The sequence below is a fragment of the Crinia signifera genome, chromosome 5 (genome assembly GCF_055691185.1).
Source record: "Crinia signifera chromosome 5, ASM5569118v1, whole genome shotgun sequence".
NCBI lineage: Eukaryota > Metazoa > Chordata > Amphibia > Anura > Myobatrachidae > Crinia > Crinia signifera.
Genome location: NC_139221.1, coordinates 76,176,531 through 76,320,709, shown reverse-complemented (window position 1 = coordinate 76,320,709; position 144,179 = coordinate 76,176,531).

Genomic DNA, 144,179 nt, shown 5'->3' with positions numbered 1-144,179 from the left:
AGATATATATATATATATATATATATATATATATATATATATATATATTTATTACGATCTTTAATTCATATTCATAAATTCATAAAGAGACTTGCAGCCTTGCATCCATGTGGCGGCTCTTGTGAAGCATGTAGTGTACAGAAAAAGCAACATCTGGAGGACGAACATAATTATTACACTCACCGTCAAATCTGTGCGCTGCAATAAACCACAATGTGCTGCCAGGTAAAGTGCACCTAGTGTATTGATCTATGCGCCATAGGAAGGATATATATAAGCATGATTACATCCGTATGTGAATTAATGCAAAATGTTCTCTACTATGTAGGGGTATGGCATCACACGGCACTCCAAGGAAGGTGACAAGTTGTATTTTATTGCAATGTTTCGAGGCTCTCAGGCCCCATTGTCAGGCTAACAGAGAACCTAACTGTTCACATAATCATACAAAAGATTTTTAATGAGAAGTTAAAAGCTCCTACAAGTAAAAGCAACTGTTTGTACCATTAAAATAACATTGTGGGCTGGCTACCACACGATACAAAAGTAAATACCCGGTGCACACTGCTCCAATGTACACTCCATGATCACCAGATCCACTGGAACCACACACACTGGTTTGCACTAGCAAGACCCGGGGAGGACATGGACCAGGGAGAACGTCGGATCACAGACAGCATGGGTATTTATATATAAATATCTCCTGGATTTATTCCTGCCACCTCAAACTCAATGTTTCCAAATTAAATTACTTATATTCCCACCAGCCAAGAACAGTTACAGTACCATCCTGATATTTCCATAACTGTTGACAACTTGACAATCTACCCTTCCCCAGAAGGGGTCATTTTATTTATTTATTTATTTATTTACAATTTCTTATAGCGCAGCAGATTCATTGCACTTTACAATAGGAGACAGTGATAAAACAAACTGGGTAACAACAGACAGACTTGAAGGGTAGGATGGCCCTGCTGCAAGCTTACAATCTATAGGGATGTAGGAGGGAAAAACAAGAACAGGCACCAGTAATAGCATAACAGTCTCACCAAGTTGCAAGTCCAGAAGAAAAGCTATATAATACATAAGTGCCTCAGAGGGTTATGCCTGTGGTACTTAAATATGATAAGCTTGCCTGAAGAGGTGAGTTTTCAGGGAATGCTTGATAGTTTGGAGGCTAGTAAAGAGTCTTATTGTGCATGGAAGGGCATTTCATAAGGGTGGGAGCAGCCTGACGAAAGTCCTGTAATATTGAATGGAAGCTAGTGATCCGTGCAGAAGAGAGATGCAGATCTTGTGCAGAGCGTAGCGGTCGAGATGGGAGATATTTTGTAATAAGTAAAGAGATATAAGCTGGTGCAGCATGGATAATAGCTTTATAAGCAAGTAGAAGTGTTTTATATTGTATACGGTAAGATACAGGCAACCAATGGAGGGACTGGCAGAGCGGATCAGCAGACAATGAGCATCTTGCAAAGAATATAAGCCTAGCAGCAGCATTTAAAATGGATTGCAGTGGCAAGAGTCTGTTATTGGGAAGACCAGTTAGAAGACTATTGCAGTAATCAATGCGGCATATAATGAGTGCATGGATGAGATATTTAGTAGTGTCTTGTGTGAGATACGGACATATTTTAAATATGTTTTTAAGATGCATGTAACATGATTTGGAGACCTGTATTTTATGGTATTCAATATACAATACTTCTACTCACATATAAAGCTATTAACCATACTGCACCAGCATATATCTCCTTTATTATCACAAAGTATCTCCCAACTCGACCACACTGCTCTGCACTAGATCTGGGTCTCTCTTCTGCACCGATCACTAGCTCCCATTCGCTATTACAGGACTTTTATCGGGCTGCTCCCACCCTATGGACAGTCCTTCCATGTACAATAAGACTCTCCACTACCCTCCAAACATTCATGAAAGCTCACCTCTTCTGGCAAGCCTATCATATTTAAGTTCCACACGCATAACCCTCAGAGGCACTTATGTATTATATAGCTTCCCTTCTGGACCTACAAGCTATGCTATTACTGGTGCCTGTCCTTGTGTTTCCCTCCTATGTCCCTATAGATTGTAAGCTTGCAGCAGGGCCCTCTTACCTCCAAGTCTGTCTGGTATTACCCAGTTTGTTTTATCACTGTCTACAATTGTAAAGAGCAACTGAATCTGCTGCTCTATATAAGAAACCGTAAGTAAATAAATAAATTAATGTTAAAAAAAATCCATAAAAATCCAATGTGAATATGTTCTCTTCATATACTTACAATACTTATAGTTTGTTAATTTGTTTTTAACAATTACATTATGTATGCTCTCTATCATTTGATTAATCCATTTATTATTATTATCATAGCATTCATTTTATTGACATATTCATTAATATGTATCAATGTTTATTATTTTCATATTCATTTATTTATCGTTCAGAAGCCATTTTTATCAATAAAATATACGTCTTTATTTCAGTCAAATACTGAAACTGCTATTCTAAAATTTGGATATTTAAAATAGACCTTTTTTCTTGTTGTTCTGATTTAAACTATTTAATGTCTACTGTACTGCCTGTCAGAAAAACAATGTGAGCTTCTATTTTTATAAACGGTTAGGTTGAATTCTTCTCCTCTTTTTCCTAATTATGTATTTTTTATGCTAAAAAGTTATATTAATACACTGAAATTCCATTATTTTTCGAAAAATAAGTCTTGCTGAGAAAAAGTCTTGTTAGAATTTCATAATTAGCCAAATGTTATTAACATTACATTTAATGCTCGCCACGCTTCGGGTTGGCGTTGATAGTGGCAGTGGTGTGGGGGTGCATTTAACATTGTAAGCACCTATTAAGGGCCCTTATTCTGATCGGTGCGGATATATCCGCGTGGGTTCGGCCCGCCGATGTTTTGTGTCTGCGCATGTGCAGAGGCGTCTCTGCGCATGTGCGAGCGGGGCGTACGGCGAAATTCCGCATGATATGTGAACACTCCGAACAGGGGGTGGAGAGGGGCGTGAAGGGCTATTTGGGCTCATTACCATATGCATACGCCCCGCGTTTCATGGGAGTTCCCATGAAAACGCTGGGCGTACGTATGGTAATGCGGCCGTGACGCACGTGTAGGGGGCGGACATATGACATCGCCGGATGTCAGCTGCCCGCCCAGATCTCTGCTTTTGCACGGAAAAATGTCCGTGTGGTCTGAGGTTGCGGGTGCTGGTGGAGCATTCGGTCCTGCATTCGATGGTCTGCGACCATCGAATGATGGGGGAGGTTCCCTTAGATGGAGGAGGCGTATTCCGTGAAAAATACACGTGCGGTCCGTTCGGACAGCTTCTTACCGCATACGGACGGAGTTGGCGATCCGTATGGAAGGCGGGGTTTCGCACGCACGGTCCTGGCCGCATAATCGGCTCCGACCGCACCGATCAGAATAAGGGCCAAGGTGTTTATACAATTAAAGATTGTATATACAATTTAAAATCACATCTCATTGCATTGTATGCCATGTTCAAGTATCCATTGCTTTAAGAGTAACTAGCTATCTCTCTGTAATCTAAATTACATGGGTAATATAGATTGTATAATAGCCCAAGATTTTTGCAATTGATAAAAAAAATGTATTAACATTGGGTACTTGTGTATTATCACGGTGCCCATCGCATCGCATACCATAAGGCATACGATGGTTGCGATACAATGTTAGCAGATGTTATACAATTTCAAATTGTATACCAGCAAATTGTATGCCATTGTATGGCATATACAATGGTATAAGATTTTAAATTGTATAAGCACCCTAATGGGTGTTGTCAATGTTAAATATGCCCCCTATATGATAATAATTGTAAAAGCACCATAATAGGTGCTTACAATGTTAAAAGCAACCCCGCGCCACCCGTGCTATCAACGCCAACCCGAAGCGTAGCGAGCGCAGCGGTACGCGTCCTCCGACCTTTTCCGACCAGTGGAGTTGACTTTATATAGTGTGGTAAGCGCAGCGAGCCCCCGAGCCTGAAGTGTGGTGAGCGGCCGCGGAATACATGTGAAGTAATGCGCGGCCCCTCACCACGCTTCGGGCTCAGTGGCTCGCTGCGCTCGCCACACTATATAAAATCTACTCCATGCCGACGTGGATAGTGGGGGTATGAAAAGGTCGATGGACGCATACCGCCGCCCCTTGCGGGCTCGCTGTGCTCGCCACGCTTCGGGTTGGCGTTGATAGTGGCAGTGGTGTGGGGGTGCATTTAACATTTTAAGCACCTATTAAGGTGTTTATACAATTAAAGATTGTATATACAATTTAAAATCACATCTCATTGCATTGTATGCCATATACAATGGTATACAATTTTAAATGGAATACAATGCCATACGACTGAATATCGTGGGCGCCGTGATAATACACAAGTACCTAACATTGTTCTGTCAAATTTATATTGAAATGAACATTTCTGCAATGTAAATTAACTGTGGAATTTGATGTCGTTGAGATTACAGGCACTTCTGTAACTCCAATATTTAGTTACTTATTTTTGTTTTATTGTACATTTTCTTTCATATTCAATATTTTCATTGTCCTTGCAGTATTATTGTTTTGTACATTATGTCAATCTACACATCACAGAAGATTACAAAATATCGAAACGTACGTCATGATATTTCGCCGGCTCACGCGGTGCACTCACGTGACCGGCAAACTTCAGGCAGCTAATCAGAGGAAGCGTACACACTTGCGGACTACAGTGCAGCTTCTCATTACAAGCCGGCCGGATCCCAAGGTAACCACTGGCTGTGTCCAGTGGATCACTTTAAGTATTGCAATTTATGCAAGTAACTGTTAGCCTTCTGATAACGGCACCTCTGTTCATATTAAGCTCAAAACTGCCCCCTAGCAAACAGCTACTAATATTGCAAATATACACTAACTATCTACTTTGTTGCAGCACCTGCATTTTGCAGACAATTGGTTTTATGGAAAAAGGTCCTATGATTTAACCCCTTCCTGACACAGCCAGTTTTTGCCTTCCTGACAGAGCCCTTTTTTTCAAATCTGACATGTATCACTTAAGTGGGGATAACTTTTTTTTGCTTTTACTTATCCCAGTGATTTTGAGATTGTTTTCTCGTGACACATTGTACTTCAAATAAGTGGTAAATTTGGGTCGATACAGTCTGTGTTTTTTTGTGAAAAATACCAAAATGTCGTAAAAAAATGGAAAATTTAGCAATTTGCAAAATGTTAAATTTTCTGCTTGTGAGACAAATAATCATACCACTCAAAATAGTTAATAACTAACATAGACCATATGTCTACTTTATGTTTCCATCATTATTTCAACTTCCTTTTAATTTTTTTGGACACTAGGAGGCTTACAATATGAATAGCAAATTCTCAAATTTTCAAGAAAATTTCAAACACTGATTTTTTTAGGGACCAGTTCAGTTCTGATGTGACTTTGAGGGACTTGTATGTGAGACACCCCCATAAATGATGCCATTTCAAAAACTGCACCCCTCACAGTATTCAAAACAGCATTTTGGAAGTTTGTTAACCCTTTAGGTGTTTCACAGGAATTAAAACAAAGTGTAGGTGAAATTTCAAAAATTTCATTTTTTTTTTGCAGATTTGCAATTTTAATACATTTTTCTAAGGAACACAGTAGATTTTACTAGAAAAATGTGACTAAAAATTGATTCCCCCAATTCTTTTGTTTTCATAAATATCCTATATGTGGCCCTAGTGTGCACGTTGACCAAACCACAGGCTTCATAATAGAAGGAGCACCTACTTGATTTTGGAGCCTCCTTTTTATGAGATTATTTTTTAGGCACCATGTAGGTTTCTAGGCACCATAAGATGCTAAAATTTAGGAACCCCCCCACAAGTGACCCCATTTTGCAAACTACACCCCTCAGGGAATTCATCTAGGGGTATAGTGTACATTTCAAACCCCCAGGGGTTTCACCAATTGTGGTACAACTGGGCAGTGAAAATGAAAAATTAAATTTTTTACACAAAAATGCAGTTCTGGCTCAAAATTTTTCATTTTCACAAGGAATGAAAGAGACAAAGCACCCCAAAATCTGTGCCCCAATTTCTCCCGAGTACGGCAATGCCTCACATGTGACCAAAAAATACCATTTGGGTGCATGGCAGGACTCAGAAGGGAAGGAGTGATTTTTGGATTTTGCAGCTCAGATTCTGGTGGAATGTTGGTGGGTGCTATGTCGCATTAGCAAGACCCCCCAAGCACCAATACAGTGGAACCCCCCCACAAGTGACCCCATTTTGCAAACTACACCCCTCAGGGAATTCATCTAGGGGTATAGTGTACATTTCAAACCCCCAGGGGTTTCACCAATTTTGATACAACTGGGCAGTGAAAATGAAAAATTACATTTTTTTAGACAAAAATGCAGTTCTGGCTCAAAATTTTTCATTTTCATAAGGTATGAAGGAGAAAAAGCACCCCAAAATCTGTGCCCCAATTTCTCCCGAGTACGGCAATGCCTCACATGTGACCAAAAATACCATTTGGGTGCATGGCAGGACTCAGAAGGGAAGGAGTGATTTTTGGATTTTGCAGCTCAGATTCTGGTGGAATGTTGGTGGGTGTTATGTCGCATTAGCAAGACCCCCCAAGCACCAATACAGTGGAACCCCCCCACAAATGACCCCATTTTGCAAACTACACCCCTCAGGGAATTCATCTAGGGGTATAGTGTACATTTCAAACCCCCAGGGGTTTCACCAATTTTGATACAACTGGGCAGTGAAAATGAAAAATTACATTTTTTTAGACAAAAATGCAGTTCTGGCTCAAAATTTTTCATTTTCAGAAGGTATGAAGGAGAAAAAGCACCCCAAAATCTGTGCCCCAATTTCTCCCGAGTACGGCAATGCCTCACATGTGACCAAAAAATACCATTTGGGTGCATGGCAGGACTCAGAAGGGAAGGAGTGATTTTTGGATTTTGCAGCTCAGATTCTGGTGGAATGTTGGTGGGTGCTATGTCGCATTAGCAAGACCCCCCAAGCACCAATACAGTGGAACTCCCCCACAAGTGACCCCATTTTGCAAACTACACCCCTCAGGGAATTCATCTAGGGGTATAGTGTACATTTCAAACCCCCAGGGGTTTTACCAATTTTGATACAACTGGGCAGTGAAAATGAAAAATTACATTTTTTTACACAAAAATGCAGTTCTGGCTCAAAATTTTTCATTTTCAGAAGGTATGAAGGAGAAAAAGCACCCCAAAATCTGTGCCCCAATTTCTCCCGAGTACGGCAATGCCTCACATGTGACCAAAAAATACCATTTGGGTGCATGGCAGGACTCAGAAGGGAAGGAGTGATTTTTGGATTTTGCAGCTCAGATTCTGGTGGAATGTTGGTGGGTGCTATGTCGCATTAGCAAGACCCCCCAAGCACCAATACAGTGGAACCCCCCCACAAGTGACCCCATTTTGCAAACTACACCCCTCAGGGAATTCATCTAGGGGTATAGTGTACATTTCAAACCCCCAGGGGTTTCACCAATTTTGATACAACTGGGCAGTGAAAATGAAAAATTACATTTTTTTACACAAAAATGCAGTTCTGGCTCAAAATTTTTCATTTTCAGAAGGTATGAAGGAGAAAAAGCACCCCAAAATCTGTGCCCCAATTTCTCCCGAGTACGGTAATGCCTCATATGTGACCAAAAAGTGGCAGGACTCAGAAGGGAAGGAGTGATATTTGGATTTTGCAGCACAGATTCTGGTGGAATGTTGGTGGGTGCTATGTTGCATTAGCAAGACCCCCAAAGCACCAATACAGTGGAACCCCCCCACAAGTGACCCCATTTTGCAAACTACACCCCTCAGGGAATTCATCTAGGGGTATAGTGTACATTTCAAACCCCCAGGGGTTTCACCAATTTTGATACAACTGGGCAGTGAAAATGAAAAATTACATTTTTTTACACAAAAATGCAGTTCTGGCTCAAAATTTTTCATTTTCAGAAGGTATGAAGGAGAAAAAGCACCCCAAAATCTGTGCCCCAATTTCTCCCGAGTACGGCAATGCCTCATGTGTGACCAAAAAGTGGCAGGACTCAGAAGGGAAGGAGTGATATTTGGATTTTGCAGCACAGATTCTGGTGGAATGTTGGTGGGTGCTATGTCGCATTAGCAAGACCCCCAAAGCACCAATACAGTGGAACCCCCCCACAAGTGACCCCATTTTGCAAACTACACCCCTCAGGGAATTCATCTAGGGGTATAATGTACATTTCAAACCCCCAGGGGTTTCACCAATTTTGATACAACTGGGCAGTGAAAATGAAAAATTACATTTTTTTACACAAAAATGCAGTTCTGGCTCAAAATTTTTCATTTTCAGAAGGTATGAAGGAGAAAAAGCACCACAAAATCTGTGCCCCAATTTCTCCCGAGTATGGCAATACCTCATATGTGACCAAAAAATACCAGTTGGGTGCATGGCAGGACTCAGAAGGGAAGGAGTGATTTTTGGATTTTGCAGCTCAGATTCTGGTGGAATGAATGGTAAAATACGGGGGCCAGTACTAAAAGTACTGGGGCCCTCTGCCTGCTGGTTCCCAAATATTAGGCCCTTTATGACTTCCTCTTGAAAGTGCATAAATGTCCCCCTCTGGCTGGTAGAACGGAATAGCACGTAAGCGTTATACAGTGCCATCTGGATGATATACACGGCCAGCTTCTTGTACCAGATTTTTGTTTTCCGCAGGGCACTGTACGGCTTCAGTACCTGATCTGAAAGATCCACTCCGCCCATGTACCTATTGTAATCTAGGATACAATTAGGTTTTGAGGTGTGGGTACTGGTACCTCGTACAGGGATGGAGGTGGTACTGTCTCCATGAATTGTTGTCAGTATAAGGACATTCCTCTTGTCCTTATATTTGACCAACAACATATTTTCGGTGCATATTCCCCTGCTTTCACCCCTTCTCATTACTTGGGCAATGTGCGTTTTTGGGAGGCCTCTTTGGTTCTTACGCACAGTACCGCAAGCTGCTGTACCTCTTGAACCAAGGGCCTTAAACAGGGGGATGCTAGTGTAAAAGTTATCCACATAGAGGTGATAACCTTTATCCAGGAAGGGGTGCACTAAATCCCAGACAATTTTTCCACTAACACCTACGAGGGAGGGGGGGGCATTCTGGCGGTTCAATTCTTGAATCCTTCCCTTCATATACCCTAAACCTGTGGGTGTACCCTGAGGTGCTTTCACACAGCTTATACATTTTTATGCCATACCTTGCCCTCTTACTGGGAAGGTACTGGCGGAATTTAACCCTTCCTTTAAAATGTATAAGGGACTCGTCAATACAAATAAATTTTTCAGGGATGTACATCTCTGCAAATTTGGCACTGAAATGATCAATGACCGGCCTGACTTTGAATAGCCGGTCAAAGGTGGGATCATCTCTGGGTGGGCACAGTGTATTATCGGTGTAATGTAAAAATTTAAGGATTATCTCAAAACGAGCCCGAGTCATGGCCATACGGTAAAATGGGGTGCTGTACAGAACATCTGTACTCCAATATTGCCTAATTTCTTGCTTTTTTACTATGCCCATATGTAACACCAGACCCCAAAACGTCATCATCTCTACTGCATCTACAGGGGTCCACCTAGCAAATGATGACGTGGGGTTTTGAGCAATAAACTGCTGGGCATATAAATTACTTTGGTCCACCATTAAATTTATAAAATCATCAGAGAAAAATAATTTGAAAAAGTCAATTTCTCTGAGACCTGCTGAATCAAATTGGATTCCTGGGATGGCCAAAAACTCAGGAACCTGGGGCTCAAAATTGTCTGGTGGTGGGGTCCATACGGGATCAATCATTTGGGGGGGGGTCTCAGCTGCTCTACGGGGGCGTCTTTGAGGGGGTCCCTCATCAGCAGAGGAGGAAGAGGAGCTTAAGGCGAATCCTTCAAATTCCCTGCTTGCATCACTGGCTGTGTCAGAGTCAGAGTCAGAGGCAAGCATGGCATATGCCTCCTCCGCTGAATACATTCTTCTGGATGACTGGGATGACATTTGGGATGCCATTTTTATTTTTGTGTTTCTGTAAGTGTAATGTTTCAACACGTGTATAGTGTAGGGGGGTACAAACTTTATTTCAACACGGGGGGTATGTAGTGTGTAGTGTGTATGTAGTGCAGAAAAAAAAAAATACTTTATACAGGAATTTGATCCCAATAAAAAAAAAAAAAAATTGAAGGGGTTAAAAAAAAAAAAAAAAGGTCCTGCGCCAAAAATTGAGCACAGATGTTGGTCAGTAACGTCCGTCACTGAACAGCGCTCAAAGGCAACAGGACACCCACATAAACAACGTGGGTGTAAAAACAAAAAAAAAAAAACAATTTAAAAAAAACTGCAGAAAAAAAATGATATCAACCTGTGCCAAAAATGCTGTTCAGTGATTGTACGTCACTGATCAGCGCTCAGCGGCAACAGGACACCCACACAAGCAACGTGGGTGTAAAAACAAAACCCCACTGCACTCTCCAAAAAAAAAAAAACTGCAGATCAGTGATGCAGTGATGCACCACTGATTAGCAGTGAGGGGCAGCAGACACACAACCTGACAGGGTATATATATATAAAAAAAACCTGGACCCCCAAAAAGTTGCTGATTAATTAATTTAAACTGACCAGCACAAAAGGGGGGCAGCAGGGGGGGGCAGCAGTCAGTTGCACACGCAGCACAACCTTTGGTGCAACTGACAGGTATATATATATATAAAAAAAAAACCTGGACCCCCAAAAAGTTGCTGATCAGTTAATTAATCAGCACAAAAGGGGGGCTGCAGGGGGGGGCAGCAGTCAGTTGCACAGGCAGCACAACCTTTGCTGCAACTGACAGGTATATATATAAAAAAAAAAACCTCTGCACCCCCAAAAAGTTGCTGATCACCTCAGATATAGTGATCAGCACAAAAGGGGGTGCAGCAGACACAAAATATAGCACTCTCTATCACTCTCTATCACTCTCTATCACTCTCTGTCACTATCTGTCCCTATCTCTCACGATCTGTGACTCTATGACACTGCAGCAGCAGGACACAGGAAGTCACAAGATCCAGGAAGTATCCAGCTGCTGGCAGCACGCTACCAGCGGTGATCAGCGGTGATCAGGTAAGTTTCAGGCAAGGATCAGGTATGTATCACGACAGATTGGCACGGTGACCGCTCTGCACGCAATTCCAGACCGGAATGGCGTCTGCAGTGCAGTCACCGTTAGTTTAAATCACGCGCCTTGGCTGTGATTGGTCCGTGGGTCCCACGGACCAATCACAGCCTTGGGGGCAGGTGGGGTGAGGTGTCGTCGTCACCGATGACCCCCTCATGCCCCCTGACGCCCGGCGGTGATTGACACCTGTGTTACCGAGCGTCTGATTCGCCGGTAACACAGGAAAACGCTGTGAATGGCTGTTCACACTGAACAGCCAATCACAGCGATCGCCGACGGGGGGGGGCGGCATCGCAGCCCCCCCTGGGCATGCAGGGACAGCAGACATCATCCCTCTGTCCCCGCGTCTATAGACGCGGGGACAGTTTAAAGTCATGACGTATATATACGTCATGTGTCGGGAAGTACATCCCGGCCATGACGTATATATACGTCAAATGTCGGGAAGGGGTTAAATCCTTCACACCAATACCCATACCTTGGTAGTATTTTAGGACAAATGAGGATCACAATATAACACCATTGAACCATTGTTTGTCCCCTACACTATCTAACTGGCAAAACATTGCCTTATATCCTTAAATATTTTTGTGGCGTTCATCTCTAATGTTTTAATAAAGAAACATACTCATTTTAGAGCATACCTAATAAAGTCATTTATTTTTAAATCTGTACAACATACAAAATGTATCTGTGATGTAAGGGTGCCCCCAACCAGAATGTTCTTTTCTTCTTTTCCTCTCTTAGCATCCAAAATTATTGCTACTTAACTCAGAGGTGCACCACTGACTGTCCCACAAATTGGCACTGAATGACACATTAAGGTCAAAGTGCTCTGGGACATATACATACCTTAAACTTTAGGTCTAAATCAGTTTTCACAGATCATACTACCAACATACAACATCCATTATATATCATATATTTACCAGTGTGGTAATACTCTTGTGCATTTCCCTTCTCCCCAACATCCCTCCTTTCCCTTTACTTACTCAAATCGAGAGATAAAATGGTAAGAAACCCTTCTGCTAGCATATAAAGCTATTAACCATACTGCACCAACTTATATCTCTTTACTATCTCAAAATATCTCCCATCTCGGCCACTCCGCTCTGCACAAGATCTGTGTCTCTCTTCTGCACAGATCACGAGCTCCCATTCACTATTACAGGACCTTCATAGAGCTGCCCCCACCCTATGGAATGCCCTTCCACACACAATAGGACTCTCCACTAGCCTCCAAACTTTCAAGTGATCCCTGAAAACTCACCTCTTCAGGTAAGCCTGTGCAAAGAAGGTGCCGTAGGAGCTGCTGTGGATGAGCTCAAGCAGTCACACAAAACCGTCAACCGCCGGGCTCACTAATGCAGTTTTCTCCCTGCCATCCATATCAGAAACATAGACATAAAGAAAAAGGGTAGCTCTCCAGCGCTGGTTGAATACAATGCAAGTTGGATCAGCAGTGTCTTTGGATCCGTACCCCAAAGGGGTACGGATCCAAAGACACTGCTGATCCAACTTGCATTGTATTCAACCAGCGCTGGAGAGCTACCCTTTTTCTTTATGTCTATGTTTAAATGCTAAGGAGTTGGTGCTCCTGGATAGCAATCCAGCTGCGGTTGTAGCGCTGTTTTTCTGAGAATCCATTCTTGTATAAATCCATATCAGAAAGTTTGCAGCTGCCGGCATTGACATCGGCATCCAGCAACTGATGTCAGACAAGCACAATTTATTTTTCATTTTTTTAAAAAAATACAACTTTTAACTTTTTATTTTAAAGAATTATTTTTTTATATATATATTTGTATTGGTTTTATTAACTTTTTATACTTACATGTGTGTGTGTGTGCAGAGATCTGTGGGACATATGGTGCACATCAGAATGTGTTTACATTGGGCATCAGGGCATCTCCCATCTCATCATATTCATCCTCTTTCTCTAATTTTCAGGTACAGTATTTTACCTCTCGCTCATCCTTTCTGTCTCCTGCCTAAACCTTCTGTTTATCTCTACCATTGACATACATTCTTTCTCTTTCTTCTATGGATTCCTTCAATACCCATGAGAAACACAACAGAGGGCCCTGCCTATTGTTTCAGTTCCAGGCCCCACTATTTTTGGTGGCTGCCCTGCACTTATGTATTATATAGCTTCCCTTCTGGACATGTAACCTGGTGGGACTGCTATGCTATTACTGGTGCCTGTCCTTGTGTTTCCCTCATATATCCCTATAGATTGTAAACTTGCAGCAGGGCCCTCTTACCTCCAAGTCTGTCTGTTGTTACCCAGTTTGTTGTATCTCTGTTTACAATTGTAAAGCGCAACGGAATCTGCTGTGATATATTAGAAACTGTAAATAAATAGATAATAAATAAGAGATACAGTACCAACTAATCAGCTCCTACTGTAACTGCCATATTCAAAGACAGGCTAAAGAATGTAAGGCAGATTCTGGTACTTTTTCTCAGACAAATTTCTATCTCCCTTTTGAGCTTTGATAAATACACCCATAAATCTACACAAATTAGTTTACTTAGGGGCACTCTCAGCACCATTCCTCTTACATGTACTGTAGGTACAGTACAATATATTTAAAAAAAAGGGAAAACATAATATTTTTAGACCAAGTAATTTTAAAATGTATTATCAGCTTTCATTTTCAGAAATTATATTAAGAATGTCATTCTGGTTTTGTGAGGTCATTTTACTAAATATAATGTATAAATAGTCAAATGTTGGGGCTGAAAGAGATGTTTTAAAATTTTCTCTTATTAGTCAGCTGTATTGTTTATGCTGACAAGAGTTGTAAAGAAAACAATTAAAAAATTATTGCCAACAAAAGTAGCTGTTCAACTCGGTGTCTCGATGCCAAGATGACCGTGTCTAGGTCAAAAGTCAATAGGTTGACCCCAAAAGGTCAAAATGCACTAGGTTGATACCGAAAAAAGGCCAATATGCACTATGTAGACATGCCAAAATATCAACATGCAAAACATTTTGCCATGACAATGGTTGACGCAAGAAAGGTTGATGTTTTCTTGATTTTTCTTTTTTCAGACATTTTCATGCTTTGCACTACATGTAGGGCCTTATTCTAGTTAACTCTTTCTGACAAAATCCTTCTTAGATGGACAAACCCATTTGCACTGCAGGGGGGCAGATGTAAAATTTGCAGAGAGAATTTGATTTTGGTGAGTTTATTTTGTTTCTGTGCAGGGTAAATACTGGCTGCTTTATTTTTACACTGCAATATAGATCTCACTTTGAAGTAAAACCCCACCCAAATCTAATTTTCTCTGCACATGTTATATCTGCCCCACCTGCAGTGCACATGGTTTTGTCCATCTAAGATGGATTTTGTCAGAAAGAGTGAACTAGAATAACCCCCGTAGACTATGATTGGGAGTGGTATCATGTGTTGAGTACACTAATTGGGGTATGGGTCAAAGGGTCGACAAGAAGAAGGTTGTCATGCATTGGGTTGACCACTGAGGGTCAACATGCACCTAGGTCGACATTCTAAAGGTCAACATGGGGTTAAGTCAACAGGGTCATTATTTCCCCATGGGCAATGTCGACAGTCTATAGGTCAACATGAGGTTTTTCACTTTTTATCCTGAATATCAACACAGTCAAATTGGGCACCAAAAAAGTGTACCCCGTCCCCTCACATGGCTCACTGTGTTTCTTCAGGCATGGTGCCTCGCTACGCTTGGCACACTATTTTATTCTCCCACCCTACCCCAGTGGATGGTAGGGCATGAAATACTGCCTATTAGTAAATGTTGGCTTAAAAAAGTGAAAAACCCCTTGACTATTGACCTCGTCCAATGTCGAATTGACATGTTTCCCTGCCTTTTTTGTGTTAGTGGCTTTTTCAAACACATTATTGTGCAGCTGTGTTCAAAGTGCCACTTCTTACCTATAAGCCTGCTGTCCTTCAGAGCGCAAAGTGATGATGTAGACTGTCAAGATCCCTGGGAGCTTCCGTAGCAAGACCATAGTAGCTTATCTAATGTGTTTTCCCAAATTTATGGAGCTTTATCAAAAAGTCTGCACACATTTTGTTATATTACATAAGATATTGTAACAAACTTGATAAATATTGCATTACACTAGTAAATGAGATATCTCATTATTAAATTCAATAATTTATACACATCAACCTATTTCAAACCATATCTTAATTCAGTAAATGGTAATATGACTTTATAAAAAGGGAAGCTGATAAGCTGATTAAGGATGGTACCTAAATACTATTTTAATAAGCATTCATTGATGCCCGGTCATCCTCTTCCTGACACCCACTGTTTATTCCAGTCAGACTCTGCCTTCCTGCCTCTTTCTGTCAGACTCTACTGTACCTCTCCCTGCCACCCATTGCTGTTTTGCATAAAGTGAACTTAAGTTGCGGAGAAGAAAGGCAGCTCAAATGATATTTTTGCACCTGAGCTCACCATCTAAAAGTTCTGCTACTGTCAATGTATAGTTTTTATAACACTGTCATCCTATCAGTAGCTGGTCTAACACTTTGTTTAATTTATATCAAGTATTATCTTATAAAAAAAAATACTGGAATTCATCTTCTTGTGTCATTAATTAATGTTTTGGCTGCTAACGCCAAGTGGAATTTTCCCTATACTACTGATTTTCTAGTTATTGGTGATGACATGAAACGTGGCAGTTAATCATAGTAAATACTGACATTAAAGCAAAGGTTGTTAGGTGCTAGATAGAGATATTAAAGTATTGACCTTATACAGAGATGTTTCTATCATGAGATTCTAACTTAACGGTGCCAGAGCATTTGTTATCTTCTGATAGTATGTCATATACAAAAAACTAAGGAAGAGGGTCTCAGTGCCCCAAAAAAGTGGTATGGCATAGTAGGGATCTCTTATACATTAATACACCACTGGGTAGTCTTACAGAGAAAATGTTCTCACCCCTGCCCTTTCAGTCTATATAATATCCACACTGTCAGCCACAAAACGTGTCACTGTAGTCTCAAGACAAGATGACCACTGCACATGTTCAGTAGAGATCTCAGTGCCATCTTGGGATAGGGTATGAAGTCTCTCTGGAGAGCAGGAGAACTGGAGTCTGCACAGTAGCATACTGTATTATTTCAACAGTCTCATGTAGTAAAAGATGATAAATTATGCATTTGACTATATTAAAATGGCTGCAATTGTCACTTATGGCTTTTGCGTTCTAAATCCACATTGATGCAATTCCGAAACTGTATGAATACTGTTTTTAGAAATATTTGTTTTACATTAATAGGAAAAAAAATTGTAGGGTATGTAGTGCTAAATACTGAAGTAAATAATGGCAGCCTTTTAGTTTAACCGCTACTGAAGATGATGTGTTATGTGGTCACGCCTATGTCTGGACCATCAGTTGACATGACTATGGCTTCTTGACAGGGAAATTGCATTAATTATTAATAAGTATTCCAGGAAAGAACAGAACAATGTACTCTATAATTAAAAATGCTAATAACTGCAAAAAATATATGTAATGCACTCAGATTGCAGACTAACATCAGCGAGTGAATTTTTGAGGTCAAGAGACAAATAATTCACAAAATGAAGTGTGACATGTTAGAGAACCCTGCAGCTTGAATTTTAGTTATTGCATATGTTTCAAGGATCATAAGTAAAATGTGTAATTTATAGCTCTCTACTGTATTGTAGTGTTTAAACTTTCTGCATTATCAAAATTACTTTAAAATGGACATGTCTCATAGTAATACATATCTTTTATGGCGCATAAAAAGGTAGACACAAAACTGTGCATAAATAGCATTTGATGTAACTCACTTATTTCCAATAAATTATGAATAAAGTGAATTTACATACATAAAAGAAGTAATGTGGAAATCATATCATACATTTGCACTTGCCAAATATAGAAAAATGATTATTGCTACTGCAATTTCAAACTCCAGTTTTCAAAATTCTGCTCTTCTACTTTAATACTGTATACTTTACCATAGGTTTTGAAGGATTACAATCCAAATAATTAAAAAAAGTTGCTGGGTACTTATGTAGTAACTGGGCTGCCGATTTTGAAATCGGGTCCATCGCATCGCATCGCACCCGACCATATCGCATGCGATGCGATGCGATGCGATGGACCCGATTTTTCCATAGGATTCAATGTTAAAATGGACTGAGTCCATTTTAACATAGAATTCAATGGGAAAAAGGGTCCTTTTCATACCCCTACTATCCAAGTGGGCATGGAGTTGGATATAAACCTGTGGCGAGCGTAGCGAGCCACCGAGCCCGAAGCGTGGCGAGCGTAGCGAGCCCCGCGAGGGGACAGAATACCGTCCCCTCGCGGGGCTCTCTTCGCTCGCCACGCTTCGGGCTCGGTGGCTCGCTACGCTCGCCACAGGTTTATATCCAACTCCATGCCCACTTGGATAGTAGGGGTATGAAAAGGACCCCTTTTTCCCATTGAATTCCATGTTAAAATGGACTCAGTCCATTTTAACATTGAATCCTATGGAAAAATCGGGTCATCGCATCGCATCGCATGGTCGTATGCGATGCGATGCGATATCGCATCGCATCTGATTGTATGCCTTAACTTAAGGCATACAATCAAAAAATCGGCAGCCCAGATACTACATAAGTACCAGTTGCTGAATAATCTTATATGGTTGATTACAAAGTATTTTGCTGCAGATACTGGAAAAACTCCACATACAGCATATACTGTATGAAAAGATTATAACTTTATAATAAAACACTTAAAAGAAAATGTATCAGAACTTGCAGAGTCATAAAGTTGAGAGAGAAAGTATCCTAGTCAACTCTATGCAAATGCCCCAAGGTATTTGGAATGCATAGGGGCATTCCAAGCCTAGGGACGGCAGAGGTCTGGAGCAACAGGATGATGGCTTTGGCTACTGTTCTTGAAGCTCAGATGAAATCAGGATTTAGCTATCAGTGACTATGGGCCTACCACTACCCATAGTAGATTATGGACAGTGGTGGGCCACACCAACCCCCCAGCCATGAGTGCTGCTATTGCTCATAGTTCCAACCAAAGACAGCAGACATGATGTCACAGATCAGGTGCCTTCCTCACCACTGTATCTGACCATTAACTTATTGCCAGGCTGACCAAGTGACTGATCCATCCATAGATAGATATACACACACATATGTGTATATCATGGCTCTTGTGCATGTATAGTTGCAAATAATTGTGTGTACATACGGTGCCTTATTCTGATTGCATCACTCCCCCACGCATTCACATGAGGGAGCGATGTTTAGCGTCTGCGCATCCACAGGTAATGCTGCAAAATTTGTGTGTTCCAGAATAAGGTCCACGGTCAGGGCAGTAAAGGTATATAATTCCAGAAGAGGTGGTGGTCAAGACTCACTGAGCACATTCAAAATAAAGCTGGACAAATAGTTATTGGAAAAAAAAAACATTCAGGGCTAAAACCAATAACCACTATTTAGTCAAAGTTAAAACAGAGTATATATTTTAAAGTAGAGATGAGAAATCTAGGTCCAAGTTTGGACATACATCTTTTTTTTTGCAGCCTCAACTACTATGTTAGTACGCTACTATGTTACATATAGATAGATTTTACTGTAATAAATCAAAATTGTTATTCAATGATCAGTAATGTAACAGGTACTGTAGTGTATACTTCAAATAATTGAAGAGGGGAGAGTAATTATGGCGGAAGATACTGCATGCTCTCTATTCTGATATCCCCATCCTACAGCACAGACCCCACTCCCTGTGTAGACCTTAGTTGTCACCCCTCAGTGGGCTGCACCCCCCACCCTCCCCCCGCCGCACCAAATCTGGTACTGTAGTATATCCAAACCTTTTTTCATATCAGTTCAGTAACCCAACCCCTCGACTTTCTGTAGACTATAACTTTGTATGTGCATTAGCAAAACAAAAATGTATACATATTAATTTTTAGATCATTTCATGTCCTAAAAAAGCTTAACATTCAAGGCCATGTCTGTTGAGTGAGTCAATCTCTGGTATGGCTATTATATTATGTGAAGTTGTATTTTAATTTTAACATTGTATATTTTCTCTTCACAGGTATTATACTGCATAAAACAATATTCACATATGATCTTGTTTTAGAAAAGTAAATAATGGAAGTAAGCATTTTTTTGTGCATTTTACATTGAAATGAGAATGATAATGTTTGACTAGGCTGAATCAATGATGCTGTAAATATATTAACTGCTCTTGTAGTTATCACACCTCAACAATTTCTGCACCCATTAGATAATGTACTGTATACTGCTTTGGGAAAATTCGGATTGCTTTTGTTTCACTATGACGTGTAATATATTTGTAATCAAGAGATATACCTGAAGTCTTTGTATGTATCTATGTCAGAAGCACGGCCAGAGGCAACAGGTCATAGAGCATTCCAGATGTACTTCAGGCAACTATTCAATATTCATACAGATAGTGGTAGATGCTCAATTAGTTCAGTAGCATTTCCCAGGTGCATGAGGGAGGGGTTAATTACTTGGTAAGTAAAACAAGACATTTTTTCCCTCAACACACTGAGCAATGCTAGTAACCAATCTAGAACACTACATGATAATAGAATTCAGAGATATTGGTTACATATACCTGCGCAGGTGTATGCTATGCCCCCAAGCCGCGTCAAGGCTTCTCTGTATATTGGGGGTCCCTAGCGCTATATCTAGGTGCAGGGTGCGGCACCCCAAAAAACCATCATAAGCTGGGAAGCCCAGCGCGGCATGCCAGTGATATACTAAGTGTTAATAATTAGTGATAGGAAGCCTAAGCTATATAAAAGGAGAGAGATAAATGAATGCAATTAAAATAGGATAGAGATAGTGTTAGTGAGGGAAAAGTGTTAATAGAATGTAAGGGCATGCCGCACTAAAGGCACCCAGCCCATCCAGTCCAGGGGCACCGCACACCACCGTTACCCTAAATTGGGTCTACGATTAACCAGCAAGGAGCCACATGATAATGGCTCCTTACTTGATATATCCAAACTAAGAGCTACCTACCTTGGAGCAACCCCAAACTACTCCATGTGGCATATCAGGACCCACATCTCCTCCTAATATGGGCTCCCTTCTGCCTCTAACAACATACATACAGATAGTGGTAGATGCTCAATTAGTTCAGTAGCATTTCCCAGGTGCATGAGGGAGGGGTTAATTACTGGGTAAGTAAAACAAGACATTTTTTCCCTCAACACACTGAGCAATGCTAGTAACCAATCTAGAACACTACATGATAATAGAATTCAGAGATATTGGTTACATATACCTGCGCAGGTGTATGCTATGCCCCCAAGCCGCGTCAAGGCTTCTCTGTATATTGGGGGTCCCTAGCGCTATATCTAGGTGCAGGGTGCGGCACCCCAAAAAACCATCATAAGCTGGGAAGCCCAGCGCGGCATGCCAGTGATATACTAAGTGTTAATAATTAGTGATAGGAAGCCTAAGCTATATAAAAGGAGAGAGATAAATGAATGCAATTAAAATAGGATAGAGATAGTGTTAGTGAGGGAAAAGTGTTAATAGAATGTAAGGGCATGCCGCACTAAAGGCACCCAGCCCATCCAGTCCAGGGGCACCGCACACCACACCACCGTTACCCTAAATTGGGTCTACGATTAACCAGCAAGGAGCCACATGATAATGGCTCCTTACTTGATATATCCAAACTAAGAGCTACCTACCTTGGAGCAACCCCAAACTACTCCATGTGGCATATCAGGACCCACATCTCCTCCTAATATGGGCTCCCTTCTGCCTCTAACAACATACATACAGATAGTGGTAGATGCTCAATTAGTTCAGTAGCATTTTCCAGGTGAATGAGGGAGGGGTTAATTACTGGGTAAGTAAAACAAGACATTTTTTCCCTCAACACACTGAGCAATGCTAGTAACCAATCTAGAACACTACATGATAATAGAATTCAGAGATATTGGTTACATATACCTGCGCAGGTGTATGCTATGCCCCCAAGCCACGTCAAGGCTTCTCTGTATATTGGGGGTCCCTAGCGCTATATCTAGGTGCTGGGTGCGGCACCCCAAAAAACCATCATAAGCTGGGAAGCCCAGCGCGGCATGCCAGTGATATACTAAGTGTTAATAATTAGTGATAGGAAGCCTAAGCTATATAAAAGGAGAGAGATAAATGAATGCAATTAAAATAGGATAGAGATAGTGTTAGTGAGGGAAAAGTGTTAATAGAATGTAAGGGCATGCCGCACTAAAGGCACCCAGCCCATCCAGTCCAGGGGCACCGCACACCACACCACCGTTACCCTAAATTGGGTCTACGATTAACCAGCAAGGAGCCACATGATAATGGCTCCTTACTTGATATATCCAAACTAAGAGCTACCTACCTTGGAGCAACCCCAAACTACTCCACGTGGCATATCAGGACCCACATCTCCTCCTAATATGGGCTCCCTTCTGCCTCTAACAACATACATACAGATAGTGGTAGATGCTCAATTAGTTCAGTAGCATTTCCCAGGTGCATGAGGGAGGGGTTAATTACTGGGTAAGTAAAACAAGACATTTTTTCCCTCAACACACTGAGCAATGCTAGTAACCAATCTAGAACACTACATGATAATAGAATTCAGAGATATTGGTTACATATACCTGCGCAGGTGTATGCTATGCCCCCAAGCCGCGTCAAGGCTTCTCTGTATATTGGGGGTCCCTAGCGCTATATCTAGGTGCAGGGTGCGGCACCCCAAAAAACCATCATAAGCTGGGAAGCCCAGCGCGGCATGCCAGTGATATACTAAGTGTTAATAATTAGTGATAGGAAGCCTAAGCTATATAAAAGGAGAGAGATAAATGAATGCAATTAAAATAGGATAGAGATAGTGTTAGTGAGGGAAAAGTGTTAATAGAATGTAAGGGCATGCCGCACTAAAGGCACCCAGCCCATCCAGTCCAGGGGCACCGCACACCACCGTTACCCTAAATTGGGTCTACGATTAACCAGCAAGGAGCCACATGATAATGGCTCCTTACTTGATATATCCAAACTAAGAGCTACCTACCTTGGAGCAACCCCAAACTACTCCATGTGGCATATCAGGACCCACATCTCCTCCTAATATGGGCTCCCTTCTGCCTCTAACAACATACATACAGATAGTGGTAGATGCTCAATTAGTTCAGTAGCATTTCCCAGGTGCATGAGGGAGGGGTTAATTACTGGGTAAGTAAAACAAGACATTTTTTCCCTCAACACACTGAGCAATGCTAGTAACCAATCTAGAACACTACATGATAATAGAATTCAGAGATATTGGTTACATATACCTGCGCAGGTGTATGCTATGCCCCCAAGCCGCGTCAAGGCTTCTCTGTATATTGGGGGTCCCTAGCGCTATATCTAGGTGCAGGGTGCGGCACCCCAAAAAACCATCATAAGCTGGGAAGCCCAGCGCGGCATGCCAGTGATATACTAAGTGTTAATAATTAGTGATAGGAAGCCTAAGCTATATAAAAGGAGAGAGATAAATGAATGCAATTAAAATAGGATAGAGATAGTGTTAGTGAGGGAAAAGTGTTAATAGAATGTAAGGGCATGCCGCACTAAAGGCACCCAGCCCATCCAGTCCAGGGGCACCGCACACCACACCACCGTTACCCTAAATTGGGTCTACGATTAACCAGCAAGGAGCCACATGATAATGGCTCCTTACTTGATATATCCAAACTAAGAGCTACCTACCTTGGAGCAACCCCAAACTACTCCATGTGGCATATCAGGACCCACATCTCCTCCTAATATGGGCTCCCTTCTGCCTCTAACAACATACATACAGATAGTGGTAGATGCTCAATTAGTTCAGTAGCATTTTCCAGGTGAATGAGGGAGGGGTTAATTACTGGGTAAGTAAAACAAGACATTTTTTCCCTCAACACACTGAGCAATGCTAGTAACCAATCTAGAACACTACATGATAATAGAATTCAGAGATATTGGTTACATATACCTGCGCAGGTGTATGCTATGCCCCCAAGCCACGTCAAGGCTTCTCTGTATATTGGGGGTCCCTAGCGCTATATCTAGGTGCTGGGTGCGGCACCCCAAAAAACCATCATAAGCTGGGAAGCCCAGCGCGGCATGCCAGTGATATACTAAGTGTTAATAATTAGTGATAGGAAGCCTAAGCTATATAAAAGGAGAGAGATAAATGAATGCAATTAAAATAGGATAGAGATAGTGTTAGTGAGGGAAAAGTGTTAATAGAATGTAAGGGCATGCCGCACTAAAGGCACCCAGCCCATCCAGTCCAGGGGCACCGCACACCACACCACCGTTACCCTAAATTGGGTCTACGATTAACCAGCAAGGAGCCACATGATAATGGCTCCTTACTTGATATATCCAAACTAAGAGCTACCTACCTTGGAGCAACCCCAAACTACTCCATGTGGCATATCAGGACCCACATCTCCTCCTAATATGGGCTCCCTTCTGCCTCTAACAACATACATACAGATAGTGGTAGATGCTCAATTAGTTCAGTAGCATTTCCCAGGTGCATGAGGGAGGGGTTAATTACTGGGTAAGTAAAACAAGACATTTTTTCCCTCAACACACTGAGCAATGCTAGTAACCAATCTAGAACACTACATGATAATAGAATTCAGAGATATTGGTTACATATACCTGCGCAGGTGTATGCTATGCCCCCAAGCCGCGTCAAGGCTTCTCTGTATATTGGGGGTCCCTAGCGCTATATCTAGGTGCAGGGTGCGGCACCCCAAAAAACCATCATAAGCTGGGAAGCCCAGCGCGGCATGCCAGTGATATACTAAGTGTTAATAATTAGTGATAGGAAGCCTAAGCTATATAAAAGGAGAGAGATAAACTATTCAATATTGAATGAGGACACCAGTTTGCCAAGAAAATATTCATTCATATTCATTTTTATTTATGCATGCAATTGGAGAAACTGATGCAATCAACAAATGCAGCCTTGTACCGAGAGGTGTAGCATGAAAGCCCATGCCACGGTGCTATATATATATATATATATATATATATATATATATATATATATATATCCTACACAATCGGTAGGATGGCATGCATCATATTGCATGTGGTCCTTTTACATGTGATATATATCGCATGCCCATTCGAGGCTTTCAGAGGTCAGACCTGCAAGTAAATCGGACTCCTGTCCGATTGTGCACGGGACCGGTATCGATCAAATGTCAAACATGCGATTTGGCAACTTTTCACCTGATTTCTCAGTCTGACCCATCGGAATCGGGTGAAAAGTGGCCAAATTGGACAAGTGTATGGCTCGCTATAGACACCAACACACAGACTGACATAACAGCCAATGAGTGGAAGAGTGGGGGGGAGTGTGGAGACAGAGGGGGTAGAGTGGCTTTAAATGAAATAACAAAAAAAATCTCTTACTGTGAGTAGCAACTACAGGTTATAGCTGTACAGCTGCATGCTCCTTATCACTGGATGCCCTCCTCTTCCAAGGCAGCAGCATTGCAAAGCTGCATCAGATAATCAGCTCCTTGGTGTGTTTGGGAGCGGAGCTGATCTCTGCAGGCTGAATTATTATAGTGGACAGTGGAAAGGAAATGGAGGAGTGGGAAGGAACTGCGGGGATGCTGGTGCGTTGCCTGCTGCACCACACCCAGCAGACAGCCAGGCAGTGCTCAACACATTGTGGGCAGCAGACCACCCTAATCACTGATACTGCCACAGGTTTTTCTAAGCCCCGCCCCTCGTGACCTACTAAGCCTTACCCTCTCACAGAGCACCCTCACATAGCCCTGGACATGGTATCATCAGCCCTGTGCAGCATCCAGCCTGACCTAGACTGCCGCAGTACAGCCTCCAGGCATGCTGCCACTGCAGCTGCTAAGTGCTAAGAAGAATCAATCACTGGGGGCAGAGGGAAAAAGAAGCAGACCCCCCTAACCCCCCATATTGACACAGGTTCTCCTAAGCCACGCCCATCATGACCCGATAAGCTACGCCCCCTCACAGCCCTGAACACAGCTCCATGATCAGCCCTGTGCAGCATCCAGCCTGACCCTGACAGCCGGTACACATCCTCCAGGCATGCTGCTACGAATAAATCACTGGGGGTAGGGAGAAAGAAGCCCGGCCACTGCTGCTGTGCTGTAACAGGGAAAGCAGAGAAGGCGCCCTATAGGGTTTCTGGTGCCTGGAGCACACGCTCCACTGGAACCACCCTCTCTACGCCCCTGCTTGTACCAGCTATACGTTTGTAACAATAAACATTTGCATTCCATCAGTGAGCAGTCTATACAGTAAATTATGTGTTTTACGTCATCCATAGATTGATTGCCAAATGTACTTGGTGTTCCAATCAACAATATTAAAAGGATTATCAGAGTGGCAAGGTAGACAGTAGTAGCTATTAGTGTGACTATCATAGCTCTACAGCTATCTGACAGTTCATATTTGTTTAGGGCTTCCATGAGTGCCATTGCTGTAACAGTGCTCTAAAGGTTTACCCCATGACTAATTGCCAGTGGCAGAGGTTCTTAGCAGTGCATACCTTGCACAAGTCTGCACAGAGAGACTAAACATCACAGTTCATGGAGCGGAGAGATAAAGTCTTCATAAAAACCCACAAAATGTGTTAGTGTGTGGAGTAAAGAAGAAAAAGGCATTGATTAGTGGGTTTCCAAGTTTGAGTCCCACATTTTCCGATCATAGGTGATCCTAAATGCTGTTAATTGAATCCAGTTTTTTATCCATGTTATTTTAGAGGCAGCACTGGCAGAATCTATGTGGAGACGGCAAAGTTGCAGTGGGAAATTTGTGATAGAAAATCAGATGAAAGGAAATGAAAGGAGATATAGGGTGAGATTCAATAGGATGAGAGATTCAGAAAGTGAGATATTTGGTAAGAAATCTCCAGGTTTTTTAAAGAGGCAATCATTTATACTGCAAAACCAGTTTGATTTTTCCGTGTACAATAAATGATTGCTGCTTTAAAAAAACTGGAGATTTCTCACGAAATCTCTCACTTTCTGAAACTCTCATCCTATTAAATCTCACCCATATAATTTATCAAAAGAGGGAGGTAGTTCAGGACAGAACCTTTTTTTTTTTTAAATTGGGGTAGTAAATGTAAGGTTAAAGTGGATTTGGAATCATGTAAGTTTGAAGAGATGAGTGAGTTGCAAATAATAATTGGGGAGAGGAATGGAGGAGTTGTAGAAGGCTGAAGAAAAGAAGGATGAGAGTAGTGTGTGGACTTGAGTGTCAAGAGAGAAATAATTGAAGGTGGAGTGAGTGATTAAGAAGTGGGGTGGAGGAAGGGAGATGCAATTGAAGGAGATATTATGACAGATAAAGTCAAACCTATCTGTAAAACATTGTGGTTCATTAATACACAGGGCATTTATGTCCCCTTGTTATGTGATAGAAGTATATATATATATATATATATATATATATATATATATATATATTGTACCATCCATAAATTAATGCATACCATTACGTCTGTATATATGTACCCCTCTTTGTCTGTATGTGTTCTTCAATATCTTTATTTGTGCCTCTATATTTGAATGTGCCATTCTATATCTACTGTATATGTGCCACTCTATGGCTCTTTTCAGGTCAGGTCGGCCGGCCGCGTGCGTTTGCACACGACCGATATTTAGTGTTTTTGCATGCGCATTTCTGCGCATGTACATGGGCTTGGTGTGTGCGGCCACGGCGAACAGCATATGGGAACAACCAGTATTTCATGTGGGCATAGAGTGAGAATATAGTTTTGTGCCGAGCATTGCAGTGTCCATGATGACTTAAGTTCTACTGTCATTAATGTAAGCACAAAAATTATGTAACGGGAGTGCAATGGAATAGGTTCCTATGGCCATGCATATGCATGAAGAGTCACATTGCCAGCCATTGGATGGAGTGGTGTAAAACACATTGACACTGGACTGTAGTGAAGTCAGAACATGTTCTGTGAAGTGATAAATCATGCTTCTCTGTTTGGCAGTCAGATGGGAGAGTTTGTTTTACCAGGAGAACATTCGTTTGGTGGAGGCTGGATAAAGGTCTGAGGCTCTTTTCAGGGTTGGACTAGGCCTAAGTCAGAGTTGATTGTTGGGCAAATTTGTTCTCAAAATGTGCCAATCCATGTGCACTGCATGTGGTGCAAATGTAACATGTGCAGAGAGAGAGAGTTACAATAGGGTGTGATGTGTTCAAACTGAAATCTAAATTGTGTAAAAAGTGTAAAAAGAAAGCAGCCTGTATTTACCCTGCACATAAACAAAACAACGCCCAAATTTAACTTTCTTTCTGCACATATTACATTGTTTAGGATTTTGCCCATTTTGAGAAGAAATATGTCCTGCAATTGGGTCTAAATTCGGCCCTAGACCCCTTCTCTCCTGGGGCAAATTAACTAAGATGGGAGTTCTATTTCAATTGGGATGTTGTTATGAGCAACCAATCACATAATGTCTATTGTATTCAAGAAGGTGCGAAATAAATAGATTAAAGTCGATTCTGATTGGTTACACACTGCAACATCCCATCTAAAAACTCCAATCTTAGAAAATTTACCCCAATGATTAAGCATACCAAAACATTTTCAACAATGCTATTTTTCCAACTTTGTGGCAACAGTTTAGGAAGGCCCATTTCTATTACAATATGACTGTGCCCAAGTGCACAAAGCAAGAGCAAAATACATTGTTCAAGGAGTATTTTTGTGTGTGTGTGTGTGTGTGTGTGTGTGTGTGTGTGTGTGTGTAAGAACCTAACTGGCTCACACAGAGTCCTGACCTCAACCCTATTGAGCATAAAGAAGAACTGGAAAATAAATTGTGAGTCAGGTCTTCTTGTCCAACATTAGTGCCTGACCTCATAAATGCTGTATAGAATGAATGAGTACAAATAGAAAGCCTTCAAATTCTTGTGGAAAGCCTTTCAAGAAAAGTGGAAGCTGTTATAGCAAAAGGGGATCAACTCCATATAAAAGTATATGTATTTGAATACAATGTCGTTACAGTCCCTGTTGGAGTGATGGTCAGTCATCTGAATACTTTTGTCTATATACAACAGTGTATATACTGTGTGTGTGTTTCTATATCTATCTATCTATATATTGAAATATTTAACACGATCTGTGTGTGGGATATCTTTTGTAAATCCCATCAGAAGGACCAGGAGTGCCGCCTGCTACGCAGACTACATAATTCACCATTGGGAAGGCACCCACCCAGCACATTACAGACTATACACTCCCCATGGAGTGCTGAGCTCACTAACCTGTCGGCACTCTTTAGAAAATGTAAGTAACTTGCTGAGTGCCTACCATTTGTCCCTGCGGTTAAGCTGAAGCAAATGTATAACAATCTTGACAGTGGCAATTTCCGGACTCTGTAAATAAAGCACTTTTGACCACAAGGATACTGCAACTTTCAATGCTTTATTTTCATTTTGGCTTGACTAAAATGCAAATAAAGCACTGAAATGTTGCAGTATCCTTGTGGTCAGGAGTGCTTTGTTTACAGAGTCCGGAGTGCCACTGTCCAGATCTGTCGAGAATGGAATGTCCATTTGGAGATAGCTCATTTGGAAACAAATTGAGGTACAAGCCGGTACTTTACTGTGAAACCTTCAGTCCACTGCTTTGTTGATTGAGTTATATACCTAGAGTGTATTTACATGTAGACCATTATCTTCGATCATGGTCTGACTTGGAAATATTACCATCTAACAAGTAATTTTCTCTTGGAAAACACACACCCCTGATGAAGTCTTAAGATGAAACGCGTTGGGTCACTTCCGTTCTGTGTATGAAATTTTCCATGATCAAATAAAGTTACTAGATAAGTAAATTACTACTTTAGTTTTTATGGAATGTTTATAACCTTCAAAATTATGGACAATCAATAACCATTTCAGGTTATTTTTCTGCTGAAGAGTTCTCTGGCGCTCTTCCACTTTTGTTGTTCCCCACCTTCAGGGAATCTAAGTGGATCAGCCACCTATATTTTATTGTATTTTATTTTATGTTGTAGATTGTTTTGATAACACAATTATCATTAAGCTTGACTAGGGGTATTGTTTGATTATATATATATATATATATATATATATATATATATATATATATATATATATATATACTGTGTATATATATAATTTTTTTAGAAATACAACTTTATATAAATATGTATTATAAGAATAAAAGCCCCACTACTCCAAAACTCTTGTTATATACAATAAAATAATGTAGGGATTGTACATAATACATAAAAGTTATTTTTTTATATTTTTTAAGGGATAGGACAGTTTTAATGCTGTTTTTACACTATAAAAAAAGCCATTTTCCCCCAATTGCCATCTTTTTGCACTATGGCCAGCATCCAATTAGCTGCTGTAATTTATCGCAGCTAATGGATTTACCCAGGGCTATCACATTAGTTCCAGATTTAAGCACTTATTGGGGATAAACCGAGATAAGCAGCCATGGGAACTTATTCCATGTTATCGCTCAATCGTGTATCCTTTTTGTACAATAAAAATAGTCTGTGATTGGACAGCAATATAATGACCATTGGTTAAAAATCGTGCTGTTAGCCATTTTTATTACCTGAAAAAGGATCGCACCTAATAGGAGCCTAATTCAATTAAGTCCATTTTTTTGGCTAGGCGAAAAAAATGGATTTTCCTATTCAATTCCAGCCATTATTGTCCAGTTTTGAAACACGTTTTACTACTGCAGCTTCACTTTTTTTAAGTGGCAATACATTACAAAAAAATAGTCAACAATGGCTGGAAAAATAATCTTGCTGAATTTAATAAATTTAATTTAATAGATAAATAATCTAATCTCGGCCTAATTTTTTTTTTAGAAAATTGGTGAGTATTTGACTGTCGAAAAAACTGGCACTTAATTGAATACCCCCTATAACTCTCATGTGTAATCCTACTTTCAATGTCCAAATTAGTCTTCCTCTCAAATTTGGTATTGATTGTTAGAAAAAACTACAGATGGATGAATAGGAGAATCTTATTTATGGCTACGCTATAATTTTATGTGAGTTATAGAAAGATGAAAAGTCTAAACACGCTCCAAGAGCAAATATCTCCCTAATTTGCAATACCAATGCAGCCACCCTATTGTACTGTAAATAACATGAAATAAGTAGAAAAAAAGGGTGGTATGCAGCTATGGAGTTATCTTTAGAATCTATAGAGAAATAAATAAAAGCAAATAATTCCTTTCTGGGGATGTTGTCTGTTCTATATATTATGATGGTTTTCTCTCCAGATTTTCATGGTTAGAGGTACATATATCATACCTCCCAACATGACCCTCTCCAGGAGGGGCACAATGCTCTGTTTCTGGACTTTCCTCTGAAAGTATGATTCCCATCACCTGTGCTGAACAGGGTAATTGATAAGAAAGGTGTTTTACAACTCAGGTGATGGCAGTTATTCATTCAGAGGGAAGTCCAGAAACAGAACATTGTGTCCCTCCTGGAGAGGGTCATGTTGGGAGGTATGATATATGAAATAAAGAAATTGGGAAAAAGGGTAGGTATGGTTACTGTAGGATGTTCGATGTTATGAATAATGATTATGGGTTAGTTGTTAGGGCGCATAACAAACTTATCCTAATAGTATATTATAAACACATCATGCTATCTTTAAATAGCTTTATATATCCAGAGAGTAAAAGGTTGTCATTCCAGTTTGAAGATAAAAGCATTTTTTTTAAACAATATCTATAAAATAGGGTATTGATTCATAAACATTAATTACAAAATATAACATTTTTAAATAAAATAAATTTAATACATGGGGTGCCAGAGTTTTAGTTCATTCATAGCACCCCTTTTTTTCTACTCTATATTTATACTTTGAGTTGCGGACAGGGCCGGCGCTACCCACTCAGCAGCTCCTGCAAAGCAGGGAGGAGCTATGCTGAAAAGGCGATGTCTCCCTCCCTGCTCTGCTAAAGCTGCCTCAGCTCTCACTGTCACTGCCTCCTGCACTCCGTCCGCAGCGCCTGTCTGACAGCGGGCGGGTGGCAGTATAAAGAGCTGCTCCCTGCACCGCGCCCACATTGTCCTCCTCCTGCGACCTGCCCCCTCTTCCTCATGGACACTTGCGCTGAGGCATGAAGCGCTGTCTGTGAATGCTTGGATGACATGTCATGTCCGGATCCGCCCCCTACCTATTGCTCTCTGCATCTGTCAGCTGTCAAACAAACGACGAACAGGCAGCAGTGCCGCCCTTCCTTCCCTCTTCTCAGTGTGCTGTGCCAGTGCCACTGCCAGTCCTCAACACTCCGCCCCCTCTATCTCCTCTCCTCTTCTTCCATCTCCTCCTTCTCTCCCCTCCTTTCCCCCTCAGTCACAAGAGGGGTGTAATGGCTTCCTCCTCAGCATCCTGCCTACGCAGATAGAGGAGGAGGGACTGCACAAGAGTTAAACAGCAAAAGAACAGTGAGCCTTTTATTATACATGTTTCTAACAATTTTTTTAAATAATTGTAGATTTTTTTAATGTTAATTTAGACACCTTTTAAATAATGGGCTGGGTTATGTGCCTAAAGATGGCCATACACACTGCAATAGCAGCGTGCTATGCGATGTGCGCTCCTGCGGGCATCGCACAGTACACAAAGTATGTGCTGCACATAATTTTTGTACTGCTTTCAGATTGCATCGCGCACACATTGCATGCATGCCGTGCGATGCGATCTACCACATAACGTATGCGATTCTCGCAGTGTGTATGGGCACCTTTAGTGCCTGCAACATTTTGCGGACACAGCACTGAGATGGTGTATGCATGCATGTACATGCACCCGAGATCCTCCATAGGATCGCATGTTGCACATATGCTCCCACAATCGGGCTGCAGCTTGTTGCAATGGCAATGTGAAAGGGCGCAAAATTTATGGTTTGCAGGAGGGCGCCGGACACCCTAGCACCGGCCCTGGTTGCGGAATTGGGAATACCCCACATTTAAAATTGCTGCTATAAGGTAACAATTACAGGGGGCAAAGTACAAATAGAAATGTCAGTACTTTTTGTGATTTCAGTGCTAGCAAGGATGAGATTATTTGATAAAAATACAGTTATTTTTCAATTATTTTCATGCACATTGCAATTTTATAAGCCACATCTAGAGATTCAGTCTTTTTTCCATAATTAAATCCAGGGCAGATAAATTTGAAAACCAAAAATATCAATTTCCTAATCTACTGAATAAAAGTGTTTTCCAATGGTGCTGTAGTGCAATCATTTTACAGATCATCATAATGTTGCATTTATCTCCAGGCCAGCACAGCTCCTGCATCAAAAGGGAAAAAGATAGACAGTTCATCTTATGAAAGCGCACTACATGTTTAATAAGTTATAGACTGGAACAACAAAAATCAATAGCATATAGAAGGAGTTCTCTGTACAGATTTGCTTTAGGCATATTTATTTGATAGAGTTTAGAAGTAGCAGAGTTTTATTGTGCATAAACTTTGGTCATTGTATTGTTTATAAACTACATTTTTACAAGTATGAACAAGAAAATAGTATTCACTAAATTTTTTAATGCAAACCTTATCATACAGAATCATGTTGCACCTGTTACCAAGAATTTATAGAAAATGTATTTTTTAAGCAAATGCTAATCTTTTTAATTTACATTGCATATGTAATGCCATCATACTCTATGTGCTTTGAAATATGGAACAATTACAGAAATAAAACCAGGGGCGTTACTATAATTTGGTGGGCCCCATTGCAAAATTTTGAAAGGGGCCCGCACCCAAACCAATGTCTAGAGGATAAGGTCTAAATTCAAGTGGGCTAAGGGACCTTGTCACGAGGCAGAGGAGGAGAGGGGGCAGAGAGAGGAGGAGCAAGGACAAAACAAGAAACCCAAGCGGACCCTCGCTGACGCTCACTTCGATCGCCATACTTCGGGCACGGTGGCTTGATTCACTCCGCTTCACTCGCCACCTTGTTACTAAAGACAACCAGTGGTGGTGTGGATAGTGAAGGAGAAAGCCCCTGGCCTAGCTCCGCCCCCTGGCCATGAAAGGGCCTTTAGCACACTAGAATTTAGCAACTACCCTGTCAAGAGGGAGAGGGCATCAGGGAGAGACAGGAAGGAAGAAAGTTTGTAAGAAAGGGAAAAGGGGAGAAGGAGTTAGAGAGGGTGAAAGGGAGAAAATGTGTAGAAACAGGGAATGAAAGAGGGTGTCAGGGAGAGAATGCGGGAGAGACATGAGAGTGAGAGGGAGAAGGTTTCAGGTTTGAGAGAGAGAGGGGGGAGAGAAAGAGGGAGTAAGTTACTGTCAAGGAAAAAGAGGGGTAGTATGAAGAAAGAGGATGGGAGGAGAGATAGAAGAGAGAGAGACTAGGGCAGGGAGAGATATAAAAAGAGTGGTGAGGGAGAGTGAAAGAGGGTTGTGAGAAAGAGAAGAGGCAGGGAAGAGAGAAAGAGTAAAGAGAAAGGGTCAGGGGAGTAAGGTAAAGCGGAGAGACAGCAGGGGAGAGAGCACACTGGAAAGAAAAAAGAGGATGGGAGCAAAAAAGAGGAAAGAGACAGGATGATGGGGAAGGAAAAGAGGGGGTGAGAGACAGGGGGGTTGATTTAGATAATAGGGGTGGGGGAGAGCGTTAGAGGGATGAAGGGGGGTTAGGAAGGGGGAGAGAGTTAGAGGGAAGAAGTGGACAGGGAGGGATAGAGAGCTGGAGGGAGGATGGGTATTGGAAGAGGAGAAGAGAGCTATGGGCCCTTCACAGAACCATTTAAAAGGCATTGAGGCAGATGTATCAATCTGCCCATAACAATAGTAAAATAATGGGTCCCATGGGTCCCGTATCTCCTGCTCAACGGGGAGAAGCTGGCACCCATTTTGGGCAAATGTGTCATCCTCCCCCCCACCGATTAGGAGAGCCATTATGCCCCGTGATAACAGCTACAACAGCTCTCCTTATCAGCTACCAGCCTGCCCTGCGCAAGCGCGAGGCAGTTCCCCCCCCCCCCGTTCGGCTGTCTGGGCATGCTCGAGATCTCGCTAAAACTGCAAGGTCTCCAGCGCAGCCCAAGCCAGATGCGTGGGAGATAGGAAAACGCTAGCCCTGAGCTGGCAAAAGCGGCCGCTATACACTGGGGGGGGGGGATTGCAAGGGAAAGCCCCGCTAAGCATAACTCATATCTGTGTGTGTGTATAATTATATAGAATAGCCTGGGGTTTATATTAAATGGGTGGTATGTTTTGGTAACAACTCTATAAATGATGTGTATTTTGGAACATTTATGATTCACATCTCTTGTCTTTATTACAGTATATGAGCTATAAATGGCTTATTATTATTATTTGTATTATTATTATTTATTATTATCAGTTGATTCTATAGTGCACACATCTTCCGCAGTGCTTTATTGAGAATATTACCCCATTGATATTTGTAAACATTGAGTTTTATCAATCAGAAAGTGAGAGATTTGGTGAGAAATCGCCAGGTTTTTTTAAAGCGGCAATCATTTATAGTTGATTTTGTTTGATTTTGAAGTGCAAATGATTGCCGCTTTAAAAAAACCTGGAGATTTCTCACCAAATCTCTCACTTTCTGAATCTCTCATCCTATTAAATCTCACCCCACATCTCTAGTCAGAAGTTAGAAAAAATATTTGAAGTTTCATGCATGTAAGATGTTTTATTTACAATATATCTTGGGTTAAATTTAATAACTTATGGATTCAGGGAGTTTTTTTCACCACCAAATAAGGGGCAATCAATACAAAAGGCAAAACCATGTTGATTTTGTCTTCAAAATGATAGTCGCTGGCCCGTTTGCACGGATCAGTGCAGGCGGCACACATGGGTTGCACCCATGAGAATGCCCAGCATTTCATGGGCGTTCCCATGAAAATTGTGGGCGTTCCCATGGTAATTTGCAGATGACGTGGGTGCCAGGGAAGGTCAGCTGATGTCACCGGATGTCAGCTGCCTGTACTCTACCCATAAAAGGTAGCTGTAAATCTGAGACACTAGAGAGTGTCTTAAGGTGCGTAAACACAGGGCAATATATCACTGAACCATATATCGCTCTGCGATATATGGTTCAGCGATATATCGTTCAGTGTCCCATTTTCATTAGCGACCAGAGATGATCGCTGAAGAAAGGGAGACGCAGAGGGAATCAGCTGGTCGCAGGAGCAATCATAAGGGGGCTAAAAATGGGAGCGCGCACCCGGTAATTGATCACCGGTGCACACTACAATCCCTGGCAATATGGTCGCTCAGCGAGTTTTGCCCGTGTGTACACAGCTTTAGATTTGTGAGCACCATAGAAATCATTTGATGGTTGGCGCCATCAAATGATTCCGTACCCGCATGCAAGCTGCAAATGGATGTTTATGCAAAACATCCATTTGGTGTTAAATGTGTGTGCATGCGGTGGCCAGTCGTTCATTCGTGTAGGCGGGGGGCAGCATTTACTTGACATGCAAAGCTGCAAATTTCGCAGCTTTGCGAGTCAATCAGAATGACCTCCACTGTGTATAATGAATAAAGTGCATACCTAATAAATCAGCTCACACTGAAAATAATTACAATATATTTTATGCACTTTTGTAATTGCTACTGAAGATTTTTCATAATATAACCTTTTTGGAACAGAAAAAAAGTGTGAAGTAGACTGGGCTAACAGACTTTAGTCATTTTTTTAAAAAAATTATATAGTTTGTTGTAAAATTATAATACTTCAAGATTTTCACTAAAGTCCCCTATCTGATTTACGCTATACATTAATTTTCTGTATCGCTGCAGAAAAAGTATTAGAAATAGATAACAGCTTAAACTCATTTTATCTTGCAGAATAATTAAAATCAGCTATTATACTGTGCTGTACTTTTCATTCTGATCTATTTTTACCTCTTTTTGTATTAATATTATACTGCATGACATGACTAATACCATGAAGTACATTATACAGTACTCATAAATAATATGTAACACTGTAGTTCCAAAATGCATACAGTATGATAAAATGGGTTGGGATCGTTTGGTCTACAGCAACTAGGTCGACAAGCATAAGGTCGACACCACTAGGTCGACAGGCAGCAAGATTGACATGGGTATAGGTCGACAGGACATTAGGGCTGGTTGAACGTCAAAAGATCAACATGGGGTTTTTCACTTTTTTTTTACCCGAATGTCGACCCGTCAACATCGACACAGTTTGAAGTCCACCACATCGCCTCGCATCGTTCACTTCACTCACAATGATTTGGGCACGGTGCCTCGCTATGCTTGGCATACTATTTTATTCTCCCACCATGCCCTAGTGCAGGGCTGGGCAATAGCGGCCCTCCAGATGTTGATGAACTACGCATACCAGCATGCCTTGCATCAGTTTCAGCATGGCCACATAGCAAAACTAATGCAAAGCATCCTGGGATGTGTAGTTCATCAACAGCTGGAGGGCCACTATTGCCCAGCCCTGCCCTAGTGGATGGTAGGGCATGAAATACAGCCTGTTGGCACACGTCGGCTCAAAAAACAGTGAAAAACCCCATGTCGACCTTTTGACTATCGCCCTTTCCCATGTCGGCATAATGCTTATGTCGACCTTTTAAACTGTTGACCTTGACCCATGTCGACCTTGACCCATGTTGACCTTGCTGCCTGTCAACCTAGTGGTGTCGACCCAATGCTTGTCAACCTAGTTGCTGTTGACCCAATGACTATATCCCGATAAAATGTAGATTAAAATAGTATACAGTAGCAGAATGAACTGAATGCTTTACAAAAAAATGTAATTAATATTAATATTATGTATCACATTTGTACACTGTATAAATAGAAAAACCACTATGGGTGGTTTCTGTCTTTGAATTGTAAGTTTATGTACCGTTGTACTCAGTGGCGTAACAATGGAGGGTGCAGGGGATGCAGTTGCTATGGGGCCCGGCGGGTGGGGGGGGCCCGAGGCTAAGCTAGCAATCCCCTGCACCCTTGAAATTTTTTTAAATAGTGCTGCTGTGCCAGTGTCTGCCAGTGTCCCGTGCCCCCAGTGAAGTCCGTTCTGGGGCTTTCAGGACTGGAGAATTTACAACAGAGCGCTGCAGGAGGCAGTCCACTCTCTAGTGATTAGTTAGCACTGGCGCGAAATAGAAGAGCGCCTGACCTGTGTGTCCTGTCCAGCTGCTAGCGCACTGATATCACTACAACCAGCGTGGTGGTGCGCAAGTGGAGACAGGCGCAGCAGTGCGGTGACCCGGCGGCATGCAGTGGTGACAAGCGCAACGCCGCGGAGACCCGCCGATGTGCTGCAGTGCGTGGCCTCGGCGGTGCGGGGACCCGGTGGTGGGGAGTGGAGACTAGGGATGGACATCGATGGTCGATGTTTCTGAAACATCGATGTTTTTCTTTCGATGTTAGTGTTTTTGCCATTTAATGGTGACCTTCCGATGTTTGTCACCATCGAATGCTAATCATTCGATGGTGTACCGATGGTGGCTTATTTTTTGTAATTCCCAAAAGCTATGCCTCCCCTGGCTGCTGTGTCTGTGTCAGGGAAACCTCCTAGGTTCGTTGGAGGCTGTCTGACTTTCCCTCTGCTTCCCTCCCTCTCCCTCTCTATGGTTGCTGTAGCTGCTAGGCAACAGGGCCCACTGCTAGTTCTGATTGGCTCTCACTGACTCAGAGAGCCAATCAGAGCACAAACCTCACCCTGCAGCACCAGTCACTCAAACAGCAGCAAATGTCACAGACAGACTGAGCTCTGGAGGATTCAGAGAGGAGGAGACAGTGACGTCACTGAATGTTATACCAGCTCAGGCAAGCTATAATAATAATAATAATAATAATAAGTACACAATACAACCAGCTACAGATATTTGTGAATGTCAGTCACATACAACACATTAATAAACTGCATTAGTATTACCAGGCAGCAACCACTATATGATCATCAGTGAAGTGTTGGACAGAGATTGTCTGTTTCTGTGAATATAGTGAGGAACAATATACACAGTCCTGGGGTACCAGTGGAATGAACCAAGCTAAAGGTGCCCATACACTGCTGCGACGCCTCGCAGCAGTGTACGGACACAGGACAGCCTGCAAGCTGCCGGGACCTTCTTGGCAGCACGGACGCATGCGATCCGTTGTGAAGGATTGCATGCGTCCCTGCTTCCGGCCCGCCTCACCGCAAGGAGGAACGGGTGGTCGGACCGTGGACGGCCTGCCGGTCCGAGCACCTGGTCGGGTCCGATGCGCACGGGACCCAACGGCATGTCAGGGAGAGGCGATTTGGTCCGATTTAAGGGGTCGATTGGTCGCAATCGGACCAAATCGCCTCATTGTAGGGGCACCTTAACTGTTTTTATATATAGTGAACTATTTTTTATATTACGTGACCTGGTCGTTAGCAATTGGTCGCTCAGTGACCGAAGTGCTGGTTATCAGTATTTTACTGGGGACCAGTAATTCTAGCAAGTTCCTGCGACCAGCGACCGTCGCTGGGCTGCGGTGGGAGCGCACACACGGCGAAGGTCGCTAGGTATCACCGGCAATATGGCCACTGAGCGACCATATAGCTGGAAGCTAGAATCGCCTAGTGTGTAGCATTATAGTGGTGCCCCCACAGATCCTGGCACCCTAGGCAGCTGCCTAATGGTAGAGCCAGCCCTGCTCATTGCAATATTTATCTCACCATAAAAATGATGTGATGACCACTATACCGTCATCTCCCTTTTTTGTGTGTGTGTGTAGTTACACTTGCCTTAATAAATAGACATTTTCCTATCTGGAAAAATAGTGAAACCTAAAGCTAGTTAGTGTACAATTTACTGTTAAAGTGTTAATAATGTGTACAAAATGAATATACTACTTCATCATTGGGCATTGTGTGAATATTATATATGTATAATATACACACAATATCCAGTGATAAAGCAATATGTTGCTCAGAGCCTGGGCCCTGCCACCAAACTCAATTACTACCTTACAAATGGCAATACAGGCTTTTGCGCATGCACTAGTCATATAACTAGTTTTCACCATCGAATACTTTTGATGCGATGGTTAGTTACCATCGCATCGAAAGTTTCAATGGTGGAAGCACTGCCATCATTTGATGGTTGGCTTCCGATGTCCATCCCTAGGGAGACCCGGCAGTTTTAGCAGGTACAGAGCGGCACCTTTATTAGAAGGAGGAGGGGGAGGGGGGCTTTGAGGAGGAACACAGTAGAACCTTTATTAGAAGGGGTTGAGGAGGTACCCAGCGGCACCATTACTAAAAGGAGGGAGGGGAGGGGGTACGCAGCAACACCTTTACTGGGAGGGGGGTGCTGGTGGTTTAGGAGGTACACAGCAGCACCGTTACTAAAAAGAGGGGGGGATGTACACAATCTCTCACTCCAACTCTCTCACCTCTTTATCCTCTCTGTTTTCCATCCCTCTCTCTACCTGCGCTGTCTCTCCCTCCTGTCACTCTCTCTGACAGTCTTCTCCCCCCCTCTACCCGGCACAAACTCGCTCTCTCTCTCTCCCTGCTGTCCTCTATCTTTAGCCCTGGCTCATCACAGCAACCTCTTTCGCCCCGTCTCGTGCAGACACTCTCTCTCCCCATCTCTTGACGACACTCTCTCTCTCTCCCCATCTCTTGTCGACACTCTCTCTCTCCCCCAGTCTCTTGCCGACACTCTCCCTCTTCCCCAGTTTCTTGCCGACACTCTCTCCCCCTGTCTCTTACCGACACTCTCTCTCTTCCCATCTCTTGCCGACACTCTCTCTCTCTCCGCCAGTCTCTTGCCGACACTCTCTCTCTCCCCCAGTCTCTTGCCGACACTCTCTCTCCCCCAGTCTCTTGCCGACACACTCTCTCCCCCTGTCTCTCGTCGACACTTTCACTCCTACTCGTACTTTTATTCTCTCTCCCTCCTTTTCCAAAAAGCCCTATCCCCAGTTATCTCTCCCCAACACCCTTTGTCTCTTACTCTATCACTCTTCTGCACCACCCTCCCTCCCAAAAATGGGCATTATAGTGACAATGGGGGGGGGGGGGCCCTTCCAATATTTTGCTATGGGGCCCACATCCTTCTAGTTACGCCTCTGGTTGTACTATATGTTTACTTCCTAGATTATGAATTATACTTCAGTAATTACAAAATTATAGAAATAATTGTATGCAGTTTTATATTCTGCAGTTATGCAGCTAAATACTACCCTACTGTTGCATACTGAGAGCCAGACTCAAGCTTCAAAAAGTGATAAAGTAAAGCAAACAGCCAATCAGCTCCTATCTGACATTTTTTTAAACCCAGCTTGTAACAGGACAGTTGGGAGCTGATTTGTCTTTTGGTACTTGGCATTAAGAGTTGTTCTTTGCAATGTGCCCGGTGATGTGCAGTGGGTCCCCGGTCTCCTAACTCTCTTTGCACACATCCCATCAACCCCACCTGCAGTGCATATGGTTTTGTCCATCTGAGAGGGAATTTGCCTTTGCGAGTGAACCAGAATAACCCCCCTTGTCTGTCTGTGGGAAGAAGTTGCATTGATGGCATAAGTAAGAATATTGATCCACCACAGAGGTAACTCCAGCAACTTCCCGCAGCCCATTCAAATTTCTTACAGAATATTAAAAAAGTAAAAGGCTTCTCTCTGCATATTTTAATTTATTGGAATACCTATCCTAGCTATTAATTGGCTTAACAAAATTCGATTTCAGCTCTTATATATATATATATATATATATATACACAATAAACAAGGAAGCCACCACATCCAGTTCAAAAGAAAAAAGGATTTTTATATCTTGAGAAAAAGCGTGAAATACAAAACTGGACACACCATGGATGATAATCACAAAATTACAGTCCATATAAAGGGTTACCACAGTCAAATGGCACATGCATGGTGGTCCACTGTCAAGCCAGTGATGTCCGATGGCCGTTTTGGTGTATTCACCGTCATCAGGAGTGTAAACGGCTATCGGTTTGAATCAAGTATATATAGCACATGTCATCAACAGTAAAACAATGCACCTGTTGATTCACAGCCCCCACCTCACCTGTGTCTGCCTGGCATTGTTCTGCCGGACATGCCGGTAAACTGCAAAGCCAATACGAGCAGCCGGAAGTGACGTCTCGCGGGTTCAGACAGAAGTCCTTCCCCGCGTCAGTCTCCACGGCAACAAGCCGTACACACTGAAGAAGACGTTTACCTGGATCTATGGCGTCAGTGCTGGTGTCCGTTACCATGGTGACGTCTGTCCAATATGCACGCATCATACCTCTACTTTATGGAGGCGATCCCAGCACTCTGCTAGGGTACACCACCAAAGGAGGGAGCATACAGGCAAATAGCCTGTATGGACAACAGTGCACAAACACTAAAATGGCTAATATATAAGAAAAGGAACAGTTTAGAGGAGACACAGGTTTGGGGATACGAGCTGGTTTAGTATGTCAGCCCAGAGGCGTAACTAGATATTCACAGGCCCCATTGCAAAAGTTTGTAAGGGCCCCCTATTTAGCAACTGATGGTGATAACTATATATAAAACATATTACTTAATCAGCAAAGATGGGGCCCCTGCAGCTCTGGGCCCCATAGCAGCTGCACCCCTTGCACCAATGGTAGTTACACCCTTGTGTCAGCCACATATTACATGCAAAATATAAAAATCATAAATAATGACAACTGTGAATAAAGAATATAGTGATGTTAGAAAAATATCAGAGAAATGTCAAAGAAAACAATTGAGGGAATATTCCTCATTTAGTCCATTGGGGGAAATACAATCAAGCTGGCGGATCCAAAAACTCTCTCTTCTTAACAAAAGGTTCCCGTGGCCCCCCCCCTCTTCTCAGCAGGGGAACGTGATACACAGGTGTAAAGTGAAAGTCCTTCATAGAGTGTTTCAGAAGGTGGAAATGCTTAGCAACAGGTGGGGTTGTGGCATCAATAGAGGTGAGGGCTTTTTTCAAGGAAGAGCGATGCATTGCGATTCTTTCCTTTAAAGTCCTTATGGTCTTTCCAATGTATACCAAACTTACACGTACATGTGATGGCATACACAACGTAACGGCTGTCACAAGTCAGATGAAAACGAATAGGGTATGAGGTTGATGTTCTAGGATCAATGAAAACAGCAGAGGTGAATAAAAACTGACAATTAACACATTTACCGCACTTAAAATTCCCATTTTTGGGTGCAAGCTATTTAGTGGTCTTAATCGGTATCAGGTCAGACTTCGCAACAAGATCTTTAACATTGCTACTTTTTTGTAGCAAAACATGGGATGATTGACACAAAATTGTCCCATAACATTATCAGCTTGTAAGATGTGCCAATGATTCAATACTACATCTTGTATCCTTTTGGACGCTATTGAATATGTGCTAATAAAGGTCAGCCTGTCTGGTTGATTGATTTTGGCTTTAGAGACAAGCGCCTGTTCCTGTGAAATGTCATTGCAATGACTAATGGTCTCTCTAATTTCATTGGCTGGATAACCTCTCTCCTCAAATCTTTTACCCATCTCAACCGGGGAGAAAGATACATCATTATCATCCGATGTTATGCGTCTTACACTTAATAACTGAGACAGCGGTAATCCATGCTTAAGTGGAAGCGGATGAAAGCTGTCTGCCATAAGCAACGTGTTTTTATCGGTTGGTTTTCGATAAATGCAGGTGGTGACGGAGCCATCACGGATGATCACCCCTACATCAAGAAAACTAATGTAGACCTTGTTGAATGCTAAAGAAAACCAGATGGAAGTGAGCAAGTCATTTAAGAAGTAAACAAAGTCAGCCAGAAGCTTGGGTCCACCAGTCCACAACATGAAAAGGACATCGATAGATCGAACATAAGAAAATACAAATGAAGAATAAACACTGTGTGACATGATATGTTGATTTTCGTACATATGCATGAACAGGTTGGCATAGGCCGGGGCCATGTTTGACCCCATGGCCGTTCCCTGTAGCTGTAAATAAAAAAAAAATCTCAAAAAGAAAATAATTTTTGGTAAGAATTATCTCCATAAGTAATAATAAAAAATTAACATTAGGACCCTCATAGTGTGGACTGGAAGACACCAAGCTCCTGACTGCATGAAGTCCATCCTTGTGTATGATGTTAGTATATAGACTGGAGACGTCTAAAGTCACTAGAAGGGAATTATCCGGCAAGGTGCCCAATTGTTTAAGCTTCTGAATGAAGTTGGTGGTATCGCATAGATAATACGTGGTATTTTGTACCTCCGGTTGCAGCCAAAAATCGATGTATTTTCTTTTTTTCTTTTTCTTTTTTTTTCTTTTGAACTGGCTTCCTTGTTTATTCTAACTTATTCTTATCTGGCCTGGGCACTCTGATGCTGCTCCATTAAGTGTGCAAACTGCCTGGACTCTCTCTCTCTCTCTCTCTCTCTCTAAATATATATATATATATATATATATATATATATATATAAATGGATAATTAGAGCCAAGCACACCAATTTGAAAAAAGTTTTGTATTATAAGAAAAAGTGCAAAAAATCCATTGGCAGTACAAACAGTCCAATATAGCAGATCAAGTCATCCAGATACTTATCAGCATGCAAGCCGGTAGATGGGAGACAGGATACAAGACATCATAGTACTGCATACAATGGGACAAAGTCAGGTCTGCTCAACAGCTGTTTCGGAGTGTCTATCCGTCGTCAGGAGCATGCCTGACTGACCCACAATACCCGGTATATATAGTAACCGCAATAACTTGGTAATGAAAAAAGTGAACTCACCTGTGATCGCTAACTCACATGAGAAGGGAAGCGTGCGTTCAGTCCGGCCTCCGCCAGTACTAGCGCATCACTTCCTGTACATTCTGATAGGGTGTAGGGCCGTGTCAGGCTCACATGTGACACGCTGCGATACGTAACTTCCGCTACTCACACAGCGGTCTCCATGGAGACCAAACACTACCTTTGCTAGAACGTCATCAACCTGGGGCGTACACGCGATAGGTTGGCGACCCACCAGCGTGCACGTTACCATGGCGACGCGTTACTAGCTGCTAGAGCCTGATGTAAATGACAGCTAACACAAAAAGTACCAGCGGTCACTCCCCAGGTCTCACAATGCGCACCCAAACAACTAAAACTGAGCAATAGATCCACCAAACAGGCACCATTTCGTGGTACACTGATCGGGGTCCAGCACATAAATAATTTGCGATCACTGGTGTTATAAAGTATCAGTAGGTTACTGCGTTAGTCAACATATACCGGGTTTACAACAAGTTTGGTCATATAAAAATCAAAAATGATACATAACGATAAACATAAGAAAATTTATACAAAAACGATCACAAAAAACAATTGAGGAAATATTCCTCATTCAGGCCTAATGGTGACATGGAGGTTAATTGGTTAATTCAATAGCATTCTTTTTGCAATAGGAGTTTACCCCGGTCACCACCCCTCCGTAAAGGTGGGATGTGATCGATTGGTTGGAATCTGAAATCTTTCAGAGTATGCCCATATTGTACAAAATGTTTGGCCACCGGAGGTGTGTCAGTGTCCACCTTCTGCATGGCTTTTTTAATAGAGGATCGGTGTAGACCTATTCTTTCCTTAAGAGTGCGTATAGTTTTCCCAATATATAGTTTGTTACATGGGCAACGAATGGCGTATATGACAAATTTACTATCACAATTTAGTTTAAACTTGATAGTATAAGAATTTGATGTAAGTGGGTCAACAAAATGTGTTCCCACTGACATAAATTGACAGTTTACACATTTTGAACACCTGAAAGCCCCTGTCTTGGGGGTAAGCCAATTAGAGGTTCTAACAGTGGTCAAATCTGATTTAGCTATAATACTCTTAAGGTTGTTGCTTTTCTTATAACAGAATCTAGGATTGGACTGGCATTGCTGGCCTAGTATGTCATCTGTTTGAATAATGTGCCAGTGCCTCAGAATAACTTCCCTGATTCTCTTGGATGCAACAGAATAGGTGGACACAAAAGTAACTCTATTATCTTCACACTTATCATTAGATTGAGTGAGCAATTGTTCCTGGGTAAGCTCTTGACAATATGAAATAGCTTCATTAATTTCAACATCTGAATACCCCCTCTCTTTAAATCTTGCTCCCATTTCTTGAAGGGTTATAGCAGTATCACTAGAGGAAGATGTTATACGAACAACCCTTAGTAATTGAGACATGGGTAAACCTTTTTTTAGGGGCATGGGATGGAAGCTATCGGCAAAAAGAAACGTATTCTTGTCTGTAGGTTTTCTATAAAGTTTGGTGGACAATATGCCCTCATGATTAGAGACACAAACATCAAGAAAATTCATGGTTACCTCACTGTAAGACATAGTGAACCTGATGGTAGTTTCTAAAGAGTTTAGATGATCAACAAAGTCAGTAAGCAATTTCTCACCCCCAGTCCAGATCAAAAACAAATCATCAATAAACCTAACATAAAAAAATATGTAAGGAGAAAAAGTAGTGTTGCCAATAATATTTTGCTTTTCATATGCATACATAAATAAATTTGCATATGCAGGGGCCATATTTGACCCCATTGCAGTACCTTGTACTTGCAAATAAAATGAGTTTTCAAAAAGAAAATAATTCTTGTTCAACACAATTTCCATTAACAAAAGCAGGTAATTCACATTAGGGCCTTTGTATTCTGGACTGGAGGAGACAATGGCCCTGACTGCATCTAGACCCTCAGTATGTTTTATATTGGTGTACAAACTCGACACATCGAGTGTCACCAATAATGTCGATTCAGGTAATTTTCCTAATTGTTTTAATTTTAGGATGAAGTCTGTAGTGTCTTTTAAATAGTATGCAGTATTTTGGACTATGGGCTGGAGCCAAAAATCAATATATTGCGATAAGGGTTGGCAGATGGAGCCACAGGAGGAGACAATGGGTCTACCAGGGGGACGTATTAAGGTTTTGTGAATTTTGGGCAATATATACATGATTGGAATTCTGGGGTATCCTTGTGTGAGAAAGGAAGCAGTAGCTTCATCTACCCACCCATTACTCAAACCGAGTGTAATTATTGAATCAACTTCTTTTTTGTAGATATAAGTGGGGTCATAGGTGAGAGGTTTATAACAGGTCTGATCTGATAACTGTCGATTAATTTCATCAATATAATCTGTCCTATTAAGGATTACAACAGCCCCACCCTTGTCTGCAGGTCGTATTATAATTGCAGTATTATCTTTTAACGAATTGACTGCCTTATTTTGATCATTAGTCAAGTTAGAGTAGGAAATCTTTTGATTTTTTATAAAGGACAGAGTGTCTCTTTTCACTAGTCTAAAAAATGTATCAATAGAAGAGTTTAGACATGGTGGATCAAAATTACTTTTTGGTTTAAAGGGGCTGATAATACGGTCTGGTGTTGGATGTTTAATGAAATGATCTTTTAACTTTAATAGCCTTTGAAATCGAAACAGTTCAACCTCAAAGTTGAACGGTTGTTGTCTAAATGTCCTAACAAACGTGAGTCCTTTAGTTAGTATTTCTATCTCACTCTCATTAGGGACATAATTAGACAGATTGAAAACTACCGTTTCCCTTTGTTCTTTTGATTGGCCTGTTTTCCTCCTCCCCCTCCGCCCCCTTCTGCAAGGTCTTTTAGGGGTTGAAGCTTGTACTTTGACCGTGTCACACTGCCCTTCCCAAAAACCTGTCTCTGGGATTGGTCAGAGTCACTGGCCGAAGTATGGGAATCTAAATCAGTAAAATTCCTATCGTTTTTACCAGAACGTCTTCTTCTAGGTTTAGTGTTGTCTCTCCATGTGTTTCTAGAGTCATTTCCCTGAAGCCATCCATAAACACGCATATCTTTATAATCATCTTTTACTGTTTTATATTTACTTTTTTTAAACAATAACAGATCAGAATGGAATGAATTTACCGTTTCCTCCAATTTGACCAATAAATCACCTGTGGGATCATTTTTTAACAAATTCATAGCAGTGTCATCATAATTGCTGATTTCCTGTTCAAGCAACAATAAATCATTATTGACCTGTTCAATTACCAGTAACATCAATTGTAACGAGCAGTCATTGAGGATCTGGCACCATTGTGTGCAAAAATTGGCATTAGCTCTGCCCACAGTGGGCTGATTGCGGATGCGGAACCCCCTTGGAATAAGCTTTTCTTTGTAATATTGTGACAGAGTCAAACCATGTAACGATAACTCCACTTTTCTTCTTCTCAACTTGAGCAAATCATTATAAATCTCAGCAGGAGAGTCAATGTCAAACTTAAGAGAGTCCGTATCAGCGAATAATATTCTAACTGCATCTTTGGTGTCGAACCTTTTAACGCCTGTTAAGGCTTCAGCATTAGATGATATGGTATCCATTATTGTCCTTATGATGACGTAACCAGAGTAAACATGAGTCCAGGTAAAATAACCCAACACAAAAAAAAGGAAAAAATCAAGAATAAAAAAATGTGAAAAAAAGATATAAAAGTCCTTAGGGTGCAAGATCCTATATAATGTTATCGACAAGCAATTGGAAAATCCGCACACCATATATAAAGATCATCTTCTGGGTGCCATGGCCATAAGTGGATGATGATGAATGGATAATTAGAGCCAAGCACACCAATTTGAAAAAAGTTTTGTATTATAAGAAAAAGTGCAAAAAATCCATTGGCAGTACAAACAGTCCAATATAGCAGATCAAGTCATCCAGATACTTATCAGCATGCAAGCCGGTAGATGGGAGACAGGATACAAGACATCATAGTACTGCATACAATGGGACAAAGTCAGGTCTGCTCAACAGCTGTTTCGGAGTGTCTATCCGTCGTCAGGAGCATGCCTGACTGACCCACAATACCCGGTATATATAGTAACCGCAATAACTTGGTAATGAAAAAAGTGAACTCACCTGTGATCGCTAACTCACATGAGAAGGGAAGCGTGCGTTCAGTCCGGCCTCCGCCAGTACTAGCGCATCACTTCCTGTACATTCTGATAGGGTGTAGGGCCGTGTCAGGCTCACATGTGACACGCTGCGATACGTAACTTCCGCTACTCACACAGCGGTCTCCATGGAGACCAAACACTACCTTTGCTAGAACGTCATCAACCTGGGGCGTACACGCGATAGGTTGGCGACCCACCAGCGTGCACGTTACCATGGCGACGCGTTACTAGCCGCTAGAGCCTGATGTAAATGACAGCTAACACAAAAAGTACCAGCGGTCACTCCCCAGGTCTCACAATGCGCACCCAAACAGGAAGTGATGCGCTAGTACTGGCGGAGGCCGGACTGAACGCACGCTTCCCTTCTCATGTGAGTTAGCGATCACAGGTGAGTTCACTTTTTTCATTATCAAGTTATTGCAGTTACTATATATACCGGGTATTGTGGGTCAGTCAGGCATGCTCCTGACGACGGATAGACACTCCGAAACAGCTGTTGAGCAGACCTGACTTTGTCCCATTGTATGCAGTACTATGATGTCTTGTATCCTGTCTCCCATCTACCGGCTTGCATGCTGATAAGTATCTGGATGACTTGATCTGCTATATTGGACTGTTTGTACTGCCAATGGATTTTTTGCACTTTTTCTTATAATACAAAACTTTTTTCAAATTGGTGTGCTTGGCTCTAATTATCCATTCTTCATCATCCACTTATGGCCATGGCACCCAGAAGATGATCTTTATATATGGTGTGCGGATTTTCCAATTGCTTGTTGATAACATTATATAGGATCTTGCACCCTAAGGACTTTTATATCTTTTTTTCACAGTTTTTTATTCTTGATTTTTTCCTTTTTTTTGTGTTGGGTTATTTTACCTGGACTCATGTTTACTCTGGTTACGTCATCATAAGGACAATAATGGATACCATATCATCTAATGCTGAAGCCTTAACAGGCGTTAAAAGGTTCGACACCAAAGATGCAGTTAGAATATTATTCGCTGATACGGACTCTCTTAAGTTTGACATTGACTCTCCTGCTGAGATTTATAATGATTTGCTCAAGTTGAGAAGAAGAAAAGTGGAGTTATCGTTACATGGTTTGACTCTGTCACAATATTACAAAGAAAAGCTTATTCCAAGGGGGTTCCGCATCCGCAATCAGCCCACTGTGGGCAGAGCTAATGCCAATTTTTGCACACAATGGTGCCAGATCCTCAATGACTGCTCGTTACAATTGATGTTACTGGTAATTGAACAGGTCAATAATGATTTATTGTTGCTTGAACAGGAAATCAGCAATTATGATGACACTGCTATGAATTTGTTAAAAAATGATCCCACAGGTGATTTATTGGTCAAATTGGAGGAAACGGTTAATTCATTCCATTCTGATCTGTTATTGTTTAAAAAAAGTAAATATAAAACAGTAAAAGATGATTATAAAGATATGCGTGTTTATGGATGGCTTCAGGGAAATGACTCTAGAAACACATGGAGAGACAACACTAAACCTAGAAGAAGACGTTCTGGTAAAAACGATAGGAATTTTACTGATTTAGATTCCCATACTTCGGCCAGTGACTCTGACCAATCCCAGAGACAGGTTTTTGGGAAGGGCAGTGTGACACGGTCAAAGTACAAGCTTCAACCCCTAAAAGACCTTGCAGAAGGGGGCGGAGGAGGAGGAGGAAAACAGGCCAATCAAAAGAACAAAGGGAAACGGTAGTTTTCAATCTGTCTAATTATGTCCCTAATGAGAGTGAGATAGAAATACTAACTAAAGGACTCACGTTTGTTAGGACATTTAGACAACAACCGTTCAACTTTGAGGTTGAACTGTTTCGATTTCAAAGGCTATTAAAGTTAAAAGATCATTTCATTAAACATCCAACACCAGACCGTATTATCAGCCCCTTTAAACCAAAAAGTAATTTTGATCCACCATGTCTAAACTCTTCTATTGATACATTTTTTAGACTAGTGAAAAGAGACACTCTGTCCTTTATAAAAAATCAAAAGATTTCCTACTTTAACTTGACTAATGATCAAAATAAGGCAGTCAATTCGTTAAAAGATAATACTGCAATTATAATACGACCTGCAGACAAGGGTGGGGCTGTTGTAATCCTTAATAGGACAGATTATATTGATGAAATTAATCGACAGTTATCAGATCAGACCTGTTATAAACCTCTCACCTATGACCCCACTTATATCTACAAAAAAGAAGTTGATTCAATAATTACACTCGGTTTGAGTAATGGGTGGGTAGATGAAGCTACTGCTTCCTTTCTCACACAAGGATACCCCAGAATTCCAATCATGTATATATTGCCCAAAATTCACAAAACCTTAATACGTCCCCCTGGTAGACCCATTGTCTCCTCCTGTGGCTCCATCTGCCAACCCTTATCGCAATATATTGATTTTTGGCTCCAGCCCATAGTCCAAAATACTGCATACTATTTAAAAGACACTACAGACTTCATCCTAAAATTAAAACAATTAGGAAAATTACCTGAATCGACATTATTGGTGACACTCGATGTGTCGAGTTTGTACACCAATATAAAACATACTGAGGGTCTAGATGCAGTCAGGGCCATTGTCTCCTCCAGTCCAGAATACAAAGGCCCTAATGTGAATTACCTGCTTTTGTTAATGGAAATTGTGTTGAACAAGAATTATTTTCTTTTTGAAAACTCATTTTATTTGCAAGTACAAGGTACTGCAATGGGGTCAAATATGGCCCCTGCATATGCAAATTTATTTATGTATGCATATGAAAAGCAAAATATTATTGGCAACACTACTTTTTCTCCTTACATATTTTTTTATGTTAGGTTTATTGATGATTTGTTTTTGATCTGGACTGGGGGTGAGAAATTGCTTACTGACTTTGTTGATCATCTAAACTCTTTAAAAACTACCATCAGGTTCACTATGTCTTACAGTGAGGTAACCATGAATTTTCTTGATGTTTGTGTCTCTAATCATGAGGGCATATTGTCCACCAAACTTTATAGAAAACCTACAGACAAGAATACGTTTCTTTTTGCCGATAGCTTCCATCCCATGCCCCTAAAAAAAGGTTTACCCATGTCTCAATTACTAAGGGTTGTTCGTATAACATCTTCCCCTAGTGATACTGCTATAACCCTTCAAGAAATGGGAGCAAGATTTAAAGAGAGGGGGTATTCAGATGTTGAAATTAATGAAGCTATTTCATATTGTCAAGAGCTTACCCAGGAACAATTGCTCACTCAATCTAATGATAAGTGTGAAGATAATAGAGTTACTTTTGTGTCCACCTATTCTGTTGCATCCAAGAGAATCAGGGAAGTTATTCTGAGGCACTGGCACATTATTCAAACAGATGACATACTAGGCCAGCAATGCCAGTCCAATCCTAGATTCTGTTATAAGAAAAGCAACAACCTTAAGAGTATTATAGCTAAATCAGATTTGACCACTGTTAGAACCTCTAATTGGCTTACCCCCAAGACAGGGGCTTTCAGGTGTTCAAAATGTGTAAACTGTCAATTTATGTCAGTGGGAACACATTTTGTTGACCCACTTACATCAAATTCTTATACTATCAAGTTTAAACTAAATTGTGATAGTAAATTTGTCATATACGCCATTCGTTGCCCATGTAACAAACTATATATTGGGAAAACTATACGCACTCTTAAGGAAAGAATAGGTCTACACCGATCCTCTATTAAAAAAGCCATGCAGAAGGTGGACACTGACACACCTCCGGTGGCCAAACATTTTGTACAATATGGGCATACTCTGAAAGATTTCAGATTCCAACCAATCGATCACATCCCACCTTTACGGAGGGGTGGTGACCGGGGTAAACTCCTATTGCAAAAAGAATGCTATTGGATTAACCAATTAACCTCCATGTCACCATTAGGCCTGAATGAGGAATATTTCCTCAATTGTTTTTTGTGATCGTTTTTGTATAAATTTTCTTATGTTTATCGTTATGTATCATTTTTGATTTTTATATGACCAAACTTGTTGTAAACCCGGTATATGTTGACTAACGCAGTAACCTACTGATACTTTATAACACCAGTGATCGCAAATTATTTATGGGCTGGACCCCGATCAGTGTACCACGAAATGGTGCCTGTTTGGTGGATCTATTGCTCAGTTTTAGTTGTTTGGGTGCGCATTGTGAGACCTGGGGAGTGACCGCTGGTACTTTTTGTGTTAGCTGTCATTTACATCAGGCTCTAGCGGCTAGTAACACGTCGCCATGGTAACGTGCACGCTGGTGGGTCGCCAACCTATCGCGTGTACGCCCCAGGTTGATGACGTTCTAGCAAAGGTAGTGTTTGGTCTCCATGGAGACCGCTGTGTGAGTAGCGGAAGTTACGTATCGCAGCGTGTCACATGTGAGCCTGACACGGCCCTACACCCTATCAGAATGTACAGGAAGTGATGCGCTAGTACTGGCGGAGGCCGGACTGAACGCACGCTTCCCTTCTCATGTGAGTTAGCGATCACAGGTGAGTTCACTTTTTTCATTACCAAGTTATTGCGGTTACTATATATACCGGGTATTGTGGGTCAGTCAGGCATGCTCCTGACGACGGATAGACACTCCGAAACAGCTGTTGAGCAGACCTGACTTTGTCCCATTGTATGCAGTACTATGATGTCTTGTATCCTGTCTCCCATCTACCGGCTTGCATGCTGATAAGTATCTGGATGACTTGATCTGCTATATTGGACTGTTTGTACTGCCAATGGATTTTTTGCACTTTTTCTTATAATACAAAACTTTTTTCAAATTGGTGTGCTTGGCTCTAATTATCCATTCATCATCATCCACTTATGGCCATGGCACCCAGAAGATGATCTTTATATATGGTGTGCGGATTTTCCAATTGCTTGTATATATATATATATATATATATATATATATATATATATATATATATATATATATATATATATATATATATATATATATGAGACACAATGCAGCGGCACTCCCACAGGACTTTCACCAAAAAAAAACTTTCAGACCACTCTGGGGTTCCGTTCGACGTTTCAGTCGGGTAGACTTTTAACAAGAACAAGGCATACACATATATATATATATATATATATATATATATATATATATATTTATATATATATATACAGTACTATTTTTATGGAAAACAAAGGCAGTCACAGGTGACTTTAAAATAAAACTTATCGGTACTTCTTTACTTTCAAGGCGCCAGCATGGCGCCGCGCTACTTCCGGGTTACGCTCGCCACAAACTAAGTAAAATAAACGAAGTTAACGCCATGCCAACATGGATAGTTCATACCTCCACTATCCATGTTGGCATGGAGTTGATTTTAATTAGCGTGGCGAGCGTAGCGAGCCACCGAGCCCGCAGCATGGGCGAGCAAAGCGAGCCCCGCAAGGGGACTCTGACGCGCGGCGCCATGCTGGCGCCGTGAAAGTAAAGAAGTACCAACTTATCTTATGGAAAGTACATTTTTAGTTCCTGATGATGTCATATTTAACTAGAGGTTCAGGAACTGAGTTCATGCTGGTTCCTGCTGAAAAATAGCACTGTATATATATATATATATATATATATATATATATATATATATATCACACTCACCCAATCCATGTAGCAGGCAGAAGGAGTAAGAAAGGACCAGCACTCGTTTAGTAGTGAAGAAAAGTGATTGTATTAAAGATAATGCATGTTATACAAACATAGCAGACAGCTGACCTAACAGCCGTTTCAACCAGGCAATCCTGGTTTTCGTCAGGGGTGACACACAAGTGAAGCAAAGACATATATATACCTACATATATATACCTAAGAAAAAGGCGCCAGTCCCTCCTTTCATGTCAGCTGGTACCACCAGCGGGGTCAGTGTTGACTGACAGCCGCGCCGTGCGTGGCTGCCGTCATCAGCGGTGACGTCAGCGGGGTATCCCCTGCTGCTCCATAGTGTGTGCTGAGCCGCGTGTTAATGTCTGTGGCTAACTGGAGTGTTATCTCTTGGTGTTGAGACATAGCGCAGGTCCGCGCTTACTCAGGGTGATGTGTTATGCTTGATCAAGTGTATCAGTTGATTTGCAGTGATTTACGTATGTGTGATCGGGAACAGATCACGTGGGAGCTGTCAGATGCTGCTGGGCTCAGATGTTCAAATGCGTTGCTTAAAGTGAATGGTAGTTATGTGAGTGGCTATCTACAGGGCGATCTAAGGGGATGTTGTTAACACTATAAGTATTATGAGTTGGGTAATCCTAATTGAGCATCTGAAGATTTCTGTGGTGGCACAGTCCTTAGTTGGTTCAAATCATTTCTCACTGGCAGGTCACAGAGAGTTTCATCATGAGTATACTCTTCACCACCAGCGCTGTTGTCTTGGGGTGTCCCACAGGGTTCTATACTATCTCCCATGCTTTTTGCAGTACTTACATGCTTTCATTGGGTGACATAATCAGTTGTCATGGCCTGGTCTACCAGTGCTATGCAGATGATACACAACTGTACCTGTCCTTTGCTCCAGGCACTGATAACACAATATCTGGCTGCCTAGCTGTGCTCCAGGAGTGGATGAGTGCCAGTTGGCTAAGACTGAACCCAGATAAAACATAAGTCCTGATGATAAATCACAGGACAAGAGAGCAGCATAGCCAACTGACAGGTCTTGCACTGGGGGGGGGGGGGGGGGGGGAGGGCACAGCACTAAAAAAACACTGATCATGTGCGGAATCTGGGATTTGTCCTGGAGAGTGGCCTGACCCTCAAACCTCAGGTGTCAGCCACAATCAAATCCTCATTCTTTCATCTGAGTAACATAGCCAGTATCAAGCACTTAATACCCTCACAATACCTGCCTAAAGTCATACATGCATTTATATCATCACACCTAGACTACTGCAATGCCTTCTACCCAGATCTCCCATCAAAAGAATGCTTGCAGCTGGTACAAAATGCAGCCGCCAGACTATTAACTAACCAGCTTCTGCCACATAACTCCCCTTATCTACTCCCTTCACTGGCTACCTGTAAAATGGCAAATCATTTTCAAGGCCCTACATGACCAGGTAACTGCATCAGCTTCTGATTCCTCATTGTCCTACTCGGTTACTACGATCCATTGAAGAAGGACTACTAACAGTACCTAGAATCTCCCTGAATTCGTCTGGGGTCGAGCTTTCAACTTTGTTGCTCCAACTCTATGGAACTCTCTTCCTTGCACAGTGCGAGAAGTCCCCACCATAGAATCCTTTAAAAATAGACTAAAGACGTATCTATTTACTCAAGCATTTTACTGATATCTACTATTAAGCTTGTTTTGTATTTTGAACTGTAAAGACAATGGTACAGCACTTTGAGTCCTATTGGGAGAAAAGTGCTATATAAGTATCATTATTATTATTATTATTACATTACCCAGAGTTCTTTGCGTCCGTTCACTTCCTATAGGGATGCGTAACGTTACTTCCGGTGACCGTGCTTCAGTGTTATGGGCAATTGTAATGCGCACATTACAATTACCCATAACAGGGAAGCGCCATCACCGGAAGTGACATTCCGCATTCCTAGCAAGCCCAGCAAAGGGGTTTGAATCAGGCCTCAATTCTGCTCAACACAGTTGCACAAATTATAAGGTAATAGGAGATACTGGACTAATGGCAAATAAATCATTTCATTAATACACATGTCCAACTACTGTACAGGCATGACATTTGTTTGTTACATTACATTATATAGTACATGTATTAACAAAGGAAATTTGTGTAACAGATACTGTAAAGACAACTTACACAATTGGCAAAAGTGTATCCCAGACACGTGCGTGCAAAAGGCTGTTTGTACAGTAGTGTGCAAAAAAAAATGGAATTCCCTAAACCCTTCACCACAATCTATTCAAAACACAAATAGCACTACTTAACCAACGCTTAAGATGTTCTTATCTTCCCGCCTTTCAATATGGGTACAACAATGATGGCCCATGTAAAGATAAAATCATATTGATAACATAGTGAAATACAGTTTTTAATAATAATATCCAAGACATAAAAAGTGCATGCAATGCAAATTCTGTACAATCTACAAAGAAAATGAATGGTGAGAATCCCAGGAATCACGGCTACACAATAAACTATTACCAGCTGGGTAGAAACTGGCAGGCAGTTCGGTACTTGTGTATTATCTGGGCGCCCAATTTTTTCATCGCATGCCCCTACTGAAGGCATGTGATGTGATTTTTGATTGTAAAGACCCGATTTTTCATTGTATAGTCACCCATCGGTGATTTCATTCCCCCACTATCCAACTACGCACGGAGTTAATTTTATATAGTGTAGCGATCGAAGCAAGCCACCGAGCCCAAAGCGTGGTGAGGGGACGCGGAATACTTTACATGTATTCTGCATCCGCTCGCCACTCTTCGGGCTCGGTGGCTCTCTGCCTTCGCCACACTATATATAATCAACTCCATGCGTAGTTGGATAGTGGGGGTATGAAATCACCCATGGGTGACTATACAATTAAAAACCGGGTCTTTACAATGAAAAATCGCATTGCATGAATTGTATGCCACTATATTGCATGCAATGCTTTGTAATACAATGAAAAAATCGGGCGCCCAGATATTACACAAGTACCGGCAGTTCTTATAAGGCACAAGTGAATGTCCCGAGCATTAACATGTGCAGTGTCCCACGTTCCCCAGTTAAGCAGATCTCAGGTATTGGTGCAGTGTCTCCGGATATCTCCCCGGACCGACATGTTTCAAATCCCCTGCTGGATTCTTTATCAAGGTCCTAAGTGAGTGTGGATGTCTGTAGGTTCGTTCCTTATATCCATTAGTTAATCACTAGAACTTCCCACAGCTGATCGGCCTCCATGTGACTACATTACACAGAGTCCTTCACATCCCTTCACTTGCTATAGGGATGTATAACTTGTGGGACCACCAAAGTCAGTAAATCTGCATCGCCAGATGCAGTCCCTAAAATATAATAGGGAAGAGGCATGCCTCCATTTTGAAGAATGGACCCATTCACTGCCCCTTCCCTAGCCCCAAACACCCCTTGCCTGTTTACCAAGCTGGTAATTGGGGAGTACTGCATGTGAGGACATAAGACTCTGCAAATGTACAGAACGGGTCCTGCACGTGCGCCCATCATCTGACTTGTGCACTAACTATTGGGTCACTGTACAAGTCTTATTATTCCCTCCCATCATTCTAGCAGTACCAGCTTCACTACTGTTATGAACCCCTTGGTTGCTGGTTTAAACCATAAGGTAAAGATTCTAGCAGTGGATACAGTATTTTTAGATTTTTTGTCGGAATTTAGATTGGCAGAAGGTTGCAGGTACACTTGATATGCAGATATCAGATATGCAGAGTACTTTAAAAGTAAAGGTTTTTTTGGTATTGAAAAAATAACTTCATATGGAAATTACAAGGCTGAAACATTTAGTATAGAAGATCATCAGATACATAAATAGATGTAGGAATCCAGGAATATTGGCAAGGTAGAACATGAGTCAAAGCGCAATGGAATATGGGGCAATGGTAAGCATTACTGCCGCACAGCACTGAGGTCATGGGCTCGAACCCCACCATGGCTATAACTGTGTGGAGTTTGTATATTCTCCCCGTACTTGTGTGGGTTTCCTCTGGGTACTCCGGTTTCCTCCCACAATCCAAAAATATACTGGTAGGTTAATTGGCTTCCAACAAAATTACCCATAGAATGGCTGTGTGTGTATGTGTGTACATGTGGTAGGGAATGTAGATTGGGGCAGGGATTGATGTGAATGTTCAAATATTCTCTGTAAAGCGCTGTGGAATACTGTATGTGTGCACTATATAAGAAACTACGGTACTTGTTTCCTAGAACGGCGCCCATCGCGGGCATCGCATGTACATCGCATGCCATTATAATGGCATGCGATGCGACCGATGCGATGGCCACGATTTTACATAGAAATGCATGGTAAAATGTAAATCGTGTCGGTCGCATCGCATGCGGCCAAAAAATCGCATGCGATGCGACCGACGCGATTACCGATTTTACATAGGGAACAATGTTAAATGGCCCACAGACCCCAAATAGCCACCCTGAAGTGTGAAATGGCCCCCCCAATTGTTAACACCACCCCACGATCAACGTCAACCCGAAGCGTGGCGAGCGCAGCGAGCCCGCAAGGGGCGGCGGTACGCGTCCTCCGACCTTTTCATACCCCCACTATCCACGTTGACGCAGAGTCGAGAATAGAAAGTGTGGCGAGGGCAGCGAGCCACCGAGCCCGAAGCGTGGCGAGCGCAGCGGAATACATGTTAAGTAATCCGTGTCCACTTGCGGGGCTCGCTGCGCTCGCCATGGTTCGGGCTCGGTGGCTCGCTGCGCTCGCCACACTTTCTATTCTCAACTCCACGCCGATGTGGATAGTGTGGGTATGAAAAGGTCGGAGGACGCGTACCGCTGCGCTCGCCACGATTCGGGTTGACGTTGATCGTGGGGTGGCGTTAACAATTGGGGGGGCCATTTCACACTTCAGGGTGGGTATTTGGGGTGTGTGGGCCATTTAACATTGTTCCCTATGTGAAATCGGGTCAATTGGGCCATTTAACATTGTTCCCTATGTAAAATCGCGGTAATCGCGTCGGTCCCATCGCATGTGATTTTTTTGGCCACATACGATGCGACCGACGCAATTTTTTCCTTGCGATGCCTAAGATCAAAATCATGGGCGCCGTTCTAGGAAACAAGTACCGAAACAACTACTACTACTACTACTACTACTACTACTACTACTACTACTAATAATAATATGCTGCCCTATGTAAGAAACTGTAAATAAATAACTAACAGTTAGTTGGCTTGGCAGAATATTGGCATGGCAGAATCAGAAAACAAGAAATGTAACATGAACATAACCAAGAATCCAGACAACATGAACATCAATGCCCCAGCCATGTACAGTATGCTGGGCTCAAGCAGAATTAATAGCCAGGAGTCATGTGCAAAATTGTATAATTAATTACCTGACACCAGAGAGCAGCAACTCTGGTGACCCCTGGTGGCAGGGAAAGATATTACTAGAAACACAGTAAAACAAAGTTCCAACAATGAATCTATTTTTGTCTCTTTTTTACACCTAAAAGCTTTTGTGTTTATTTCTTTTAATTAAAGTACTGTAGGTGCATTTAATCAAAGGGCCCATAAATTAATAGTACAATATTGTATACCACAACGCTAAGGTTTTAACAGTTGTTATTACGGTGGATTATAATTGATAATAAAACGAACATTTTCATTCCTGGTTTGGTAAAGACAGATCAGGCAATAATTAGTATGTGTGGGTGGCGTAACAAATCTCTTTGTAATTAGTCCCTTAAATGTGAATGTTTCCAATACATAACTATGCATTAAATGAACTTAATAGAATAGGCATCTATAGTAAAAGGAGGAGCATGGCAGTGAGAAGAAGTCTGATTAGTAAAACAAAATCTAGCTACAATCCTAGCCTCCATTATCATCCAGTGCATGCTATGTGTTCTCTGGTATTTGTTACATGGTTATCACTATTTCATGTAAACTTGAAGTGGTGATAGACTGTCAAATGCAAATTATTTACAGTTGAGACACTATGGAGGTATCTTTCAAAGCTTGGAGGGAGATATAACTGCTATTTTTAAAACACAGAAGCTGACTTTTTTTTGTTTCTCATAATTGTATCTTTTTAAACTGTGAAAAATACTGATCTCCATTGGTAATATACTGTATGTTATACAGAATTGTCTAAATATATCTAGCCTCCTTTCGCATAAAAAACCCTACTAGTTATACCACATGTCTTTTTTGAGATTTTTTCCGTTAAAATAAAAAACTGCAGCTGTATCTGCATACAAAATGCTACGGTCCAATTCTTATGCAGATACAACTGCAATCACATACAGAATATAGACATGCTGTATATCATTTCCATCAGCAGAAGCTCCTTATAAATCATATTCACACTGTTTGACAAATAATATGCAATAATCGAGAAAGTCACACGTAAAGGCTTTGGGTGCCACAGAGTCACACCGAGCTCACACATTATATCACGTATACTGTAGCATATGGATATATATGGATACATCTGTAACTTGCAGGTACAACTACAAGATACCAGTTGAGGAATGTAGACTATTAGGCCTAATTCCGCATGGTTTCCCAATCAAAGAAATTCACAAATCGACTGATTATCGAAAGGCTGTGCAAGCTACGGGTTTCCATGAAACAAATAAATAATTTATATTTTCCTAAGAAACAAGACACAATAACAAAATCTAAGTTATGATATTTTTCCAAAACCTACTGTACATCTCCATACTAACTCTTTTAGGTCAACTGTTTACACTTAGTAACATTTGAAACCTCATGCATGATCTGATTTAATATACATTTCCATGGTAATTAGATCTGCACTATGCTTATTGAGAAGTTTAATTTGTTACAGATGTTAAAAAATAAAATGTTTAATATGTCTACACTTATTCTCATGTCACTTAATTCTAGGCTCTGACCATACAATTTTATTTTGGATTAGCATTATGAATGAAGGACAAAAATAACCACTGCAGGGTATTACTTTTTAGAACCTAAAGATTCTTTCCCAAATTAGCTTATGTGAATTGAATATTTGTGCTAAAGCTTGCATTCTATACTTATATTGTTATATATATAATTGTTATATATATATTATGTTAATAGACATGTCTGCGTATCTGTTACAGCCGTTAAATGTATTATGCAAACCACCTAAGCAGGAGATGCAGAAGAAACAGCAGTAGTTAAAGAATGAAATATATTTAAATGAGTATGTTCCAGCATTGCAATTTAATATTCACATCAAACCATCGTAGAAAAGGCATCCTATTAAGATGCATGTGAAAACTCCCATCTCTTCCTATACTTTTGTTCCAGCCCCTCAGACAACAAACTAAATAAGACAAGTGCGCATTGATTTTACAGAGCGAATTCTTCTTCTTGCAGCTGCAGTGGTCTGAAAATAAAAGACTCTTACTTTTTAGAAAGCATAGCTAATTCTCCAGAAAGCCCCTTCAATATACCAATTTTTTTCCAACCTGGCAGTTTTGGATTGCATCTGCCGATTACTTAGATATGGAAGGAGCTGTTTCCCATAAAATTGTTCCCATGTTCATAATTCCGAATCCTCTTAGAAACCTTTTTAAAATGCTAGTTTGGAAATACTTTTACAGCACTGCTGCTTTCAGTACCATGTATAAAAGAACAATCTTATCCACTTAAGTTTATATAGATAAAAATTGGATATTATTTTTTCTATATAGTGAGATGTCTTCATGAAATAACAAGTTTGAATATCATTTTGTAACCTACATTTTACAATCTTACTCAATACAGCCTGTCAAAAATGTTTGAATAGAATATAAGTATTTATCTGATTGAACACTTCATAATACTGAACTACAACTTGGACATTCAGTTTAAGTTTTTTTATTGAGTTTTATTAACAAGTGTTTTAAAGATTAACCCCTTGAGTGGTGGGTTTTGCTGGGACAGGACAAACCTACCAGGGCAGGTTTGTCCAGCTCCAGCAAAACCCACCACAGATTGTAGGAGACCCCCCCCCACACACACACACACACACACACACCTTCGCTCCGGTGTTTGAATTCAAGAGGCTGAGCTCCCCTGCCGACGCTGCCCCAGCCGCAAGTCATAGCAGTGACCACAGACGGCAGGCTTGGGGATGTTCGCGCCAGCTTGGGAGGACTCGGGTGCCTGAAATTCTGAGCGCTCCCGAGTCCACCTGAGCCGCCCTGAACATCCCTGAGCTTGCTGTCTACGTCACTACTGTAAAGTGAAAGGTGGCTGGCAGCTGGGGAAGTGGCAGGGGTCAGGGGAGCTTGGGCGTACGATCACCGGAACGGAGGTGATGGGGGGGTTGGGGGGTGCGATGGGGCGGGGGTCTAGAGGTGGTGCGCCAGTGGTCCACACCTGGACACCACTGGTGTGCATCTACTGCATATTAGTGGTGTGACTGGAAATGTTCAGGGACCGCCCACTGCGGCAGCGCAGCTGATCCCAGAAAATTTCTGGGCATGCCACCCAAGGGGTTAAGGCAATATTTCTGAAAGCTCCAAGAGAGATAAAATTGTAAGAGATAAAGTACTGTACCTACGAACCAATCAACTTTTAACTTACACGTTACATGCTGTATTTGAAATAGACAATTAGGCGCTGTAACATGCGCAGAGAGAGTTAGATTTGGGGGATTTATTTTGTTTCTGTGCAGAGTAAATACAAGCTGCTTTATTTTCTAACACTACAATTTTGATTTCAGTTTTAACACACCCCATCCAAATCTAACTCTCTCTGCACATGTTACAGAGAAATTACAGCCTTGCGAACAGGTCTGAATTTGGTCCTTTGTCTCCCACAATTGGGTCCTGGAAAGGTCATGCCCCAGCCGTGGATGAAACAAGTTGGTCACCATCTACTACCTTCTTGGTCAGAAACACCATGGAACAAGTGACAACATTCCATATGTACACTAGACATTTGTAGTAAAAAATAACTGTATACAGTACAATTTACAGTATGCAGCAAGTGCAATATAGGCACAGATCAAAATATTACACAATTACTTTGCACAGATATATTGCAAGCATGTATATACAGTAAGTCTTTGGTGATTATTATTATTATTATTATTATTATTATTATTATTATTATTAATAATAATAATAATAATAATAATAATAATAATAATAATAATAATAATAATAATAATGTTATGGCACCACAAGGCTTCTGCAGCACCTAACAATACATACATGAGCAAAAAAAAAACCAATTAAATAAATTCAAGTACAAGACAATTTAGGACAAGTACACGGTAAATAAAGAAAGTTGCATCAGGGGACAGTGGGTCTTGAAAGCCTGTTCAAAGTTTTGTAGGGAGGTGGAGAGTCTGATAGGGAGGGGGGAGAATTCAAGAGATAAGGAGCACAACAGCCAAAATCTTGGAGGCAGGATTTGGAGGAAGTAACCAGTTGGCAGAAGAGGTGGAGGACATTTGTAGAGCAAAGATAGTGGGATGGAGTATAAAGAGATATAAAGTTAGATATGTAGGTGGAAGAGAAATGAGTGATCGCTTTGTAAGTGAGTGCGAGGAGCTTGAATTGTAATCTGAAGGGAAAGGGACGCCAGGGTAGGGCTTCTTGGAGAGGGGAGGATGACTTACAAAGTTTGGAGAGGAATATGAATTGGGATGTTGAAATCACCGAAGATAATGGAGAGAATGTCTACAAAGAGCAAGTGAGCGAGCCAGGAAGCAAAGTAATTGAGATATTTGGTGGGAATACCTGGGAAGCAGTAAATTACAGCAATGGCTTGGTGAACAGGTTGGAACAGGGGTATGGCATGGACTTCAAATATAGCGAATGTAAAGGACAATTTGGGTTTCGGGTTTGTAAGATGTAACCGGCTATTAGTAGGACCCCAAAACAATCACCTCATCAAGTCTCAGGCTGGGGGTTGTGTGTGAATGTAAGGCCACCAGCAGAGAGAGCAGTGAGAGAAGTGGTGTCAGTGGGGGAGATCTAGGTTTATGTAATGGCTCTAAAATTCAGGGTGTTGTAGATGAAGAGATCATGGGTGGAGACCAATTTATTACAGACAGATCTGGCTTTCCAGAGGGCACAGCAGAGAGGGAGATAGTCTTTGGTGAATTGTGGATGAGATTATCCTGGTTGCTGTAGCATTGAGGGGAAGGTAATATTGAGGACATGGATGATAAGAGAGTAGTTATGGTGTGGGTGCCTGAGCTAGGAATGAAGACTGTAGGGGAGGGAGTTTAGTTTGGGGCGGATAGTGAGGTGGGGTGACAGGGAGAGGAGGGAGTATGCAGGGTTGAGAGGAAGGATCATAGGACTATTATTGAGCAGATGTAGATGAGACTGAGATAATAGGAGAGGAAGGGAAATGAAGCAGAGTGGTGGATGGGAGACAGAGTGGGGAAATTCCCTAAAATGTGAGTTTTATCTCACATGGGATGTTGATATGTTCAAACTATCAGATACTATTTATTCTAATTTATCTTCTAGAATGTGCTAAATAAATAAGTACATTCTGATTGGTTGCCCATAGCAACATCCCATGTGAAATAGAACTCCCAGAGGAGGCAAAAGACGAGGAGATGTTTTAGACTGAAGGGGAAGGGTAGAGGTAGATGCAGGGTGTATGATTAGGTAGACAATGAGTGAAGGAGGGAGTTATAGAAAACATGGACATACGGCAAAATTGACAATGGAAGCAGAAAAGCTGGTGACAGCACATTGTTGTAATGGTTGCAATGCTGTATGCTCAATGAGAGCAACTCAGAAAGGATTTTCATATGCATATGCATTTTGCGGTTGTCAAAACAAAGAGTTTTATGGCTGGTTTCATAGATTTGGTCGATTTTTGTCATCCTGTTTTACGTTGGTGTAATACCATGATAACTCTGCACTTATGTCTCAATTATGCCGCACTTTGAAAAAATATGCACTTTCATACTTCCCAACATGACTCATGCCAGAAGGGACAAACTACTCTGCTGCTGGACTTTCCTCTTAATGTATGATTGCCATCACCTGTTTTTGAACAGGTTGAACAGTCCTCGAGAGCTACCAACAGTTAACATTTTCCATGTCTCCTCACAGAATCACAAGTGAAGTATTCAGCTCCACCTGTGGATCTTTTAAAATGTGTTAGTCAGTAATGAGTGCACCTGTGTACCTGTGAGGTGAGCTGGAAAACGTGAACTGTTGGTAGCTTTCGAGGACTGGAGTTGGCTACGCAGTGGCATAGGCGTGCGCAGCCAATTTCTTAGGGGGTGCACCTTTGGGGGGTGTGTCTATCACCACCTACTGTGCGTGTCCATCACCACCTACTGGGAGGGCCTATCAACACCTATTGGGCATCAATGCAAACTAAATGGAAGGTGACTTATTTATGTATATGCACTTTGGAATGAATCATTCCCCCACGCCAAAAAATTATACTGTAATGCATAATACACGTCACACATCCATTACTAGTATACCACATGCCATGATGCTCATTACACGTTATGCCACACACATTATAATGGCCATTAGACATTATGCCTCACAACGTGATGCCCATTACACATTTTGCGTCACACTTTGATGCCCATTATGCCTCACAGCTTGATGCCCCTTACACATTATGCCTCAGACCATTATGCCCATTACGCCTCACACCGTGAAGCCCATTACACATTATGCCACACACTGTGATGCCCAAAGCACAACATTTGATACACATGATGCCCATTATACATTATGCCACACACTGTAATGCCTAATACATATAATGCCATATAAGTACAGCTTACCTACATGTTCGTTGCTAGGAGTTACATGCTTGATACCAGAGAATTCATGCTTGTTGTGCAAGGGGGATTGCATGCTTGTTGCCCAGGGGGGATTATATGCTTGTTGCCCAGTGGGGATTACATGCTTGTTGCCCATGTGCCTCATTGCACAGCCCAGTGGCCCAGGAGATGTACTCACAGACACAATCACAGCCACAGAACTATGTATCAGATGGGGATCATTTAAACGGGACGTGAAGAGATTATCTGAGAAAGATTTTTGCAGGTGGCACAATCCAACCCTTAGCTGAATCAGCCCTAGGCATTTGCAAATGCCTAGGGCTGGCTTTATCTGGGTGAGACACCCTCCCCCACCTCCTGACCCCCAGTGTCCTTAGCTTCAACAAACACGCCAGCTCCCTGGTGGCCATCCCCGGCACAATCACCCTCCAGCAGCCACAGGAGCGTTTCGCACACATCCACGGAAAGGGACAGCATGGCAGGTGAGTCTTTTGCCCATAAGAAAAGAGTGCACATGTCCGCACACGACCACCCATTGATTGGTGTCCCGCTGCTGTTGAGCTCCTGCAGATCAACAGTAGCTGGATGCCAATCAACAGGGGGCCATGCGCAGACATGAAGGAGGCTGCTGGACACGGGTGTGCAGGCTTCAGCGGGGACTACTACAATATGTGGCTGCAGCGGCACTGATCAGCAGCCAGCCCGGCTGAGCAGCATCGTCATTGCTGCTGCCGGTGAAAATGAGAAAGGTGTTTCTCCACAGGTGATGGCAATCAAAATTAAGAGGGAAGTGCAGTAGCAGAGCATTGTGTCCCTCCTGGAGAGGGGCATGTTGGGAGGTATGCACTTCAAATATAATTTGCATCCACATAATATATCAGGGTTGCCTACCTGACCCTTTCCTTCAGGGAGAAAATGCTCTGTTCCTGGACTTCCCTGCCATGTATGATTGCCATCACCTGTGGTGAAACACCTTTCTTATCAATTACCTAGCTCCCCACAGGTGATAGCAATACATTACCAGGGATGTCCAGCAACAAAGCATTTTCTCCCTGAAGGAGAGGGTCAGGTAGTCAACCCTGTATTATATGCACACATGCACACAGCCTTCCCAGCCACAGCCTATGTAATGATACTTGAATGCAAATACAATGCATGTGCTCTCAGTAATTGGAATCTAACCAAAAAATTCCCAACCCCCCTACAATACCTAGTAATAAAAGTGGCATACATAAACAACTATGGCATTCCAAGATGTCACTCAAAATCATAAGATATTCCGCCCTTTACATAGGCAAGAGGGAATTGTTAACTAACTTGAAAAGTGCTGTTTGTCAATAACATATTACTAATATATAAAGTAGAGTGCAGAATGAAAATGACCTACTCAATTTAAATAAGTCAGTCCAACATATGCAGTGAAATACTCTGTAGCTCAGATCAGTATGAAGGTTCATAAGAGAACATACTGTATGTAGAATAGGCACACTGATATCTGCTGAATAACCCCCCACAACCACTTATAGGAAATCAGACAGTGTGCATTTTAGCACCTGATACAAAGGTCAATCATTGACATCCATTATATACTACAAAGCTCAAACACTGTCCACCTGTACCATAATAGATCACATATAACATATTATTGGGAAACAGGTGACCAGACCCAAAAAGATATCCTATTTACAAAAACAAACAGTTACAAAAGGATCTGTAATTTAAATCTAAAAATCTATAGGACTGCCATCGTAATCAGTAATTCTCCTCTATCATCACCTCTATGAAAGATTGGTAATTGGTTAATTATTTAAAGCTTAATCAAGCCATGTGATCACCACTCCATCTCCTCCAACCTAAAAAGATATGCTACCTCCTTGTTTCTCTCAAATGATTTTTTGTGTATATTTTAGACGTTTTTCAGGTTATCTGTAGATTTTGATTTTAATATATTACTAGTATCTTTATATTTTAGTAGTCCACTCATTGTCTTAAATAAAATAATTATGTACTTTTATTATTACATTTCAATAGTCATCATCTTGCCTGGTTTTATTCTGTTTTTAAAATTGTTTTTTTACACCTGTGGTTGCTGTCAAAACTGATGCCCACACAGCGTAGTTAAGGAATGTGGGAGATTATAGTATTGGAAACACTGTACACACGGGGGGAGATATATTGATCAGCAATATATTGCCAGCAAAATATTGGTGAGCAATATATTGCTCTGTGTCTCCTGTTCATCAGTGACCAGAGATGGTCACTGATGAAAAAGAAACTGCCGGGGGGAGCCCGGCAGTGGAAATCAGCTGGTCGCATGAGCATGTTCATGTGACCAGCGATCACTACAGGGGTAAAAACGGGAGCGCGCACCCGGCAATGTATTGCCGGTTCACACTCTCATCGCAGGCAATATGGTCGCTCAGCGACCATATTTCCCACAATATTACACAAAATCGCCCCTGTGTGTACGCACCTTTAGAGATATGGAGGGTGGAGACTGTAGATGAGGAAAAAATGATGAGTTTGTTTTTTTCATGTTGAGCTTGAGGAACCACTCAGATATTCAAGAGGAGATGGTGGATAGGTGGCAAGAGGAGATGGTGGATAGGTGGCTAGATGCTCTGGTGGATAGGTGGCTAGATGCTCAGGAGAGGACAAAGGTAATGAGAGGTATAGATGCTTGTCATTAGCATAGAGGTAGTATTGAAGACCAAAGGAGCTTATGAGCAAACCCAAGGAAGTAGTGTACAAGGAGAAGAGAACTGGGCCTAAGAAACAGAACTCTGAGGAACACCGACCATTTGAATAGAAGGGGATGAGCTTGGCAAGGTCGTGGAGACAGGGGCAGCAAGTTTAAAGGGGTGCCACAGCATGGTTTTAGGAGGATTGACAAATGTTTCTATGGGACCAATGAAGTATTCTGTTCTCGATGAGGTCCAGTCATGTCCTATGTAGAATTGCAAAGAAAACACAAACAAATTAGATAGTACTATTGTGTGATAGACTATCTGTGAAAAGTGCCTTACAATGCATTATTTCTCGCTAGACCGAAATCTCTGTTCTTTACATATTACAGTATGTGATTATTTTCCTATATTCACTGTATATAGTGATTATTATCCTATATTTTTATGGCGCCACAAGGATTATGTAACACTTTACATACAGTAGGGGGTAATTGTAAACTACTCGGACAGGGCCGAATTCGGCATGGTCTTTGATGTGCATGTGCAGCTTTCATTGCAAACAGCTTTGGCGACTTGCATAGTCACGAGCCATTCGCAAGCATCTGGGTGGGTCGGAGGCAGATGACGGCGGGTTTGGGTGTTGTTTTTCAGCACATGAGAATGATACTCAATCCCATGCTATAAAAGATCAGCTATGGAAAGGCTTCCTGAATACACTTTGGTACAAAACTCGTATGAGTGTACAAGACCCCCTAGATTTCTTTGAACACGATATACTGTAATATCAATATTTTAGATTTTCATTTGAGAAACCTATGCTGTGGGGATATTGATCTGGATGTGGAGTTGGACCCACCATGCCATGCGGTGATGACCATATTTGCTTTTTTTTTGTTAAATTTAACTCTTTATGTGTTTGTATCTTGTATTGTATGCACAAATTGATTCTAATGAATTTTTCTAACATGCTTGAATAAAGGTTCAGTTCCATTATAGCAGTAAATTCTGCAGAGCACTGCAGAGAGGTTAGTATAGTCTATGAGTGTAGAGTATTTTAGGTCTGAGCTCCAATGGCCTATGTTTACTTCACAAGATTATCCCATTGTAGATACCTCTATACAAATTACAGATATGTGACTAGATTTCTTGTAATTTAAATTTTCTATTTTACTACAATGTTGCAGATGCAAACTGTATCTTGAATCAGAAAATGTGGAACATTGGACTGACAAAATAGAAAAGGCCCCACCCCTGTTCCAAAACAAAGGATTTGCTCTGCCCCTGTGCCCCTAATACTTTGTGACATCACATATAGGTGGGGCTTTGCAGACCTACAGGAATGAGAGCTTGTTTTCTTCGATACAGTATGCATCAGCCCCCTGTTGCTCTGATACAGCTCTTGGCAGTAGGATCAAAGGTTGGGACCCGCTGTTCTGTCCAGGCCTGGGGGGTCAAGTGCCAGCAGTCATACCCTGTTTGACAATGTATAGAACAATACATTCATGTGGTTTAGAAAACTTTTTATTTCTTTGTAAAGTATGTGTGCATTTTTGCATTTTTTTACTCTGTCTCAAGGCTTGCATCAACATCCTATTTAAAACTGTTAAATGTCTAGAGCAAAGGGCTTGAAATGGAGACTATGCCATTTCAATTACACGTGGAACACAACTGCTTCTATAGCTGTATAAGGAAGTAATTTATGTTATCAAAGCCACTAGATTTCTATGTTACCTGCTATTAGGCTGTATGCTTGGAGCGGTGTTGCACTTAAAATCTTTGATTATCAGTTATATTATTTATAGATAAAATAAAGATCATTGTTTTTGGTCTACCTATTACAAAATAGTGTTCTCCTCTGATTTCTTAAGGTATTAAATCTTCCTTAATTTTCAAGTTTCAGTATTGTACTGTACATCAGATATCCAAATTGTGTTTGAAAATCCGAAATGGCATGAACTTTAACTCTCCTTGTGATCCATCAAAAACTGTCCCTTTTCAATTCAACACTCACTTCCATGCAGTATCTTAACAAAAGTGTTTTTTTTTATTAAATGTATAGTGGCAACAGATATAATGTTCTTATTGATACACACGGCCTTATTCATGTCTGTTCGGTCCACCATGCATTCGCACGGAGGACCAATGTTATGCATCTGTGCATGTGCAGGTGCGTTTCTGTGCATGTGCATACTGTTAGGAGCCATTATACATGGCTCATTTCTGTCTAGTCTGTTCTGTCTTGTTTTCAGTCTGTGTTTGGTATTTTACTCTCTGGTGGCCTCTGGTGGTTGGTCTGTGAAATTGCGGCTCAATCTCCTGTGAATTTAATTATGCACAAGCGTGAACTCGTTATCCCTGCTGGGAGGTGGGCTGATTTGTTCACAGGTGTCTTAATCACCTGAGTCCTTTATAGGGCATTCTGGCCAGCACTATCCTGCAAGATATAGTTCCTAGTTCTTAGTGCAGGTCTTTGTCTAGGTTCCTGCTCCAGAGTGTTCCCGGTCCCAGTCCTTGTATCCAGCATTGTACACAGCCTGTCAGCGTGTTCCTGGATTTCAGCCGTGTCCTGCTCTGTCCTGAGGTCCTGTGCTCCTGTTGCAGTGACTCCTTGCCTGAGTCTGTCGTGCTTTTCCTTCAGATAAGTCAGAGGTCACCCTGCAGTGTTTTTCTACTGGGTCCACACACCCAGTCCTACCTTACACATATGCAGGGTGCGTGCCCACATGGCGAACTTTCAGTTTGCCAGGTGCACGCACCCTACATGGTTTGCACGAGGCAGGGAAGGGCAGGGGAAGCTTGGCAGCCCCATTACCATATGGGAATGCCCAGCGTTTCATGGGCTGCCCGCCCATATCTGTTCCAGTGTGGACGTATATTTAAGTGACTTGAAAGTCACTTTTATATGTGTGTACCGTCCACATCTCAAAATATGTGGGTGTTTCCCGCAGCATGCTAATGGATGTTTATGCTAAAAATTAATTTGCAGGCTGTGCGGGCGAACCCACACTGTGAGGGGGCAGGCGGCTGGCCATTTTCAAGGCAGAGTTTGGTGAAATCACAAGGCTGCGAATTTGCAGCCTTGCGATTAAACCAGAACACTTGCATTCACAACTGCTTAAATTTATGAATCTGTATTGAAAAAGATGATAATGCTGCAACCACTGTAATTTGTTCAGATGCCACCACCTGTGTATGCAATCCACCACTTACATACAAATTTACACAGATAGTCACACTATCGAACCCTCAAATAAGCCTATGGCTTCTAAGCCACGTAGCTATTGCAACTGCATATAGTACCTTCCAAGATTTGTTGCCGGCAATGTGGTGCCTGCAGTGCCGGAGGTTGAGAGCACCCACAAAGGGGGTTGGACCTCAGATGGAGGGGCAGTTCCTGTAGTGGAGAGGGCAGTGCATTGCTACTCTACCCACATTATCATTCTTTTGGAGGTGTACCCAGTGCTCCTTGAACAGCTGAGCAGCCCTTCGCATCACCCTTGCACTGTCAAATGCCATGAGCATTTTCATGGCATCTAGCTTGTGATCACTGGCTGCTTTGTAAAAGTAGCAGTGATCATCAACCCCCCCCCCCCCCAACAGCAAATGGGGTCCTATGGGTGATACAACAGGACAGTGTCTACATAGTGTTGAGAGGTATGCAAATGTGGCTAAGGGTAGAAGGAGAGAACTTGAAGAGAGAGAAGGGGTTGCCACCACACTACCTGCATGTTCCATGTCAATGCAGTACAATGTGGTATTGAGAGGGTGAGGGGAAGTTTGGAGTACAGTATTGTCCAGTATCTGCAGTGATATGGATCATACCCACAGAGCAGCCTTTCAATCACATAGATGCTGGCGCCCAAGATGATCTGATACTGCATCCTTGGATGCTGTTTGGATCAGTAATGCATTAGAAGCTATGACACTTCCTGCTATAGTACCATATTGGAAGTATTGCTGCTGCTTCTACTGTATGTAAGCAGCAGTGCCAGTCCCTCCCAACCACATATGAATTAGGGCCAAAGTATATAAACAAATGACCAAAACAAGAAAACGATGACTTCTAGTAAAAACAAGGGCCCTTACTCTGGTTGACTCGCAAATCTGCAAATTTTGCAGGCTTGTGAGTCCACCAGTCACTGTCCACCGCACGCACAGCTGCCCCCCCCCCCCCCCCCCCCCGGGCACGGCACTATCACCCGCAGGCATGCAAATAGATGATTAGCATACTCATCCATTCACTGCCTTGCGTGCGGGCACAAAATCATTTGATGATCGCATACCATCAATGGATTTTTCTAGCACTTGCAAATGAAATACACCTCTTTGGTGTCTTATGTCTGCAAGTGCCTTAGAGGAAGCAGGCGGGCATGTAACATCTGCTGACATCAGATCCCCACCCCCCGTACCCACGAATGGGAACAACCATGAAACACTGGCCGTTCCCATGGGTGAATCCCACGGGCCGCAAACCCACACTCCCGGTCCGCACTGATGTGTGCAAGCGCCAATAAATAATCTATTTGCCATGGCCACTCACACACAGCAGCGTTACAGAGGATAAGGGAAAAGCAGAATTGTTAAATGAATTTTTCTCATCCGTGTTTACTAGGGAAGAGCAGATAGTGGAGCATACAGGTACCGCAAATGGGACAAGCAACCCATATCTTAAAATCACTGTCACGACAGATGAGATAACATTACGGCTCAGCAAAATCAAAACAAACAAATCCCCAGGCCCAAACAGGATTCATCCTAGGGTACTAATGGAACTAAGGGAGGAATTAGCAACACCACTCACTGTATTACGTTTTTGAGAACTCATTATCATCTGGTAAGGTACCAAAAGACTGGAGAATAGGGGAGGTAGTACCAATATTCAAAAAAGGAAAAAGGGATGGCCCAGCTAACTACAGACCTGTGAGCTTAACATGAATAGTGGGTACATTTTTTGAGGGATATTTAAGGGATGGTATCCAAAAATATTTAGAGCTTCACAGGCTATTCAGTGTTAACCAACATGGGTTTGTGAAGAATTGTTCATGGCAAATAAACTTACTAGGCTTTTATGAGGATGTCGGTAACAAACGTGATAATGTAAATGCAGTATACGCGGTCTTCCTAGATTTTGCTAAGTCTTTTGACATAGACAAGAGGTTGATAAATAAAATGGAAAATCTGGGACATGGGGAAAGTATTTGTAGATGGGTAAGGAACTGGCTGCATCATAGAGAACAGAGAGTGGTTGTAAATGGTGCAGTATCAAATACTGTATGATACTAAGGGGGTTATTCTAGTTCATTCTTTCTGACAAAATCCTTCTTAGATGGACAAAACCATGTGCACTGCGGGTGGGGCAGATGTAACTTGTGCAGAGAGAATTAGATTTGGGTGGGGTTTTTCTTCAAAGTGAGATCTATATTGCAGTGTAAAATCATGCAGTCAGTATTTTCCCTGCACAGAAACAAAAAAACTCACCCAAATCTAATTCTCTCTGCACATGTTACATCTGCCCCCCTGCAGTGCACATGGTTTTGTCCATCTAAGAAGGATTTTGTCAGAAAGAATGAACTAGAATAAACCCCTAAGTGAGTGCCACAGGGGTCGGTGTTAGGGCCCCTTTTATTTAATATATTTATTAATGATATTGGGGTGGGTATACTCAGCAATGTTTCCACCTTTGCTGATGACACAAAACTTAGCAGAATAATTAAATCAACCAAGGATGTCTCCATGCTTCAAAGCGATGTTAATAAATTAGACGAGTGGGCAAAAAAGTGGAAAATTAGGTTCAATGTGGATAAATGCAAGGTTATGCATCTTGGGAAACATAATCAATGTGCTAGCTATAACCAAAGCAGGGAGGCACTGAATAATTCAGAACTTGAAAGGGAACTACAGTAGGTGTCCAAATAGATAACAAACTGGGGTGTAGTGCTCAATGTAAAATAGCAACAAATAGGGCCAAAAGGATTCTAGCATGCATAAAAGAGTATAGAGACTAATAACTCAAATGTAATTATTCTCTGTACAATGCATTTTTTTAGACTACATCTAGAATACGGAGAACAATTCTGGGCCTCGCACTATAAAAAGGATATCATAGAACTGGAAAAAGTCCAAAGAAGAGCGACAAAGCTAATAAAGGGAATAGAGAATTTAAGCTATGAAGATAGATTGAACCATTTAGGATTGTTTACGCCAGAAAACAGACATTTAAGGGGGAACATGCTTAACATGTACAAATATATCTGGGGCCAATATAAGGAACTGACAAGGCTAACGCCACTTTGCGGCACAAAATATCGTACCCACTGATGTGACTCATGAAGAATAAGTAAGCCCATACAACAGAGCATGCAAAACCCCAACAAGAGGTACACATCATAGTAACAAGAATGATAAGATCTCCAGATGGAGAACTCACGTCAACCAGAATGATAGCCGAGGCTGACAAGCAGATCTCTGGAAGAATTGACTAGAACCCAACCAGGACCAATTGGAGCAAAGGTGAGGCAGAAACTGACAATAAACAGAAGCTATCACCAGCAGGGATGTGCTGGGATGACTCCATTAAGAAGGCCCAGGTGGCAAGTCACCAGAGGAGTCGCCAACCCAGCCCTCCAGACTTGATTGGGAAGGGTATGGATTATTGGACAGCAACTTAAGGTCGACATGACTGAAGGTCAACATGGGTTGGGTCGACAGGTCATTAGGTCGACACAAGCATTAGGTTGACATGGGGAAGGTCAACAATCAAAAGGTTGTCATGGGTTTTGTTTTTTGTCCCGAATGTCGACACAGTCGACATGGACATTGAAAAGTTGCACCACGTCAGCTCGCCTGGCTCGCATTGCTCGCCAAGCTTCAGGCACGGTTCTCCAACCACGCCCTAGTGGATAGTACCGCCTGCACATGCATGTCTTCTAAAAAAAAAGTGAAAAACCCCATGTCGACCTTTTGCTTGTAGACCTTCCCACGTTGACCTAATGCTTGTGTCAACCTTATGACCTGTCAACCTAACCCATGTCGACCATCAGCCATGTCGACCTTCATTCATGTTGACATTCAGTCATGTCGACCTTAATGCATGTCGACTTAGTGGTGTTGACCTAATGCTTGTCAAACTAATCGTTATAGACCTAGTGACCGTGTCCCATTGGGAAGCACAATGCAGGACAATAATGTGGTGCATAAACAATGCATAATCAAGAGATATAACACCAATAAGCAGTAGGGTGCTTACAAGCTGATTCTGGAAGTTTTGTTTAGATGAACGGGCAGGACTACAAAATATGCTGAATGTGTGGTTTGAAGGATAGAGATGACTCAATAATAACTCTGAGGCAATGCACTTAAGGGCTAGAGTATGCTTTATCTGCTTTTGACCATTATTGATACAGAAGATGTCCCATGGATGCTGACATACTAAAATTAATAATATTTGTATTACCCATGTTTAATAGAAAATGGATTACCATAATGTAAGTACAGTATAACCAGCTCTATCCTTCATCATATTACATTATGGAAAGACCACCACTCTCCCTTCCCCATGTCTGCTTTTTGTCAATTATCTTTTTGTTTTTAATACTATTATTTTCTTATGTGTATACTGGAGTACAGTATGTTCTTTTTTTCTGTTAATTACTGAATGTCAATGTACAAGTAATTTCCTGTTGCTGTCGGTAGGCCAATTCTTGAGATAACCACCTTGCTGTTCTTAATGTTAACACTTCTTCTGCTATGATATACTCACAACATTGTATACATAGCTCATGTTTGTATCTCTATCTCTGAACATTTAAATAAGAAGCATTTAAAAAAAAATGTAGTCTGTTGAGATGGATAGATTCAATAGATTGGCAAGATGGGAACAGGCAATAGGAGAGATGTACCGTAGTTGAGGAGGTGGCATGGAAAAATATGTTTTTTTGTTGGAAATTGTATGCAAGTGTCAGTACGGCAAAGTGGGAACAGGCAATGGGGAATATGATATAGGGATGCAAACTAAGGAAAATGGTTTCTTTTGTATATGATAAATATGAATGGGTAAAAAAATATATATCTATATCGGGGGTATGATAGAATGTGAGGCCCCCAGAGGAGAGAGCTGCATGAGAAGTGGTGTCAGAGTGGGAAATCCAGGTTTCAGTTATGGTTTGGAAATTCATGGAGTTTGAAATGAAGAGGTCATGAGTGTGGATCAGTTTGTAACTGTAGATCTGTCATTCCAGAGCGCAGAGGGGGAGCCATGTGAATGATATTATAAGGGTTGCTGCAGTCTTGAGAAGCCATTTTTTGGAGACTGCATGGTATGCTACTCTGCTAGCAAGAAAAAGGAACCCTTGCAAAACATGTCATAGGTACTTATGTATTAGCAGGGCGCCCACTAAGCAATTTGCTTAGTGGGCGATTCTGCGTAAGAAAATCGCATTGCATCGCAACGCATGGGCCGTTTTAGTGCCGTGCGATGCGATTTTCCTATGTAATTTATTCACTGCTCTGTTGGCCCCGGCAGATCACATCGCATCGCACCTCCCGTAAAATCGCATGCGATTTTATAGGGTGCAATGCAATTACATTAGCTATACACTTGTATGACATGCAATGAGGTTTTCAGCACCCCCCCCTATGCACGCCACCCCGAAGTGTGGCGGAACGCGTCCTCACAACCTTTTCATACCCTCACTATCCACGTCGGCGTGGAGATGATTTTATATAGTGTGGCGAGCACAGTGAGGCACCGAGCCCAAAGCATGGCGAGCGCAGTAAGCCCTGCGAGGGGACGCGGCATACATGTAAAGTACAATTAAAATAATTTTTTGCCAATTAAAACTAAAGAATCACAGCTACAATATACCATTTACTACAGTGGTACTCTTTACTTAGAAGGGCGCCCATCATGGCCATCTCGGGCATTGAATGCACTAAAAAATCGGGTGCGATGCGACCGACGAGATGCCCGAGATTTCCCATAGGGAACAATGTTAAATGTATCAATTGACCCGATTTTCCTGTTCAATGCCTCAATTGACCCAATTTTTCCATAGGAAACAATGTTAAATGGGCCACAGAGGCCAAATAGGCACCCTGAAGTGTATAATGGTCACCCGAATTGTTAACGCCACCCCGCGATCAACGTCAACCCGAAGCGTGGCGAGCGCAGCGAGCCCGCGAGGGGCGGCGGTACGCGTCCTACGACCTTTTCATACCCCCACTATCCACGTCGGCGTGGAGTTGAGAATAGAAAGTGTGGCGAGCGCAGCGAGCCACCGAGCCCGAAGCGTGGCGAGCGCAGCGAGCCCCGCGTGGGGACGCGGATACCTTCACAGGTATCCGCGTCCCCTCGCGGGCTTCACAGCTGTCCGCGTCCGCTCGCCACACTTTCTATTCTCAACTCCATGCCGACGTGGATAGTGGGGGTATGAAAAGGTCGTAGGACGCGTACCGCCGCCCCTCGCGGGCTCGCTGCGCTCGCCACGCTTCGGGTTGACGTTGATCGTGGGGTGGCGTTAACAATTCGGGTGGCCATTATACACTTCAGGGTACCTATTTGGCCTCTGTGGCCCATTTAACATTGTTTCCTATGGAAAAATCGGGTCAATTGAGGCATTGAACAGGAAAATTGGGTCAATTGAGACATTTAACATTGTTCCCTATGGGAAATCGCGGGCATCTCGTCGGTCGCATCGCACCCGATTTTTTAGTGCATTCAATGCCCGAGATGGCCGAGATTTTTTACTAACGATGCCCACGATCAAAATCGTGGGCGCCGTTCTAAGTAAAGAGTACCACTACAGTATATACCATTTTAAGTTAAATAAGGTTCTCACAACAGAACTGCATTTGCCTTTGACAAAGCCCAAGCAAGATAAATGTCATCATACTGTGTAACCCTGTGGTTGACATCATGGGAATTGGCTCTGTAGATATGTCATGTTTTGCATGTATTTCTGAAATTAAATGTTAAATATGATATGCAGATTGCGTAGAATCATTTTCATGAGTGGATAGAGGCAAATGTTAAAGGGGATAATTTAATAAAATGTTAAGACTGAACACATATGATATAATAACTGGAACAGCCCAGTGGGGTAAGCAAGGCAGCACAGGCCACCGAGATGGTGACGTGACAGGTCTGACGATCAGCACGCACAGAGAGCCTGTCCTTACACAGGGCACCAATTGCACATGCTGACCTTCAGACCTGCCATGTCTCCCTACAGCCTGCATCACCCACTCAGGATACCATCCCCGCCACGTACCACTGGCCCCCATCAGTATAACCCCAAAGACTGTACAGCAGGTCCGGACCAGCGGGACACTGCAGTCAGAGCAGGTGTGTTCATACTACCAACACACACCATATTAGTCACCTGGACATTAATTTAAACATTGCACCATCCCCCAACCTATACCCTTGGATGATTGCAGCAAGTGACCACGTCTACTGGGCAAACTCTATACATTGAGACACAGACCGCAAGTGGTCGATCTCATATTCCTTTGCAAGATACAGATCTGCTTTATTTTATTTGCATTGTATACCTTTAATATCCTCTGAATTGTATAAATATTTGCATGTATGTCATTTGAAGTATAGTAAATGTATTTATACCTATTACATCAGATTGTTGCTTATTATTTACAAATTGCATCCCATTGTTGCTTATTCTTCACAAACTGAACTATACTACTGTTCAGTCACACCAAAAACACACCAAGAAGCTGAGCACAGCAGAACCCACCTATCTATTTGTTCTAAAAAATGACCATACAATGTTTCATTTGTTAAAATTCTAGATTTACTGATTAATTTAAAATACAAAAAAAACACAAGAATCTGTTTTGTAGCCACTAATAGTAAAGGCCATCCATAAAGCTATAGATCAGTATTAACAGCCAAGGATTCCTGAAAAGAGTTGAAATAACTAACTGATGATTGATTGATTGATTGATTGATTGATTGTCTAATTTATAAATTCATTGATTCATTTATAATAAAAAAACATACAGTAATTACAAAAATCACACTAATAGATATTAGGAGGCTGTTTGCCACACCCCCTCCCCTTCCTTGTGCTTCTAATTTGATAACACACCCCTATATTACACTTATGAGGTGCCCTTGAGAATCTAATTTTGAGGGGAATACCATGTTTTCCCCCTAAATTATCCTACCCATCCTTTTGTTTTATAGTGAAAAGAACATGTACTGTACAGTTTAACAAACCAAATACTTCAGCAAAAAGAACTGAAATATTTTTAGTTGAAGTGCTTGGTTTATATTGGCCCAAAGATTTAGGATTAAGATTAGATATTTTCGAGGGTCTTGTTCAGGACAAGAGCTACCTGGGGTCCGGCTTCTTTGTCATTCCCCAGGAGTACCACACAGTACAGTAAACACAGTACCCACAGTCATCATTGAGAAAGAAAAATAATAAAGCAATTTAATACTGACAGTTACAGGGGCAATCTTGGGAGCAACAGTCATCTCTCCAGACAGTGATACCCAGCTCAGTTAGTTACAGCTCATAGAAACACTTCAGCTTAGTGTATCTTATAGCACTTGTGTTTCAGAAAGTCAGTCTACTGCAAATGTATGCGCTATATAATAAATAAATAAATAAATAAATAATACAGAAGAGGAAATAAAAAAAAAAAATAATAATAATAAATAAATAAATATATATATATATATATATATATATATATATATATATATATATATATATATATAATAAAATATAATTTGCACAGGCTCAGGGAAACACTGTCTGGAAATACTCAGCAGCAAATCTCAGCAGATGCTCTTAAACTGCAGTTAGCATCAAACAGGACTCCTGCAACAATCTTTGGGTCACAGCCAGTGTTACTGCTACTCTTCAAGAAAGATATGCTAAGAGCCATGCTGCTCACTACCTTCAAAATGTAATAACGTTGTATGTTGATCCCAGGCGCGTTACACTTTTAAAAGGAACTGTAGACTTTCTAGAACTTTCTCAAAACATTGAAAGCTCATACCCCCTTAAATGCCAAATAAGAAGAAAAAGAAGACAGATTCCCAATCTATAATATCATACGATAACCCTGTACCTAAATCCCAAGAATCTGCCCTGTCACCTTCGCTGGTGGGTGCTTCACTAGTAGGATCTGATATGGATATATCATCATCTCCCGCGACAAAGGCAGACATCTCATCTATACTATCTGAGCTATGCAATTTCTGCCAAATGATTCATGATGAGGTTCACAATACTGTATCAGGGCTTAAAACTGCTATAGATGACTTAGGCACCTGGGTGAATGCACTAGAGAAGAAACATGATGAGATCGCTAGTTACCAACAGATGTTGGATCAAAAAGTATTGAAATGCGTCATGACATTCTCCTCCTATCTGATAAGCAAGAGGATCTGGACAATCGTGGAAGATGGAATAACCTCCGCATCAGGAACATTCATGAGTCAGTAGAAAACTATCTTCTACGTTTCTTCCGATATCTAGTCCCTTCTATTCCAGTTGAAATGCTAATTCTAGATCGTGCTCACCGAGCTCTTCGACCACGATCTCTAAATCCCTCCCAACCAAGGGATGTCATTCTAAGATTACAATACTTTCAGTCAAAAGACAACATTTATATTCAAGCTCGTAAATCTGCTCAAATTGTCTTTGAGGGTGTAACTCTACTTATTTTCCTGGACTTATCACCAATTACACTAACAAAAAGAAGAGAGATGAGCGATATTACTAAAATTCTGAGAGATCATCAAGTTAGATATAGATGGGGATTTCCATTTGCATTACAAGTTAGAACGGAAGATAAAATACTATCTGCAAGAACACCATATGAAGCCCTGCGGATTCTTGAGTTGTTAAAACTTCCTTGTCCAAAACCACCTCTGGAGGCCAACACTACGCTAAATCAAAAATCTCCGAGAGAGGAGTGGCAGACTGTGGGCTGAAACCTTTAGAAATACAAACTGAAGTTCTTAATAAAATTATACTGTTAGTAAATATTTCAGTTACACAATAGTAAGAATAAGTTAAAAGTACTTTCCATATTGTCACGAATGCATCACTGATGTATCTGATGAAGTCTGTTGCCAATTTACGATGGAGCCTAATGGCAATATATGCTGAACTTCAGATGACAATAATAGTTGTTTTATTTGACAAACAATAGAGTTATTGTTATACAGTATTTAAGATGCAACAAAATTCATAGTTGGTCCAGTTTAATAATTTTGAACAGTTGTAATTTCAATAATAAGAAATGTTTGGAATGTCATGTTTTAAATAAGAATTATATACATAGTAAACTAAATTGCGCGCTTGGGATCTTTATATATTCGGTATATATATTACTGGTTCTCAAGTCTATAGGCGACTTGGGTACACCTGAGGCTAACCCCCAACCGGTCATTAGGACCGGCATCGGACAAATTTGGCTATTTAGCCACTTTTACCCCTGGGTCCGATATGAGGAACGGACTTAAATTCTGTTCCTGTCCTCCACCCCTTTCTTTTTTTTTTTCTTTTTTTTTGTCTATGTGCTTATGTATTACAATATTAACTGCAATTATACCCCTGGCCCGGGAGTTAGTTTTCTGCTTATGCGCCATTATACAAAAACTTTAGCATTTGTATCTTTGTTAATGCTATTTCCAACACACATGGTACTTAAAATAGTGTCCTTAAATGTAAGAGGTCTTAATATTCCACAAAAGAGGTCATTGTTATTCTTAAGTCTAAAGCAATTGAGGGGGGACATTATTTTTTTTACAAGAGACCCATTTCTCGGGAACTCACCATCCAGAACTCAGGAGTAGACGCTACCCTAATGTTTTCCATGCATGTGATCCTCAACGTAAGAAAAAAGGGGTTGCTATATTAATCACTGCTCATATTAAATTTGCACACTCTAAGATCATTCGTGATCCTGAGGGGAGATTTTTAATACTAGAGGGTTTAATTCATAATAAACCTTATACTCTAATCAACATATATGCACCCAACCAAAATCAACCCTGTTTCTTTAATACTTTAGATGGACCCTATATCAGAACATCGCAAAGGAAATGTGATTCTAGCGGGAGATTTTACTATTATAGATGAACACCTAGATAGATCTATTCCAATACCCAAATCGGTTCAGAAAATTTATTCGGGGGCCTCATCGGCTCTGATTAACCTTCTTTCCCAACAACTATTATTTGATACCTGGAGAATCAAAGAACCTTCAGCTATAGACTATACGTTCTTTTCGCCATTGCATGGGGTCTACACAAGATTGGACATGATATTTTTCAGTACTGAATTAACTCAGTCCATTGTTGATGTGGCCATTATGCCTCGGACCTGGTCAGACCACGGTCCGGTAAGTGTGGATATTCAGTACGCTGGGTCAGATGTGGGCCATGGGCAATGGCGACTAAATGATCGGATTCTCCTTAATTCAATAAACAAATCTCTTATATTTAATAAATTACAAGAATATTTCAATCTTAATAAGTCTCCAGAGATAAGTCCAATGTTACTATGGGAAGCTCATAAAGTGGTGATTTGATAAGTATTGCTGCGCATGCAAAAAAAAGCTAGAACACAAACAATACGTACATTATAGGAATAGCTAAAAATTCTGGATGAAAAACATAAATCATCAGGCCTAGTAGAAGATCTATCCCGTTTACAGACCGCAAGAGGAGAACTTAACCTCCTTCTCACTCACCAAGCGGAAAACTCGCTAAAATGGCTTAATCAATCTTATTATGAGAAAGGTGATAAAGCAGACCGTCTATTAGCTTCTAAGCTGAGGTCAAAACTTTCACATAATAATATTCACTCAATCAAGACGTCTACAGGCAAACAGATTTATGATCCTAAACACATTACAGAGGAATTTCTATAATTTTACTCCAATTTGTATAACACCTCACAAAAACATTCTAACTCGCTTACATCTTCGATTCAACAATTCTTATCCAAATGTAAACTCCCTCATCTGTCTCTAGAAACTACTAAAACCCTTAGCACAGCTATTACTGAAGAAGAAATTATTCAAACGATTAAACTTTCAAAGTCCAATAAAGCTCCAGGTCCAGACGGGTTTACTGCAACATATTATAAACATAGGCGAATCTAGGGGGTGGTCCGGGGGTGCACAGGACCACCCATTAGCCCATTCTGTAGGGAGCCCAGCCCCGTGTCTCTAGCCCCCTGGGAACCGGAGATACGGCTAGGCAAAGCTGGAACGGTTTCCCTATAGAATAACATGGGACCCGCTAATTCCGACCCCCACCCAGTTCAACGGCTGCCAGTTCCCCCTTTGGCATCACTGAAGCTCGAGGTTGATCTCAGTCTAACCCAAATCGCTGGGCCTTCAATCTGATACCAGGCTGGATCTATATGGGTTAATTGGTTCCAAGGACATTGAGGTTAAACCGATTTTTTTATTTCTTAAACGTAATTTCATGACTGTTTATGTTCTTTGAGGGCAGATTTCTCTGGAACCAAACAGCCCAGTTTCACGGGACCAAAATCATTCGAAGCCAACTCAAAAGTTCTTCAATATGATACTGGTCTCATGTAAATGGGTCAGTTGGTTCCGAAGATATAGCTGGTTGGTTAAAAGGGGGTAGGGAGAGGGGAGTGGTTGTCTCTCCCCCTCACACCAGAAAATGCAGGGACTAGTCTGGTGTATAAGGGGTCAGCCTGCATGATCCTGGGACCATATTCCCGGGTAAATCCCTGCATTTTCTGTTATGAAAGGGGTATTATTTCAAACAGCCATGACCTGCAGTGCTCTGAATTCAGCCACCCTTAATCATGTGGTGCCGGCGCCCAGCGTGCTCCCCCGACGTCACGCACAACAACAGCGCGCACAATATTTCAAATGTCCACTCCGCTAGAGGGGGCACCAGGAGGGGAGTGGGAGCGTGCTCTGCGCTGCGCTCCTCTCCCCATAGAAGAAGCTGCACCGCTCTCCATCTCTCCCTGCAGCAGCAGCAAAGGCTCATATAAAAATTTACAGTAAGTGGCACTTTTGGGGGCATTGCTTAAGGGACGCTACAAGTGGCAGTATGTGGGTGCATTACGCATAATGTGTGGCTTAATGTGTAAGGGGCATTACGGTGTGCAGCATCATGTGTAAGGGTCATTATGTGTGCAGCATCATGTGTAAGGGTCATTATGTGTGCAGCATCATGTGTAATGGGTATAAAGAAAATTGTGCCTGCGCTGGCTGCTTCCAAATAATTGTATCAGACGTTTCTCAATAAAATATATAAACAATTTATTAAAACATACACATGAATAAAATCACACTAAATGATATATCATTTTAACTGAGAGTCCTTTTGTTGAAGGTATTGTCTCACTGAGAGCGATATAGCAAGTGCTAGCTGAGAATAATAATAATAAAGTGCTGTAAAATTTGTATTACCATCCTGGTCGGTCTGGAAGATATTTGTGTACCAGAGTCGGGATTACAGTCCTGAATTAGGCCCTATGGCGGGCGGGGGTATGTCACTCCCCTCAGATGGTGATGTCCTTAGGAGACTGGGATTAGGGATCATGCAGGTATCCCAAAAGCTGGAACTCCAGTTTTTTCCAAAAAGGACTTCTAAAGAAGATAGGTGGCTGTGTCCCTTTAAGCAGCAATGGATTTTTCAAACGACCAAATTTTGGATGCGTCCCATTTAGGGGAATATGGGGTACCGGGCACCGGATCTCAGCAGCACAATGGGGGTGTCTTTTGGCAAGGCTCAACGCGTTTCCCCGGATGTAACCTCCGGCTTCTTCAGGAGCAAGTGTATCTGTGTGAGTTCTCAGCTCACTATTTATGCCTGAGGACTAATTGTCTATGACAAACACCTGAGTGTGATAACCATTTAAAAACTCTGAATAATATGAGAAACGTCTCTAATTGTACATAGGAAAACTCTTTATATTGAGATGGAGGCAGTCATCTGTATATAAACACCTTTTTCATAAGGATAAATAATTTTCTTTTTTATATGTAGGTATATATGTGGTCATGTGACCCGGAAATAACCAGCATTGAGGTTCACCTAGATATACATACAATTAAACTAGGCATTAGTGTACAATAAAAATGTGCGGTTTTTGTACAGGGCGATCAGGGAAGTAAAGAGGGTCGCGGCGCCGTGTACCGATTGCCGGTATCGGTAACACGATCGCCACAGACCCCTCCGCTTACCTGAACGCTATTCCGCCCGTTGCCCAGCAACCGCACCCGGTCACGTGCACGTCACATGACCCGGGAGCGTGCTGGACGGCACACAGCGATGCGTCCTCTCCGTCCAGGAGGTTGGGGCGTATGACGCCCTGTTCACGCGCGGCGGCTCGCGAGAACTGACTGTTCTCATGTTAGGCCGCGCGTGTCTCCAGTGACAGAGTCCCAGCATCGCTGAGTTGCCTAGCAACAGACGGAGAATGGTCTATGAGACCAAACCACTGTAATCGCCGCATTTGTCTGAGTATATTATGCAAACATTGCACATAGAAAAAGCATTAACAAATAATAATATAGATTATGTTTAAATAGCTATAATCTATTAGTGGATAAATATTAATCATAATATATTATAGTACAATGAAAATTCAATATACATATAGTATTGGTTATTAGAAAATATATAAAATACTCAATGAATACAGATCTATAGTTTTATCAAAGATGTCATTTTTCATATAAATATTACAGAAACACAGAAATACAATAGATGATAATTAGATAATAATTCATAAAGAAGATTTATATATAAAAAGACATTGGATTCTTGTACATGACCAATTTATAACACTGTATTTAGCTCTATTGATTCGTTTAATCCATCAGGATGTAATGAGTTGTACTTCAAGGTCCAAAAGATCTCTTGTTTACATAGAATATTAAATCTGTCGCCTCCACGGGCTGTATAACCAATGTATTCCAGACCTGTTATGGTTAAACATGCCGGATTTGAATTGTGATGGGTCTTATAATGACGTGAGACACTATGTTTCAAGAAGCCCTTTAGAATATTGCGACGATGTTCCATAAAGCGAGTCCTTATGGATCTCGTTGTCCTTCCCACATATGGGAGATTACAACTACAACGTAACAGGTATATCATGTATGTGGAATCACAGTTCATAAAGGATTTGGGATTCTCAAATTTATCTACTCCTGTTATTGCTAACATGGTTTTTTTTGGAATATGTGTACACATGGTGCATTTGTTCTTAACGCACTTAAAGAAACCATTGGGTTTATTAGGGAGCCATGCTAGATGGTCATTAATTTCTGTTTTTTTCGGTACATTTGTTTTTTTCAAGAAGCTGGGTGCTAATATTGTTTTCAAGGTTTTATTCTTTTTATACACAAAGGCTGGTTTTTCACGGTGATTTTTATTTACAGACTATGGGGACGGCCATGGGGACCAGGTTCGCGCCCAGCTATGCAAACCTATACATGGGCGAGTTGGAGGAGGCCCTAGTGTGGGGGAGCAGCTGGGCGTCGAGCCTGGTCTTCTATGGCCGCTACATAGATGACCTTCTTATTATTTGGGATGGGGATTTAGATTCAGCCACTTCTTTTGTTCACTCACTTAATCAAAATTCTTATAATTTATCATTCACCCACACCTATAGTCGGATTTCTGTGGACTTTCTTGACGTGACTCTCAATACCAGAGAAAACAAAATAATTTCTTCTAATTATTTAAAACCTGTGAACACAAATGCATACGTGCATTTTAAAAGTGCACATTACATGCCTTGGAAAACCAATATCCCAAAAGGCCAATTTATGCGCCTACGGCGAAATTGCACTGACGAAGATCAATTCATAATACAAGCAAAAATCATGTTTAACTCCTTCAGGGAGAGAGAGTACCCAGAGGAACTTTTAAATCAGGCTTATTCTAAAGCACTAGAAATGAATAGAAACGACCTTCTAATTCCAAAAAATAAAACTAAGATCAAAAACACCTCCAAAGAAACAAATGATAAAAAAGATATTGCTTTTATAAGCAAATTCAATACTAGAGCTAATGATATCAAAAATATTGTTTTTCGCAATTATAGAGTGCTACACCAGGATAAGATTCTTTCTAATATTATTCCTAAAAAACCAGCCTTTGTGTATAAAAAGAATAAAACCTTGAAAACAATATTAGCACCCAGCTTCTTGAAAAAAACAAATGTACCGAAAAAAAAACAGAAATTAATGACCATCTAGCATGGCTCCCTAATAAACCCAATGGTTTCTTTAAGTGCGGTAAGAACAAATGCACCATGTGTACACATATTCCAAAAAAAACCATGTTAGCAATAACAGGAGTAGATAAATTTGAGAATCCCAAATCCTTTATGAACTGTGATTCCACATACATGATATACCTGTTACGTTGTAGTTGTAATCTCCCATATGTGGGAAGGACAACGAGATCCATAAGGACTCGCTTTATGGAACATCGTCGCAATATTCTAAAGGGCTTCTTGAAACATAGTGTCTCACGTCATTATAAGACCCATCACAATTCAAATCCGGCATGTTTAACCATAACAGGTCTGGAATACATTGGTTATACAGCCCGTGGAGGCGACAGATTTAATATTCTATGTAAACAAGAGATCTTTTGGACCTTGAAGTACAACTCATTACATCCTGATGGATTAAACGAATCAATAGAGCTAAATACAGTGTTTTTTTTTTTTTTTAAATCTTTTTATTAAATTTTTGCAGAATAACAAATTTGTTTGTCATTAAAGTATATAATAAAGTATGAAATACATTGTTGCGTTATACAGTCATACATACATTGTGGTACATGTGGTTTTTGTACAACTCAGCCAAAGTTCACAGTAGTGAAAATAATCCTATATTAGTAACAGTGACCATAGACGTCTACTGTTGGATTAGTGGGAAATATATACTTCTAACAGATGCTTATAAGACTAAAATACCTTGCATCAATAAGGGGGGGGGGGTGGTGGAGGTGAGGCAGGATTACGTCTGGGTGGAGTAACTTACTCCTAGTGCGATATTCTGCCTTACACTCTTCGCACCCCTATGGTTCTTGCATTTTGGCTAATGGTCTATATAACTGAAGCTAACACATCTATACTATACACACAATAGACATAATAATTACATTATCTAAACTGCCAGTAGGCTGTATAACATAAGCACAAACTTAGACATAAGACAAAGGACATGAAGGACAGCACACATGAGGAAGAGAGGGAGGGGGGAATGGGGAATTGAGCTTCGTGACCTTGGGTTCTGAAGTTCTATAAAGTTCAACTTTGATATGAGTATTTCCACTCATACAGGAAATTTACTATCAGCAATTGAGTGGGATAAGGAAGGGATATCTTGGATACGCAGGGGTTGACTACAACTCCTCATTCTGCATAAGACGTCTGTGTAAGAACCATTCTGTAGAGTCAAAGATACTAAATATTTGTTCTTGGGTTTGGCGAGAAAGGGATTCTATGTATGACCCCCACTTCTTATAGAAGTAGACTATTCCAGATTCAATATTAGTCGTAGCTGATTTCCTATCAAAGTACATTTGTTGAAGCATTTTTTCTATTACTTCTACAATCGTGGGGGATGTTGAAGATGTCCAGTGGGTCAAAATAATTTTTTTTTGCAATAGTTATTGTGATTGTAAGGAGAGGGAGGAGTCGATGTTTATTAGTTCCTAGTTCCCATATGTCGAAATTTGCAAAAAGGCAAGCTTGGGGATTCGGGGATATCTTGATTTTATATGTATTAGAGATAGTGCAGGTTAATTTGTTCCAAAATTTTCTGATCTTTCCGCACTCCCAGAAACAATGGAAAAAAGAGGCCCGGTTTGCATGACATTTGGGGCACTCTCCTGTGACTGAGGGGACAAAGTGGGCCAGCCTAGCTGGGGAGATATAAGCCCGTTGTATCGATTTTAAATGGACCTCCTGCAAATAGGAGGATGCGAGAGTTTTCATGGTTAGGGTATGATATTTACTGATTGGTTCATGGGACTGTAGATCTGTAATATCCTTAGACCATTGTGATCTGAGCGTATTCCATCTCGTTTCTGAGGATGCGGAAAGTAACAGAAGATATAATGGTTTAAGTCTGAATGAGTGCTTGGTGTTATGATTGAGTATATGTTGTAAGGGGTCTGCAGAGGGAGAAGGGTAGTTGATCATTTGTTTTGGATGTAGGGTCGCTAAGAAGTGTCTCATCTGTAAATACATGAAAAAGTTAGTTTGGGGGATTTGGTATTCTTGTCTAAGTTGTTCGAAGGGTTTGATCTGGCCACCTGGGTCATAGACCATGGTTGCGTCAGACAAGCCCTTCTCCTTCCAATTCAGGAAAGTTTTGTTAGTGTATGATGGGGGGAATGCTGGGTTACCCCATAGAGGTGTTTTCTGTATACTTTGTGGATTTCTAAGAAGCTTTTTGTTAACCCATTGCCATGCCAGGTATATATCATAAAAAAGGATATTTGATTTAGCGAGGCGGGGTAGGGTCGAGGGTTTAGTAAGTAGAAGGGCTCCTGGGGAATAGGGATAAAGAAACGCATTATCTATCTCTACTGTCGTGAAGTGATTCGTATTGTTCAGCCAGTCTGAGATGTAGCGGAATAGAATCGTGTTATTATATACATTGATATCTGGAATTCCACTCCCACCCAAAGATAGTGGTGCCATCATTTTAGCCAAGGCTATTCTAGGCCTCTTACCGCCCCAGACAAATTTAGTTATGGCTTTGTTCAGCTTGTCTAGATCTTGTTTTCGCATTCTTATAGGTAGCATCTGCAACATATAGAAGATTTTAGGGAAGACTACACTTTGTATCACTGCAATTCTACCTAATAAGGACAGGGGGAGAAGGAGCCAGCCCTCCATTTGGGTAATAACTTTGGAAATCAGTGGGGTAAAATTTAACTGATATATCCTTGTGATATCAGCCGGGATTTTTACTCCTAAATATTTAATTTCAGTGGCCAGGACATTAAATGGGAGGGTGCGGAGATAGCTTAGTGTAGTGTGATCTATTGTGGGGAAGTATAGCACATCTGATTTTGACAGATTAATGCGGTATCCTGAACTTTGGCCAAAGGATTTTATGATATGTAAGATCTGTGGGATTGATTCGGAGGGATTGGAGACAAACAATAACATGTCATCTGCAAATAATGACAATTTTAGTTCTAGTGAGCCTAATTTCATTCCTTGGAATCTAGTATCAGATCTGAGAGCTATGGCTAGCGGTTCTAGGGCGATCGCAAATAATAAAGGGGAAAGGGGACATCCCTGTCTGGTGCCTTTTTCTATGGTAAAGTGTTCTGACAACAGTCCGTTACAAGCTATATGTGTGCGGGGGAGGTGGTTTATGCATCTCAGGACGCGGAGAAGGCCATCGGGGAATCCAAATTTAGATAACGTTGAATATAGATGATCCCATTCAACAAGGTCGAAAGCCTTCTCCGCGTCCAGAGAGATCAGCACTGAATTTTTGTTACCCATGTCTCCTGGGAGGGTGGAGGCGAGGATTGTGCTGAGTGCCTTACGAACGTTTGTTTCCGAGTGTCTTCCCCAGATAAAACCTGATTGATCAGGGTGGATAATTGATGGTAGTAGGGGTTTGATTCTGTCAGCTATGAGTTTAGTGAATAATTTATAATCCAAATTAAGAAGGGATATCGGGCGGTAAGAGCTGGGTAATTCAGGATCTCGGCCAGGTTTTGGAATTACTCTCAATAGCGCAGTATTGAAGTGGTGAGGGGGGATTTGTGCTGAAAAAAGTTGATTAAGGAAAGCTGTCAGGGCTTGGGTAAAAGTGTTTTTTTTTTCTTAGTAGTTTATAAAAATCACTGCTGAAGCCGTCAGGGCCTGGGGCTTTGTCGCTTTTTAAAGAGGTTATTGCTTTAAGCACCTCCTCCTCCGTAAATGGGGCCATCAGTGATTGCGCTTCTCTGGGAGAGATCTGTGGGCATTGGATAGAGTCCCAGTCAACATGGTTCTCCATCTGTGGGCTGAGATGAGATGTGGGATCGGGGGGGGAATGGGAGTAGAGGTTTGAGTAAAACCGACGAAGGGTGTCAGCAATTTCTACATTTGACTTGGTGAGGTCCCCTCTAGCATTCCTGAGAGGTTGGACCACCATTGGGGGTCTAGTGCCTTGAAGGATTCTCGAGAGGAGTTTACCGGTCTTATTTCCAAATTTATGGAATCTGTAAGTTGAAGAAAAGAGGTGTCTTTCTCCTAGTTTTTGTAAATATGCATCATAATTTGTTTTAGCTGTTAGGTAGACCAATTTAGATGAGGCATCAGGGCGTGATTTGTATTGTTGGAAGGTGGTGGTTAGGTGATTTTGAAGATCTAAATATTTGGTTGTATATGATTTATTATTGTTCGCAATGTATGATATTATCTCCCCCCTGATGACAGACTTAGCGGACATCCAAAATAGAGGTGGGTTGGTTTGTAAATGATGGGAGTTGTTGGAACAAAAGTCATCCCAACTTTTTTCAAGTCTAGCCTGAAATTTAAGCGATTTGGCAAGGTAAGTGGGGAATTTCCATAGGCGTGATTTGGGATCCGAAGAGGGGTACCCGAAAGAGATTGTGATAAGCGCGTGATCTGAAAGGGAAATAGCATTGATTTCAGAATCACGTACAAATGGAAATAGAGTGTGGGATATGAAAATGTAGTCAATCCTAGAGAAGGTATTATGGGCAGCAGACAAACATGTGTATTCTCTTTCGGTGGGGTTTAGTGTCCTCCACACATCCACCACCTGTAGGGAATCTGCCAGAGCCGGGATACCTAATTTCGGGAGTTTAGGGGGATTGTTTTTCTGGGAGGAGCGATCTAAAACATTGGATGAGATAAGGTTGAAGTCGCCTGCTAATATAAGCGGGTTATGGGAAAATGGGATCAGGGCCGCTGTTAATTTTTGCATGAATATTTTGGAATAAATATTTGGGGCGTATACATTACACAGGGTGTATGGCTTGGATTGGATTATAATAGAGATGATAAGGAATCTTCCTTCCGGGTCAGTGATCAACTTATCTATTTCGAAGGAAATATTAGATTGGATCAGAATTACTACCCCTCTTGCTTTAGAGTTATAAGGGCTAGATCCAACTACCTTCCAACCTAGCATATTCAATTTTACTATTTCGGGTGGGGTCAGGTGAGTTTCCTGCAAAAAAGCTAAATGGACTTTTCGTTTATTAAGGTTAATAAGTATCTTACGTCTCTTCATGGGGGAGTTGAAGCCTCCTACGTTCCAAGAGCCAACTGTCAAGTCTGACATCTATTCTTCGTTGAGGATTGAGTTGCCTGTAGAGTTTGGAGTGTGGTCTCGAAGGTCCGAATAAAGTGAAGACAAGAGGAAAGAGAGGGTGGGGACACATAACATGGGGGATAAGACAAAGACATGACAGACAAATGAAAACAAAAAACATATAGTAGAATGTACCAGAAAACAATTTTGCTCGATATCAAACAATGAGCCGTCCAATGATTAAGGTTATGTTTCACCGATGAGAGACTTCCTAACATAACTAAAGTGGAGTATGCAACTTGTGCAGTGACCCACTGAAATTCAATATTTAACATGGGTGGGGAAGCGAAGCTGAGTCGTCACCGTCATTCCCGCCCACCAACTAATATAAAAGTCTAGAGGGAGGAACCTAGCCATCCCTTGAACCGTCTAACATTAAATGAGCTTGCCCTGAATTTGGGAGAGTGAAGGAAATTAAGGAGAGGGAGGGGGGGGGTGAGGACCAGTGTTTATGAATAAGTGGGTTGGGAGTGGGGGGGGGGTGGAGGGGTTGAGGGGGAGAAGCATTTATCAAGTCATAAAAGTCTTAACGCTAATGATCTTAGAACAGAGAATAACAAAATAAACATATCCCTGCAGTTCTTAACCAAATTATGTATCTTGGATGTCGGACTATTACTATACAGTAACTACTCAGTGAGGAGGAGATTGACATTTCGAGTATCGGTTTTGCTGGAGACCATAAATGAATTAAAGAGGAGGGTGGGAGGGGGAAGGGGTAGTGGGATGGGGGGGGGGGGGGGAGGGTGGGAAGGAGGAAAGAAAAGATTACAATCTGGATTTTAGACTGTGAGGTATTTTCTCCCTTTCCCCTGATAAAGGATATACGATCCTGATTGATACTAGTAGGGATAAGAGCTAACATTAGGTTTCAATTAAGATTTTAGTCGCAGTCCTGAGGAAGGAAAGTCAAGAAGTACTGTGCTGTACTACAAATGTATGATTTCAGTTCCATCTTTTTCTTGTAAGGCCAGAAAGATGATTATTTGCGTTGTGAACGTCTAGAACCTGTATATTTAGGTCTTAGGTTGGTGGGATTGGGTCGGTGGGTGATCAGCCATCTTTGTGGTGGTTACGGAGGCATAGGACGCAGGAGGGACCCGGTCGCTGATATCCTGATCTCGTTCTGCTAGAATTCCGCGAACATAAGATTCTGCATCCTTAGCTGAGAGAAAGTCCTTGTGGGAATTACCGTCATAAATGCGTAGTCTGGCGGGATATAATAAGCCAAACTTACGGCCCTCAGTAACTAATTGGGAGCAAATTGGAGAAAAAGCCTTGCGAGCCTTCGTCAACTCCACTGAGTAATCCTGGAAAATTAGCAAGGTGTTGCCTTCCCAATTGTATGTTCTTCACCCGTCTGGATGCAGTCCAGATTAATTGTTTATGGAGATAGTTCATACATCTGAATAGCGTGACACGGGGCCTGGGTTTATTAGGAGAGGGAGTGGGACCCACTCTATGAGCCCTCTCTATTACCATGTCTCTGCATTCTTGTTCGATGCCCAAGATGGTGGGTAATGTGTTTTTCACAAAATGGGAGAGAGCTGTTCCTTTAAGAGATTCAGGTAACCCAACCAGCCTGATGTTATTCCTGCGGGAACGGTTCTCGATTTCGTCGAGTTTGTTCCATATATGATAGTTATCAGACGTGAGAGATTTTACAGCATGCTGCACGTCTTTTAGCTCGTGTGAGACAGCCCCCAGGTGATTTTCTGCAGTGGCCACTCGGTGAGTGAGGGATTTTAGCTGCGCCGTTATGTCTGACACTGCCTGTGATAGCAGAGGGGCCATGGTGTTTTTAATAGCGTCTACAATATCCCCATATGTAGCGGGCATGTCAGGGGAGCGGCAGAGTTTAGCTAAATACAGTGTTATAAATTGGTCATGTACAAGAATCCAATGTCTTTTTATATATAAATCTTCTTTATGAATTATTATCTAATTATCATCTATTGTATTTCTGTGTTTCTGTAATATTTATATGAAAAATGACATCTTTGATAAAACTATAGATCTGTATTCATTGAGTATTTTATATATTTTCTAATAACCAATACTATATGTATATTGAATTTTCATTGTACTATAATATATTATGATTAATATTTATCCACTAATAGATTATAGCTATTTAAACATAATCTATATTATTATTTGTTAATGCTTTTTCTATGTGCAATGTTTGCATAATATACTCAGACAAATGCGGCGATTACAGTGGTTTGGTCTCATAGACCATTCTCCGTCTGTTGCTAGGCAACTCAGCGATGCTGGGACTCTGTCACTGGAGACACGCGCGGCCTAACATGAGAACAGTCAGTTCTCGTGAGCCGCCGCGCGTGAACAGGGCGTCATACGCCCCAACCTCCTGGACGGAGAGGACGCATCGCTGTGTGCCGTCCAGCACGCTCCCGGGTCATGTGACGTGCACGTGACCGGGTGCGGTTGCTGGGCAACGGGCGGAATAGCGTTCAGGTAAGCGAAGGGGTCTGTGGCGATCGTGTTACCGATACCGGCAATCGGTACACGGCGCCGCGACCCTCTTTACTTCCCTGATCGCCCTGTACAAAAAACGCACATTTTTATTGTACACTAATGCCTAGTTTAATTGTATGTATATCTAGGTGAACCTCAATGCTGGTTATTTCCGGGTCACATGACCACATATATACCTACATATAAAAAAGAAAATTATTTATCCTTATGAAAAAGGTGTTTATATACAGATGACTGCCTCCATCTCAATATAAAGAGTTTTCCTATGTACAATTAGAGACGTTTCTCATATTATTCAGAGTTTTTAAATGGTTATCACACTCAGGTGTTTGTCATAGACAATTAGTCCTCAGGCATAAATAGTGAGCTGAGAACTCACACAGATACACTTGCTCCTGAAGAAGCCGGAGGTTACATCCGGGGAAACGCGTTGAGCCTTGCCAAAAGACACCCCCATTGTGCTGCTGAGATCCGGTGCCCGGTACCCCATTTTCCCCTAAATGGGACGCATCCAAAATTTGGTCGTTTGAAAAATCCATTGCTGCTTAAAGGGACACAGCCACCTATCTTCTTTAGAAGTCCTTTTTGGAAAAAAACTGGAGTTCCAGCTTTTGGGATACCTGCATGATCCCTAATCCCAGTCTCCTAAGGACATCACCATCTGAGGGGAGTGACATACCCCCGCCCGCCATAGGGCCTAATTCAGGACTGTAATCCCGACTCTGGTACACAAATATCTTCCAGACCGACCAGGATGGTAATACAAATTTTACAGCACTTTATTATTATTATTCTCAGCTAGCACTTGCTATATCGCTCTCAGTGAGACAATACCTTCAACAAAAGGACTCTCAGTTAAAATGATATATCATTTAGTGTGATTTTATTCATGTGTATGTTTTAATAAATTGTTTATATATTTTATTGAGAAACGTCTGATACAATTATTTGGAAGCAGCCAGCGCAGGCACAATTTTCTTTATTCTCTTCTTGTACCTTAGGGCCTGACCGCCCTGTGCCAGCCGCTGTTGATTTGCGCACCACACATTTTTTTCCATTTTTTAGTTTTAACACAGTCAGTGTGGTGCAGCAATCATGAGCTGCTATTCCAACTACTTGGATCGTGGAGATAGGAGGCAGTCATATATCTCACAATGGTCCACATGTAATACCACTAATGCATCTAAACCAGAAAAAGATGAGTGGCAGAAAGATTTATACAAAATGGAGGATTTACTTAAAGCAGAGTCCAGAAATTGGCTTGATGCCACAAATTTAGAACAGTATCTTGAGAGAAAAATGATCCCTAGGGGTGTTAGGATTTTAAAAAATTCCATTTTTCAAAATGACCCCGATTTTCAGGGGGAATGGGACCAAATTCTGGACTCTTGCTCTTTTTCCTTAATAAAATTATTAATTAAATATAGAATGAGCAAAGTGGATAAATTAGAAAAAGAGATAGAGGATTTGAAAAAATCCCTGGATAAATTTAAGACAGATGAATTCTTTATAGAAAAAGATAGATCGGTTAATGAAAGAGTTCTAAAATTGGAAAAAGATCTAGTTTATACAAAACAGAAAAAGTTTAAACGTGACATTCAGGATTATCAGAGTGACAATGTAAGATCCTTTAATAAGAATAATAATAGAAAAAGAGACGACAGGGACACTGAAATACATAGAGATAGAAGATACATACAATCTCAAAATAATAATAATAGATTTAGGAATATTAATTATTCCTCACCTAGGAATTCTAACTATACGAGAAATAGAGATCGATATCAATATCCATCTCAAGAAAATCAAAACAGATATCAAAATAGACACCAAGAGGACACTCCTAGAGAAAAAAATCTATCATGACAGAAAATTACAAAAGTCTTTACCCACAGAACAACGAGATCAGACTTTTTTGGGAGCCCGCCCCAAGACCACCAGGTGGGATCTAAATTACTCACAATACAACAGGGACTCCCCAAAAAGACGCAGAGAAGGAAGCACATGGGAAACAGAGGAGGCAAATGCCTCAAAAAGAAATCAGACATACCTAGGTACCCCAAAAATTCCATGCGTTTTTAATCTATCAGGAAAAGAATTGGATAGCAATCATCTGTCTATCTTACAAAAAGGACTCAAATTTAGTCCTACCAGTCCACCAAACATCTTTGATTTGTTTGTGGAATTAAACAGGTTTGTCCGCACATTGTGCCGCAAACGGTTTTTTGCTCAAAAACTCCTCACTCAGAGGAAAGATGAATCTATACCCATCCTTTTGGATGAGAGTGACAGATTATTGCTATCCAATTTAGAAGAACTATGGGAGCAGAATCATGTGGATACAGAATTTAAACAAATTTATGATATTGAAAGAGCCATGCCTACCACTTTCAAAAATAAATCTGAATTTTTCCCTATCAGTGCGAAAAGCTCGAGCATAGAGTCTTTTTATAAAATAACATTAGAGGACTTTAAAGAATTATGCATAAAAGAACAATCCAAAACTTATAAACCTTCAAATCTTACAAATAAAGAAAAGGAAGCACTCAGAGAATTACAAGAAGATCCTAATTTAATAATTAAAGAGGCTGACAAGGGAGGGGGGGTCGTTATTATGACTAGAGATTACTATCTAGAAGAATCATATAGGCAGTTACATGATACAAACTTTTACAGGAGACTATCACAAGATCCAACAAAAAAGTTCCTGGGTGAATTAAAAACTCTCCTTGAGGGAGTTCTGGATAAGGGAGTCACGTCAAGAGAGGAACACAGATTCCTTCTTCCCACACACCCCATCATTCCAACTTTTTATTTTTTACCTAAAATCCATAAGTCACTTTTTTCACCTCCTGGACGACCCATAGTATCAGGTATTAGTTCTATCACAGCAAATCTTTCTCACTATGTTGATTTCTTTTTACAGCCCTATGTTCCGAACCTGAGGTCATATATAAAAGACACCACCGATTTGTTGACTAAAATCCAGAAGATAGTGTGGAAGGAGAATTATGCCTTCCTCACTCTAGACGTCAACGCCCTGTACACACACATCCCACATAAATTGGGATGTGAAGTTGTTCAGAGACGCCTGTCTCAAGACAGGGACCTCAGGCCGGAACATAGGGACTTCATCTTGGACAGTATAATTTTCATTCTCACCCACAATTATTTTGTTTTTCACGGTGATTTTTATTTACAGACTATGGGGACGGCCATGGGGACCAGGTTTGCGCCCAGCTATGCAAACCTATACATGGGCGAGTTGGAGGAGGCCCTAGTGTGGGGGAGCAGCTGGGCGTCGAGCCTGGTCTTCTATGGCCGCTACATAGATGACCTTCTTATTATTTGGGATGGGGATTTAGATTCAGCCACTTCTTTTGTTCACTCACTTAATCAAAATTCTTATAATTTATCATTCACCCACACCTATAGTCGGATTTCTGTGGACTTTCTTGACGTGACTCTCAATACCAGAGAAAACAAAATAATTTCTTCTAATTATTTAAAACCTGTGAACACAAATGCATACGTGCATTTTAAAAGTGCACATTACATGCCTTGGAAAACCAATATCCCAAAAGGCCAATTTATGCGCCTACGGCGAAATTGCACTGACGAAGATCAATTCATAATACAAGCAAAAATCATGTTTAACTCCTTCAGGGAGAGAGAGTACCGAGAGGAACTTTTAAATCAGGCTTATTCTAAAGCACTAGAAATAATTAGAAACGACCTTCTAATTCCAAAAAATAAAACTAAGATCAAAAACACCTCCAAAGAAACAAATGATAAAAAAGATATTGCTTTTATAAGCAAATTCAATACTAGAGCTAATGATATCAAAATATTGTTTTTCGCAATTATAGAGTGCTACACCAGGATAAGATTCTTTTTAATATTATTCCTAAAAAACCAGCCTTTGTGTATAAAAAGAATAAAACCTTGAAAACAATATTAGCACCCAGCTTCTTGAAAAAAACAAATGTACCGAAAAAAACAGAAATTAATGACCATCTAGCATGGCTCCCTAATAAACCCAATGGTTTCTTTAAGTGCGGTAAGAACAAATGCACCATGTGTACACATATTCCCAAAAAACCCATGTTAGCAATAACAGGAGTAGATAAATTTGAGAATCCCAAATCCTTTATGAACTGTGATTCCACATACATGATATACCTGTTACGTTGTAGTTGTAATCTCCCATATGTGGGAAGGACAACGAGATCCATAAGGACTCGCTTTATGGAACATCGTCGCAATATTCTAAAGGGCTTCTTGAAACATAGTGTCTCACGTCATTATAAGACCCATCACAATTCAAATCCGGCATGTTTAACCATAACAGGTCTGGAATACATTGGTTATACAGCCCGTGGAGGCGACAGATTTAATATTCTATGTAAGCAAGAGATCTTTTGGACCTTGAAGTACAACTCATTACATCCTGATGGATTAAACGAATCAATAGAGCTAAATACAGTGTTATAAATTGGTCATGTACAAGAATCCAATGTCTTTTTATATATAAATCTTCTTTATGAATTATTATCTAATTATCATCTATTGTATTTCTGTGTTTCTGTAATATTTATATGAAAAATGACATCTTTGATAAAACTATAGATCTGTATTCATTGAGTATTTTATATATTTTCTAATAACCAATACTATATGTATATTGAATTTTCATTGTACTATAATATATTATGATTCATTTTTATCCACTAATAGATTATAGCTATTTAAACATAATCTATATTATTATTTGTTAATGCTTTTTCTATGTGCAATGTTTGCATAATATACTCAGACAAATGCGGCGATTACAGTGGTTTGGTCTCATAGACCATTCTCCGTCTCTTGCTAGACAACTCAGCGATGCTGGGACTCTGTCACTGGAGACACGCGCGGCCTAACATGAGAACAGTCAGTTCTCTCGAGCCGCCGCGCGTGAACAGGGCGTCATACGCCCCAACCTCCTGGACGGAGAGGACGCATCGCTGTGTGCCGTCCAGCACGCTCCCGGGTCATGTGACGTGCACGTGACCGGGTGCGGTTGCTGGGCAACGGGCGGAATAGCGTTCAGGTAAGCGGAGGGGTCTGTGGCGATCGTGTTACCGATACCGGCAATCGGTACACGGCGCCGCGACCCTCTTTACTTCCCTGATCGCCCTGTACAAAAAACGCACATTTTTATTGTACACTAATGCCTAGTTTAATTGTATGTATATCTAGGTGAACCTCAATGCTGGTTATTTCCGGGTCACATGACCACATATATACCTACATATAAAAAAGAAAATTATTTATCCTTATGAAAAAGGTGTTTATATACAGATGACTGCCTCCATCTCAATATAAAGAGTTTTCCTATGTACAATTAGAGACGTTTCTCATATTATTCAGAGTTTTTAAATGGTTATCACACTCAGGTGTTTGTCATAGACAATTAGTCCTCAGGCATAAATAGTGAGCTGAGAACTCACACAGATACACTTGCTCCTGAAGAAGCCGGAGGTTACATCCGGGGAAACGCGTTGAGCCTTGCCAAAAGACACCCCCATTGTGCTGCTGAGATCCGGTGCCCGGTACCCCATATTCCCCTAAATGGGACGCATCCAAAATTTGGTCGTTTGAAAAATCCATTGCTGCTTAAAGGGACACAGCCACCTATCTTCTTTAGAAGTCCTTTTTGGAAAAAACTGGAGTTCCAGCTTTTGGGATACCTGCATGATCCCTAATCCCAGTCTCCTAAGGACATCACCATCTGAGGGGAGTGACATACCCCCGCCCGCCATAGGGCCTAATTCAGGACTGTAATCCCGACTCTGGTACACAAATATCTTCCAGACCGACCAGGATGGTAATACAAATTTTACAGCACTTTATTATTATTATTCTCAGCTAGCACTTGCTATATCGCTCTCAGTGAGACAATACCTTCAACAAAAGGACTCTCAGTTAAAATGATATATCATTTAGTGTGATTTTATTCATGTGTATGTTTTAATAAATTGTTTATATATTTTATTGAGAAACGTCTGATACAATTATTTGGAAGCAGCCAGCGCAGGCACAATTTTCTTTATTCTCTTCTTGTACCTTAGGGCCTGACCGCCCTGTGCCAGCCGCTGTTGATTTGCGCACCACACATTTTTTTCCATTTTTTATGTGTAATTGGTACTATGGTGCACGGCATCATGTGTAATGGGTACTATGGTGCCATCAAGCAAGAACCCCCTAGCAATGAGCACGAAGGTAAGCAGCACTTATGTGGCAAATATGTAACGGGCATTACGGTTTGTTATATAGTATGTAATGGGCATCATGATGTGTGGCACAATGTGTAATGGGCATTATGGTGTGTGGCCTTATGTGTAATTGGCATTACGGGATGTGGCTTTATGTCTAATGGGTATTACGGAGTTTGCTAAAATGTGTAATGGGCATTACTCTGTATGGTCTAACATGTAATACCACACCCCTTTTTTGTGATGCCACGCCTCCTTCCCATGAGGCCACGCCCCTTTTTGCCGCGCGGCTACGCCGCGCAAAGGTCCCCCTTCTGTTGCATCTAGATCTGGGACCACCCATTACCATAATTCTAGATTCGCCTATGATTATAAAGCCTGTCCAGAGGTCCTAGTACCACATTTAAACTCTTTATTTAATAGTATTATGAATGCAGCGCATTTTTCTCCACAAGCCTTAGAGGCACGTATAATAGTCATTCATAAGGAGGGTAAAGACCCAACAAATTGTACTAATTATAGGCCTATATCTTTACTGAACAATGACTTAAAATCATACTCTAAAATTTTAGCATCGCGCCTAAACACTATCTTGCCATCTTTAGTAGATAAAGATCAAGTAGGATCGTCAGGCGCGTGATAATACTAGAAAGGTAATTAATCTGTTACATATTATTAATTCTAGGAAAATACCTGCAATAATGCTTTCTCTAGATGCCGAGAAGGCATTTGACAGGATTAGTTGGCCTTTTATGATAGAGACGCTGCGTCATTTAGGTTTGGATGGTCCATTTTTACAGGGTATATTAGCACTATATTCGTTCCCTTCCGCCAAAATTGTGATCAATGGTATGGTGTCAAACTCCTTCCCAATATCTAATGGCACAAGACAGGGGTATCCATTATCTCCCCTGATCTTTGCTTTGACTATAGAACCTCTGGCAGCATACATTCGTCAGTCCGAAAGGACTATAAAATTTCACTGTTTACGGATGACGTATTACTTATGTTATCTTCACCCCAAACATCACTCCCTAACCTATTTAACATTCTTAAAACATACGGCAATTTATCTGGGTACAAGATCAATCATACAAAAACTGAGGCTCTACCTTTTCACATGACTCCTGAAAATCTAAATCCACTTAAAGCAAAATATAGCTTCACATGGAAGACAGATAAAATAAAATACCTTGGCATTTACAACACTAATAAATATAACTCACTATATGATGCCAATTTTCCTAAAATTCTCAATTCTATAAAAAAGGATTTAAACTTGTGGCATCCATATATATATCCTGGTTTGGTAGAATAGTCGCTCTTAAAATGAACATTTTGCCACACCTTCTCTACTTATTTCAAACACTACCAGTTAGTGTTCCTATCCAGATTCTCAACCAGCTCCATAAATGGTTTATTAAATTTGTCTGGAAGGGAAAAAATCCCAGAATTAGTTTTCTGACTTTACACAAGGAAACCTCCAGTGGTGGTCGAGGGTTTCCGGATATTAAATTATATTATTTAGCTACACATCTCAGTCAGGCGGTGGTCTGGTTTGCGTCTTCATCTGGACCAGGTTGGGTAGACCTTGAGGCTACTTCGTGTGGAATCGTGTCACTCCCTCTTGTATTAATGCTTCCCACGAAAAGAAGACCTTCCAAGGTAGCTATCAACACTGTAGTTAACTTCACCTGTTCAATGTGGAGCCAGGGGATTAGAAAATATAAGTTACTGTCTGATCCTTCTCCCCTTACTCCACTATGGAAAAATAAATCTTTGGTGCAGGGGCGGGCAACCACTTTAGTAGCACAGTGGATTTCCAAAGGAATTATATTTGCCTCAGATGTCCTCCGGGGGGAATCTGTATGAGTCTAGGCGATTTGCAAGAAAAATATTCTTTCCCAGATTTGAATGCCTTCACATATTTACAAATAAAGCACTATATAGATACCCATCATTTTCCCTCCAGGATGCTAAAATCTCCATTGGAACGCTTATGTTTAGATGAACCCTTCAGGAAGGGAATGATCTCGTCTTTATATAATTTACTATTACTTTCATCAGAACCCCCTGCACCAAATTTTGAACGTCAATGGGAGATTGATTTGGGAGATACACCGGATGAAGGTTCTTGGCCTGTAATTCGTGAGCGATTATCTAAAAATTCAATCTCAACCCTGATAAAGGAGAATGCATATAAAATGTATTATCGCTGTTACTTGGTACCAGCTAGACTAAATAGAATGTATAGTTCAGCTTCTCCCCTATGCTGGAGAGGTTGTGGTGAGTCGGGCGCTTTTCTGCACATATGGTGGACTTAAATAGCAGCTTATTGGGAAGAAGTAGCAAATTTATTAAGTAAAGTATTACTGACTAAAGTAACTAGGGACCCATGGTCTTTTCTGCTAGGACATCCGATAACTTCTCTAGACCCTCTTTCAGAAAAATTAGCAAGCCACATACTAAGTGCGGCAAGATGTCTTGTTGCATCAAACTGGAAGAATCAATACCCTCCTTCAGCTCAAACAGTGACAAATAAGATTTGGTTTGTAGCTTCAATGGAGAAGATAACGGCTTTTCTACAGAACAACTCCATAAAATGTATTCAAATATGGAATCCATGGTATGTTTTTACACAATCTTTACAGGGCAGGAAAAAATTTGACCATCTTGATAATTAAGTATTATAAATTTTATTTTTGACCTTTTGCATGGTAACTTATTTGAAAAAGAATCTCTGAAGAACCCTTACAAATTAAATATCCCCGGGCTATATTTTTTATATATATATATATATATATATATATATATATATATATATATAAAAAAAGGGGGGTTGGGGCCCTGTCTGCGCTCTAAGGTTCGCAGCACCTCTAGATACCTCGCTGTTAATAGAGGTATATTATAAACATGAAGACAAGAAAAGGGTATAGAGGTGCGCTGATAGTTTCACAGATAATGTGTGCACATGGATATATAATAACAGATTTGTTTTAAAAAATTTATTTCATAAAATGACATAAAACTTAATCATGGATCTAGTAGGATAAATTACATGTGTAACACACAATTTCCGACAGATTATGATACAATGAAATATCTTAATTTTCAGTTGAAGAACCCTTTATTCTGAAAGACCCTACGCGTTTCGTCCCGGTGGGACTTCTTCAGGGGTGTAAGGGTATCAATCGATAGATGAGTTCATATAAACCGGTTGGATGGAAAAGAAGGGAAATCTGTGCCCTGATCGGAATGAATACTGACATTGTCAGTATTCATTCCGATCAGGGCACAGATTTCCCTTCTTTTCCATCCAACCGGTTTATATGAACTCATCTATCGATTGATACCCTTACACCCCTGAAGAAGTCCCACCGGGACGAAACGCGTAGGGTCTTTCAGAATAAAGGGTTCTTCAACTGAAAATTAAGATATTTCATTGTATCATAATCTGTCGGAAATTGTGTGTTACACATGTAATTTATCCTACTAGATCCATGATTAAGTTTTATGTCATTTTATGAAATAAATTTTTTAAAACAAATCTGTTATTATATATCCATGTGCACACATTATCTGTGAAACTATCAGCGCACCTCTATACCCTTTTCTTGTCTTCATATATATATATATATATATATATATATATATATATATATATATATATATATATATACTATGTCCTTCAACATTATTCATCCGAAATAACTTAAAATGTTAATAAAAGAGTAGATATGGTAACAACACTTTCAAAAGGTATAGGAACAATTTTACAGCAAAATTTATGTGTCAATTTGCAATTTTATGATTTGTTCTTTGCAATAGCTTGAAGGACATTGTCCTGTTTTATTTTATTTATTTTTATTTTTTATTATTATTGTTTTTTTTATTTTTTTTTTTATGTATTGTGCATTTATTGAGAATCTTATACATTGTTAATTGTATATCAAATCTGAATAAAATATGTTAAAAGATTAGATATTTTCACTATTTATATTGCTATTTTGACTAGCGCATGTATGCCTTGATCCATATGCATGTGCAGTCATTCCATAATCGCACAGATTGCAAATTCTTACATAAGTGTTTAACTCATAATCAGGCCCATAGTCAGACAAAATGTGACTGCCACTTAGTATTACATACTGTACGGATGCTGTCCTTCCCCTTTTCGATGCATGGATGTACACAAGGGAAGGACTTTATAGCGGCATTTGTATAAAGTAGTAGATCTGTAACTACCAACAGACACTGCTGCATTTGGTTCTGCATCCATTTATAAATAAGGCCCTTAAATTGCAAACCAAAGTATCATAATTAGCTAATATTAAAAATCATATGCAAAATATAATTAAAGGAATAATACATTTCAATAGCATATTTTACAGCTCAATATCATCTAACATGTTTGAGACAAACTATTATTGTTATCAGAATTACTCTTATCTGGAAATTCTCTGCAGAGAGATTATAAATTCGAACTGTGTGTTACATTTGATAGCTTAAGGGGTCAGGAGCCAGGGGGAGCAGAGCCACTTTGACACATCTCATTTATCTGCAAATAAATGTGCAAACATTTGTTCATGCCACCATTCTAGTTGTTGTCACCTTTTACTTATTTGGTTTTTCAATATGTTGTAAGAATATATTATAAGCAAATACTGTGTATATATATATATATATATATATATATATATATATATATATATATATATATATATATATATTTTAGAACTATGTCCCTATGTCTTAAATTATGAATATTTTTTGTAATATTGGTCTAGGTTTATATATATGAATTCCAACATAATTTGCATTTACAGTAGATCTGTTCCATACAATGTATTATGTATCATACCAAAAGCAATCTTTTTAACAAGGAACAATTCCCATAATGCAATATATATAGTCTTTAAACTACATCAGTAAACGCAGACTTTACGCCTGAATTAGACCCATATGCAGGGCTGCCAATTTGCAGGCCTGACGATTATCAAAGGACAGCACATGCACATGATATGCTATGCACATGTGTGGGATCCCCATGCGAATGGACCAGGTGAAGGCTAGCCTTTGCTGGCCACTTGTAAGGGGATTGACAGGTACCAGGCATTAAGAGTGTCCCAGAAATTCCCTGGCCATTGGGAGGGAGGGGCACTGACATCAGAAGCGACCTCCTTCTCCCCACGGCCTTCGCAGGGGCGAGTGAGTCTAGATTTACTCAGCACTGTAAGCAGGGGAAAATCATTTGATGATTAGTGAGTTCCAACCATTGTGCACATCTGCGTTGCAGCCGTGCACAGGGGCATGGGGAGGGATGTCGTCGGGCAGGTGGGTGGGGTTTAACTGCTTGCTTGGCTATGAAAAGTCGCTGCTCATCAAGCAGGTCTGAATCAGGCCCATTGTAACACATATATAATCCATTATTATCTATGTATCACATTTACATTTATGAATACATGTGTCTTATATGTGGTTCTAGAGTACACATTTTCATTGTTTTTATATTGTTGTAAAAAAATACTAAAAATGAACTTGGATTTACTCTTTGGTCTCTGTTGTTTAATTTGTTTCAAGGTCTAATTATGTTGGAATAAGATAACTAATCCCTACAGCTAAAATCTGTGATTTGCAGTTATGCTATTCCTTTGTAGGAGTTAAAATTACACAAAATATGCACTAATGCATATTTTTCTAAAATTATACTGGGTTTCTAAACTTTCAGGTTTTAATGTTAGTTTCGCTTTGGTCTTTATCATATAATTATACAAAGGATAATTTAATTAACCTTGCTGTTAAAATTACAAAGGAAAGACCTAATTCAGTTATATGACAAAATGTTATTTTCCATGGCCAATGTAGTTAACTTTGTTAAAGCTTAAAAATTCATAAAATGTTATAAATCTTACATAAAATTACACCAACATATTAAACATAGTTGAATAAAAAATAGATTATTTGTAGTGGCTGTTCACAGAATGCTGCCACCACTGGTGTGACCATACTGTATTGATGTGATGGCATCAGTAAGTAGAACTGCAGCTCTACATCTTTGAACAAAATGTTCTCCAAACTTATGGATCCAGCGGTGCAACTCCCGGAGGCAACGGAGTCATCTGCCACCGGGAGCCAGGCTTAAAGGGGGCACTGGCTCCATTGCCTCTGATGTTCCGCTTATTAGTGCTTAGTTGGGGGCCGCACTAACAGCTTATCTAATGCAGCGGCAGGTGCCTCCCTCTCCCCCATACCCTTGTGCACCACTCCTCCCTGTCACCTGGCTGCTGGCTGCCAGTGCTGACTGCTATGCGGAAGTTGCCTGTCGCTTGACAACCGCCCATGGGCTGGGCAAGCCAGCGAACAGTGTCAGTGATGAAGAGCCGGGAGGAAGACTGTCACTGAAGTGACGGGAGCTGGGCCGATGGTGAGTTACTGTCTGTCACTGAAGCAGGCAGCTGTCAACTAAAAGCTAGAAGCTGGGTGGGAAACACTGCATTGGCAGTCTGAGGGTGAGTCTGTGAAAGCCAAGTACAGTATGAGTGCAGTGTGCATACTGTATGTTAGTTATTTTCTATCATACATGATAAATGAGGCATGCATATTGAATGGAGTTGAATTGATCAGTTGGTAATATGCTGGCTTCAGTGTGATTTTACATTTAGAATATATGGACAATTATGATAGCTATGTTGATTTGTACACACTATGGGGTTGATCCTATTAATTGTGATTGGGCTATTGCCGCCATGTTTTTTAAGGTTGGTACGTGTGTGCATGGGGGGGGCACCAATATTTATCTTGCCTCCTGGCAATTGAGACGAACTTGCGCCACTGCATGGATCAGTTTCTTCCCCATTTAATGCCCTTTCCAAGGTCCCAATTGGTACCACGAAGAGCAAGAAAGGGAACTTTCACCCTGGAGCTGAGAGCACATCTCCACTTTCATGGCAAATCAGCCTCTGAGTATGTGCAGAAAATTTTACAATCAAATTTGCATTGTCGTTAAAAAAATAACATATTTATTGATTATCCTGGTGAGTTAAGAGTTCTAAAAAGATACGGAAATTAAATATTATACATTCTTTGAGTTTTGTTTTTGCTTTAGAAATGCACCTTCTGCACTATGTTTGTGTCATTTGTAATGTCAGAATTTTGCCAGAAGAATCTTAAGAAACACATAAAATATTGGCCTTAAGCATCAAGAAGAACCCTGATTGCAGTAGGCAGACTTTCATCCAAAACTCAGGGTAATGATGTTGAGTAGACCACAAAGAGAACCAGTCCAATGAGGCATACAGTATCCTTGCACCCCTGCACCAGAATGCCATGGCTGAAGCCACTAGGAGTCCTAAAACAATTCCGAAGAATCTAAAATAAATGAAATACTGTATATTCCCTTCTAGAATATAATCTTCATGTGGATCAATAAAAGAAGGATGAAGACCTTAACATTCCTTGTCTAATGAGTTATGTGAATCTTCCTAAAGCCCTTCAGCTACATGTTCTACACATTTTAACAGTTTCCTACAGGTAAGTGAAGTTAGAAAATTGAAAAGATGAAATACATTTGTAAGCTTTAAACCTTTTATAGAACATTTACGTGTTAGACTATTCATATTGTAAAACATTTGCTAGACACCAGGGCTATTTTCACCAATACCACAACATGGAAGAGACCAACTTACATAATTTGTGAACGTCTCCCTCCACACCAAAGTAGGGCAGTGAACTGCTTTGTATGAAATAATTATGATTGCTCAACCAGATAAGCTTTATTTAAGCCTTTTGCCTATTATGTTTAACATAAAAATCAACCACAACCAAGTTATACTGAAAGTGTCTTACAGAACACAAAAAGGCATTTTGGGCCTGATTGACATACAGTACATGTCAATGTTTATTGAGTTGAGAGATTTTTGACATTGTACACAGCACCCTAAAAAAATCTTGTAACACTTTTGTTTGTCAGAAACAAAAAAATGAAAGACTGCAACTTTGTTAGAAGAGTATTCAGAAAGAAAATAAAAAAACACAGTTTAGGTTCAGAACAGCAGTATTTGAGCTGAACATAAAACATGAAATACTGTCTTTAATTATACTGATATGCTGACATTAAGGGGGGGTATTCAATGTGGAATTCCGACTGTTGTACCAACTATCACAGGTATAGGATTAGATAAACTCGTGTGGTGCTCAAGAACTGTACTCGGACCAGACTAATGACTTGAAGAGAAGAACTGATAGAAGAATTTGGTGGTTGATTACTTGATTCCGGAATAGTCTATGGAGAAGAGAAGGGTATTGGTCCAGGAAGTGAAATGGAGAAAGAATGGCGATGACGGCCCATAGAAGATTAATGGTACGGACTTGCAGGCGGCAGGAGGGTACAATGAAGTTAAAACTTGCAAGCTGTGGCAGAGCGAGTTCGGGTATATGCACAAGGGTAGTCAGGAGGCAAGAAGTGGAGAGGTGTCCCTGTAGCTGAGTGGAGCAACAAGCTCAAAGAAAAAAAGGATGAAAACTGCACTGAGTTGGCAGTTTTTGTAGGGTTGCTGCTGAAAACCTAGGGTGTGCTACAGGGTAACACCCTAAAACTTGCAATATACAGAGAACAGAGGGGTGTATCTGTGCATGCCCTCACCGCTATTCCATGTACAATTTATATCTAAACGTGTATATATATATATATATATATATATATATATATATATAAAAAAAACTGTATATCCAAAGATATAAAGAAGCAGCACTCCTTATTTGATTTTTAAAGTCCAAACAAACAGACAATTTATTCCAGTGGCAACTGAGCATCAAACTTTTTGCAGCTTATCAATCGGCATTTGCATGCCTTTAACAGTGGCAGGGGTCACAAACATAATCACCCATCCTAGTAGTGTAGGGAGAACACAGTCACAGTCGACGAATCCGTTTAGGCTCAATAGAGCCTTTCTCACAGACTGACCCAATGTTAGTGATACTCATGCAGTGTTAAATAGCCATCACCATTAGTTTCAATCAAACCACAACAGCTGCTGTGCATCACAGACCAGCCAATCCTAGCTTATAGCCCAATAACGCCCATGCCCGGAACTCCATGTATGGAGATAGACAATCACACACCCCTATCCCACTCACGTGGGTCTCACCTGCCACTATTGTACCCCGGGCTCACTCGTCCAGCTGCGGCGGTATCAGCTCAAGTGCTGGAGACGGAGGTGGAACGCAGCGCTTCGCGCCGCGTCACCCGCGTCATCACGATGTACCAGGTCCAATCAGGGAAGCCGGCGTATCGCATCATCACCTGACGCGATCCCGGCCACTCCCCTGGACCAACTCTGGAGCGCATCGCCATGTTGGAGAGGGCAGGGTGCTCTACGGGCTAGGTGTCTGGGGATGCGGACGCCATCTTGTGGAGGTCACTGAAAAAGACCTTTAGTAATCACATCTGAGGCATTAAAGGATTGTAAAACACTAATTACAGGCATTAGCGGCGGGGGCAAGTCACCAGATAGGCTGGCTGTTTAAGCACATCAGTGAAGTGAACATAACAAGACAGATGACAACATATAATATATACAGTATTTACAGTGGGGAAGGTTTCATAAGAATATCAATTAATCATGAACAAGTGACATATGGCCCGATGAGGTCAGACAATGGCCCGATGAGGTCAGACAATGACTGAGCGGGAGATTCCATGCATATCATGGAGTCACAGATAGGCGGAAATAGGATATTCTTCATTGAGTCCAGATGGTGATAAGATATCCAGTTTAAATTGTGAATCTAAATTCATCATCTACGTCACCCTTTGCCCCTGCAACAAATTGTACGTGGGTAAAACCATCAGGATGGCGAAGGAGAGAATAGCGATGCACAGATCTTCTGTCAAAAAGGCCCTGAGTGGGGTTGATATAAATACACCTCCGGTAGCAAGGCACTTTGTAGATGCCGGACACTCGATAAGGGACTTTAAGTTCATGCTGGTTGACCATATACCTCATCTCAGAAGAGGAGGTGATAGACATAAAATGTTGCTACAGAGGGAATGCCAGTGGATTCGGAAACTGGATACCTTATCACCATCTGGACTCAATGAAGAATATCCTATTTCCGCCTATCTGTGACTCCATGATATGCATGGAATCTCCCGCTCAGTCATTGTCTGACCTCATCGGGCCATTGTCTGACCTCATCGGGCCATATGTCACTTGTTCATGATTAATTGATATTCTTATGAAACCTTCCCCACTGTAAATACTGTATATATTATATGTTGTCATCTGTCTTGTTATGTTCACTTCACTGATGTGCTTAAACAGCCAGCCTATCTGGTGACTTGCCCCCGCCGCTAATGTCTGTAATTAGTGTTTTACAATCCTTTAATGCCTCAGATGTGATTACTAAAGGTCTTTTTCAGTGACCTCCACAAGATGGCGTCCGCATCCCCAGACACCTAGCCCGTAGAGCACCCTGCCCTCTCCAACATGGCGATGCGCTCCAGAGTTGGTCCAGGGGAGTGGCCGGGATCGCGTCAGGTGATGATGCGATACGCCGGCTTCCCTGATTGGACCTGGTACATCGTGATGACGCGGGTGACTCGGCGCGAAGCGCTGCGTTCCACCTCCGTCTCCAGCACTTGAGCTGATACCGCCGCAGCTGGACGAGTGAGCCCGGGGTCCAATAGTGGCAGGTGAGACCCATGTGAGTGGGATAGGGGTGTGTGATTGTCTATCTCCATACATGGAGTTCCGGGCATGGGCGTTATTGGGCTATAAGCTAGGATTGGCTGGTCTGTGATGCACAGCAGCTGTTGTGGTTTGATTGAAACTAATGGTGATGGCTATTTAACACTGCATGAGTATCACTAACATTGGGTCAGTCTGTGAGAAAGGCTCTATTGAGCCGAAACGGATTCGTCGACTGTGACTGTGTTCTCCCTACACTACTAGGATGGGTGATTATGTTTGTGACCCCTGCCACTGTTAAAGGCATGCAAATGCCGATTGATAAGCTGCAAAAAGTTTGATGCTCAGTTGCCACTGGAATAAATTGTCTGTTTGTTTGGACTTTAAAAATCAAATAAGGAGTGCTGCTTCTTTATATCTTTGGATATACAGTTTTCTATGATCTCTTGCTGACGGGCACCCTCAGAATAACCTCTTAAGTGTGCGGATTTCCTAAGTTTTCTTTTATATATATATATATATATATATATATATATATATATATATATCACAGTGAAATGCTTAATTAAGCTCACTAATGTAATTTCATTGTCCAGATGCTGTGATTTATCATCCAAGATTTAAAATCCGCCAACCTATTATACAGTAGGTTGGATATTAATATTATATTTGTCTATTGAACGTACGGGTATTTTTATACCTAGATACGTGAATGATACATTTGTCCATGTGAATGGAAAAGCGCTCGACCATCCAAGCTTCGCCTTAGCATAAAGTGCTAATGCTTTTGTTTTTGTTTTATTTACTCTAAACCCTGACACTTGTTCAAACATTGCCAGTGTCTTCATCAATTCTGGGATTGATTCTTGCAGATTTGAAAAGTATAACATGAGGTCATGTGCATATGCTGATACTTTCAATATGTTTTGGCCGATATTAACACCCTGCCACACTTTATTCAAATAGAAATGTCTGATCAGGGGGTCTATTGCCATGTCAAATAATAACGGGGATAATGGGCACCCCTGTCTCGTGCCTCGATAAAGAGAGAAATCTGTTGCATTCATTCCATTTATTGTCAGGAAACAGTAGGTGAATAATAAAATTTTGGAAAAAAGGTAATAAATCCCACTCCTAAATTTTGTAAATGAAATACTCTGAGTAGATGCGACCATGATGCCCAGTCAAAGGCCTTGTCTGCGTCACAACTAATCAGAGCCATTCTCCCTCCAGGGTTAGACTCTGATTGTATCATGGCTGCTATGACCTGACGTATGTTATGTACTGATGATCTTCCATGCACAAACCCCATTCGGGATATATGGAGGAGTTTGGGCAGCACTGCTTGCAACCTTTCCACCACAATAGACGTTAGAATTTTTAGATCTTGATTTAATAATGAGATTGGGCGGTTATTATGGTTGGATCTTTTCCTGCCTTAGGCAGTACTATTATTCTTGCTTTATTAAATGTTACATATACCTGCTCTCCCGACCATATTAAGTTAAATAAAGACGGTAAATGTCAAGTGAGGTGTCAAGATTTTATCATATTCAGCACTCAGCCCGTCTGGGCCTGGTGCTTTACCCCTTGCCAATTTCCCAATAACCCTTCTTATTTCCTGATCTGAAATAGGTTTTATCAACTCCACATTTTCCAGCTGTGTTAGTCTTGGAATGTTAGCCTTCTTGAAAAAATCCATCCCCAGAGTAGGATCGTTAAGAGGTGCTTCATATAGTTTGGCATAGTATTTCAAGAAAAAGTCAGCAATATCATTATTTGTATTTAATTATTTTAGGTATATGTGTTACCGGATGTTTACTCCTAAGTAAGGATGCCAAAAATTTCCCTGCTTTATTCCCCCCTCTAAAGTATCGATTTTTTGGGGGCAATCTAAGTTGTTTTGGGCTTTTTCCATACAGAGTGTATAATACATTGCTATTGTTTCTGAATATGCTTTATGGGTTTCTGGTGTATTATTACCCAGAGTAGGTTATTGTCACTTTCCTACTAAGTTCATTAAATCTTTTGCTAAATTGCTGACGCTTTGCGGCTACAAACGCTATAATGTGACCCCCGGATAACCGGTTTAGATGTAGCCCAAAAAAGATTTATATCCTTTATATGTTGTCTGTTATCTTCCATATAATTCAGTAATTGACATTCTAAAAATATTTTAAATTCATAAGATTCTATTAAATAAGATGGAAATCTCCAATTAAACGACGGTGCTTTAGGAGTTAGAAGTGACAATGTGAACCATGTAGGGGCGTGGTCTGTAATTACTATGTTCTCAATTTTTGTGTGCCTTACACTTGCTAGTAATGTTGTTGGGATCAGCCAGAAATCTATCCTAGAGGATGTATGATGTGGGTGTGAATAAAATGTGTACTTCCTATCTGCTGGGTGCTGAAATCTCCAGAGATCTATGAGATCTAAGAGTCTATTAGAAAAGATAAAGCCGGGAGTGGATTATCACCAGTAGAGTTACCAGATTTGTCTATTCTCTGATTTAATGTTGCATTAAAATCATAACCTAAAATGATATGGCCTATGGCCCAATCTTGTAATTGGACATATCCGTCTGTAAAAAAGGCTGTATTAGGGCCAGTGGGGGCATATATTGTAGCTATTGTAAAGTATATGTTTTTCCTTTTAGTTTTATTTTCACATATAAATACATCCCTTCCAGGTCACTCAGTTTATCTAGTACCTTATATTGCAAAGATTTATTAATAATGAACAGTACCCGTCTTTGTTTGGAAACATAGGATGCCTGTATATAGTCTATAAACCAGTTGTCTCTGAGTGTATTCAAGTCCCCATGCCTCCAGTGAGTCTCTTGAAGCAATGCTATATCAGGATTTAAGGTACCCATAGATGGTCCGTTCCCGGACCGTCCGTTTTGTACTATGCGATGCGCGCTCCCGCGCATCACATAGTACGGTACAAAAAGTATGTGCTGCACATACTTTTTGTACTAGCTAAACATCGCATCGGATCGCATTGCATGCACACCGCATGCACTAGGCATGCGATCCGATGCGAAGCATGCTAATTAAGACCCAAACGGATCCGTTTAACGGACCGTGTATGGGCCCCTTTAGTCTTTTTAGATGTTGCAGTACATGTTTCCTTTTTAATGGAGAATTGAGGCCTTCCACATTCCAAGATAGAAACTTGATACACTCCCCAGCCACTGTCTTCCTAATTCCCCCACTCATCCTGCCACCCTCTCTCTATCTGAAGAGTAACTATACCAAATTTTTAACCAAGGTAAAGACTCTGATACTTGGTACCCCTTAACTTTATATCTTGTGCAGATTCTATAATATTGATAATCCAGACAAGACAAGAAAAATATTTTCTTTAGTTTTAGCACTATTATCCATAAATCTTTACCAGAGGAAAGCCCGGCCTTTTTATGTATCCTATCTAGGAGGGTGAAGGAGAAAAATCGAACACAGAGTATGCTTAATCCCCACATGTCTTGATTATTATAACCCGGGTCTATCAAATCAAAAGAGTGGTTCTGACTGAAACCGAAATAAGGCATCCCAAAGGGGGCTATATCTAAAACTCACCTACTATATGTTTTTAACCTTTTCACTTGTCAGTTCTAATAGGCCTCTATGCAATCCACTTATCCAGAAAATTTTATGGTAAAAGAAGAAAAAGGAAAAAAAAGGTTGACTTTGCCAACTGACCTATAACCATATATGCATGAGGAATTACAAGAAAAGAAGTACTTAGCTATACAGTATATTACTTGTAACCATTCATCTCTCTCTATTTTTATATTATGTATACTACCAAGGAGAGGGTCTAAATCTCTTAAATGAAAAAAAAGGAAGAAAGAGAAACTGTTATAAAAATAAAATATCAGAACTATTAATTTGTGAAGAAAAAGAATGTAGCATACTGAATCCACCATCCTAATGTGTTATTTGTTGTCTGACTTTGTTACCACATTTACAAAACAGTGACAATATGAAGGAGGGTTCTACCCTCTTAAATAAACCATTACTAGTGAAATACGTAGTGTGAAAAAGAATACAGTGTTCCATTGTTTGACAGTTACTGATTATCACTATCACTTATCCTTTCCTGCCTTTTTAAATAGTTTTCATGAAAAATAAAATGTTTTACTTTTTAAGGTGACCAAAGCACATGCACACACACAAAAAAAACCAGTATAAGGATAATATCTTTAGCCACTGCTTGTGGCCAATAATCTGCATCTCTTGAACAACCGATAGGATATTGTGAAAAAACAAAAATTCAATGAAGAAAAAAGAAACGAAAAAGAAAAAATGCAACCAAATATTTCCAACCACATCGGGGGAAATTTACTAAAGGAAATTCGTAGTCGTATTGATGTGCTATCAATACGAATACGAATTGCCGTATTTTCGGGATAGTAAATGTCAAAAATAAATGTATTTCTGGATACAAATACACCTATTTTTTACAAATTTCCTTTAGTAAATTTCCCCCATAGTGTATTGCTTGTTGGCTTTTATCCGAGTTTGTTACCACGTCTAGTGAACAATTACGATAAGGAGGTGAGTTCTGCCCTATTAAAAAGTGACGGTAGTCATAATAATAATAATAATTCTTCTTCTTCTTTAAATAACTAGGAAAAAGTCGTAGAATGATACTCCATGGAAGATAGTATTTAACCACTTGATGTACCAGTCTATGCTTTTTTTTTCAGTTTCCATTATCAAAATTATTTGATGGAATTCTACTTGTGTGTTTGAGTGCCGCTTCTTCCCTTTCCATATTGTGACTACATTGGTCTTGGAAGGCACCGCAGCAAGTTATAAGACGTTGAAGGAGAGTGCCGGTCCCATCCCGAATAAATATATATATATATATATATATATATATATATATATATATATATATAGTATATATATAGTATATATATATATAGCTATTTTTGTAAATGCCTGAATTTAGAAAAAAACTGTGAATCTGTCATTTTCTTAGAATTTTCAATAACTTAAACATACTGCATTATACAACCAAAACCTGTTCTATTCTTTTGATGTAGCAACTGTTTATGTAAAGGAATAATTCCAACTATTAACCACAGCTAGCAGCTCATTTCACTGCCCCCAAAATCTGCAATTCATTATTTATTTTGGTAAAAAAAAGTCATTGTTATAAAGTAGCTACAACATATTACTTTATAAAAGCCACATATTAAAGACACACATATTGAGACTTAATATTCACAGCTTGATATTTTTGATTTCTCATAATCTCTGTAAAGTAATTTAACTTTCTCTTGTAAAATTTGACCACAATTAAGAAAAAAAAATATTTGTGTACAATTCCATTTATGGCAGACATTATTTCTTTATAGATAATGATGTCATTAGAAGATGATGTTGCAGTGATCCACTGATTGTATGAGCTACAGAACTGCTTTAGTCATTGTGGTGGTGTCCTACCTACTAATTGCTCATCAAATAAAGGGAAATGTTAGGGTCCCTAAACTAAGCCCTCATAACCCACTTATAGTGTTGTATTTTAGGATATTAATTCTTAAGCATTGAAGGATTAATTAAAATGACTGAATTACATTTCTAATTAAGCACCCTCTAATCAAGTTAGGATGAGAGATTCAGAAAGTGAGAGACTTGGTAAGAAATCTCCAGGTTTTTTTTAAAGCGGCAATCATTTACATTGCGGTTGGATTTTGAAGTGTTAAGCTGTGTACACACGGGGGGAGATATATTGCTCAGCAATATATTTCTAGCAATATATTGTTGAGCAATATATTGCTCAATCTCTCCTTTTCATCAGCGACCAGAGATGGTCACTGATGAAAGGGAACCTCTGCCGGCGGTGCCGCAGAGGTAACCAGCGATTAGAATGGGGCTGAAAACGGGAGCGCGCACCCGGCGATTTATCGACGGGGCACACTCCCATCACTGGCAATATGGTCGCCAGCGAAATAAAAATAAAATATATATATATATTTTTTTTAATTTTACTTCCTTCCTCAGCTAGAGGAACGCATGCATATGATCCCTCACAGTACAGCATCAATGGTAATGATTTTCACTGAAATTTGTTCCCATTACATTTGGTGTCAGTTTTAATCTTGTTAGATGTTATGTTTACATTACATTATCTTAATTTCATATTGTAATTGAATTTTACTGTTGTTTATGTTACAGTTTCTCCAATTTCCTCTACTATATAATAAACACTATGCTTCAGTTCATCACATCGGATTGGATTATAGGAAAGTAGAAGTGATGTCTGTCTAAATTTTATCAAATTAGATTTTGCTGAGGGCAGAACTAGGGGAACTACTGTAACAGATCTAGTGGATCTAGTGTACTGTACAGGAGTTAATTTAAACATGATCCATCATTGATTCTTATGAATATCAACATGTACACATTTGTTGGCCCCTTTTTTCACTAACTAGCTATCATGACACGTTGTCATCAATTGTTTTTTTTTTTTTAATTTTCACAACTGGTCAAGCTTTTGCCCATTTTTCAGGTATTCAATTTGTTTAAAGTACCGTTTTATTGGGTATTTTAGGTGCGCTTAAACATTTTTTTGTCTACAAATTGTCTATAAATTCACTTTTACAAAAATATATCTGCTTTAGAATGGTTTTGTTCTTCAATTGATGTTAATAGAGTATGTATTTCCCTGGGAGGGATTTTCAGTGACAGTTTGCAGAATTTCTTTATTACGTTCATCGTCTCTGACACGAGGTGATATTGAGCACATTGACAGATTTTTTCCCTCTGACATATTTCCTTTTCTTGCTGTATAAATGATTGAATGGTTTCTGAAAGTACTGACTCCTTTTCAGATGTGTCAAAAATATACTCATTTTCCATTTAAAGTATAGATCCAGCAGGGTTGCATTTCAATTATTGTCTCTTTTCTGAATATTTTTAACACACTTGTTATTTTGTAAACATAAAAGGATATTGTGGGTAATGGCTGCTACTGTCTCATCATCCTAATAATTTTTTTTCTCTTTTTCCAGTTTTATCATTGGTCAGGTCCTGACTCTCCTCGGTATCTATCTAGTGAGCACAAATAACATACCGCTACATAACTCAATGACAACATTAATGGGAACAAGTTGCTAATGACACAATCATCTCTCAAATATTCAATGTAACATCCATTAGCAGCCATTGGTGGGCAAATAGGGCTTTATTTAATTTATGCTAATTCTTGTGTAAACTGAGGGAAAAATAAATTATGGGGAAGCTCTTTAATCTCAATGTGAAAAGAAATGGCTTTGAGGATGATGCTGGTGATGCTGATAATGATGTGTGTAAAGGAACATGTATGTCCACTTTTTGGATAATTTTATGTGAATTACTCAGAAAGGGGTGTTCAATTTGGTCATAAAAACTCAACTTTATTTTTTCTTCTCTCAAAAGGATTGTGCATGATTCAAAGTTAAGTAAATTTTGTACATTTTTTATATTTTGTGCATATTATAAAACCAACATGATATAACTTTACCCAAGTAATTCAGAATCATTGTCACATCTCTGCTTATGGCTGATTGGGTGAAACACAGTTACATCTGGGCATTCACACTTAAATGAAGTGTTCCGAGAGCATGATGAGGGCATCTGGGGTTATAATTGGCTATACAGAGTTGCGAGTATGCTGTAGTGATTAATGTCTTGCACCAGTTATTTGTCTGATAGTGATAGTCAGTCATTTAACGGTTAACAGTGCTTGGGGGCAATTACAAAGATACATAAGTTTGCACAAGGTACTGTAATTTGAATGGTTTATGAATTCATGTACCAAATACATTGTGCTCAAGCATATAGAACAGACCTTGAATGATTCATAAATTAACTTGCAGATGGCTGTAACTGTACCTATTTCAAAGTAATTTTAAAAAAAAAATGATGGTATCAGAATAATATCTCTAGCAGGCACCTTCGGGTAATTATATCAAGACAAGTGTATGTAAAATGTTTTGTGTTTATGTACAAGTGAATTTAAACATAAAAAATGTAAGCTTTAATATCAAAATCAAATCAGCACTACTTAACCTACCGTATATACTATACACATTTAACAAATCGTTGTGGAAACAAAGAAATTTATGCTTTTTCCTTCTAGAAGTAACTTATTTTTATTTTTATAGAATCCTGTGAGAATAACGGAATGGGGTCTGTAAATATAGATGCTTTTTTTCAATCTTTTGAAAATGAGGTGGGAAGTACTGAAATGTTTTATTGGTATAAATGCCTCCTGGTTCTCTGCTATTTAGCTGGGAGGCATTTTTTCCAAAATAGATTTCTTGAGATATATTATCATTTCACAACTGTGACCATTAGGCAGGAAAATTCCTCGGATTATTATTGAGAAGGTAATAAAAGAGAATTTCATATACAGAAATGTAAGTTAGGGCAATTTTAGTGATATTTAGATGGCCTCTCACTGAATTGAAGGTCAAGCTCATTACAAACCTGTAATTTTGTGAGGAATATTGGGTAATTCCAATTGAATGCAAAATATTTTAGTACTGTATATCTATATAATGCTGTCTTACAGAAAAATGTATCTGCTAAAGTTTCACAGCTCAGCCTTGATTACTGTTACTGATCACAGAAGCTGTTTATTAAAAAGATGTCAATGCTAATATATACTGTATGAGAAGTAACTTTTAAGAAACTGCAGCAAAACCAACAGATTTTCCTACTTTTGAAAAGTAGTTTCAGGAAGATTATGGATCGCACTGTAAGGAATTGCGCATAGCTCAGTTGAGGGGACGTATTATATTCTACCAAAGGGGTATGATTATCTTTACCCATGGGCGTGCCTACTGTCACTCAGGGGTGTATTCTGCCATGGCAGGTATAAAATTAAAGTACAAAGTGCAGTACTGGCTACACATTGATATGCAAATAGTCAATTTTGTTTATGGCTTCGTTACTCACCATTCTCCATCTCACTTTATCTTCATCCATCATAATTCTACCATTTCAATGCATAAACTATATCTATGTCCCTAACAATTCATAGTCTGAGTACTAAGCAGTTTGTCTGATTGTGGTGTCTCTCTCATAGCTACTCCAGCCAAGTGTTTATCTCCTAGGAGCATCAAAATGTACCGAGCTCCTTTATTGCTTAGGTGTGATTATTTATATCATGTCTCAGATACATGGACTAGAGGTTGGCAACCTTAATCAGCAGTTCTCGATGCTCATATCAAACCATAGTTGTTGGTTAGCTAAATCTATAATTGTTTTTTACAAAATTGCAGAGTTTTGTCTGGGAACAAGAATTGGTAACATCAGGGGCGAATTTAACGGTCAGGCCGCCCCTAGGCACAATATATTTGCCCCCCCCCCCCCCCACCGTATATATGTATATGTGCACATATGTAAAATGTGTGTATATATATATATATATATATATATATACACACTATATACTGTACATATAATGCTGGAATGAGAGGTCTCACTACTGCAAGGACAAGCAGTGCCGGACCCTTGGGAGAGTTTTATATATATATATATATATATATATATATACATACATACATACATACACAATACATTTTTGGTGGCATTCAGGACTTAATCAACATAATAGGCCACACCAATTGATTCCGAGCAATGTTTTAAAGCCTTTATTGGCACTTTTTCTTTCAAGCCATAATGAAAAAAAACATCAGCACTCACTAACAACATATGTAACACTTATGGAAGCACAATAAATAGCTCTGGGACACACTTGGAGGAACACACATGAAAATGTATTAACACTTACTGTTTGTTTAACCCCTTCACGACATTTGACGTATATATACGTCATGGCCGGGAAGTACTTCCCGACACATGACGTATATATACGTCATGACTTTAAACTGTCACTGCGTCTCGAGACGCAGTGACAGAGGGACGATGTCTGCTGTCCCTGACAGCAGACATGTCCCTGCATGCTCAGGGGGGGCTGCGATGTCGCCCCCCCGTCGGCGATCGCTGTGATTGGCTGTTCAGTGTGAACAGCCATTCACAGCGGTTTCCTGTGTTACCAGCGAATCAGACGCTTGGTAACACAGGTGTCAATCACCGCCGGGCGTCAGGGGGCATGAGGGGGTCATCGGTGACGATGACACCTCACCCCACCCTCACCCCACCTGCCCCCAAGGCTGTGATTGGTCCGTGGGACCCACGGACCAATCACAGCCAAGGCGCGACATTTAAACTACCGGTGACTGCGCTGCAGACGCCATTCCGGTCTGGAATAGCGTGCAGAGCGGTCACCGTGCCTATCTGCCGTGATACTGACCTGATCCTTGCTAATACTTACCTGATCCTTGCAAATACCTTACCTGATCACTTGATCACTGCTTGTAGCGTGCTGGACGCTTCCTGGATCTGACTTCCTGAGACTTCCTGCTGCTGCTGCAGTGTGATAGAGAGATAGAGAGAGAGAGATAGAGAGAGATAGAGAGATAGTGACAGAGAGAGCTATATTGTGTGTCTGCTACCCCCCCTTTTTGGGGGTGCAGGGTTTTTTTATATATAAATAACTGTCACTGCTGCTGCTGCAGTGTCAGTGATAGATAGTGATAGATAGTGAGAGATAGTGATAGATAGTGATAGATAGTGAGAGATAGAGAGATTTGTGTCTGCTACCCCCCCTTTTTGGGGGTGCAGGTTTTTTTTTATATATATAACTGTCAGTGCTGCTGCTGCAGTGTCATAGTGATAGATAGTGATAGATAGTGAGAGATAGAGAGATAGAGAGAGATAGTGACATAGAGTGATAGAGAGTGTATATTTTGTGTCTGCTACCCCCCCTTTTTGGGGGTGCAGGTTTTTTTTTATACATATAACTGTCAGTGCTGCTGCTGCAGTGTGATAGATAGTGATAGATAGTGATAGATAGTGATAGATAGTGATAGATAGTGAGAGATAGAGAGAGATAGTGACAGAGAGTTATAGAGAGTGTATATTTTGTGTCTGCTACCCCCGCCTTTTGTGCTGATCACTATATCTGAGGTGATCAGCAACTTTTTGGGGGCGCAGAGGTTTTTTTTTTTTATATATACCTGTCAGTTGCTGCCAGTTGCACCAAAGGTTGTGCACCTGCTGCCCCTCACTGGTAATCAGTGTCGCATCACTGATCACCTTTTTTTTTTTTTTTGTGGGTGCTGTGTGGTCTTTTTTTAATTTTTTTTTACACACATTGTGATTTTGTGGGTGTCCTGTGGCCACTGTGCGCTGATCAGTGACGTACATCACTGATCAGCTTTTTCGGCACAGGGTTGATCTATTTTTTTTTTTTTTTTGATCAAATTCCTGTTGCCTTTGAGCGCTGTTCAGTGACGGACGTTACTGACCAACATCTGTGCTCAATTTTTGGCGCAGGACCTTTTTTTTTGTTTTTTTAACCCCTTCAATTTTTTTTTTTTTAACCCCTTCAATTTTTTTTTTTTTTAACCCCTTCAATTTTTTTTTTTTTGTATAAAGTATTTTTTTTTTCTGCACTACATACACACTACACACTACATACCCCCCGGGTTGAAATAAAGTTTGTACCCCCCCCTACACTATACACGTGTTGAAACATTTCACTACCAGTAACACAAAAATAAAAATGTCATCCCAAATGTCATCCCAAATGTCATCCAGAAGAATGTATTCAGTGGAGGAGGCATATGCCATGCTTGCTTCTGATTCTGACACAGCCAGTGAGGCAAGCGGGGAATTTGAAGGATTCGTCTTAAGCTCCTCTTCCTCCTCTGGTGATGAGGGACCCCCTCAAAGACGCCCCCGTAGAGCAGCTGAGACCCCCCCCCAATAATTGATCTCGTATGGACCCCACCACCAGACAATTTTGAGCCCCAGGTTCCTGAGTTTTTGGCCATCCCAGGAATCCAATTTGATTCCACAGGTCTCAGAGAAATTGACTTTTTCAAATTATTTTTCTCTGATGATTTTATAAATTTAATGGTGGACCAAACTAATTTATATGCCCAGCAGTTTATTGCTCAAAACCCCACGTCATCATTTGCTAGGTGGACCCCTGTAGATGCAGTAGAGATGATGACGTTTTGGGGTCTGGTGTTTCATATGGGCATAGTAAAAAAGCCACAAATTAGGCAATATTGGAGTACAGATGTTCTGTACAGCACCCCATTTTACCGTATGGCCATGACTCGGACTCGTTTTGAGGCAATCCATAAATTTATACATTACACCGATAATGCACAGTGCCCACCCAGAGATGATCCCACCTTTGACAGGCTATTCAAAGTCAGGCCGGTCATTGATCATTTCAGTGCCAAATTTGCAGAGCTATACATCCCTGATAAATGTATTAGCATCGACGAGTCCCTTATACATTTTAAAGGAAGGGTTAAATTCCGCCAGTACCTTCCCAGTAAGAGGGCAAGGTATGGCATAAAAATGTATAAGCTGTGTGAAAGCACCACAGGGTACACCCACAAGTTTAGGGTATATGAAGGGAAGGATTCAAGAATTGAACCGCCAGAATGCCCCCCCTCCCTCGTAGGTGTTAGTGGAAAAATTGTCTGGGATTTAATGCACCCCTTCCTGGATAAGGGTTATCACCTCTATGTGGATAACTTTTACACCAGCATCCCCCTGTTTAAGGCCCTTGGTTCAAGAGGTACAGCAGCTTGCGGTACTGTGCGTAAGAACCAAAGAGGCCTCCCAAAAACGCACATTGCCCAAGTAATGAGAAGGGGTGAAAGCAGGGGAATATGCACCGAAAATATGTTGTTGGTCAAATATAAGGACAAGAGGGATGTCCTTATACTGACAACAATTCATGGAGACAGTACCACCTCCATCCCTGTACGAGGTACCAGTACCCACACCTCAAAACCAAATTGTATCCTAGATTACAATAAGTACATGGGCGGAGTGGATCTTTCAGATCAGGTACTGAAGCCGTACAGTGCCCTGCGGAAAACAAATATCTGGTACAAGAAGCTGGCCGTGTATATCATCCAGATGGCACTGTATAACGCTTACGTGCTATTCCGTTCTACCGGCCAGAGGGGGACATTTATGCACTTTCAAGAGGAAGTCATAAAGGGCCTAATATTTGGGAACCAGCAGGCAGAGGGCCCCAGTACTTCTAGTACTGGCCCCCGTATTGTACCAGGGCAGCATTTTCCCAACGAAATCCCCTCCACTGCAAGAAAGGGCAGGACACAAAAAAGGTGCAAAGTTTGCTATAAAAAGGGAATAAGAAAGGAAACTATTTTCCACTGTGAAACTTGCCCCGACAAACCCGGCCTATGTATAAAGGAGTGTTTCAAAATATACCACACATCTATGGATTATTAGGTTCATCATTTCACCGTGCTTCGGGGGTCTTGCTAATGCCACATAGCACCCACCATTCATTCCACCAGAATCTGAGCTGCAAAATCCAAAAATCACTCCTTCCCTTCTGAGTCCTGCCATGCACCCAACTGGTATTTTTTGGTCACATGTGAGGCATTGCCGTACTCTGGAGAAATGGGGGCACAGATTTTGGGGTGCTTTGTCTCCTTCATTCCTTGTGAAAATGAAAAATTTTGAGCCAGAACTGCATTTTTGTGTAAAAAAATGTAATTTTTCATTTTCACTGCCCAGTTGTATCAAAATTGGTGAATCCCCTGGGGGTTTGAAATGTACACTATACCCCTAGATGAATTCCCTGAGGGGTGTACTTTGCAAAATGGGGTGACTTGTGGGGGGGTTCCACTGTATTGGTAATGCAACATAGCACCCACCATTCATTCCACCAAAATCTGTGCTCCAAAATCCAAAAATCACTCCTTCCCTTCTGAGTCCTGCCATGCACCCAACTGGTATTTTTTGGTCACATGTGAGGCATTGCCGTACTCTGGAGAAATGGGGGCACAGATTTTGGGGTGCTTTGTCTCCTTCATTCCTTGTGAAAATGAAAAATTTTGAGCCAGAACTGCATTTTTGTGTAAAAAAATGTAATTTTTCATTTTCACTGCCCAGTTGTATCAAAATTGGTGAAACCCCTGGGGGTTTGAAATGTACACTATACCCCTAGATGAATTCCCTGAGGGGTGTACTTTGCAAAATGCGGTGACTTGTGGGGGGGTTCCACTGTATTGGTGCTTTGGGAGTCTTGCTAATGCAACATGGCACCCACCATTCATTCCACCAAAATCTGTGCTGCCAAATCCAAAAATCACTCCTTCCCTTCTGAGTCCTGCCATGCGCCCAACTGGTATTTTTTGGTCACATGTGAGGCATTGCCGTACTCGGGAGAAATTGGGGCACAGATTTTGGGGTGCTTTGTCTCCTTCATTCCTTGTGAAAATGAAAAATTTTGAGCCAGAACTGCATTTTTGTGTAAAAAAATGTAATTTTTCATTTTCACTGCCCAGTTGTATCAAAATTGGTGAAACCCCTGGGGGTTTGAAATGTACACTATACCCCTAGATGAATTCCCTGAGGGGTGTACTTTGCAAAATGGGGTGACTTGTGGGGGGGTTCCACTGTATTGGTGCTTTGGGAGTCTTGCTAATGCAACATGGCACCCACCATTCATTCCACCAAAATCTGTGCTGCCAAATCCAAAAATCACTCCTTCCCTTCTGAGTCCTGCCATGCGCCCAACTGGTATTTTTTGGTCACATGTGAGGCATTGCCGTACTCGGGAGAAATTGGGGCACAGATTTTGGGGTGCTTTATCTCCTTCATTCCTTGTGAAAATGAAAAATTTTGAGCCAGAACTGCATTTTTGTGTAAAAAAATGTAATTTTTCATTTTCACTGCCCAGTTGTATCAAAATTGGTGAAACCCCTGGGGGTTTGAAATGTACACTATACCCCTAGATGAATTCCCTGAGGGGTGTACTTTGCAAAATGGGGTGACTTGTGGGGGGGTTCCACTGTATTGGTGCTTTGGGAGTCTTGCTAATGCAACATGGCACCCACCATTCATTCCACCAAAATCTGTGCTGCCAAATCCAAAAATCACTCCTTCCCTTCTGAGTCCTGCCATGCGCCCAACTGGTATTTTTTGGTCACATGTGAGGCATTGCCGTACTCGGGAGAAATTGGGGCACAGATTTTGGGGTGCTTTGTCTCCTTCATTCCTTGTGAAAATGAAACATTTTGAGCCAGAACTGCATTTTTGTGTAAAAAAATGTAATTTTTCATTTTCACTGCCCAGTTGTATCAAAATTGGTGAAACCCCTGGGGGTTTGAAATGTACACTATACCCCTAGATGAATTCCCTGAGGGGTGTACTTTGCAAAATGGGGTGACTTGTGGGGGGGTTCCACTGTATTGGTGCTTTGGGAGTCTTGCTAATGCAACATGGCACCCACCATTCATTCCACCAAAATCTGTGCTGCCAAATCCAAAAATCACTCCTTCCCTTCTGAGTCCTGCCATGCGCCCAACTGGTATTTTTTGGTCACATGTGAGGCATTGCCGTACTCGGGAGAAATTGGGGCACAGATTTTGGGGTGCTTTGTCTCCTTCATTCCTTGTGAAAATGAAAAATTTTGAGCCAGAACTGCATTTTTGTGTAAAAAAATGTAATTTTTCATTTTCACTGCCCAGTTGTATCAAAATTGGTGAAACCCCTGGGGGTTTGAAATGTACACTATACCCCTAGATGAATTCCCTGAGGGGTGTACTTTGCAAAATGGGGTGACTTGTGGGGGGGTTCCACTGTATTGGTGCTTTGGGAGTCTTGCTAATGCAACATGGCACCCACCATTCATTCCACCAAAATCTGTGCTGCCAAATCCAAAAATCACTCCTTCCCTTCTGAGTCCTGCCATGCGCCCAACTGGTATTTTTTGGTCACATGTGAGGCATTGCCGTACTCGGGAGAAATTGGGGCACAGATTTTGGGGTGCTTTGTCTCCTTCATTCCTTGTGAAAATGAAAAATTTTGAGCCAGAACTGCATTTTTGTGTAAAAAAATGTAATTTTTCATTTTCACTGCCCACTTGTATCAAAATTGGTGAAACCCCTGGGGGTTTGAAATGTACACTATACCCCTAGATGAATTCCCTGAGGGGTGTACTTTGCAAAATGGGGTGACTTGTGGGGGGGTTCCACTGTATTGGTGCTTTGGGAGTCTTGCTAATGCAACATGGCACCCACCATTCATTCCACCAAAATCTGTGCTGCCAAATCCAAAAATCACTCCTTCCCTTCTGAGTCCTGCCATGCGCCCAACTGGTATTTTTTGGTCACATGTGAGGCATTGCCGTACTCGGGAGAAATTGGGGCACAGATTTTGGGGTGCTTTGTCTCCTTCATTCCTTGTGAAAATGAAACATTTTGAGCCAGAACTGCATTTTTGTGTAAAAAAATGTAATTTTTCATTTTCACTGCCCAGTTGTATCAAAATTGGTGAAACCCCTGGGGGTTTGAAATGTACACTATACCCCTAGATGAATTCCCTGAGGGGTGTACTTTGCAAAATGGGGTGACTTGTGGGGGGGTTCCACTGTATTGGTGCTTTGGGAGTCTTGCTAATGCAACATGGCACCCACCATTCATTCCACCAAAATCTGTGCTGCCAAATCCAAAAATCACTCCTTCCCTTCTGAGTCCTGCCATGCGCCCAACTGGTATTTTTTGGTCACATGTGAGGCATTGCCGTACTCGGGAGAAATTGGGGCACAGATTTTGGGGTGCTTTGTCTCCTTCATTCCTTGTGAAAATGAAAAATTTTGAGCCAGAACTGCATTTTTGTGTAAAAAAATGTAATTTTTCATTTTCACTGCCCAGTTGTATCAAAATTGGTGAAACCCCTGGGGGTTTGAAATGTACACTATACCCCTAGATGAATTCCCTGAGGGGTGTACTTTGCAAAATGGGGTGACTTGTGGGGGGGTTCCACTGTATTGGTGCTTTGGGAGTCTTGCTAATGCAACATGGCACCCACCATTCATTCCACCAAAATCTGTGCTGCCAAATCCAAAAATCACTCCTTCCCTTCTGAGTCCTGCCATGCGCCCAACTGGTATTTTTTGGTCACATGTGAGGCATTGCCGTACTCGGGAGAAATTGGGGCACAGATTTTGGGGTGCTTTGTCTCCTTCATTCCTTGTGAAAATGAAAAATTTTGAGCCAGAACTGCATTTTTGTGTAAAAAAATGTAATTTTTCATTTTCACTGCCCACTTGTATCAAAATTGGTGAAACCCCTGGGGGTTTGAAATGTACACTATACCCCTAGATGAATTCCCTGAGGGGTGTACTTTGCAAAATGGGGTGACTTGTGGGGGGGTTCCACTGTATTGGTGCAACATAGCACCCACCATTTATTCCACCAAAATCTGTGCTGCAAAATCCAAAAATCACTCCTTCCCTTCTGAGTCCTGCCATGCGCCCAACTGGTATTTTTTGGTCACATGTGAGGCATTGCCGTACTCGGGAGAAATTGGGGCACAGATTTTGGGGTGCTTTGTCTCCTTCATTCCTTGTGAAAATGAAAAATTTTGAGCCAGAACTGCATGTTTGTGTAAAAAAATGTAATTTTCCATTTTCACATCCCAGTTGTACCAAAATTGGTGAAACCCCTGGGGGTTTGAAATGTACACTATACCCCTAGATGAATTCCCTGAGGGGTGTAGATTGCAAAATGGGGTGACTTGTGGGGGAGGTTCCTAACTTTTAGCACTTATGGTGCCTAGAAACCTACATGGTGCCTATAAAAAAATCTCATAAAAAGGAGGCTCCAAAATCAAGTAGGTGCTCCTTCTATTATGAAGCCTGTGGTTTGGTCAACGTGCACACTAGGGCCACATATAGGATATTTTTGAAAACAAAAGAATTGGGGGAATCAATTTTTAGTCACATTTCTCTAGTAAAATCTACTGTATTCGTTAGAAAAATTTATTAAAATTGAAACTCTGCAAAAAAAAAGAAATTTTGAAATTTCACCTACACTTTGTTTTAATTCCTGTGAAACACCTAAAGGGTTAACAAACTTCCAAAATGCTGTTTTGAATACTGTGAGGGGTGCAGTTTTTGAAATGGCATCATTTATGGGGGTGTCTCACATACAAGTCCCTCAAAGTCACATCAGAACTGAACTGGTCCCTAAAAAAATCAGTGTTTGAAATTTTCTTGAAAATGTGAGAATTTGCTAGTCATATCTGAAGCCTCCTAGTGTCCAAAAAAATGAAAAGGAGGTTGAAATAATGATTGCAACATAAAGTAGACATATGGTCTTTGTTAGTTATTAACTATTTTGAGTGGTATGATTATTTGTCTCACAAGCAGAAAATGTGACATTTTGCATATTGCTAAATTTTCCATTTTTTCACGATATTTTGGTATTTTTCACAAAAAAACACAGACTGTATCGACCAAAATTTACCACTAACTTGAAGTACAATGTGTCTCGAGAAAACAATCTCAAAATCACTGGGATAAGTAAAAGCAAAAAAAAGTTATCCCCACTTAAGTGAGACATGTCAGATTTGAAAAAAAGGGCTCTGTCATGAAGGCACAAACTGGCTCTGTCATGAAGGGGTTAATATATGGGGTGCAAACAGTTAAACTGTCTGCTCCAGACACATAGCACAGTGCAGCAGCAGCAGCAGCAGCAGCAGCATGAGGAGAGGAAGGAGGATTTGGCTCAGTAACCTGAGAGCACTGCACTGACTGCAGGGAGAATAGTTCCTTGCCTCAAGTTGTCAGGAACATAAAACACAAGTACTGTAGCGTAACTCTTAGTTTTGGACACCTTGTGTGGACGGGACTTCGGAAGGTGGACGGACTCCAGAGTTTCAGAGCTTCAGGCTGTAAGTGTGTGACGTATGCCTGCAAGCACTGCTCAGGAGGGAGGGGCGGGATTGTCCCTTCAGGCTGCCGGCACTGCTGCCCTGAGTGTGACAGGTACGGTGGCAGCAGCGCACAGGCACAGTAGTGGGGAATCGGGGATGAGTAGAGAGCTCCTTCCTGCACTGACTGCATCCTTTGCCTGGCGGCTGCCGCCCATGACAGGTGCCACCCCTAGGCCCGTGCCTCACACATATGCCCAAATATTGCCAAATACACATATGCTCCCACAGTGCCAGAAACAGCTATGCCCCATGGTGGCAGATATGCCCCTATGGTGCCAAATTTGCCCCCACAGTGCAGATATGCCCCCAATAGTGCCAGGTATGCCCCCAATAGTGCCAGATATGCCCCCAATAGTACCAGATATGCCTCCAATAGTTCCAGGTATGCACCAACTGGGCCAGCACTCATCATTGTTGCTGGCTGGCCTGGTTGTGTGCTCCTCATCCACTGCCACTGCTGCTGTTAGTGGACAGCAGAGCAGCACAAAACACAGCACATCACACGTCTCTCAATTCATCAGCAAATCAAACCTAGCGGGATGGCTCCTGGTTGGCTGCCAGCCCACGAGCTCTGAGTGGGTGATGGTAGCCCAGTAACAGGGATACACACTGAGGGGAAGGAGAGATGTGTGATGCACTCTCCTCCCCTCAGAACTAGCAGCGGAGGTGAATGAGAAGGGAGGGAGAGACAGGCGGGCAGCAGGCAGTGGTCGAGCCATCCAGATTGTTGCCGCAAGCTACCAGTAGCTCAACAGTGATGGGTTGGTGACCACTGTATCTAGAGCATTATTCGGTCATTATTTAAGCATGGTAATGTCACAGAATTTCACCTTTCCAATAAGACGTTTGTGAATTGTCATCCCTGCTAGATGTGCCACAGTCAACTGGAAAATATATTATTAGAAAGTAGAAGCATGTAGTAACAGCAACTCAGCTCTGAAAAGAAGACCACACAAAATTGCAGAGATGGGTAAACAACTTTTAAGATGCATGGTAAATAAATGTTGCCAATGCTTTGCTGATTCCATAGCTGATTCCATAAGCAAAGGGCTACAAAATTCTATGGGCACAAAACTTCTGTGGCAGGAACCTGATAGAACGGGTTTCCATGGCCGAGTAGCTACATGCAAGCCTCACATAAGTCCAATGAAAAGCATTGGATGGAGTTGTGTAAAAAAATGAAAAGCAATAATAATGTTCTAGCCACTTATTTATGTCTTCTTTAATTAACTTTTCCAGACTTATTAATCATTAAAAAAGATCATTTATTTCTAGCCAATTTTAAAAATAGCCTGAAAGTAACATGTAAGAAAAATGAATTCCACCAGTTCGTCAAAAGTGCTTGATTACTTTAATCAATACTCTAAAACAAAGGTAGATAAAATAATAGCAAAAAACGAGTGCTTAATCTTGAATAGAAATTAAAAATGGAGTTTAATTTAAACCAATTATAGAAGATAGATGGTCTAATAAATATGAGCCAACCAGTATTTTATTTTGATTTAAGAGGTTTAAGATTTCCCACTAAACTGGCGGGCAGCAGGCAGTGGTCGAGCCATCCAGATTGTTGCCGCAAGCTACCAGTAGCTCAACAGTGATGGGTTGGTGACCACTGTATCTAGAGCATTATTGGGTCATTATTTAAGCATGGTAATGTCACAGAATTTCACCTTTCCAATAAGACGTTTGTGAATTGTCATCCCTGCTAGATGTGCCACAGTCAACTGGAAAATATATTATTAGAAAGTAGAAGCATGTAGTAACAGCAACTCAGCCATGAAAAGAAGACCACACAAAATTGCAGAGATGGGTAAACAACTTTTAAGATGCATGGTAAATAAATGTCGCCAATGCTTTGCTGATTCCATAGCTGATTCCATAGCCAAAGAGCTCCAAAATTCCACGGGCACAAAACTTCTGTGGCAGGAACTTAATAGAATGGGTTTCCATGGCCGAGTAGCTACATGCAAGCCTCACATAAGTCCAATGAAAAGCATTAAATGGAGTTGTGTAAAAAAAATGAAAAGCAATAATAATGTGCTAGCCACTTATTTATGTCTTCTTTAATTAACTTTTCCAGACTTATTAATCATTAAAAAAGATCATTTATTTCTAGCCAATTTTAAAAATAGCCTGAAAGTAACATGTAAGAAAAATGAATTCCACCAGTTCGTCAAAAGTGCTTGATTACTTTAATCAATACTCTAAAACAAAGGTAGATAAAATAATAGCAAAAAACGAGTGCTTAATCTTGAATAGAAATTAAAAATGGAGTTTAATTTAAACCAATTATAGAAGATAGATGGTCTAATAAATATGAGCCAACCAGTATTTTATTTTGATTTAAGAGGTTTAAGATTTCCAACTAAACTGTTCATATTTATACTTGGCTTAAGCTTCTGCCTGTAATTTACTAAAGTAGTCTTATCAATTACAGATACTTTCTACAAAGTCTGCTTTGAAAGAGTACATGAATTTCTTTTTTCTAATAAAAAAATGTTTAGTTAAAAACTGCTCAAAATTTGTGAAAGAAAATAGTTTTCCCTTAAACATAGGAATTTGGAGTATGGATAAACTTTAATGGTACCAAGATTCAAATATTTCAAGACCTACATTATCATGGTGCACCCTACAGCTACATTGTCTACTTAAACATTTAACTGAAGCTTTGCGCTCAAAACATAGGAAATACCAATTGCTGTTCCCATTTGGCCTACAATCAACTCATAATGGAAAATATGCAATATTCTGGGACCGCCCCATCTTGATGCACAGTGTTAGGAATGCCCACTCCCAGCCCCAACTGGGCTGAAACCTACTTTGTCCCTCCACCTCCAAGAACTGATTCCATCGAGATGGGCTACCAACTGATCTGGGGTTCCAGTCGTCAGCAGAGGGGACGAGTCCAAGACAAATCATAAGATGTTACTTGAGTCTATCTACAAACAGGTTTCTTTTAATCTGATTTACCTGATTAGGCTGATGACATGCTTTTCACCTAGTAAATATCAGTATTTATTTACCATATTGCTGAAGGTGATATCGATAATGAACAAAGGTTATAGTTTTGATTGGGACTTATTGTGGTCCCTCATTGTTATAGTTAATGTTGACTTTATCAAAGTCCTAATTGATATAACAGCTGTTTTCCCATTTTTGTATGCAACAGAGTTCAGTTAATTCGTTTAACCCACTCGTTAGATGTGCAATATGTAGTAGTGACCCTAATTACTACACTGGTCAGACTGTTAGTTTGATTAACTATCTTGTAGTGTATGTTTAATATTCTTTCTTTTTCAGAATAGATATTAATATGTTTCTCATACACTGATTATTGAACTGTACATTATTAGTGTTTGTTAGGACTCTAGGAGGTACCCACAGAAACCAGAACCCTATGCTCTGTTGTCTCTTCCCGTGGTCAGTAGACGAGTGCAGTGCTAGGCTTCACCTTTAGCAGCCGCGTTCGATGGAGCTGGTTATGCCTGCTCCAACCCCGATGCTCCCAGGTCTTATGTGAGACAATGCATCCACTGAGACGGAGAGATGACAAAAGGTGAAACTGACTATGGCTGAGGATAGAGTGGAATACCCCTTAAGTCTATGGCCTCCAGGAGGAATCTGGGAGCAAGGCTCCACAGGACCTCCAGGACAGCAACAATGCTAGAAGATGGTAACGGTGAATATATCTATGAATATATGTAACAATACACAAGATGGTAAATGAGAATAACAGCAATAAATGCAACAATGCACAAGATGATACCGGAAAGATTAATAAGAAAAAGGCAGATATATCCTAACTTATCTGAGATGGTCAGGGCTTGCAACATAAATCTTGGTGCCCGGAACACTGATATCTCTGGGGCCGCCCGAACATTGAACGTGGATTGTTATTACATTACATATTGAATGTTTTTTTTTATTATTACTATTATTAGAAATAAACAGACAATGAATATTTACAATGCAATACAATAGGTAAGGGAAGATGGGAGGGCACAGCATTGTGCGGTTTGGTGTGTTGCCTGATATAACAAAACTCATTAGTATGGGTAGACAGACAGGTGATTTGGCAGCCAGGCTTACAGACCCTGAGTCCCTCAATGCCTTGGGGCCCCTCAGCTGGTCGGGGCCCGGTATGAGTGTCCCCTTTGACCCCCCCCCCCTGTTTCCTTCCCTGGAGATGGTAACTAATAGACAAGCCCAGGAGATATGCAGCAGACTGGCAGGCAGTCAAGCTGACTGGAGCAAGGCACAAGAACCAGGAACATGTTGACTGAGGCACTACAAAGCAGGCACACAGGATGCTATAACAGGTGCCATTATGCAGGACATACCAGTTTAAACATGCGTGGGAGACCTCCCCACCGCCATCCCCGAACGCTGATGGCCGCCGCCAGATCTGTCCCTGAGCCTCCGAAGGGAACAACAGAAGGAGCACTCAGGGATGTAAGAGGTAGGCAGCCACAGCACCTAACAGTGTTTCTCTGTAGGTGTGGATGCTGGCACTATATAAAAGAGGATCAAAAAGAAAGGTTGTTGTAAATTATTTATAATTTAGAAACCAAACATAACTCCTCCCTATCTCATGAAGTTCACCAAGAACTTACTGATGCCAGACATACCCTAAACAAACTCGTGTCAGAAAAAATCAAATGGGACTACACTAAATGTTGACGTTGCATTTTACAATGGGGCAACAAACCTAGCAAAGAGCATTGAGGGTGCAAAGGGTCTTCGTGCATATCCAGGAGGTGGTGGATGACAGCGGGAAGAAGTGCCACTTGACATCTGAGATTGTGAAGGCTTTCCAGACCTATTACTCCAATCTCTATAATTTGATGGATAGCTCTCCAAAGCTTCCAACCAAACATCTGATGATGTTTTTCTGACCTACCTTAGGGAGTTGGCTTTTCCAAAGATATTGAAAGATGATGCGGACTATCTAGATAGGCCTTTCACTCGAAAGGAACTGAATGAGGCAATTAAACTTATGCCATCAGGAAAAAGTACGGGAACGGATGGCCTCCCGATCTCATATTACAATATTTTTATCAAGTCTTTATCGCCTATGATGCGCCTTTAACACCATAACCTTTACATTTCCTTTCAGAGCTCAGTCTTTAGAAGAACTTATTACCGTAATCCCTAAAGAAGATAAGGATCCTTCACTCTGTCCAAGCTATAGACCCATCTCCCTTCTAAATGTAGATTTTAAATGATATGCCAAATTATTCTCTAACAGACTAAAGCCACTGCTACTGACTCTAATTCATACTGACCAGGTAGGATTTGTGTTAGGCCGGGAAGCCCGTGACAACACCACCAAGCTAAATCTAATCCATCTGTCGACCAAGTCTTCCACACATACAATGCTATTATCTACTGATGGAGAAAAGGCCTTTGATTGGGGTAACTGGAGATTTATGAAAAGCTTTTTCGAATATATAGGTTTAAAACACAATTCACTACATAGGATACTGGCAGTCTACAGCAATGCCCCCACCAGAATTAAGGTCAATGGAAGCCTATCAGATGCAGTAATCATCTCAAATGGAACACGTCAAGGTTTGCCTGCTGTCCCCCTTGATATTTGTTTTATGTATGGAGGCCCTTGAAAAAGCCATTTGAGCAAACCCTAACATTACAGGTTTGCAGATAGCAGACACAGAATACAAGTCATTATTTGCTGATGACCTCTTAACAATTATTACCAATCCAAAGGTCTCCCTCCCAAATCTAATGAAGGAGTTCAAAGTCTTTGGAGACTTATCCTATTTTAAAATCAATTATAAGAAATAAGTTGCTCTTAACCTGACCATCCCCTCTGATACACACTCATCTACAACAGACATTCCCCTTTAGATATCACCCCACACACATCAAATATCTCAGAGTTCTCCTCCTGAAACACCTCACATCGATCTGCTCTTTAACTTTTATTCCAGCAACTACTAAACTCTGACACAAACTTTCCTCATGATCTTCCAAAGGTATATCATGGTTAGGGAGGATTAATGTAATACAAATTAGTATGTTGACAAGATGTATTTCTTAATTCTGTTTTGTTTTCATAGCCTAAGAGTTGGACCTCTGGTTGGATGTGAGATATTGGGTACTTGAGGTAGCCATGGCATAATCTTCAGGGAGTTTTATTGGTACTTATGTATTATCTGGGCTCCCATGTTAAATGCACCCCATTTTTTCATACCCCTACTATCCAACTACGCATGGAGTTGATTTTATATAGTGTGGCGAGCGTAGCGAGCCCCGCAAGGGGACACGGTCTCATAAGAAAAACGGGAGCCCAGATATTACATAAGTACTGTTTTATTAAATGAGTTTTCTATAATCACCCATTGTTTTGTTGTTTTAGGATTGGCCCATTCGTAAATTTTCCTAAGCATGATGGTGTCATAATAAATGTTTAATCTGGCTATATATCTGGCTATATATCTGGCTATATATATATATATATATATATATATATATATATATAGTTCTGTGTGTAGACCGCACTCACACTGAATCTAATGCAACACGGGGTGCCAGACAAAGGGTGCAAGTGGTAGACATGCATCCAATTATAGTCCAGGGAGTTTCCACACCTAATTTAGGTTGTGAAATGTCAGGCACTCGCCTAATAACAAGTCCAGAGCAATCTGTGTAAAAAATCCATATAAAGGTATTTTATTCTTTTCCAATCAGTCAAGCAGATTTAGTCACATGCAGATAGACATTGCCCCGACGTTTCGGTCCTGTGTGGACCTTTTTCAAGGAGCTTTATCAGCAAAGTTCATCGCAATCAACGTTGTTGGGGGGGGAAAACCCAATGGTGCCTGGAGCAGCGTCTATCTGCATGTGACTAAATCTGCTTGACTGATTGGAAAAGAATAAAATACCTTTATATGGATTTTTTACACAGATTGCTCTGGACTTGTTATTAGGCGAGTGCCTGACATTTCACAACCTAAATTAGGTGTGGAAACTCCCTGGACTATATATATATATATATACAGATTTCGAGGGATGGTGGCACTCCAAGCACAGTGGTAGTCACTTCAATAATGAATTAAGCGGTGCCCGTCCATAGGTAGCTATGCAGCTGACGATATAGGAGGGTACAGGGTCGGCGGCACTCGCAATAAAAGAACCACACCAGGCGGATATAACCAATGTTTCGAGGTCAAGCGACCTCTTTATCAAGGTGCATCAAAGTGAAATCACCTTGATAAAGAGGTCGCTTGACCTCGAAACGTTGGTTATATCCGCCTGGTGTGGTTCTTTTATTGCGAGTGCCGCCGACCCTGTACCCTCCTATATATATATATATATATATATATATATATATATATATATATATATATATATATATATATATATATAATTTTTGGAAGTAGTCCGCACTCTATTCAATGTAGAGAAAAAAGGGGGGTGCTCCTACTGATGAATCAACATCAAGGTATAGGGAAATTGAAGAGGGCACTCACCAAATGGTAAAACATCAACTGGTTTTTATTGGCATCTGATAACCAAGCGTATCGACGTGACGTTACGTTTCGGTCCAATATAGACCATCCTCAGGACTAGGTACAGCATTACAAACATCTGTAGGCAGACAAGCGACCTGACATCCTTCCTCCAGAGAGGATACGCTTGTCTGCCTACAGATGTTTGTAATGCTGTACCTAGTCCTGAGGATGGTCTATATTGAACCGAAACGTAACGTCACGTCGATATATATATATATATATATATATATATATATATATATATATACACAAAAACCTGCACTCTCACCCTTCAAATAGACAGCCGCTGGGGTGCTGTATACATAACAATGTGGCCAGGGCTCACAAGGCTATATAAAAACAGATACTGCCAAGTTTGGGAAAACAGCACTCACCAGACTTTGTAGATATGATCACCAGGGAATCCAATCCCAAAAGAAATTTATTTAGTCAAGGTAGAATACTTGCCGATGTTTCGGTCCCTTAGGACCATTCTCAAGGCAGTACAGCTTATGCAGAGGTAACATCCAAAGTGGCAACAGTGTAACAGTAACAATATATATATGACGGCAGTTGTTTGGAAGACTGACGAGTGCCATCTTTTCATGCTGGTTTATATTTATATATATATATATATATATATATATATATATATATATATATATATATATATATAGACTTGCAAGAGGTGATCCGGAACTCCAATATCTTTGTGTAAAAAAGCGGGTGCCACAGCAAAACGAAAATGCAATTCACAGATGGGCCCAGAGGTACCCCATGCCTGGCACTCCCCAACAGCTCAATAAAGAGACCTACAGACGGTCTAATTGTCAATTAGACCATCTGTAGGTCTCTTTATTGAGCTGTTGGGGAGTGCCAGGCATGGGGTACCTCTGGGCCCATCTGTGAATTATATATATATATATATATATATATATATATATATATACTATACCAATTTTCATCCCACCATCCATCTAGCTAGTTGGTTGGATGAAAGTTGATCTAGTCAGAATGTATGACGAGCTATAGACCATTGACCATTTTTTAGTTATATAGTGCCAGTGAACTTCGGCTATCAATGTTCTTAGCATTTCATGTTGCCACGCCAAATCAATGCATTTCCCACTTGCCTGGTCCTGCAAGCAGTCTCAAACCTCTGGCACTGAAAACATTAAATGTAAAGTATTTGCAGAACTTTAGAGAACAATTCTGAAAATAAATTTGCTTTTAAGTAGTATCTGATTTACAGTACTTTACTTTTGGATTGCATTTGCCAAGTTAATAGAAAAACAACAAAAGAATAGGACTTCTAAGAGAAAGTGTATTATGTTGATATATTTTACATTTACACTGCTTATTCGAAACTATTCATTTGAATGACATCTTTAGAATTTGACTTGTGGTCTTCAAAATTATATACTGTAGCTTGCAGACAGATTAGACTAATCTGACAATGTTTTTTGTTTATATGCAGAAACATGTCAGTGATTTTATTTAACGCACAAAGCGAATAAAATTAAGATCTGTTCCATATTCAAATGTATTTTTAAAAAACATATCCCGTATAAGAGTATCAATGCATTGGTAACAGTTTGCTGTGTTATAGCTATTTCATTATGGTACTGTACAATACTTTTCTGTGTCTATACAGAAACACATTTAGGATGATGACTGGGAACAGAACATACATTTTTTATTATTACCATATTGATCTCAACATTCTATTTGACAAGCAATGAAACAATGTTATATAATGCAATTCAATAGTTATGTTGTTTGAGACATGGATTGCTACAGTATATAGAGAATTTGCAGTCCATCTGATTATCGTACATCTGTGTATGCTCAGCATTAGCATTGCACAGGCATGGGCGCATATTGTGAATATATATGTATATTGGTAGCAGTCACAGTTTGATTGACAGAAAGCCAGCATTTGTGCAGAAATATAGCATTTATTGGGTGTGTTTGTGAAAACATAGGCCATCCAATGTGTTTTTTGGGAGGTTTCTGATATCAGCGATGACATCAGTGATCACCACTTCCAGTTTAACAGATTACTGGATGCCTTAGACTGGTGCAGATAGAAAAAACTTTTGATGTTTCAGTTTTTGCAAATGTATTGATATTTGAGATGCATTTTCAATCTTTTCTTTCTTTCTGGGCCACAAGTTTTTGCTCGTAAGCAACTTATTCTCTAATTAGCAATCCATGCTGAGGTCCTTCATCAGCAAGCAAGACTGAATCTGGTTACACACTATACAATTGTTCGGGTGATTAGCTACTGTATATTGTAATACAAAAAAACCATGGTCTACAATATTTTGCAGCTAAACATGATATACTAAGTATACAAATGAAATGCTACCTGTATCTTACCATATTCAATATAAAACACTTCTACTAGCATATAAAGCTATTAACCATACTGCACCAGCATATATCTCTTTACTTATCACAAAATATCTCCCATCTCGGCCACTCTGCTCTACACGAGATCTGCGTCTCTCTTCTGCACGGATTACTAGCTCTCAATCACTATTACAGGACTTTCATCGGGCTGCTCCCATCCTATGGAATGCCCTTCCACGCAAAATAAGACTCTCCACTAGCCTCCAAAGCTTTAGCAACACTGATGGTTTCCCCTTTCTTGGTATACAAAACAGTGACTCTACTGAAGAATGCACTAACTAAATACATTAACCTAAGGTAGCAATTTGGGAATTAGTTATAAAGTACCTAAACTATAGCTATACATTGAAAAAAATGTCCAATCTAGCTACAGTATATGAAGAAGATGTTCAATGTTGAACATCAACAGTTGAAAATAAGCAGAGTGACAGGTATATGGTTGATCATTTTAGGAAGGCAGCTTTAGTCAATCGTATATAATTTGATTATGGTTAGCTCAAGACTAATATAATATATTATATTATGATCAATCCTACCTATAGTGGAGGTCTTACTCAAACACAAAGCAGTGTTGATTAAGAGGTACCAGTTCTAACAAAAGCATTAATGAGGTAAATTTACTAAGATGGGAGTTCCACTGAAGATGGAATGTTGCCCATAACAACCAATCAGATTCTCTCTATTATCTTCTAGGAGGTGCTAAATAAACATTAATAATTTGATTGGTTCCTATGAACAACATCCTATCTTCAATAGAACTCAATAAATTTACCCCAATGTCTTTCAGGGAATTTCTACCAGCGACATGCAGTAAATAAATTTTGGATGTGGGAGTTATAAATCGAGAGAATTCCGGGAGGAGTTATAGGTTATACTGTTGCTGAGGTACAGGTAGGCATGGTGATCAACACAAAACAAACTGAAGGAGGACTAATACAAGGGGCAGTATAGAATCAACACTGGGATATTTGTGTTATTGGCATTTGCCATTTAGATTGTTACTGCTGTAACTGGAGTGATATGGAAGCTTTTGCTGGAGTGCCCACCAATTAAGGAAATGTGACTGATTTATCCAGTAGATCTAACATACTGAGATACAGTACAGAGAACAATATGAATGGTAAGTATGCACTAATGGTATTGATAACTCGTCATTCTGCCACTCTGTCAGATTGTAACAGGAAATAATGGAAAGCAACATGTGTAGCCAGTCCCACAGGAGTCAGTCCGTTACTGTTTTATACTTCATAATTCGTATAATTGCAGCCTGCTGTCATGTACAACACACTTAAGGGCTTCATCCATAGCTTTTCCCTGACAGATATGTGATGCACTGACAATTCCTAGTTATTGTATGCTTTTATTATGTCATCCTAAATTTTATGAAATATAATTATATAATTAACTGCTACAGTTAAGAGATGACTTCATAGGAAATATGGAAAGTAATATAGTATTTATATATTTGGTATTACAAAGTTGGTATACTGTATTTTAGTTCTATATTTATCCTTTTCCTACCATTCTAAAAACAAATACCAGCAGGTTTGTTGTTCACGTGATCCTAAAGGCTAAAGATGCCTACTATTTAAGTAATACATAATAATAAGTAGTCTAAAATTTTATTAAGTTAGAAACTATAGTATATAATCATATGACTTTTTTTGGAATATTCTGTTAGGGGCATAAAGGTTAAAATATGGATGGTTGGCTTGATTACCATTGTTTAGGAGTTTGGTAGGAGTTTTCAGAAAGTATATAAATGGCCAGGAAGAGCCCTGTCATGGGAGAGGGGGGGGGGGGTGTCCCAACAGCAGTAGTATTACCCCCCACTAATCATCCCTGTTGTGTTTCAGCAAAATAGACTGTGTTTTGTACTTAGTAAAGGATCAAAATGCAGTTGACGGCCAAAAATGAAACCTTGAATCAACATGAACATTAGTAAATGTACCCCTTTGAGTCTTATTAGTGTACATTTGTTTTTATTTATGCATTAATATTATTATTGTTGTTATTATTGTTATTATTATTGTTATTAAGAGCTAAGTATGTTCAACTTTAAAAATAAAAATAATAATATTTTCTTAGCTTTACTGATTTCAGTTCAGCTCACTGGTGTTTGTCTTGAAAAGGGAGCTAGTTTTTAGATTGGCTGGGCTGGTCACGATGTAGGTCCTTAATCATGCTAAAACTGCTTCATTGGAAGGTTGTCCTGGACATAATTTGTGTTTCCATCATGCCTTTTACATTTATTGAAATGGCTTTAAGTTGACGCCCATTTGTCTAGGAGGTTTTGCAGGATACAGGGGGTTTAGTGATGTTGGAAGATGTATGGTACTTCCGTGCTTGCTGGGGAGATCAGCTCCTATTATGTAAAAGTAAAGTATCTAGGGGAAGGTAAAACTCCAATAAATACTGTACATTTAATTTGAGTTAATAATATTCTTTTTTTAAGGGACACACAGTAATTACTCTGGGGTGATCAATTCAGATATGTTTTATGCAGGAGGTGTTGCGACCTGCAGAAACAGCCAGATTCTGTTGATGTGATGGTTGGGGATAGTGAGGGATTTGCGGTACAGTATGAGAAAGGTGCATTCATATTTCCAGGAGGCCTATGTGACCTGTCTAGGGAATTTCTAAGGAGAGGGTCGTGCATGACTTGATTTAGTATAGGCATGTGCTCAAGTAACTTATTATATTGGTATTTATCTGTAGACCTTCTATAATTCTGGCTCACAATTTCTGACTATGAAAGTTTCTTATTCAGCTGAAATATTTGGCTACAGTATGTTCAGTTTCTAGCTGTAAGAATAAATGGCTGCATTTTGATACTTGTTGCTTGATTGTGCATCACATTGTTCATCTTTCCTTCTTCAGTGAAAATGTTTACTTTTAATTCACTTTTTTGGTAGCTGTGACTTTAGCTATTTTTGCCATTTGGGGCTATGTTATCCCTTGCCAATTCATTTATGTCTAAAGAGCAGCATCTTTTATGTAACTTTCATAGTGCGTGTTTTTTCCTTGAGAGATCTAGTATTATTTGGTTATTTTACTTACTACTACTACTACTACTGTAGTTTCACAAGTTACACTGGTTTATTCTGTTGCACGTTTTTTAGTATACTGTACATCCCTGGTGATACTGACAGTATACTGTAGTGATTTGATAAGGTATGGCCCAGTG